The 141322-nt window shown below is 45.0% G+C and overlaps 8 protein-coding genes across 13 annotated transcripts in view; 6 read left to right on the top strand and 2 right to left on the bottom strand.

The window, feature by feature from the left end:
* Window positions 1-14553: 14553 nt before the first annotated feature.
* On the bottom strand, window positions 14554-18732 carry asb6 (ankyrin repeat and SOCS box containing 6). 4 transcript variants are annotated; one of them, XM_018758307.1, is made up of 7 exons: window positions 18681-18732; window positions 17888-18007; window positions 17282-17451; window positions 17087-17193; window positions 16883-16991; window positions 16654-16740; window positions 14554-15740 (listed from the first exon to the last, which is right to left on the bottom strand). In XM_018758307.1, the coding sequence occupies exons 2-7, from the start codon at window positions 17992-17994 to the stop codon at window positions 15001-15003; spliced, it is 1320 nt and encodes a 439-aa protein (XP_018613823.1). In that variant the 5' UTR covers window positions 17995-18007; window positions 18681-18732; the 3' UTR covers window positions 14554-15000. The 4 variants fall into 4 exon arrangements, with proteins under 4 accessions (XP_018613823.1, XP_018613825.1, XP_018613827.1 ...); XM_018758309.1 differs by having other exon boundaries at window positions 17888-18012; window positions 18681-18699; XM_018758311.2 differs by lacking the exon at window positions 18681-18732 and adding an exon at window positions 18525-18668.
* A 2113-nt stretch (window positions 18733-20845) lies between these two features.
* On the top strand, window positions 20846-37555 carry fkbp15b (FKBP prolyl isomerase family member 15b). The gene is made up of 29 exons (XM_029259669.1): window positions 20846-21099; window positions 24699-24805; window positions 24966-25044; window positions 25214-25283; window positions 25708-25782; window positions 25864-25962; window positions 26050-26199; window positions 26443-26511; window positions 26630-26773; window positions 26919-27061; window positions 27222-27270; window positions 27663-27782; window positions 28207-28297; window positions 28475-28587; window positions 29187-29265; window positions 29369-29478; window positions 29863-29961; window positions 30089-30183; window positions 30339-30441; window positions 31928-32099; window positions 32212-32348; window positions 32443-32598; window positions 32868-33020; window positions 33712-33804; window positions 34819-34929; window positions 35366-35473; window positions 35753-36276; window positions 36448-36553; window positions 36743-37555. Exons 1-29 carry the CDS (start codon window positions 21050-21052, stop codon window positions 36818-36820), a joined length of 3483 nt encoding a protein of 1160 aa, XP_029115502.1. The 5' UTR covers window positions 20846-21049; the 3' UTR covers window positions 36821-37555.
* A 799-nt stretch (window positions 37556-38354) lies between these two features.
* On the top strand, window positions 38355-41933 carry LOC108937988 (60S ribosomal protein L12-like). 2 transcript variants are annotated; one of them, XM_018758253.1, is made up of 7 exons: window positions 38355-38468; window positions 40490-40563; window positions 40751-40849; window positions 41041-41122; window positions 41404-41490; window positions 41665-41777; window positions 41898-41918. In XM_018758253.1, exons 1-7 carry the CDS (start codon window positions 38432-38434, stop codon window positions 41901-41903), a joined length of 498 nt encoding a protein of 165 aa, XP_018613769.1. In that variant the 5' UTR covers window positions 38355-38431; the 3' UTR covers window positions 41904-41918. The 2 variants fall into 2 exon arrangements, with proteins under 2 accessions (XP_018613769.1, XP_018613768.1); XM_018758252.2 differs by having other exon boundaries at window positions 41665-41933.
* A 2473-nt stretch (window positions 41934-44406) lies between these two features.
* LOC108938059 (uncharacterized) lies at window positions 44407-49881 on the top strand. The gene is made up of 8 exons (XM_018758337.2): window positions 44407-44504; window positions 44800-44964; window positions 45107-45239; window positions 45472-45556; window positions 45803-45909; window positions 46516-46591; window positions 46707-47027; window positions 49069-49881. The coding sequence occupies exons 2-8, from the start codon at window positions 44808-44810 to the stop codon at window positions 49312-49314; spliced, it is 1125 nt and encodes a 374-aa protein (XP_018613853.2). The 5' UTR covers window positions 44407-44504; window positions 44800-44807; the 3' UTR covers window positions 49315-49881.
* Window positions 49882-62735: 12854 nt separating this feature from the next.
* Window positions 62736-68050, top strand: ccn1l2 (cellular communication network factor 1, like 2). Its single transcript, XM_029259328.1, has 5 exons — window positions 62736-63082; window positions 64800-65013; window positions 65286-65615; window positions 65965-66167; window positions 66631-68050. The coding sequence occupies exons 1-5, from the start codon at window positions 63008-63010 to the stop codon at window positions 66931-66933; spliced, it is 1125 nt and encodes a 374-aa protein (XP_029115161.1). The 5' UTR covers window positions 62736-63007; the 3' UTR covers window positions 66934-68050.
* A 10757-nt stretch (window positions 68051-78807) lies between these two features.
* LOC108938142 (LIM domain transcription factor LMO4.1-like) lies at window positions 78808-89979 on the top strand. 2 transcript variants are annotated; one of them, XM_018758499.2, is made up of 5 exons: window positions 78808-79249; window positions 85679-85900; window positions 88643-88739; window positions 89191-89349; window positions 89785-89979. In XM_018758499.2, exons 2-5 carry the CDS (start codon window positions 85686-85688, stop codon window positions 89791-89793), a joined length of 480 nt encoding a protein of 159 aa, XP_018614015.1. In that variant the 5' UTR covers window positions 78808-79249; window positions 85679-85685; the 3' UTR covers window positions 89794-89979. The 2 variants fall into 2 exon arrangements, with proteins under 2 accessions (XP_018614015.1, XP_018614016.1); XM_018758500.2 differs by lacking the exon at window positions 78808-79249 and adding an exon at window positions 79266-79462.
* Window positions 89980-136014: 46035 nt separating this feature from the next.
* bcl2l16 (BCL2 like 16) lies at window positions 136015-138365 on the top strand. The gene is made up of 3 exons (XM_018758414.2): window positions 136015-136104; window positions 136706-137303; window positions 137963-138365. Exons 2-3 carry the CDS (start codon window positions 136824-136826, stop codon window positions 138092-138094), a joined length of 612 nt encoding a protein of 203 aa, XP_018613930.1. The 5' UTR covers window positions 136015-136104; window positions 136706-136823; the 3' UTR covers window positions 138095-138365.
* Window positions 138366-138970: 605 nt separating this feature from the next.
* tubb2b (tubulin, beta 2b) overlaps window positions 138971-141322 on the bottom strand; it is a 2809-nt gene continuing 457 nt past the window's right edge. The window contains exons 2-4 of the mRNA XM_018758413.2: window positions 140674-140782; window positions 140475-140585; window positions 138971-140154 (exon numbers count right to left, since the gene is read on the bottom strand). Of these exons, the coding sequence (XP_018613929.2) occupies window positions 139094-140154; window positions 140475-140585; window positions 140674-140782 (1281 nt within the window). The 3' untranslated portion in view covers window positions 138971-139093. The remainder of the gene's footprint in view (window positions 140155-140474; window positions 140586-140673; window positions 140783-141322) is intronic.

The following is a 141322-nucleotide window of genomic DNA, read 5'->3' on the forward strand; positions in this document are numbered from 1 at the left end:
CCACTAGTTCTGTCAGTTTTAGCCAAAGAATCTTGCAGCCTTTTTGAAAGATTCTAGAAGGCACCGGAACATTCTAGAAAGTACCACAACATTCTAGAAAGCATCAGATCCTAAATGGTACTGGAATATTCTGTGCTTGAAAGGGGTGTGGTGGTGCAGTGGTGCAGTGGGTTGGACCAGGTCCTGCTCTCCGTTGGGTCTGGGGTTCAAGCCCTGCTTGGGATGCCTTGTGACGGACTGGTGTCCTGTCCTGGGTGTGTTCCCTCCCCCTCCAGTCCTGCGCCCTGAGTTGCCAGGTTATGCTGTGGCTCCCTGCGACCCCGTATGGGACAAGCAGTTCAGCCAATGTATATTTTCCGTGCTTGGAACCCGGTGCCAAAATTTGATAATTTCAAGAATGTGGAATATTTCTCTAAAAACTGACACATAGTGAGGGGGTGCGGGGGTGCGGGGGCGCAGTGGGTTGGACCGGGTCCTGTTCTCCGGTGGGTCTGGGGTTCGAATCCCGGTTGGGGTGCCTTGTGACGGACTAGCGTCCTGCCCTGGATGTGTCCCCTCCCCCTCCAGCCTCAGTTGCCGGGTTAGGCTCCGGCTCCCTGCGACCCTGTATGGGACAAGCAGCTCAGAAAATGTGTGTGCGTGTGTGTGTGTGAGACACATAGTGCAAACTAATGCCAAAAGGATGTTTAATCTAACAAAACTGAATGGAAAACGCAAAAAAAATCAACAATAAAATTTCTGTTGCATTGCTATTTATTTCTTCTTTCCACAGTAACTTACAGTGTATGGATTGTACACTAAGATACAATGATTAACTCATTATGCAGTGGGGTAGTTTTTACTGCACTGATTCAAGGTGAGTATCTTCATCAAGGAAATGCTTTTAACCACGACGCCACCTGCTGCCCCGGATGGGTGGGCTGGAATGAAAATGCGAGAACGAGAAGGTGAGCATTGAACGGCGTAGTATTGTGGGATGGAGACGGTGAACCTAGAGAAAAGGGGGCAGCTGTGAGAAGGAAGGGAAGCAAAAGTGCGGAAGAACAGGACAGGGGGCAGGAGGAGAACGAGAGCAGGATTCAGCAGACGAGAGCCTGGCAGTCCCAGAGCTGGGGGGAGGGGGGAGATCAATAACTCATTTCAGCCGCGAGCCTCAGCCGGACTGTTTTCCAATAAGTGCTGGACATTACAACTTAGCTTCAGTGGCTCTCGTGCCGCCTGCAATCCCTCCCCCCTCCACCCCTCCTGCTTAACTATCCCTCTCTCGTTCTTTCGCTCCCTTTCACAATCTGGATAACCAGCGGCTTGGTCGATAAATGCACAGACAACGGGTCCAAAATGATCTAGACCCTTTCATCCCTGCTCTATCCCTACAAGCCAGGAGGAGAGGCACCTCCGTGTTAAAATGTGTCAAACCTGGAGTCGGATTAAAAATGAGTTTTTTTCTCCTCTAAGGCTTGTTTGTTTTGTCTTTATTTCTGTGCAGCGCCTGGATTTGCAGCTGCGATTGAAAGCACTTCCCTCCAGAATCGCTGTCCTCGTTCAGCTCAGATCAATCTCAGCCCACTGTCTTGAAAGGTGAACAGCACCACATTGGACGCAGATCGACAAAGTGATGAGAAGGGGGTCTCTGGGCTTTCAGATCGGCACCGCTCAAGATTATACAGCTCCCATAACCACCCTACAAGCGGATAAGTGTACAAGCAGATGAAAAAAACACAGGCACAGTGTGTGCACCCGGAACATGAAAAAGAACATATTCATATGAATGAGTAATTTACTGTAATTAGATGAAAAATAAAATGTTTGCATGTTTGATTTCCTCTAGTTTAGCAAGAAAGAAAATGAAAATGATGACTGAAAAGGTGTTTACAGCTCAGCCGACAGCGCTTTGTACTGGCAACCGGGCCTCCTGCCGCACTGACGCTCTCTGGCCAGCAGGTGGCACTGCTGTGCGGAAGTTTCCCCGCAGGGCTGAAGGGATTCTGGCCAGACTCAGGAGGCGCTGCCAGTACCTCCAGGCTGTCTGGCTGTCTGGAAACAACCAGGCACTGCTGGCATTTCATACGTTTAACTGAGCAAATTGCTCTATGAAAGGCTGGAAATGCAGGTGGTGTAATTCAATTAAAATGGGCCGCCGCTGTCTGTGATCCAGGACACATAGAGAGGACGTGCGGCTCTGCCATGCAGACAGAGTACAGTGACTGATGTTTAAATGCATGACAAGATGAAAAACATTTAAGAATAGTTGTAAATACCTTTAAACAGCACTCATATCATTCAGTTCCTTCACGGTTCTTTCACAGGGCCAGCAGGTGGTGCGCTGGTTAGAGTTGCTGCCTTGCTATTCAAGGACCCGACTTTAAATCCCTGCTACTGCTGTAGTACCCTGGATCAAGTACGTACCTTGAATTGGTACGGTAAAAATTACCCTGCCGAATAAACTGGTCATTGTAAGTAGATAAACGAAGGTGATAGATAATAATAATAATAATCATCATCTATTCTTTTAATGGTCCTTCCATGTCGACCCTTATGTTTGCCGGGTTTGTGTTGCACTCCCACTTTAGATCTGCGGCACTCTCCTTCCACTGTGCCAGAGGAGTTTGCCTTACTGAAATATTCATGGCAAGCGGCCCCATGCATTTTTAAAGCACACGCCAATGGCTGGGGGTCCCAGGGCCCCCGCTCTGCACAGCGGTGTCATCTGCTGCAGCCCCTCGATGTCCCCCAGCAGGACACCCCCCTCCACATCCAAGGAGAAGCACAGAATGGTTCCTCTCTCAATTTCACACAACGCTGCCCCCTCCTTACTTGTGTCACACTTCCCTTTAGCTCCCCCATGAACTGAACCACGAAGCAGAAAGACTTGGACTTCAGTTCTGAACTGAGAGCCACGGAACAGTAGGTGGTGTAGTGGTTAGAGCCATCGTCTTGCAATTAAAGGACCTGGGATTAAATCCCTGCTCCTGCTATAGTACTCTGGATTAAGGCACTTGCCCTGAATTGATTTAGTAAAAATTAAGCAGGTGTATATAGAAATAAATTACAGTAAGTAGCCTAAGTTTGGCAGAAAGGATCCACTAAATGAATAAATAATAACACATTAATGCAGCAACCATCAGACAAGACTGAAGGCAGGGAATTTATTTTTCATGTTTATTTATTTGTTTAAAGGACCAGGGGCAATGTGAAGGTGCAGCAATGAAGAACCTAGACTTATAGGTTGTTGGTTCAGATCCAACGCTGCTCACTACTGTTGCGAACATTGAAAAAACCTTTTAACAAAAAAGCTGTTTAACAAACACTATATGACGACGAAGGAATGTAAAGAACACGAATACAGACACAAATTCACTCGCATTGAAAAAGATATCAGTTAATCAGCCAGATCAAAGTCGTTGCTGACCGCAACCATTCTACGGACCGGGTACGAAGACATCATTGTCCACTGTCAATACTGGATGTTTATTGGAAAAGTAAATTATTTTCCTTAGGGACAGCAATGGAGTGCAGATGTTACGATTTCAGTTTATGGTATGTTTACGATCATATGAGCATGCGGAGCTGGTCCCAGGGCATGCGAGCGAAAACTTGCTGAATGTCCTAGTTTCAGAGCAAGATCTTTTCAGGAGCATCGCAGCCACATGCTACATGTCTGGAATGCTGAAGTAGCCTGGAGCGCCCAAAGGAACCACTGTGAACATGTGAGCAACACACAAAACCCACACAGACTGAGCTGGGGTTGGATTCCCTCGTTGAAGACGTAACACCGCACTTCGCTGTTGTTCACATTTATAAAACATAAACCCAGTGCTGTCCATTCCGACACCAATAGCTGTCCTAAATCATGCCATATCACACACACTCACACACACACACACAGAGACAAGTGAACATGTGGGCATCTGAATACAACACTCAGAGGAGACAGACCCCCCCCCCGCACATATACACACCATCCCCAGGCTAGCTTTACTCTAGGATGGCACCCAGATTGAGGGCCACTTGGTGTATGGGGCGGGGGGGCAGTCTGTGACAGAGGAGGAGGGGCTGGGTTTCCTCATCGGAGACCCCTGCTGGGGATGACTGGGAGCAGGTGGCATAATGGTTAAGACCATCACCTCACAATCGAAAGTCAGGGTTCAGACCAGTGCTCCCACCGTCGCACCCTTGATCAAGGCACCTACCCTGAGGTGATACAGTAAGAATGGGCTGCTTTATAAATGAGTAAATAATTAGAAATTCAATATTCCCTTAATTCAGAGATCTTCCTGAGGGGAGGGGGCGTCTGCAACTGTGGAACATCCGTTAAATCTAAATGCCCATAAAACAGCATGTATAAAGTATATTAAATTTATTCATTTAGCTGATGTTTTTCTCTAAATCGACTTGCAATTTTAAGTTACCTACAATTATTTACCCATTTATACAGCTGGGGAATTTTACTGGAGCAATTTAAGGTAAACACCAAGTAACCACTCAGGGGTATTATCGTTAGGATTTGAACCTCCAACCTTTGGGCCCAAAGACAGCAGCTGTAACTACCACACTAACAGTTGCATAATAATAATAATAATAATAATAATAATAATAATAATACTACTACTACTACTACTACTACTACTACTACTACTACTACTACTACTACTACTACTACTACTACCAGGGAAGTGCTGACATATGCCCCGCAGAATTTTGTCCGTTAATTCCAAAAATCTATTAAAACAGCGTCCGTTTCTTTGAGGATTTGCTGTATTTTAATACAGAAACCTGACCCTGAACGATGCCTTGGAGAAAAGCACCAGCTAGATGAATACATGTCGATGCAGTTTGATACGAAGGGCTGCGACACGTGACTCCATACGCAGAGTCACGGTGGCATGGGTTCTCTCCCCAAATGCATGCGTTCTACACTCTCTCTCCTGCTGCTCTTTCGCTCTCCCCTTCCCTCAGCCCCGCTGTCTCCCATGTTGCTGGGGTTTCATCAGCGGCCCCTCGCCGAGGAGATCTGGGCAGACAGCAGAGGGGAGGCGTGTCTGACCTAGAAAAGAGGAGCCTGGAACTTGAGAGTTGGGGAGGCGCTTGGGTCACGGCCTGTAGCGGCGTCGCCCGGCTGGGGTTGGGGGCTGTTGTGTAACGCGTCGCCCTATTTAGCCCCTGCTCCCGCCTGCCTTTCTGGACCCGATGATAAAAAAAAACAATGGGGTTCCGGCCGTGACGCTCTCTCATGCACGTGTCATGTAATGGACCGGGTGAAAACTGGAACGGCTGCTTTTTCGGGGGAGCCAACCGCTCTCCCACTGGAAGAAGGAAGGTCTTGCCACCCTATTTGTTTATGTGGATGATGGGCAGCTGCTGCATCATGGGATTAGTCACCCATTGGATGAGGTCACAGCTTTGGATGTCCCCCCCCCCTTGCTCCAGCTTGGCCCCAGCCAACTACGTTTGCTGGGTCGCCTGGCCATCTGCCTGCTCCGTATGACCCCCACTTCCCCCGCGCACACAGCCAGGGAGCTGCATTTGCTATCGGCTCAATTCTGTTTATTTTCCAAATCCGCCATCACATTCTGATGATGTCACGCCACTGTGGTAAAACTCACCTGTCCAGGGCGTTACACAGGCCGGCTTGCTTACCTGATGACAGCAGGGCGGGGTCTCCCTGGTGGAGTTACTGTAGTACTGAAACATCATATGCGTGAAGGCTTTAGCTAAAATGGGTGTGAAAAGCATGGGGTGATACCTTGATTTTCCTGCAGTCCATTTATTCATTTATTTATTTATTTTTTTAACACCTTCCTCCAAAGCAACAATGACTTTATCCATTCATACAGCTGGATAACCTTATCAACTCGGTGCCAAGGGTACTACAGGAGTGGGATTCAAACCTGGTTTTCTCCATTGCTAGGTAGCACCTCAAACACTGTGCCCCCTGCTGGTCCTGGTCACTGTACAAATTGTTGCTCCTGCCATGAAGACTCAGCCTCCTTGTGAAGAAGCTGAGTGTACAATATGTGTTCAATACCTCGCCAGGAAAAATCGCATCTCTAATAATCAAACTCAACCAAGCATCGGCAAAATATTAAAGCAAAATGGAAAATGTGACATTAATGTGTGCAAAGGCAGATTTTTGCTTTTGGTTATTGTTCTGTTTCCTTTCTGCTTCTGTACACAGCTGAGAACATGATTCATCTCAGCTCAACTAATGATGATGATAATCCTGTAATATCTGGGTAGTTAATGCTTGTAATTATAATTAATGTGATTAGCAATGTATGATTGTCAGTAGGTGCCAAATGTGGATATTATAACAACATTATAGTGAGTTATTATAACAACGTTACTGTACAAACAGCTACATCTCTGAGGAAACAGCGTTGCCATGTGCTGTATGGCTGTCGCACAACAAGCTCAGTGTTATATAAGGTACGGCCTGCCAAAGGGTGTGCATCCGGACTTGGCACCTCCTGTGTGTACTGGTTTGGGTTCCAGCCAACCACACATTTAACACATAATTAATAAGGACTGAACAGAGTTGCCAATGGAATTATGACTATCGGATGATATATCAGCACTTTACATACTTGTCGGTGATGTCTTCCTACCGCTAACCGCTGAAATATGACATTTATGTTTTAGTAGTATATGTAAAAGAACAGTTCAAGCCATAGTATAGTTAATTACTTGCACACACACGCACATTTTCAGAACCGCTTGCATATTTGAATTATTATTAAAGCTGAAAGCTTTTTCAAATGATTGGCCGGAAAACATATTACATACAATATGTGTTAATTACATGTCATGTTTCAGCTACGTACAACAAGTTGTGATTGGAGCTATAGAAAAATAAATGCCATCAGACTGCAGTGAGTACAAAAATTAAAAGTTAAAAAAAAATCCTATAAACCAGATTTCTTACGGCGATGTTTTGCAGGACTTGTTAAGAGACTAGATGACAATTTTCTAATTGCTGACCCTATAAATAATAAGTACCAGTTTGGAACCAAATCCAAAGAGGGTCTCGTTAACCATCAGTGGATCCCACTTTGGCTGAAGGAAGCTCCCATTGTTGTGTATTGATCAACATCGCTGACTTTGTTTTCTGCAGAAAAAAATTCTCCGTCATCTCCAATCTGACAACAATAATTCAGCAAATGGTGTGACAGTCTTTTTATGAAGCAGCTAGGGAAATGCAACTGACTTTTTTACCAAGTGGCATAAATACTGTAACCAATTTCAGTGAACAAATCAGGGAACAGAAAAATGCAACAAAGAAAATGAAATATAAATCTAGCAGTAAATATAAAATTGATCTCTCACTCCATACATAACTGCAGTAGATTAAACCCTGACCTGGGGTGAACTTTACATGCAAATATAATATAAATTATTATTATTATTATTATTATCTGTGAGTTCTTTCAAAATTTTCTCCCATTACAATGATTTACTCATTAAGACAAACCTGGATCCTTCCAGACTGCCCATTTGCAGTCTTCTCCAAGTGTTCCTCTCAATACGGCCAAAAAAAAAGACTACTGTAAAAGAAGTTTTATTATTCTCGCTTGATGTTAGCATTTATATCATCAGGGAATATGTTGCCGTTTACGTGAGTGGATAGACTATGTGCGAGGTTTCATTTTTTAAAAATCTGCTAATTTCTTCTCTATGCTTTTTTTTTTTTACTGTGGTTTTGGTTGTGTGACTTTTACAGCACAACACTGCCACCTTGTGGTGAGTTTCCAAAGTGGCGTTTTTCCACCTAAATTGCCCTCTTCCTTCCTCAGTAGCACTGAATTCAAGAAATCCTTGTTTATGTTCTTGGTTCTCGCAGCATCAGTTCAAGGGTTAACGCATCTGGAAAAACTGGAAAATAAATCATCTCTTCATTCATATTCGCACAGCTGAATTCATCCATAAGTCTTGGTGAAAGTGGCATCTTGGGTAAAGAGGAGGACCTGCAGTGCAGCCTGGAGATGATGCACACTTTCAAATGTTCATGTACACTACTGTCGCCATTGATGTAGGCATGTAGACATTTCACAGAGAATTTAAGCAACATAAAAGTATGAAAAACAAACTCAGCAAATGCAGGGACAGTCTGGAATATTTATACTGTGTATAAAGATATATTTCGGCTTCTCTCTGTAAGCTTTCAAATCCACACTGAAAAGTGACTCAGAGAAAATAGTATTGGTTCAGTAACTTCTAATGCACATCATGAATTTAATTATATGTTGTTGTATTCGATTAGTTATGATGCATCAGAAGGGGTTTTCATGTTTGTGCTGCATCACATCTGGTGTTTTTACCAACCAATTTCAGCAATTGCTTTTCCCAGAGACATTGGGCGCAAGGCTGAAGGGGTGGGGGGTACACCCCAGACAGAATTCCAGTCCATTGTAGGGCCACGACTAGGTACCCAAACACAGCCGGCAAAGGTACTGGAGCAATCGCAAGGCAAGCACCTTGCTCAAGGGCACGACAGCCGGAGGCAGGGATTGAACCAGCAACCCTTAGAATCAAGGGCAGTGGCTGCAACCAGGACTCCACCAGCCACCCTTCTGGTGCTTTTACTGGAATTTAATAGAGAAGCAAAAGAAAGAAAATTGAATTCCACTTTTTTACACCCGAGTTCTGAATCTTTTTAATAGCTTTAAAGGTGTAAAGTCACACACGCACAGGTTGAAGCCACTTGTCCTGAGCGGGGTCACGGCAAGCCGTAGCCTAACCCAGCAACACAGGGCCTCAGGCTGGAGGGGGAGGGGACACACCCAGGATGGGATGCCAGTCCATCACAAGGCACCCCAAGCAGGACTTGAACCCCAGACCCCCCAGAGAGCAGGACCTGGCCAAACCCCTTGCACCACCACACCCCCAGGTGTAAAGTCCCAAAGTGTAATTTGAGTTTTGTTATTTTAAGGGGTTCTGGTTTTTAACACCTTCTATATTTTTGTGGAGGCTGTACCATAGACCGGAATGTTGAAGTCTGTTGACTGACGAAAAGAGAAGGAAATGATTTTCTAGTCTCTTTCACGTGTTAAAGTACCATTTACTGCTTTAATGTGAGCCTGCTTATTATTTATAATGATCTGTAAAGCTGGATATTGTTTTACGGTATTTTGGTGATTTAATGAAGAGAAGTTTAACAGAGAACAAAAATGTGAACATTTCATGAATGCAGTGGGTCAAAGGAGAGCTTTCCAGCGAATGTGTTCTACATCACTGCACACGCATGCACCATTTACACGCGTGTGCTGCGCATTGCGTCCTGCTGCAGCGTTCGGAGTAAACGGCTCGGACAGCTCCAGTGCATTTAACGTATCTTGAAAAACCCGTCTCATTTACAGTGGTTAAATTTCACTGGTTGCCTTATCGCTCTTCACACACACACACACACACACACACACACACACACACACACACACACACAGAGTCACATGTGATGTGAGCATGCCCGAACACACACAAACACGCAAATCTCTCCGCGTCTTATGGTTTGGGGTAAAGGAAAGCACCGCCACGCTGGTAATCTGCAAAGCCTTGCATAAACCGCACGGCTCCTCTTCCAAGCTGTTGCAATGCGGTATAACATATTAGGCCTGGGAATGCATGCTATTGTGACCGGAATATTAATACTCTCCTAACATTTTACTACGGAGCATGAATTTTGAAGCGCAAATGTGCTTATCTTAAACTTCTACAACAATTTTATTGCGGAAAATATTTTCTAGCTTTTTTGAAAGCGTTTGCATTCCATTAATGGGCAGCAGGTGGAGCAGTGATTAGAGCAAAGGGCGTCATAAGCGGAAAGTCACAACACCATCACAGTTAATGATTTGTGCATAAATTAAACTAACCATAATATCTTCAGTACATTTACATTTACATTTATTCATTTAGTAGACGCTTTTCTCCAAAGCGACGTACATCTCAGGGAAAATTCAATTTGTGCATTACTTTAGGAGAAAGAGAGACGTAGTTGCAGACATGCGATTCTTAAGTAAACCTAGCTTATTTCAGTAAATATCTCAGTTTAAATGTCTACAACTGTGGCTTTTTTTTAAAATAGGATGCACATAGCATTTAAAAAATAACAACTTATCCATCCATCCGTTATTAATAAGCACTTGTCAAGTGCAGGGTTGTGGCAGTCCAGAGCCTATCCTGGAAATGCAGGGTGTAAGCAGGATGCAGCCTGGAGGGCGCACACACACACACACACACACACACACTCATTCAGTTATATATACACTCATTAAGGGGAATTTAGAGTCACCATTTCACCTGCAACATACCTGTTTTGAGAAATGTACATTCATGTTAGTAGAGGTGTGGCACAATTCATTGGGTTGGTTTGTTCAGAAATAAGCAACAGGCTGGGCAACCTCTGTAAAGGGTGTTTCCCAGTCCTGATTTGTGGCTACTTTATAAGCCACTAGCTTTTATGTGACTCCAGCGAATCATAATTTAGCACCAAAGGAAGGGCGCTACATGGGAAGAAGGGAAGGCGCATTAAATAGCGACTCCCTTTGGGTTGGATGGTGCAACGTGATTCGATGTGAAATCGCTGCTCGATGCACTTAGCCATGGAAAAGAGGCAGGCAGGGGGCAAAAAAGAAAAATCATATATGCAAATATTAATCAGTGTGTTCATTTTCCTGTAAGGCCTATAATTTAAAGCACCTTTTTCATAGATTTATTGATTGTACAGTAGATAAAAAGGTCGATTGCGACAGCAGAATGAAGATCTGATGTGGTTGCTGACAACATTTAATTTACATATACAGCTGGCTGCTTTACTGTACCGTAAATATTTTTTTCTTGGGTACAACAGAAGGAGCAGGGACTGGGGCACAAACCAAGAAACCTTGCGGTTGCAAGGCCATGACGTTGAGTGTTATGCTGCACGTTATCTTGTGCCATGTTAATATCTGCTATATTTTCCATGCTGACATAACACACACACACACACACACACACACACACACACACACACACACACACACACACACAGCCTGAACCGCTTTCCCATACGGGGTCGCGGGCAGCCGGAGCCTAACCTGGCAACACAGGGCGAAGGGCTCTTATGTTGCCAGGTTCTAAATATAGCAGTGGATGGACCTGCAGTGACATGGAACCAAGTAGCTTAGTGGGTACAGCTGGTGCTTTTGGATCCAAAAGTTGTAAGTCTGAGTTCCACGTCTTGCTGCTGCTGCCCATGGGGAAGGTACTTAGCCTCCAGCACATTTATCATTTTTATTTCTATTCTTTTATTTAGTCATTCACTTTCATTGCAAGTTTTGTTTAGAGATATTTGAATATATATAATGGGGGCACGGTGGTGCAGTGGGTTGGACCGGGTCCTGCTCTCCGGTGGGTCTGGGGTTCAAGTCCCACTTGGGGTGCCTTGCGACGGACTGGCGTCCCGTCCTGGGTGTGTCCCCTCCCCCTCCGGCCTTACGCCCTGTGTTGCCGGGTTAGGCTCCGGTTCCCCGCGACCCCGTATGGGACAAGTGGTTCTGAAAGTGTGTGTGTGTATTTATTTATTTATATTTATTTATTTATTCTTCTGTTGAGGGGCACGGTGGCGCAGTGGGTTGGACCGCAGTCCTGCTCTCCGGTGGGTCTGGGGTTCAAGTCCCGCTTGGGGTGCCTTGCGACGGACTGGCGTCCCGTCCTGGGTGTGTCCCCTCCCCCTCCGGCCTTACGCCCTGTGTTGCCGGGTTAGGCTCCGGTTCCCCGCGACCCCGTATGGGACAAGTGGTTCTGAAAGTGTGTGTGTGTATTTATTTATTTATATTTATTTATTTATTCTTCTGTTGAGGGGCGCGGTGGCGCAGTGGGTTGGACCGCAGTCCTGCTCTCCGGTGGGTCTGGGGTTCAAGTCCCGCTTGGGGTGCCTTGCGACGGACTGGCGTCCCGTCCTGGGTGTGTCCCCTCCCTCTCTCCAGCCTTACGCCCTGTGTTGCCGGGTAGGCTCCGGTTCCCCGTGACCCCGTATGGGACAAGCGGTTCTGAAAATGTGTGTGTGTGTGTGTGTGTATTCTTCTGTTGTATAATCTGCGAATACAATTGGTATATATACTGGGTTTTAACGTAACTTATGGCATACTCTTAATACTGCATTTTGTGGAGCTGCACTAAAGATTTTCACTCTTCTCTACATGTTATGTTGACGATGATGTGACAATAAAGCTTGATTGGATTGGATTGGATTGTGCACGCTTGTTTTGACATGTCTCGTAATCTCTACCATTTGGTGTTTTCCACTTGCTTTTGGCCCAAGTGCTGTACCACTGGGTGCCACGGTGTCATTACTGCTCAAAATTTCCGAACTTTAAATGTCATAGTTTACGTAATACAGTTACACTCTAATGAAGGCATTCCTCCGAAATGTAATAAAAATTTAAAAGTAAAAATTTAACTGCAACTGAGCACATAAAAGACAGTGCCAAAATATGTAGAGGATAGTTTGTGTTCACACTTCATTTTTTCCTAAAGAATTATATTTTGGCATCTGTGTCCAACGACTAACTAGGCCCATGACAAGTATTTCTGCATTTTTTTATTGTATAAAAAAAAATTTATATTTCCTTCCACTAAATTCCATCCAGAGCAGAATTGTGTTCTGCTCCATTTCATATGCAAATTGACAGGGTCTCTTTGCATCCTCAGCACGTGACTGGTACAGTGGTTCAGAGTCATAATGTAAAAATGAAATACAGCCTGATTAGGAGCTCTGGTCATACCACGGTATCGCTTGTTTGCACTTGTGTTCTGAACACCTGTCTGCCTGCTGGTGCGTGTCTGAACATCGCTGTTCCGCTGATCTTTTTGCTCTTCTCTACTGTCATTATTAATGCAGCACAAACATGAAACCGGAAATGTTTGTAAAATATAAAATATTGTAGTCCAGATACGCTGACAACAGAATGCAAACGTACTGCATAAAACATAGTTAAAAACTTTTCACACTGATCCCCCACAGAACTGGATACTGCATAATGAAAAATTCAATACAATGTATGAAAAAAGTAGTTTGGTTCACATAACGGGATTTTTTCCCATTTCATGGGCCATTTTGTTCACCATAGTCGTGAAAAGAAGACACAAAAATGCAGTCCTCACAGTGTGACAAGCAACCACTGCATACAATGCAACCTGCCCTTTAAGCGGCTAATAGACAATAAAAATGGTCACAAACGTGATGAAACATTCTGGTATGATTTTCTTTCTTGTATAATCTTTATATTATACAGAGTAATATTGTTACTCTAAAACGTGTGTGTGTGTGTGTGTGTGTGAGAGAGTGTTTTAGAGTTTTTAGGTGCAGCTTTGTAATTTTGAACACATATTTCCTGCAATAAAGCCAATTTGACACATAAGAGTGATTTACAGAATGAATGAGGTCCTGTGCGAAGATTCATAGAAATCAGGGTTCAATGTAAAACAGATGCAATACATAAAAGGTATGAGCAGCTCTATTACCTATTTAAACTATTAATTTTATCCCACATTAAGAAAACATATTGAAGATGAATCCATGATAAATACTGGATTCACAGCACTTAAAAAAAGGTTAACTATGAAATAACATGCTGTAATTACAGATAATGGAAAAATTAAAACATGTAATGACTGCTAAAAAACAAATATAAATATAACTATCTTGGTGTGATACTGGTCTATGTATAGAGATGGCAGAGGCAAAAAAAAAAACTGCAAATAGTGGCATAGCAGGTACAACCTTTTGGAAGTACCCTTGATCAAGGTACTTACCCTGAAATGATACAGTGCAAACTAAGTAAGTGGTTTTGGGTGATATGACATTTTATGCTGCTTTGGAAAGTGTTTGATTAAAAAGAAAATACATTTTGTAATATTTATGAACTACAAAGAACATTTAGCCAAGAAATACAAGTGCTACAGTTTGTTCTGTATTTTAAGGAGCAAAAATAAGAATTAATATTATTCAATATTCATTGTGCATGTAAATTACATTGAAAAGAAAATGTTAAATTAATAATGTTCTTACTTCTCCATTTCTAGACCTATAATAGGATAATGAAACATTAATTCTAACAAATTCAAACTTTCAAACCAAAACCACTGAAATTTATCAGGCATCAAACTTCTCAACTTAAATCACCGGTCTGGACACTGGGTATTAAAACTTGCTTACTGCAGTTGAAGTGTTTACATGTTTACTCAAATGTGTGTCTTTTGACTTTGACCCTTTGTGCTGGTATGAGATCTTTCATGTGAACATCCTCAACTTCAAAGGAAAAGTTTCCCATCCATCCTTAACATCTGGGTCATAAACCTGTGTGAGTAAACCTAGGCAACTCCTGTATGGGACAGAATTGGAATATTATGCTTTCAAATCCTACATTTCTCCAGTAAAACTCACACAGGTGTAAAAATGGGTAAATAACTAGATTAAGCTTAAAGTTGTAATTTGCTTTTAGAAAAAAAAAAAAAAGCATCAGCTAGATGAAGAAATGGCTCACTTCCTGCTCAAATTGGTTAACTGAACGAACCAGTTTGCAACGCGTGGACTCGCACCTTTGGAACATTTTGTGGAAAGAAAAAAGTAACCTAAGTTGATAGAGTTTTATTGACATGGTGAACACACACTCTGATCCTTCACAAGTGCAACGGTTCACCTTGATCACAAGCACATCAGTGACGCGCACAGTTCATCTCCATTTTCCCGACAGCAGAAATCAAGTCCCTGACACTCGCTCACTTTCACACTGATCAACATCACTGCCAGAGAGGAGTGTCCGTGAACGGCAACCTTAGTTGGCACAGTCCAAACAAAAGAGTCTCTGTAATAAGTGGCAGCTCGAAGGCCTCCATGGTTACAAGTTAAAGTTTGCTGCCCCACCCACAGAGATCATCATTGTGGCTTTCGAAACCTCGGAGGCACAAGGTGCTGCAAATGCTTATCCAGCGACGCCCCCTGTGGTCAGTCCTAAGGAGAAGGGTTGATCAGCGCAGGGTGCGGTGTGGCTTGAAGCAGTCCGGCCCCAGCTTGGGCAAAGGCTTGGGGGCAGGCAGCAGATACTCCTTCAGACTGTCCGGCAGGGGCAGCGCCTTCACCTTACTCTCCAGGTTCCATGGCTGCAGGTGGTGCCGGATGACGGCCCGGCACATACAGCGCAGAGGAGGGGGGCCCATATCCTGGCCCCGGGACAGGCCATGCAGGTCCAGCAACCCCTGAAACCGGGAGTCCTGTTCCACGAGGGGCATGTCTACCGCCTGGGGCAGGGGCAAGTGAGGCGAGGAGACCAGCGCCAGGTCAAGGAGAAGTTCCGCCTTAGTCAGGAGATCAGCTGCCAGCACTGGGTCTGAGCTGGCCCAGAGGGTGGAGCCCAGCCTGTCAAAAATTAAGCGGTGGCCCATCCAGCACCGAGCGCCATGGCGGGAGCAGCGGAAGAGGGCACCGCTCTGCAGCAGCAGTACAGCCAGAGGAAAGAGCAGGTCAAAATACTCCAGGCAGGTCTGCATAAGGGAAGCCTCCCCCGCCTCCTCGTCGTCCTCGGAGTCTCCAAAGGCAAGGCAGCAACTGGGATCGGCGCCGTGAGCCAGCAGCAGCCGTGTCACACCCAGGCAGAAGCGTCCAATCTCAGAGGCGTCCTCCTGAGTGCCCTCGAGTGCCTCCTTCACCAGGAAGACGAGAGTAGACACAGGTGTCTCACCTTCCTGTGTGGCCGCCCGCACGTCAGCACCTTTAGGAGGGCAGGAAGGAGAACACAGGAGAGATCTTTTCATTTTTTCCTAAATATTCATTAATTTAACTACAGAACAGAACCAGGTTACAACAGACAGAACTGGTTAATCAATAAAATACATACAGACACAGATCAATACAAGGCAAGGGCAGAAGGTTACAGTTTTTAATCGGGGTGGACATGTTGCAGTATGTAAGAAGTTATACAGGTAAACAATTCTAAAATTAATAATTATGAAGAATAAAACTTTGTAGAAGTTACACATCTGAGTCAAACAGATATTTGTGGATTGGAACATGTGGTACAGACCACAGCAATGAAGTACATTTTCACAACTAATGTTTAATCAACCTACAATTCATAACTTTGTCAAAAACTGAATTTGGGTGATGTTTCAAGGTAAATATAGAAGGTTGAAAATCTATATTTTTGCAGAACATTTTAAATAATCAAATGAGCATTGTCCCAGTGAGCCTATAACCTATCATATTCAAGAAAAAAGATGCATCAAAGTACCAACAGCCACTAGAAATATGGTATTAATAATAATAATAATAATAATAATAATATTATTATTATTATTATTCATACATACAAATCTTACTTTTTTCCATTATTTTAAGACACTTCCCTCCAATGTGACTTGATGTTGCAAATAGATCAGTGTACAAAACTATTTACCCATTTATACAGCAGGGTACTTTTTACAGTATCATTTCAGGGAAAATAGCCTGTTCAAACATTCCACAGCAGGAGGGGGATTCAAACCCTGGTCCTCTGATTGGAAACCAATGGCACTAACCACAACTCCACCCGCTGGATGGGGAACAAGCGCTTAACGCAACAAAAAGCTGTGAAAAGTGCTCAGGGCTCCTCCAATCACTAGGAGGCCGGTCTGAATCTCACGTACCTTTCTCAAGTAGCAGTCGGATGTTGTCGGTGTTGCGGACTGTGAGCCCATCACTGCTTGCCAAAGCATGGAGCAGAGCAGTTTTCCCTGCCAAAGACAATCAAAGCGAGAGACAAGAAATGATTCATGAGGATTTAACAATGACATCAGAATGTGGTATATTGTAAATGTCTTAAGAGCCATTCGAAGATGCATCACTTAGATCCAACAGGAGTGACTGTCACAGTACCATTCTTGTCTCGAGCATTGACATCGGCACCCAGGTCGAGCAGCACGCGGAGGCAGGGAAGTCGTTCGGACTCCTCGCCAGCCAGGTCCAGGGGGCTGCTCTCATGGATCTGCTCAAAGGGACAACACATTAGGAAGGGCGTGGAAGTCCATCAAGGTCAGGTACCCCGTTAGGGTGAGGTCCATCTTCACCTGCAGGACTCACCCGGTCTCTTTTATTGATGTCAGCCCCGTAGCGCACCAGCGCCTGCACCATTCGGGGCTGGTTCCTGAGTACGGCAATGTGTAGGGGGTTGTAGTAGGACACAGGATCTGGAGAGGCCAATGCACAGACGCAGGTGAAAAACAGCAACAAGAGGACCCAGGATGGATCCAAATGGAGTCCAACTGCTTCACTCACCCTCAAAGTTCAGATCAGCCCCATAGCGCAGGAGAACTTCAGCGGCAGGTACCAGGCCGCGCTCAGCGACTTTGAACAGGGAGTAGCTGACACCTTCCTCAAACATGGGTGACCGGGACTCCTTCTCTAGCAGTTCCACAAGGAGGTCCATATTCCCCGCACCGCTGCTCCTGTCACAGTCAATGGAGAATCACGTGGATCAGAGAGCTACCGTATACAAATGGATACTGCAGTTCCTTTAACTGCAAGCGCAGCAGTGGTGCCACAGTGTGCAATGCTGGTGCCTCAAAGATCCTGGGCTCCAGGTTTTAACCTAGCTTACCCTGCGTGGCATTTACAAGATCTCACAATTGCGCGAGTTTCCTTCCGGTGCTCTGGTTTCCTCCCCCAATTCAAAAACACATGTTTCAGGTGAGCAAGTGACTCCAAATTCCCCTTACTGTGCAAGTGGGTGCCATTGTCCAGTGATAAACTGGTGTCCCATCCAGTGCTCCCTGCCTCACACCTTATGCTGCCAGGACAGGCTCTGGATCACCGCAACCCCACACTGGACAAGCAATTACTGACAATGGATGGATTTTCACCGGGATCTGCTAGATGACTGACCTCTCCCGAGGACTCGCACCTTCCTCAAGCCCCAGCGCACACAGCACCGAGTCCACCAGGGGCTGGTACTCATAGACAATCCTCCGGAAACCATGTAGAAAAGGCATGTTCTCAGATCACCTGCACTTGGACACACAGACAGGCCAATGGTAAAAATCACAGCTTTTCTGATCAACACAAACACGCAGCAACATGGGCATCGATCGCTGGAAATAACTTGACACAAACGTGACCTGCATGTCAACCAGTTAGTTAAATGCCAGAGAATAATGGACATGTGAGGACTGATCTGACGGTGTGGTCAGAGTTCATATGATCTTCACCAGATGCAATCAAATCAAAAAACCTACAGGGATCAGTTGAGTTACCAGCGTCTACTGAGTTCGTATGACTCGTTGACTGTTGACCACAACGCAATTTACAGTGTACAAACACCGAGGATTAAAAGCTAGTGTAACACACTTGGGTTACAGTCACACTGAGTGTGACATTCAGAAAATATAAGCCATGTTAACACTTCGTGCCACGTAAGTTTTAACTGAGGATACGATAACTATTAATTTAATTAAGTTATTACACACGTCGTCGTCAAGAGAGCTGCCAGACGTCGAACAACCGATTCTGTCGCTCATATTACCTGCCGGTCTCCTCCTGCGCAACCGAACTTTTTACTAGGTTCTGAAGTATTTCAGTGTAGAATCCCTTGCCTGAAACACTCCACCGCTGCGTAACATTACTAGAACCGGGCTCGAAGAAATACACACAAGGCGACTTCAAACGCACTCCGACTCACCTTCTTGAACCGAACCGGAAGCACAGAGGTACGAGAGGAAGGAGCGCTGAAGGAGGAATTCAAAGGAGCGAACCGCCAACGGACGTCATGACGTCATGACGCAGGTCAGCGCGCGTTTCAAAATAAACGTCTCGGAGAACACAGACTGTGCTCTCCCTTCACAGAACGCAACACTCAAGACAGAGAGAGACTGTCAAAATGCGTTGTGTCATATATTTACATTTATTCATTTAGCAGACGAGTTTTGTCCAAAGCGATGTACATCTCAGCAAAAGTACAATTTTATGCATGATTATATAAGGGAGGCATAGCTGCAGATAAGTCAAGCAACTAGTTTGTTCCCCAGCACTTGCTGCATCGAGGTTCATCGTTCAAGTAGGGTGCATAAGACACAGGATAGACAAATCCCGATACCCCCCAACCAATTGTTTTTTTTTTTTTTTTAAAATGTATTTTAACCTGTAGCTGTTTTTAATTTAACGGTGTATGAACGCACTGCCGTTTTCAACGCACTGCTATAGTGCTTAGAACTGTCGCGTTTGGATCCAAACTGGTTGTTGGTCAGATTGAGGTGGCTGCGCCACTGTGCCGACCCATCTACAATTTAAGCGGTTTCAGCAAATATGTGTGTGATAACACCGTGTAGATATAGTAAATGTACAGAGGGCAGTTCTGTCCCTGTATTTCTTTATCTGACATCTAGTGACTCACACAGTGGTGTTTGCCTACTGAGATATTACACTGATTTACCCCTTTACAGCAGGTTAATCTCCTGCATCAGTTGTAGTAAAATGCAATATATCATTCATTAGTTTTTGAGCGAAATTTGACTTATGAACTTAAACCTACGTTGATTTTTAGATATTTTTTATATTTTGATCGGAAGTCTATTATGTTTCACGCCGGTCAAGCTCTTAAGTTTATCATGTATAATTTAACAAGCCCATTTTGTAAAATTCGCATCTACTCCGTTTATTACGGTAATATTGTGGCGCCCAGCGCCATGGCTTTCCATAAGGCGAGCAAGGACGCAGAGGCAGCGTTTATATGGAACGTTTTATTAGAACACCGGTACCAGGGAATGCTCTCGGTCCGAGGACCCCGTTTCCTTCAGGACCTACGCCTCAAGGCAGCCTCCTTAGCCTGGTTAGCGAACTAGGCTCTTTTTCTCTTTCTCCTACTGGCAGCATCACCCCCTTATGTTTCCGGTACGTCACCAAAAGCTAACCAATTACAATAAACACATTTCCCGCTCAAACACAGTAACGCGAGTCGTGGCAATATTATCCAAACCGTTACTTATTTGTTTACGTTTGTTAGGCACAATACGGTAACTCCAAGTTTTGAACACAAATCGAAGTTCGACTTCCGATCGTGCGATTAATAGGCCGAAAGCAGCAATTCAGGTGAAATACGATCAGCAGTTTTTTCCCCACACAAAAAACAACAAACTAAGATATGTTCAAAACATTGTCAGGGGTGCGTGTTACAGAGTACACACATTTCATAAAAGAAAGTAGACAGTGAGTCCGCATCACCGAACTCTTGATTCATTTCACTTTGTACTAACTAAGTTTCCAATAAATGAATAGTAAATTGAATCCTAAGCAAAGAAAATGTACCTCGACAACTTAGTTATGGATAATTTCATTTCTTAAATTGGATGAATAATTCAAACACAGAGCAAGAACAGTAGGGGCTGGTAGGGGTAGCGTAGTGATTGGAGCCTGGAGGTTCGAGTCCCACCTCCAGCTGCAGAGTACCCGTGATGTACTTTCCTTAACAGTTACAGTAAAATTACGCAGCTGTATGAAATTACTAAATAACTGTACGTATCTTAAAGTTGCTTTTTTATTGAACAAATCACACACATGTAAGTTCCTGAGAAAAGGCGTAATAAATCTGACACAGAACCAAACTGAAAAGCGGAGATATGAAAAAATCAATAAATATAAAACAATCCAGAAGTCTGTATACTGCATAAACTGTTACAGAAATTACAATAATTTACTCTCAACACAGTGGATAAGTGCCACATATTCACTTGTACCGGGTAGCTAACTGGCTCACACTTTGCGGCTCCGAGTGTACAGTATTCGGATGTCGCAAGGACTTCACACTTTACGGCTCTCGAAGCTGGATTTTGACCGATTTTACGACAACAGGTGACGGATCAGCTGATTCCTCCCAGAAACAGGAAGGAAAATGGGATTTTTATGACTTGTGACCGTTTCGCTAAACTTTTGTTTCTTTGACCGTTTTGTGGAGGGCTCTTACGTGAAGCTGAGGTAGACCCGAAATAAGTGTATAAATTTGTGAAGAAACACCCCCACCTTGTTTTCTGGAGGTGCAGCAGCACGGATCGGGAGATGTTTGCGGCGGACGATGAAGATGGAGATTTTCTTTCACCCACAGGAGGGTAAATGAAGTAGAACGAATAAAATCCGCAATAGCCAGTGTGTGACGAGTATAAACTACAGTATGATATCTGGGTCCTCCTGAGGGATACGGGTAGTCTAGAAATTCAATTGTGCCGTGTGCCCCCCCCCCCCGGTCTTGATTTTGTGCTGCTGAGCCTGAGGGAGTTTATTTCTTTTAAGATAACGCGGTGTGGCTAAAAATTAAAATTTAATCGCGTTTAATGCTTCTCTTGTTTTGCTTTTTGGGAGCACTCACTGTGACAGTTTACTTGTTGTGCACCTGCTCTGCTCTCAGAGACTGCTGTGGCTGTCTGTGTGTGTGTAGGTGACATTTTTGTTCATTTCGAACACACACCTCATATTATATATTATTGTAGTGGTAGAGCACTAAAAGAGCATAGGGATGCAGTCATGTTTGACATGGTATTTTAAATTTTACCGCATTTGTGATTGAAGGAAAGCCATAAACTAGTTTTCTCAGAGGGCAATTTTTCCGTTGGGGGCGGAGTCTTCCCATCCGGGGCGGGGTCTTCTCCTGTAGTGGGCGGAGTTTTCTCTGCCAGGCAGGGTCTCTAACATACATAGTGTTATGATTTGGTTGATTTAATCTGGACACATTTAGCCCTGTTTTACCTGGGCTTATACCTGCCTATAATGGAAACACATTACACTTTAATTGTATTATTTTCATGTATGCTTCTTTTGATTAATTTGGGTGCAGTTAAAATATTATTGCATGTAATGCAATATTTCTAAAGTTAACCCTCCCACATCCCAGCTTTGGTTTTTTGCAGGTTGGCAACAATTAAATGGGAATGTTTGAGAGCTCTGCAGCCTTGTGCCGCAAATCGCGTAGCGCTGCAGATGAAAATTTTACGCAGATTTCCACCTCGCGGGGGGCTGAGCTTCTAACCCTCGCAGTGTGGGAGAGTCAACTATTATTTTCATGTATGCTTCTTACTTTTGATTCATTTAGGTGCAATTAAAATATTATTGCATGTGTTGCAATATTTCAGAAGTATATTAATGATAAAGTGTATTTTCCAATATTAATAGTATGCTGTAGCCTAGGGGGAGGGTGAAACTGATAGGCAGGGTTTATATACTAATACTATACTACATTAAAAAATATAGTGCACTATAAATATTTAAAAGTTGGTTCAGTAAGGGTATCCACTCCAGCGGTGTAAATAACTTAGTTGCCGTGGAAGAAAGTGCAGCTAAATGAGTAAATGTACTGTAAAAGGGTTATTTGAATTGGTTTAGAGAAAGGATTGTAAAGTCTGTGCATAATGTGGACTTTTGCACTTGCAGGGGGGGAGATACCATGATCACTTCACTGGCTTTTGTGGATGTTTCATCATCCCCCAAAATCAATATGCATCTCAGCATATTGTGGTTGTTGAGATTAGTTTGTTAGACTGCTTTAGGTTTTTTATTTGGCTGGAAAACTGTAAATGCCCGTTAAACCTAAATGAATAGTAAGGTTAGCAAAGTCCAGTGTGTTGCAAAATACAAGTTTTCTCTCCAAGTCATATTATGACTGTAGGACACCAAGGTTATCACTTTCTGAATGCACTCATAGTTATTAACCATATAATGTGCAAAAATCATTTTTATGAATTTTCCAAGTGGCATTTTTATGTACCTCTGTGGCTTTGATTTGTCTCCAAATTGTGTGCCACTGCTAGATGAAGAAATGCACATAACAGGTTGTTGAAACATGTGAAAAAAGTTACAAGGATTTGGCATTTTTGCATTAAGCTCATGAAGTTTCATATTATTTGGACTTGTAATTGGTACCTGTAAAAAAAAAAAAAAAAAACTACTAATTGTTTAACTCTTTTCACTCTCCTTGAAACATCTTCTGCTCCATTTATTCAGTCATGAGTCTCATAATGCTTCCTTCACTTATTTTTGAAATGGCTGATGTAGCAGTATGGAATTATATACATTGACAAAGCCTAACAGTTTTGTCCAAGTAAGTGAACATATATTCTCACATGCCTCCTATTTAACCTGCTTGATTATTTGCACTTTCAGAGACTCCCATATTGAGTTACCCACTTACTCCTTCCTCTGCTGTCCGATTCCCTGGTGGTGGTGGACTGATGTGTTTCATAAAGGAATAAGGCAAACCACAGAGTTCTCTGTGAGAAATGGAAGAGGAGGGAGAGTCCAGGGGGTGGGTCCTCACTGTTAATTCCACTCACATGCTTGTAGTTCAGGGAGCGGGCTTGGGGCCACCTCTGCTGCTCACTTTCAGCCCGCGAGGATGTGTACGTGCAACGCAGATGACCCGTTCCCATGTATGCCCTCCACCGCACCCCAGCTTTGCATCTTTCTTTCCGTGCTAAATCTATCGTTGAAGTGTGACTTGGTCACTGAGCTCCAGAAGGAGAAGTAGGGGGAGCAGGGGCCAAAAAACAGGAAGATTTTTCCAGTGGAACCCAGGCATCTGACGTGGAATCAGAGACCTCTGCCACTCCTTTCCTTCCTTTTTATACCATCTCTCCAGAGAAGTGTTTTGGGGCATGTTCTACCAGGGCCATGATGTCTGCAGTGTGGGACAATGACTACCTGTGGAGGGAGATCCAAGGGTCAGTATTTCGTTTGTGCTCTGAGTGTGGAGAGGTCAGCATCTTCCAGCTGCCCAAGAGGTTGCTTGAGGCTTGATTGTGGTGGTGTTCACCTACCTGTTCGTAGTACAGGTAGATTGAGGTATTCATGGCATTGGTAGGTGAGGAGGTTGTTGAGTAGTGGAATTTGTGCTTAACGGGGTTTCTTGGATTCTACCGAAGAATACAGAACTGGCATCTTCAGGTTTTGTGATTCTGCAAAAAAAATAGGTTTCTTTTTTGGATGGGAAACTAGCCTGTTGTCTGCACTCTGCGCATTATTTTTAGAGCAATATTTGCAGTATTTTGTGTTTCTGAAGGTTTTTAGCAAAGGTAATGTGTTGTTGGTTTGGATGTCTAAGCTGGGGGCTGATGTCACAGTAATAATAGAACTATGACTTTTGTGTTCTTCAAAGTGTTGTAAATACAATTTGTTTATAATCACACTAGAACAGTTTTTGCAGTTAGTCACTAAAATGTTGATCAGATTCATAATTCAGTGTCACATAAACAGGCAGTTCTCTTAGTTTATTGCATTATGTTTTGATAAGTAACAAATATAGCAGCGATCAATAAAGATTCTAATTTTTATTTTTAATATTTGACAAACCATGCTTTTCCATATTTCTTTATTTTTAATGCTATTTTTTAAATATTTTTGCTTGCTTGGATGGCCTTATTCAGCAGTGTTATTAATAATAGAATGCAATGCTATATTAACTGAACCTTAAATTGCTAACAAGGAATGGTTCCAACCACTTTGCTCAGCAGTGCAACAAGAGCCCTGTTTTGTTTATTTGGACACAGGTCCAAACTCCTCAGTATTATGCTGCCCTTTTAGCCTCAACTCTTTTTTTTTTTTTTTTTTGCAGTTTTTTTCTGTGTTACTCGGCCTGGATTTCCTGCGTGCAGATCTGTGTCAAATGCTATTTCATTAGTCAAGATACTTACATAAAGGACTCACATGTTTGCTGTTGCAGGGCAAAACTTGCCTCTCTCTTCGGGCTGGACCAAGCTGCGAGTCAGGGGAACGAGTCCTTCCAGTACACAGCCCCGAAGCAGCCCAAGAAGGCCACTGCCAGCACGGGTAAGTGTGGGCAAAACCTGTCAGAAGATGGGGGTAGGAAGTGTAATGTGTAACAAATTTCTCTCCCACACACACACACACACACGAAAGTGGGTGAAGAATGATGCGCATGAAAATGTAATCCTGTTTCAGTAAATTCAGCCTCCGTTTCCTTTTGAAGGCCCACCAGGCCAAAAACCAGCCCCTCCCCCGGGAGCGCCTGCCGTCCTCTTGGCCACGGCTGTCCACGCATTCCAGTAGTGAGTTTTTTAAAAAAAAAAACGCAGGCTTTACAGAGCAGCCATCAGCTTCAAACTTGTGATGCCCCCAGGGGTTTTCATGAGAATTTGCAGGGCGTAAACATTCACAGTGAAGTGCTCATTGATGCTGAACAAAGCAGCGTCTGACTATTTTTCTCTGTCCCCTCAGTGTGAATGGACAGTACATGAAACAGGGGAAGCTGGGAGTGGCGGTGCTGGGGAACCACACAAGTAGAGAGGTGAGAGAGTGAGTCTCTGGAGACGTTTTTATGAGGATGCTCACATGGCATAATTCACACTGCATTCTTACTGTGGTCTTTTCTATAGTCTTACTATAACGCTTTCATCCTATGGTTTTAGTTTCACACTGATGTATTTCATAGTATCTATATGTTTTGTTATTAGTGGTCAGAAGTGATGGATAATGTAGCATGTGTGATAGCTGGTAGCACAAGGTCACAGGTTCGAATCTCGCCTCTGGCTGTAGTACTCTTGAGCAAGGTACTTATTCTAAATTGCTCCAGTAGGGGGAAAAAAAAATGTCCAGCTGTACAAATGGGTAAATAATTGTAGGTATCTTAACATTGTAAGTTGCTTTTTTGAGAAAAACATCAGGTAAATGAATAAAAGGATGTTCACACATTTACATTCTGGTTATTGCAGTACAAGATTCTGCTGTATGTGAGCCAACAGAAGCAAGTCACCAGCGCAAGGATCCACCCAGGGTTTGTCTTCACGGTAAATTGATGGAAGACAAATGAATCGAGGTGGGGGGCTGTTCACTTCCAAAGCTCTGAAAGCACTGTCCCTGTCCCACAGGTGCAGCCCAGTAACTACGGCACGTTTTACGATGACCAACGCCAGAACTGGTCTCTGATGTTTGAGTCGGAGAAAGCAGCCATGGATTTCTGCAAGCAGGTTGGCTGGAAAGGGGCAAGATTCTGAAGGGCAGCTGTTTCATGGGTTGTATGTGAAGATTTTATTATATTGTCATGTCCACCACAGGTGTGCTTGGCTAAGGCGAACAGCGTCCTCTCCCTGGATGCAGTGCTGGTGCAGGACCTGGTTCTCGGTGAAGGGCAGAGTGTGGAGAATGGAGACTCCCTGGAAGTTGCATACACAGGATGGCTGCTGCAGAACCATGCCATCGGGCAGGTAGTGTATTAAAAAAAAGTCCCAAAGCTCACTCACAGTATTTCCTTTATGAAATATCACCAGGCTTTGGCCTTCTTGTGTCAGGGCTTGTTTACCATCATTGCGCTAAATGAAAGTCATGCACTCTGAGATAATGGTTTCACTGGCAGATGCCCCAAAATGAAGCAGCTTTGGAAGTGATCTTACACACACACACACACACACACACACACACACACACACATTCTCTCTCTCTCTTCTTAGATGTTCGACTCAAACCTCAATAAAGAAAAGCTACTGCGACTCAAGCTGGGGGCCGGAAAGGTAATCAAGGTGAGTTTGCTTCCCCCATCTCCCCCCGGAAGATGGTGATTTTTGGGTTTTAAAAATTCTGTCCTTTGTTATCTTTGCCACCTGCACACTCCCCTTCTATTATCTGTGTGTTCTGAAGGGCTGGGAGGAAGGCATGTTGGGAATGAGGAAAGGAGGGCGCCGCTTCTTGATAGTGCCCCCCAGTCTGGGATACGGCTCACAGGGCTTTGCAAACCGCGTTCCCGCTGACAGCACGCTCATCTTTGAGACAGAAATACGAAGGGTGAGGAGACGGGGAACCTCTTGGATGTTTTTGGAGTCTACCTTATAATTCTCAAGTCCTTTTTCTCATGTTTTTACATAATGAGACACCGTAAATCAGAAATACATCATGGCAGTGTTAACCCCCCCCCCCCTTTCTTGCTCAGGTGAAGTTTGCCAAGGACAACATATCGGACCGGATCAGCGCTGGTTCTCGGGACTCCGCTGCTTCATCACCAGCACCCAGTTTAGAAAACATGGGTCCAGACTCACTTGCTCTACCTCCTACCACTGTGCCCCCAAAGCAAGGGTACGAGCTCTGTTTGGCATCAGAGTGGATACCTCACATCCCTAAGGGGTTGCAGTGTAGTGTTCCTTACCCAGCTCTATCGCTTGTTTCTCACTCTCTGCTTACCTCATTGTCTGTTTTCTGTGTAATGCATTCTTAATTTTTATTTTTTGTTATGCAGAGATCTGCCACTCCGTGCAAAGTCAAATTCCCTGGGTGAGCAGTTGGCGGTGAGTTTTTAATTTTATTTCATCAAAACCACTTTCTCTACTTTCACTGAGTTCTGTCCACAGGTGTTCCTGCCATTATTATTTCTTCTGACCCTGTTCTCCATAGTGACTTGCAATGTGAAATTTATATGCTAAGCATCTTTACAGTGAAGTACACATTCAAACTGCAGTGTAAGTTTTATTGTATCATTTCAGGCTAAGTATCTTACTCAAAGGAGGGAGATTCAAACCTGGGGGCTTCTGTTTGCTAAGAGATTGATCGAACTACTACTCCATCTGCTGCCGTACGGAATATTTTTGCAAAGCATAGTAAGATGCTGCGAGCTAATGGCCTGGTTTTTTCATTTTTTTTTTTTCCCCCTGTTACCACCCTGCCCCTACTGCACTTGCAGAACCCTGACGCCACCAAAGCCAAACTGATCTCGCGCATGGCCAAGATGGGCCAGCCCATGTTGCCCTTCCTCACAGGGGCTGTCTCCTCCCAGCCAGACTCCAGTGACTCCGAGATGGAGGTGAGATTGAGGCTCCTGGTCTGCTGCGTCATCTCAGAACTAGCTGCCTCCATTTTAAGACTTGCAAATAAAAATATGATTATAAATTTTGTACCAATTCTGCAATTTTTAAAACTTTAAACTGATGTGCAGCCATGAGGCAAACATCACATCGTGAATGCAAATTATATCTTGCACAGAAAAAGTTTTCAGATTTAAGAGTGGGGAAAATATTTTGTTTGCATGTGATCCCATCTGGAGTCTCCTGTAGTACTCTGTTATGGGGTGTGTGTGTGTGTGTGTGTGTGTGTGTGTGTGTGTGTGTGTGTGTGTGTGTGTGTGTGTGTGTGTGTGTGTGTGTGTGTGTGTGTGTGTGGTGCTTTGTTGCAGCTGGTTTTAATGACTTTCGTTCATGTGACATCCTTTTCACTCATCTCCTTCTTAGGACCCCAGTGTGTCCAGAATTAGAGAGCGTCCTCCTGCACCCTCTCCCCAGCCTGTACAGATTACAGCTGCACCCCCAACCACAGCCCAAGGTCAGTTCCCAGTTAGTCCCTCAGAATAATAGTGACATTTTTGTGTTTTTTAGTATGTTTTTTATCACAGTAAATGAACTGTAGAGTCGACATTAAAAAGAATTCCATTTCTAGTGCCTAAAATTCACTGGGAATCAAGGTTCTATTTGTTCATCCTCTCTGCTCTGTCCTCTTAAGTGCCCACCCACCCTGTTTCTGGAGTGCATGCCTCTTCTGCAGCTCTGCTTCCTATGCACATGGCTACAAGCAACCCTCCACCAGTCTTACCAAGCTCTGTCCATGCCTTCCAGGTGAGTGTCAGGGATTTACACCAGTTAGAGCAGTGGAAAATCCTTGTGGAAAACGAGTATATGTAACAGTTTTGCTGTCTCACAATTTTGGCTGGTACAAATGTTTTCACTAATTCCATCAAAGTCCCTTAAGTTCAGTACTTTTCTCAACATTTGAAAAGAATTTTTAGACTTAATACAGGATAGTACAAAAGAAGAAAATAACCTGTGGTACTTCTCTGATTCTTCAACCAGCATAATGTTTGGACTCAGGTATGTTGAACTCAGATGCAGGTTTTGTTTGTAAGAAAGCAGGACTATAAGGTGCACTGTAACAGAATCCTGGCCAAAGACAGAACAAATCCAAACCAGCAGCAGAGACTTAACATGCAACTGTGGTCTCTGGTCGCTGTCATTCTCGCTCATCACCACCAGTTAGATAGCATCTTCTCACTCTACGGCTTTAAATGGGAAGTTGGGAGTTAAAGCAACTAGATGCACATGTTGGTGTTTCCCCTTATCTGTACATGGTACAACATGGTGAAAGCCAGTCTAGTCTTGACATGTAAAAGATTTTGCTTTGGAGAACTTTAGCCTATCACTCTTTTGTTTTTCCGCAGCCCTACAACCAGTCAGTACGCAGTTCCCAGTTACAACCTGTGGGTCAGATGTACCCCACACAGACAGTGTCATACCAAGGTAGGACTTGGCTAAAAAAGGCAATGGAAATCATGGGAAAATGCATGTCTTATAGGATGTACCTGAATCCTCATCCTGAAAAATATTTCTTAATCTTCTGCAGCACCGAGCGATGTCACATCCTTCTTGATGACAGAGGCCCGTCAGCACAACACTGAAATCAGACTGGCAGTTGGGAAAGTCGCTGATAAAATTGACCAACTGGCTGCAAAGGTCAGCTTTTAGGACAGGGGTGGGCAGTCATGGGCTGTGGGGACTGCACAATGTGCAGGTTTTCACTGTCTTGTAAATTTAATTTGTAATTAAATTTATACTTTGTATAGAATGTATTCAGACTTTAGCTGAGAAGAAATTTTAATTAAAATGTTAATTGAAATGAGGGCTAGTTTTTCCCAAGGTGAGCAATATTTAAAACACAGCTGATATTTTCTGTTTAGTTCTGCTCTAGGATGTGAAACAAACCTGCAGATCCTGTGACTGTCATACACCACAGTTTCCCACTCCTGTTTTAGGAAGCCCTGCTTTGTTTTTCCTCTTTTTAGCGGACTTTTTGTACATCTGCTTGCGTTTTATTCTATTGTTTTTGTTTTGTAAAAGGTGGATGACCTTCAGAAGCAAGGAGGCATTACTGCAGGTTTATCCAATGTCTCCATGGAAACAGCCATGATTATGCACAACATACAGAGGATCATCCAGGTGAACGTCCACATTATACCCTGTGTTGTCTTGCAGCCTTTTACGCGGACGCAGAATGATGTGTTTTGTTTACACCTGTTCATCTTAGGTCTCTTCACTCATTCACTTTCTGCTCTCTCTGAGACAGGAAAATGGGAGTCTTAAGAAGGAAGTGTTTGAAAAGAGCTCCAAGATCGAGGAACAGAACCGAAAGATTGGGGAGCTCATCAACCAGAACCAAAGGTGAGAATCCCCCACCTGTATGATCTGGCATAGTGTCTCTGAAGAGCATTTCTCTACATGGTTCCATCCAACTGCTGGGCCCAAATGGGGGCTCAGAAACTGAGGGTGGAAGCAGGTTTAAGCCCATCTACATGTCTCTCTCCCATTTGTGTCAGGTACATGGAGCAGAGCAATCTGCTGATGGAGCAGAGGAACGACTCTATGAAGTCGACCAGCGAGCAAAACCAGGCCCGTGTGCTGCAGGCAGAGCGTGACAAGGTGGGATGCTGCACACAAACACAAATTACATTCCACTTAGTTTACAAGTTTTAATTATTTTTTTAATAATATGATCAGAATAAATTATGCAGCAGTGTGTGGATAAATGTGCTATTGGCCGCAAGTAAAAATGGTAACCATGACTTAGTTAATTTTGTCATTATTTACTTTTTTGGTGTTGTACTAGCATTTTAAATGGCAGTCATTCCTTTGAATTACCAGAAAATTGGCATGTGAAACAGATGCTGAACTTACAGTATAGTTAAGACTTGAATAACGAGGAGGAGGATGACCAGCTGCCACCCACAGCTTGATTTGAACCATGTGATTTATTCAGTCAGTAGCTAAATCACAGTAAATGAGTTCAGCGGCACAGGAATCCAGAATTCAGGCCCGGGACGGCTAAATGTTTAATTATATAATCTTTGGGTACTGCATGCTTACTGGAGTGTAAAGGTAAATGTCTAAACCATATACCACTTTTCAGTGGATATGAAATGGGCCATTAGTTTAGTTCTTCCTGGCTGGGCTTTACACCCTCCAGCTTCCACTTTCGCTTCTTGAGAAACAGCTTCTGTGTAGTCGGTACAAGCTGCACAATGGTGTCTCATCCACACAGCCGTGCCACTGTTTGCAGGACCCAGTAGTGTACTCACATGTACATTAGTTATTTATTCAAGTAGCCAATGCTTTTCTCCAATTTTTAGCCACTTATACAGCAGGGTAATTTTTGTACTAATTCAGGGTAAGTACCTTGATCAAGGATATTACAGCAGACCAGGGATTTGAACTCACTTCCTTTGCAAGGAGATGGCTGTAAGTACTACACCACCTGCTATAAATATGAAAGTCAATAAAGTTAAAACACTCCAAATAATCAATTCACATCTTAAAAACACTGAACAGCCAACAGAGGCTTTGATATGAACTTAAATGTGCTCAAATTTTATACACCTAAGAGAACTGAAAACACACATAGTGATACACTCATGCTATAAATATATGGGTATGCTTCAGCTTTTGCATGTTCTGGACTCGTATGTCCTCCTTGAATTCATGTCATAATTTCTCAGTTTACCCTTTGTTCTTCCTGGCGGTTTACACTCTTTATGGTGAGAGGGCCTCTGTTAGTGACTGCTTTCTCTTCCCAGCATGCACTGCCACAGGATCTTGGGTGGGATCAGGTGAGGCTCCTCTGTGCCTTCCCTTTCTGTCCAGTGTCACTTCTGCTTTGTTTCACTAATTCCTCTTTTTAATCCATCATCATCCACGCTGGGTTTTCTTTTTTTTTTTTTTTTTTTTCTCCCCCTTCCCCACAGGACCATGCTGTTTTTTCCTTCATGCAGCATTCTTGTCCCATCACCACTGGTCTGCCATCGTTCCACACTGCTGCTTCTCATGCCTCTTGCCTTTAGGTAGCAATCTGCTCCAGGTTACATCCCTAAGGTGTCACCTTCACCCCTTGCCTCCATGTCCCTCTCTCCAGGTGCGTCTGACAGAGGAGCTTGCATCATCCACAGCCCGCATATCCCAGCTCCAGCTGGAGGCTACATCACACCAGCAGAGGGCCTCGGAGCTGCAGGCCAAGCTCAGCGCCGCCCAGCAGGAGAGTGAGAAGCACAGCGCCCAGCTTGCAGAGCTACAGAGTCAAGTGGAGGGTATGAGATGTTCCCCTCTCCCTTTGTGAGAAACACACCACTGTCCTGCTGCACGCAGTTGTATGTGTGAGATGGCACACCATCAGGACAGTAACTGCAACTCTGTGCACAGAACTGAAGCAGCAGGAGGAGCGAGTACAAGCGCAGTGCCGCACAGAGAAGCAGAAGCGCCGAGAGATAGAGCTGAAGCTCAGCAGCGCTGAGGAGGAGCTGCAGGACGTGAAGGCGGAGAAGGAGAGTCTGGAGCGTGTGAGTATTAGCCGTGCTCTCGCCGCCCTCCAACCATGTCGAGAATCGTGACGCACGTCCCCTGACGCCTGCTCCGTTCACGTGGCTTCTTCAGACATTGACGGACAGGAAGCGCAAATGGCAGGCGGAGAGAAAACGATGTGATGAGGAGCTGGAGGAAGTACGACGGAGCAGCCAGCAGGAGATGGAGAACCTGAAGGTTCAGCTGAGAAGAGCGAGAACCAGCACTGATCAGGCAGCTGCAGAGCAGGTGGGTGGCGGAGGGCCATAGCTTCCTGCAGAAACGCTGTCACAGGTGACACAGATGTGTCTCTGCTTGTTTGTTACACATTTTTACCATACGTTCTTTAATGAAGCCACTCCATGGTCCCAGTATGCATCAGAGCACCATGCTAAATTTATCATGCTAAATTTGATCTGTATTATCCCAGTAATCATTGTAATGGTTGTGTGTATGTCTTTTGTGTTTCTGTTCCCATGTGTCTCAACATCGGACCATGTCCGTCTGCATCTGTGCAGCTGGCCCAGCTGCAGTCTGAGCTGCAGGCCGAGTGGCAGGGGAAGCTGGAGCAGGCAGTGGCGTCCGTCAAGGAGCAGCATGAGCGGCAGCAGACAGAGATGGCTGAGCAGAGAGAGACACTGGAGCAAAAAGTGGCGCAGCTGCAGGACAAGGTGGGCCATGCATCTCCCCCCCCACCTTAAATTATCTAAAATAACTTTTTTGCTGTTATGCTTTAATATAAATAGGTTTGATTTGTCTTGTATTTGAGACTTTTTCTGACAACTAGATCACGGAGGCACAGCAGGTAGCGCTGGGGCCTCACAGCCCCTGCCTGAGTGTTTGGGTATGTGTGTTTGAACCCAGTTCAGTCTCTGTTGAGTTTGCATGTTCTCTCCATGTTTGTGTGGGTTTCCTCCTACGGTCCAAAGATGTTTCATGTGGGTTGGTGACTCTAAATTTCCTACAGTGTGTGACTGTAAGTGAATGAGTATGTGTAATAGGCCTATGATGGGCTGACATTATGTATAATAATCCTGCTTCACACACCTTCAGTCTCCAGGATAGGCTCCAGACCACTGCAACCCTGCACTGGTGAAGTGATTATGGATGGATGGATGGATGGATGGATTTCGCGTTACGATTTAAATTTGTCATTTCTATGCCAGACCAAAGAGTGTAACTAACCTTAAGTTCTGGTCATAAGCAGATTCATGTGATTGCTCTGTAAATGATGAGGTGTGCAGGAACACGGTGTGAGTCTTGCAGCTTTCTGAAGAGTGTACACTGCAGTGTGTATTAGTAACGTGTACAATTCATTGTGTGCGATGCAGAACATAAGACCCGTATTTCTTGCTCTCTCAGTACTCCACGCTCAAGCAGTCCCGGGACTTGGAAGAACAACAGCTCCTCCGGCAGCAGGAAGAGGGGGAGGAACTCCAGGCACTCAGAGGAAAGGTACACGCTGCAGTTCAGCTTTTAAAAACGCTTTCTGCCGTACATGTATCACGTGATGGACTTAATTCCATGAAATCACCCCATTATGCAAATTACCATTGTGAGGGGGTCAGCTTACCCTTAATTGTTGTGGAGAACAAAATAATTTGCTTCCATGCAAAAATATGATTTGTAACATCTTACATTTTTCCAGTACCTTTTGCATTTTCAGTTTTCATAATTTGGCCTGTAGATATTTATGAGATAAAGAAGTAGAGTTCATGATCATTGCTAGGTAGTAAACAAATGAGTGATGCTGATCGTCTTCAGTTGATCGTGAGATTAAGGCTTTATTTCCACCAGACAGTCATTATTTTCAGAGTAATACAGGTTAGTATGCTAGATTTAGCCAGATGCACGCCACACATTGTCTGAAACCGCTTGTCCCGTACGGGGTGGCGGGGAGCCGGAGCCTAACCCGGCAACACAGGGCATAAGACTAGAGAAGGAGGGGACACACCCGGGATGGGACGCCAGTCCATCTCACGGCACTTCAAGCGGGACTCGAACCCCAGACGCACAGGAGAGCAGGACCCGGTCAAACCCGCTGCGCCGCCGAGCAATAAAAACCTTTTGTGTTTGATACACCACTTTTCTATTTTTGTCCTAGAACGTCTGGCTCAAGTGCGGATTTTGGTGTGTAGAGTAAAATGCCTGTTGTGAGTGTAAAATGAGCAGGTAACAGAGGCACAATGCCATTATTCATAAAAAAAAAAAAAAAAAAAACTGGTTGTACTGGGGGGAAAAAAAATTAAATACTTTCATACTGTTGTGACACTTTTTCTTTGTACTGGAACCCATTATTTAAGATGGGTTCCAGCATACAGTGAGCATGAGTGTACAGTACTTTCCTCTAGAGTACATCAGGAACCCAGCAGTTCCTTAAGCAAGCAGATCTGCTGCTTTGGTGTTTGATTGGCAAGAGGGAAGTGGGCTCTATTCCTCATTCTGCTTCCCTCTGCCCTCCGTCCCCAGTACTCAGCACTGCAGGAGAGGGCGGAGGCCACGAGGCGGCGACTCGAGGCTCGAGTGGCGGACGTGGAGAGAAGGTTGGCGGAGCAGGACCAGGTGGACACTGCAGGGGAGGTATGGGGAGGAAGTGATCTGTGAGGACCTGCTTTGAAATGCAGCCCCTGTTCTTCTGGGATTCTTGCCACTCTTCTGCAGACATGGCTTCTTTGTCCTACATCACCTTGTGCCTTTATCCTTAGTTATGCAACACTAGTCCAAAGTTTGAGTACACTTGCTGGAAACCCCCCCCCATTACACAAAGATTGTATACCTAACCCTTACAGGTAATCATAAAACACCTGGTTTTCAGCAGGTGTCCTCTTTTTTTTAACTGGTAATGCACTTCATACAAAAAGATAGACTTGTGAAAAATGACAGGATAACGAACAGTAGACCTGTTTTACTCAAAGATGCAGCTACAGACAGGCAATCCCCCTTTTTTTTTTACCCTGACGTGTTCTATTCCGTTGGCACTAATGCATGTCGATTCCCTCTGGTTCTCGACACACAGGTTAAGCGTGTGATGAACGGTGTTTTTCACTCCCTGCGGGGGGAGTTCGACTTGCATGAAACTTATACAGGCAGCGCCGTGTTGGAGATCATCGTCAGCACCATAAAGGTACAAAGACATAACACATCAACATTACATACCACCTCAGTCTGTGGGATCAGACACACGAAGCAAAGCTTAGACAGGCATATTGATATTGGATAAGCATCTTCATTCTTTTTTTTTTTTTTTTTTTTTCTTTTTTAATAAATAAAAATAAAAAAAAAAGAACATTTTGGTCCTGTCAAGAATAAGTTCTTGATTGTGGGAGCATTAGTGTGTATAATGTTCACATACTATTCACACACTTCATATATTCTGCTGTGGTCCATTCTTTGTCCTGTGTAGAACGTCACCCTGCAGCTGCTGACTCAGAAGGAGAGGCTACCATCACAGAAGAGTGAGAATGATGCAGAGGAGGAGAAGGAGGAAGTAGAGGAGGTGGGATCAAGGGAGGAGTTGACTCAGCAGGAAATGAGGCAGAATGGGAAGAGAGAGGAGGAAAAGGAGGAGAGTGTGCAGGTAATCAACAATCTCCAGGATCATCCGGAAAAGCGAGAAGCTGAGCAGGAGGTGCTGACGGGGGAGGTGGAGGAGCTGGCAGCGGAGGAGGAACCTGAGAAAGAGGCGGGGCAGCAAGCGCAAGCCGCAGATACGGCGCCCTCACAGGCTCTCGGGGAGAACCACGTCAAGCATGTGGAAGGCCTGACATCTGAGCTGGGACCGGAAGGAGAGGCACAGGGTGGGCTTTCGGAGCCAGGCCTGCGTGACGTGGGACCTGTCGGAGAGCCGATCATAACAGAACCGACCCGACTCGGCCCTCCCACCCGGCCCCCACCCCCACCCAACCCCATGCAGGCAAGCACTGCCAGGTGAGCCTCGTACTCCAGCCCCTAACCACCCCCCGGGAGAGCACATCGGTTTTTATTGTGCACGTTACTGGTCTTCCTAGGTCCTGTCACTAATCTCGTCCCATCACCATGTTCACCCCCCCACCCCACCTCTGTGTTTTTGGCCCCCTTCCCATTGTTCTATTCTCTCAGTTTGACTGAGGGAGTAGAGGAGGAAAATGGAGCAACGCCATTTTTCCCTAGTGCAGCCCCAAGCAAGCCCCCCCAAACGACCAGTGAGGAGGAGGAGGATGAGCTGGTGAGGAAGGATCTGTAGAGCTGCACTCAAGCTCTCAGATTTGAGGCGCAACTCCCCCCCTTTAGTCCGTGTATTTGTCGCACAAGTCCAAGTGTTTCCACCACACAGCGCCCCCCCCCCCCCACTTCTGCTTCGGTTTCATATCATTGATTGATTTGATTGGTTTTTCACTTTTTTCCCTGTTAACAGAGCCTGAAGGGCCGTCCGCCTCCTGCTCCCCTGTTTGGCGACGATGACGATGATGATGACCTCGACTGGCTCGGTTGATAGGGCAGGCCAGGGGCAGGGGAATGGAGTGAGGTTGTATACAAGTGTTTGTGTGTTTTGTACATGTTTCACAAGATCCAGACCATCTGTCCAGGTCTACATGATCCTTCGAGTCCTGTGAAGAGGAGAGCTGGAGCAGCATAATGCTGCTTGAATTTCGAATCTCCCCTCCACATGCTGGAGCAGTCAGCGTCCCTCGGGAGACTCGGACTCAACGCTTTTATCGTGAAGAGCGTAGTAAGGGCCACTCGACGAGCGCTTTCCTCACGGAACCCTGACAGGGACAGGCAAAAAGCTCAATAGCCATGCATCCATTTCCCTTGGCCTGATTGAGGTCTTGTGGAAGGACTTTGCAACGAAGAGAGTGCTGCTTCTTGGAAAAACACCTTTTAGCGAAGAAACAGAAATGGGGGGGGAAAAAATGCATCTTCAAAACCCCCTCTGTCTCAAGTAAATCTGGGTAAACCTATCTGTGTAGCTCACGGTTATCAACGGTTGATCAATTGACTGCAATTTAAATGAGGATTCCATCTCAAAACCAATGTGAGAACCAGGAATTTTTTTTTTTTTTTTTTTTATTTAAATTTTGTATGTTGGGGGGGGGGGGGGGGGTTAAAACTGAGAGACCATAGTCCTGTGTTTGACCCGTTGATAAATGCTGTTTCACTTCTTCCAGAAACGCCTTCTTTTCTCCTAGATGAACAGCAGTGTTATTCCTAATTAATAAAACAGCTCTTTCACCACTTTGCACGGTGTTGCCATTTATTGCTCAGGGTTCCACTGCCTTCGCAGTGTTGCTGAGTTGAAGTAACCAGCTGCCTGGTCACAGAGCAAAACCTGAAGCTAAATGGTGGTAAACTGAAGGTTCAGGAAGAAAAATGGTCATGTCACATATAAACAGGTACATAAAAGTATCACATTAAGTTTTTCATCAAAAAAATATTCAAGTAGAATTAGTTGAACAAAAATAAGTATTTTGGATTGCATTTTAAGACAAATATGGTAGTTTTCTAAGTCATGGAATTGTAGAAATATTTAGTATGATTTGAAGTCCAAATGCTAAATGATTGATGGATGCCACTGGTATTAACAGGGTCATGGTTTATTACACTGCATTCTGCCTTTTTGTGGGGTGGGGGTGGATAATGCCTATTCCTGCCTCTGGAGTACTTTTTTCTGTAGTCAACAGATGTTTGTGAATTGGGGTTCTTCAGGGGTCTGTTCTTGGACCCATGTGTCTTCAGCTCTGATCAAGCAGGATCACTTATGACTCTTTATACTTTGTTTTCCTGTTTTGTCTTGTCTTTTTATGGATTACGGTGGGAAATGGAGTGAATAATGTTAGTGTTCGTAGGGCTCAGTGGAGAGGCTGTGTGCTTCTGGCTCCGCATTGGTTCCTCCAGTGTGTTTCAGCCGTTTATTTTACTCAACCTGCCAGACAAACAGCTTATCCCCTATTCTCGCCTTACAGCGAGCCTTATAAATAATAATAAAAAAAAAAGCCCCGCTGGTGCCCGCAAGAGCCCCTCCTTTCGGACTCAGACTCGGACCTGGAGCCGGGCACGCGCGCGGAACCGCTGCAGGACGCGAGGGCAAAATCGCGCGCACATCATGCCGCCCAAGTTCGACCCTACCGAGATCAAAATCGGTACGTGGCTGTACCGCGTTTACCGCGTTTCTACCCCGTTATTCTTAGCGGTGTCACTCAGGTTATTTATATTTCACATTTAGCTCGCGATCCGTAACGGCGTCACGCGTCACCGAACTTTTCTTTACATGATGTCGCACATTTTTATTATTTTGTGTATTATTTCACCACAAAGGATCTCTTTCGTAACACTTGAGTTAATGTTGCGCTTTTAAAATGTTTTAATTTGTTGCCTTGTACGGATGCGAAGTTATTACATGTTGTTACAATATTGTCGAATATTACATTTTATGGTCCTTTTAAATTTAGGTATTGATGGGCACAGTGATTAATAACCCCTCAATATTGGTCAATAAACATTATAAATAGGGTATAGTTACCGAATCTGTGCAGCGAATATTAAACGACGCCACTTGTTTTTTTTTTATTTTATTTTTATTTATATGATTCCAGGTGCTAATCATGTCCGCCAACACCCCCCCCCCCCACAACCCTGTTACTAAATTTAACAGACATTCACCTCCAGACCGCCTTTGCTTAATCACTTGATCCGTTTAGAAATGCTCAGACCTGCTGAAGGTTATACACCGTTTTATTTTCCCCTTCTGATGAGCATAAACACACACACACAAATAACACACTAGGGCTGCAGATCAACTGACCTTGTTTTGAAATGATGGAAGGAAATACCCAGAAAAAAATTAAAGCCATAAATCTATCTCACAAGTGCAGAGAGTCCAGATAAATTAGCTCTACTGAGAGCATCCATGTACAGTGAGCGAGGGGACATAACTGTGACTCCGAGTGCCATAACAACCACTTAGAAATGTTCTGCTGCTTCCTGAGGTCCTGAACCACCTGTCTTTAGTACAGCTTTGGACTTGGTAAGATTTACAGGTACAGGCATCTCATGCTCATTCACTTACCCTAACTGATTTACCGTGGCTTGCAAAAGTATTCAGACCCTTGATAGAATCACATATTTTACTCGAAAATGATGCTTTAATATTTCTTTCCATGTGGTATTTTAATTCAAATAGTACTACTCACTTATTTTAAGCTGACATCTTTTGTATCACAAAATCTTAAAGGACTGAAATGTGCCGTTTGCATTAATATTCAAATGCTGTCATTGTGGCAAACCTTAAGTTAGATGCACAGAATTTTCTTAACAAGGCAAGAAAGTACTTCCCTGAAATGCTCCACCAGAAATTGCCCAGCTGTATATATGGGTAAATCATAGTAAGTTTCTCAACATCATAAAACTGCTTTGGAGGAATGTGTCACCTAAAGGCTGAATAGTAGTAGCAGTAGTATCGATAATCATAATAATAGTAATAATAATTTTGATTGAGTTTCAGTTGTGATGTCTCAGACTGGCAATGGTTGTGACTGCCTGATATTAGTGAGTTATGATATTATTTTCCCTTGTTGCTTGATGCTCTGCATAAGTTTCTGTACATAAGTGAATAAATGTTTTTTTCTGTAATTTTCTTAAATTTTCCCATGAGTTTTTAAATTATTTTAGGTTTTTTACCCATCTGTTTACTCACTTCTCTGAACAGATAACCAGGAATGAGGGCTGTGATGCGAAAAAGCACACACGTGAGATTTGCGTCATACTTTCGTGATTGACCTATCTTTCGAGTTTGTCAGGATCGCACGATGAAATAAAATGACCGTATGACAGGTTTAAATAACAAATGTTAATAATTTCCTGAAGTTGTTAGCTTGTTGTAAGAAGAAAAGCATATATTATCACAAGCTGTAGTAACTGGTTTTCATCAGTAAACCGCATTATGTGAGAGATGGGTGTACTGTGTTTAAATAGCACATGTACAACATACGCAGTACTGTTTTTAAATAGCACCATTATATTTTGTTGTTACTAAATGAATACTGCAACACATTTAAGTAAATGCTTATTTGAAATTTAGGAGGCTATTGAGGCTTCTGCACCCGTTCTATAACTGACTGAACAAATACCATAATGAAGTGCTGCTTTTCCCCCTCTTGTGCAGTGTACCTGAGGTGCACAGGAGGAGAAGTTGGTGCTACCTCTGCCCTGGCTCCCAAAATTGGACCACTGGGTTTGGTGAACAGTCTTTTGCTTCTTGCAAACTCCACTTAACCATTTTTTCCTCCATTCATTAGTATACATTATGTTTTACCACATTTATTACACTCAGACATGCCGCTTTTGTGTTGAAAGGCCGTAAACACTTGATTGGTAGATTTTTTTTGTCATTAGTGAGAGCTCTCTCGCCACTCTACAATTTCAGTCTCCCAAAAAAGTGGGCGATGACATTGCCAAGGCAACCGGAGAATGGAAGGGTCTGAGGATCACCGTCAAGCTGACCATCCAGAACAGACAAGCAGAGGTAGGTCCTCCAGCTTTTCCTCCGCTGCTGTCATTGTGGGTCTCAGAAACTCCGTTCCCGTTGTCATCCATAGGTGGTGCTGTTTCGCTCCTTGTCACTGCACATGTAAGAGTCGCAGTTCCCACCGTTGCCTGACGATGGTGCTATTTGACCACACGCAATCCTCACCTGTTCTTGCTCCGTCCTTCTAGATTGAGGTGGTCCCGTCAGCTTCTGCGCTTATTATCAGGGCCTTGAAGGAGCCCCCTCGTGACAGGAAGAAGGTCAAAAACAGTGAGTCTGCATCTGACACTGCTGGATCTTTCAGAAAAATAACAAAATTTTATTTCTTTAAGGCTATAATTTTTTAAAAAATATGCGTATCCTTTAGTGCCCATTTGTATGAGTAAATTTCATGTCTTGGAAGCAGGAATTACTCAGTTGTATGAAGCCACATAAATCTGGGCAAATTCTGTAGATTTCTAGCATTATCTTCATTAATTTACATAGAAAGTGTACCTTGAATTCCCCAATCCATCTTCATTACTATCACAGTCATTATTTGTCTATCCCAGTCAAACACACTGGCAGTGTGCCCTTTGAAGAGATCATCAACATCGCTCGGACAATGCGACACCGCTCTCTTGCCAAAGAACTTTCTGGTAAGATCTGATAACTGAACCTTTTAATGACTGATTGTGCTGAACACCCCTTTGAAATAGCATGTTAATGCCAGTATGCCCAGGAGCATAAGTATAAATGCTGTTAACTCACCTGTGGAAAGAAAGGTGATAGTCTTGAAAGCTAAGCTGAAATGTTGTTTCTTTGCCCCACAGGAACCATCAAGGAGATCCTTGGTACTGCTCAGTCTGTGGGCTGTATGATCGATGGCCGTCCTCCACATGATGTCATTGACGACATCAACAGTGGCAAAGTGGAGTGTCCTTCAGTAAGTGATTGTGATAACACCCCCTTACTTTGTAAAGTGTAACCTGCTCTTGGTCATCTTAAAATTTGTCCTGAAATGTGCATCTAAAATTAATTCTGTGATCCTTATTTTTCTTTTCAGGAGTAAGACAAAAGATGAAAAATAAAGTTCTTAAATGAAAACTGAAAAATAAAGTTCTTAAAAGCTACAGCTTTTCTCTCATGGACCAGTTTTTATATATTGTTAGGTTTCTGAAATATAACAAGAAGTTTGTTTGAGCAAAGCAAAACATCCCTTCCTGCAGCCTGAAAAGATGTAAGTTGCAGAGTACTTAAGGCCTTGAATGTGTAACTTGAAGGTTATAGCAAAATCCGTAGGCTTCTGCAGCTGATGTCAACTGACTTGGGGTTTTGTCCACATGACGCGGTTTAATCCAGAAGAACAAAACCTCAAGTCAGTTGAAGGTTATAGGTTCGAGTCTTGAAAGAGTGCCCTGCAGCACTCAGACTGAACTGACTGCTGCTTTCTTCTACCTCTGGCCTCTTGGTGGTTCGACCCCTGCTTTCTTCTACCTCTGGCCTCTTGGTGGTTCAACCCAGAAGGGTCCAAAATTAATAACACAAAGGTTCTCAGATCTGGCTCCACAGTGGTGGAATGAGGTCCCCCTGTGCCTCAGAGCTGCTGAATCCTTCTCAGCATTCAAGAAGCATATTTTTGAGCCTCACTTCTTTCCTGTCTACTCCATAGACTTGTACTCCCTTGTCTGCTGAAAATGTCAACCATTTACATTTATCTTACGTTTACATTTACACACACACACACACATTTACAGAACCGCTTGTCCCTTACGGGGTCACGGGGAACCGGAGCCTACCCGGCAACACAGGGCGTAAGGCCAGAGGGGGAAGGGGACACACCCAGGACGGGACGCCAGTCCGCCGCAAGGCACCCCAAGCGGGACTTGAACCCCAGACCCACCGAAGAGCAGGACTGCGGTCCAACCCACTGCGCCACCGCACCCCCGTTTACATTTATTTAATTAATTTAATTTACCAATTCTAAATGCAACTTTTTTTGTAAGGTATGCTGGTTAAATAGTGGTATTAGATGTAATTTACTGTACTTTGTGAACCTGTGTCTGCATCCATATCACTCTCTGTTTTCATAAAATAAACTTTTCTCTTGAGTCGCACATCTCTGTAGAAAAGAATCTGCTAAATGAATAAATGTTAATTTAAATGTAACTGGTCTACAAAAATCTCCAGTACATGTATATGTGTAAATTAGAATTTTTTGAATACAAGTACCTGCTGACCATCTAATTAATGTAACCTTTGCACAGATGATGTGCGTGTAGTACGTTTATAGCAACCAAAATTAAATTGAAACACTGATATGAGTTTGGAAAAGTTTTCTAAAGAAGATCGTGAAAAATCAAATAGCTTGAGAATCAATTATTAATCAGCACAACTGTTGACATCAGTGTTCATGTGTAACCAGGCCAAAGAAAATCATGTTGAAACACAATACATTTTCAATGGCTCCAGAGTAAAATAGTGCACAGGTTTTTATAAAGAAGGAATTTGACATGCTGAATTAAATCTGTTTAGCCTCAGAACCAGGATGGGTTGACCCCGAATTATTCCCCTTCAAAAACCATCTGCTGTGGATGGAGGAAATACTGAGACCAAATATCTTAAAGTTAAGGTTAGGTTTATACCTCATTGATGCAAAGATGCCCTCTCACGGCTGGTATTGTTTGACATATGCTGCCATATTCACAGTTCGCAAGCGCATCTCTGCTGGGTGAAAAAAGAATGAGCAAGATCCTGAGAGAAACTTGATGGGGTCAAATAATCAAAGTATATTATAATCTCATCTCCTATTCACCATATCTTGTTTCCCTCCATTATAATAAAGACCAGTATGTAAAAAGTGGGTAAAGAGTTCCTCGGTTTAGTAACTACTGAACCGTGACTAAAATGTTAATTTGCCTTTCCACAGTGCCATCAAGTATATAAATAACTGTTTTAAATTATAAATAGACACTCTAAGCTACGGTTCATTATGTCAATAAGGAAAAACGGTGTGATCCGTGACCCGCTGTGGTCCAGCAAGGTGAGTCATGATACTCAACAGTTGTGGCAGCATGATACTGACAGCACATGACATGACGCTGAGGCAGGAACTGCAGTGATGTCTGCAGTTTTCTTAGTCAGGTATACTAGTGTACTGTATGTACTCTGGTAAATTTACATCACTCCCACCTCCCACTTCAGACCTTCCTTTTTTCTTTTCTCAAATCACACTCATTCTAACATTCCTTTCAGCAAGCAAGGGCACTGCCATATAATTCATTTGCTTCGCTGACATTTCCGCAAAGCGAATAAAAATGATCTGCACATGTCTAGACGTGAACGATGCTTACTGTATCGATTCACGGTAAGTACCTTGATCAAGGCTCCTGCAGGTGGAGGTGCGATTCTAAGGTGTTATCCACCTTCAAGGTGAGCGCTCTAACCACAACGCCACCTGCCGGCCCGACTTTTTTAAGTTTCACACGCAGCTCTAAAACCGCGCAGTATAAATAAACGAGCCCGGGCGCGAATTCGTGCTCTCATACCGTGCGCGTCCTCATGCTGCGCGCGCCCTCGCCAAAGCGTTCGGTTGCCAGGATACCAACAAAGTTATCGGAGATGGTAGTTGTCCAGCAGCTGACTTCGGCGGCCTGCTAACGTTTCCAATGAGGTAACTTTCCTTTTCACACCAACCTTGAAAGCAAAAGGCTATTCATCATTTTTTTTGTTTTTTTTTTTAGTTTTCATTTTTATTCACTACATTTTATTCTACTTCTTGCGGTAACTGTATCATGCGACTTTACTGCGGTGGGAAAGACCGCGCAGTAAATTTCTAGGTGTAAAAAAAGTTCAAGCCGTGCGCTCGTACCTTCACATCATCATGTCATGACATGTGATGTGTGCTCATATTTATGTTCATATTTACATTCGATTCGTAGATACTGAACGAACCGTTTTCTTTTAAGAGTTCGGGATGGGCTGCCGCGCCCTCGAGCTCGTCGACGAGCCGCACTGCCTCCAGGTCGCGTGCCCGCATCCCTGTTGCTGGGAGACGGAGCGGCGCGTCGTCAGCGGCACCCAGCGCTACGTCAAGGCCGGAGCGCGCGCCGGGCCCGGAGAGCGATCGCGAGGTTCGCCTTCCTTCTCCGTGTCCCGCCTGCACCTTTTACACTCATTTCGTCTAACCCCACCCCCCGACCCTCGCTGCTGCTGTCTTATGATGATGATGATGATGATGATAATAATAATAATAATATCTCACATGATGTCCAGAGGAGCGTCCCACCCTCAGCGTTGTAAATGCCTGCGAGTGGGTGGAACCCAGGCACCCCCCCAGGAGCGGCGTGCTGCGTAAGGGTGCGCTGAGAGGACACAGCCTCCCGGACACCCCCGCACAGGGCCCCAGGTGGGTGTCCCAGCAGGACGGTGGCGTCCCAGCGGACCATCTGCGCTTGACGAAAGTTTTGGTCGCGCTGAAATTTCCATAAATGCCCTGACCGTCAAAGCTGCGACGTTGGGGGATCCGAATCGCCCGTGTGTGTCGACTGCTGCAGACTGTTGTGTGCGTGAGGTGCTGCGTTCTGACTGGACCCAAGGTGACGCTGTTGATGGTCTCGCGGTCTCTGTGCTTCCCGCAGTGCGGCTGCCGCCGGGTCCCCAAAAATAACCTCCGGCCCTCAGAGTGCTGTGGCTGTGGACAAGAAGGATTGCAAGGCTGCAAAGGTGGTTTTCTCATACACACCCTCGAGCGCGCACACACCGGTACACACACCCATGCAAAAGCAGCAATTCCCGGCTCTGTGACTGACTCCTCTTGGGTCGCGGGTCATGACCCTGAGTTTCCCTCCAAACCTCCTCGTACTTCTACGAGCTGCAAAAAAAGAAAAAAAAGAAAAGGCCCCGAAAGCTGTATTTCGGAGTGTGAGATGATTGCTTGTGCGCCAGCGAAAGTGTGTCTCGTTCCTGCAGCTCAGCCAGGCCCAGATCGGCCCCCTCCATAGCCGCCGCGAACCCAGCTCTGTGATGATGTGGGTACCCAACCCCCAGTACAGCCCGCACCCTTCCCCCCAACACAGGTACCAGAGCACCTGTCCTCCTCCACAGCACATCCTCTCATCATTTCAATCATGCGTTCAAACATTAATTCAAAATACAGTTGCAGCACCAATATAGAGAGCGTGGAATTTACATCGTGGGAACATAGTAGACATTTTTTTACAATAGATACTAAACAGCAGGTGGCGCTGTGGCTGGAGCAGCCGCGTTACACCCAAAGGACCCAGGCTTAAATCCCACCTCCTGCTGTAGTACCTGTGACCAAGGGACTTAACCCTGAATTCATACTCACCTGTGCAAAACAGTAAATAACTGTCAGTAAATCAATACCGTAAGTAATTTTGGAGAAAAGCATCCGCTAAATTAATCAATAAATAAACTAGCGAATAAATAAATCAACTAAAACTGCAGGCCTTGAACCGTGTACCAAGATGGATGGGTGACAGGTGAACCATGCTAGTAAAACGTGGTATTATTGTTATTGTTAATATGCATGTGTCCAGCTGTTTGCATTACGCAGTAAATAATTTTTGCGTTTCACAGCTCCTGATCCGAGCGTGAAAATCACAAACGGCTGAGCTCTTGTGGGCGATTTATTCATTTCAATATTGTAATTTGTATTGTAGGCCAAAGACGCCTCACGTAGCTATTGCACAGCTCTCCTACAGCTTGCTCCCCCAGTTGACTGTGACCCCTGGAATGGTGAGAGATACCAGCTGCAGAAATATCCACATAATGGACATTTATGATATGAATACATTATATATCGATATAAATATGAATAAGGGCATCTCCGTGAACTAATGATTTTTGGCAGGACAAGAAGAAGTCGAAAGCTGGGAGGCAGAAGGTGCGATTCCAGCTGCACAGCTCGCCAGACGCGTCCTTCCGTGGTTCTGGGGGTGCCGCGTTGGACGGAGCTGGCGTGAACGGGCTAGCCAAGGACTCCGCCTCACCCGGAGAGGTAGGGGGCGCTAGCAAGCCGGTCTGGGAGAACCAGCAGACGGCGGCAACGGCAAAAGCCCGACGCGAGTTCGTGGAGAACAAGACCGCCGTCTTCCACAGCGTGAGGGACTGGAGGCTGAGAGCGTCCCCCCCCCAACACGCCTCAGCACCCCAGAACAAACCAGGCAGCAAGGTACGAAGGCCACGCCCCTCACCTTCAGCACTGTGTTACCCATTTATTCTTTTTCTCCATCATGTGGTTTCTTTCATCTGATCACCATGAAGCTTCGCGACACCTCCGAATTCGGCATCTGAGCAGTTCCACTGAATGTACGTGTGTGTGATCAGATCTGGGCTTAGGAAATGAATGGGTGAATGGGTGAGACTATAATAAAGAGCAAAGATACCAACCCCCCCCCCTCCACACACACACACACACACACACACACACAAAAGTTGAATCATCTCCAGTAAATGAGGTCTTTAGACGCCAAATTTCAAAAATACGCACAGAATGTGTTGCAATGACTAGGAATGAAGTTAAGGTGATCATCGCATAACATAATGTAACAACAATTTTATTATGTAATTTTTTTTGCATTTTCCATACAGTTTTATTAGATTAGTCATACTTTTGGCATTAGTTTGTATTACAGTATATGTCAGTTTTTGAAAAATGTTCCCCATTCTTGAAATTTAGCAAATTTTGGCAAATTTTCTCACTGAATTCCAAGCACGGAATATTCCAGTGCCTTTTAGGATCTGATGCTTTCTAGAACGTTCTGGTGCCTTCTAGAATCTTCCGATGGCTGTAAAGTACCAAACTAAAACCGGCTCTTTGGAAGAATTTTTTGTAATCAGTAAACTAATAATAATCAATGCAAAAAAAAGACATAACTAAGAACTTTGAAAACATTTTTTGCATTGTGTAATTTATGAAAAATTACAATTCGCCACCCCATTTGGGACAGGAACACCGACAGCAGAAAGCTGTGGATGATGTCATGAAGTCTTGTGGCCATCACATGAAAGAAACCACATAGATGAGGGATAAAAGTTGTAAATGGCTCAGATCATGGGATGGAATCACAGCCTCCCGGTTATAACATATCAGCAGTTTGAGGGGTTTCTCTGCAGTGGGACCTGCAGGGCCGGAACCTCATTTCCCACAGTGCTTTGCTGCAGCGGACTCCACACGACAATGAGGCCTTCGTGTCCGGCGTTCCTCGCTCCCCGCGAGCGCTTTGTGAACGAAATCGGCCCGTTAGTGGCTCGTTGTCGCCGGGGCTCAGCCGTGGTGGGAAAGGGCCTCCGGTTCGCGGGAGCGTTAACGTGATGGAGTCTCCGATAAGGCGCTGCTGAGTCAAACCGCCCACCAACTTAACAGCTCGGTGTTTATTTTCTCATCGGCGAGACATCGCGTCCGTTGTCACGCACCCCGTGGAGGGGCCGTGCCGGAGCTGCGCAGGAATGCGCTCGGCCGAGCGAGGATTTCCTACGCGGTTCTGTGTACATAAATGAATCGAAAAACTGTAAACAGACAAAAGTCGATTTCCGTGAGCTGCGCCTTCTATAAACAAGAGCCCTCTCTCCCTCTTAATGGCCTTTTAATGAGGGAATGTGAAAAAAAATCGCAGTTCATTCCTTCAGGAAACTGTCTGCGAGTCCGAGCCAAACGTCCGTCTGGACCAGAGTACCTTTTTCCATTGCAGCATTTATGAGTTTTATTTGTTAATGTCATTTCCAAAGCAGTTTACCCAGCAGGGCCATTTTCATGGAAACCAGCCAGGTTAAGCACTTTGACCAAGGGTCCCGCAGGAATTCGCACCCATGTGCTTCGATTGTAAGCCAATGCCTTGAATCTCTGTGCCACCTGCTGCTTTTATGCTCTGAGCCCTAATTTTTAATAAGATGGACAGTTTGCAGTTCTACGTAAATTTGTATTTATTAATCTATCTGACATTTTAACACTTTTCTCCAAAGCAACCGAAAATTATTCGCCCATTTATGGGACAGCTGGGTAATTTTACTGGGCAAGTACCTTGCTCACGGGTACTGCACCTGGAGGTGGGATTCGAACCTGCAGCTTCTGGCTCAAAACACTGACGAGCTAGTAATCGGCTAGTGTGAGAAATGGCGAATCTGAACCCTTCCTCACCTTGTCTCTGCTCTAGCGCCCCCAAGAGGAGGTGCAGAGCATCTCACAGGTGTTTGTCTTGTGTCTGGTGTCTCAGAAGCCCAGGGGCAGCGCTGACCGGCAGAGCAACCCCTGGAACAGGTACAACGCCTCTGGCGGACACCCCAGGGAGAGACCCGCTGTCCCGGCGAGGGTAGCGTTGGGCAACGGGACCCCGAAGGCCTCACAGGGGCCCTCCGGCGAGAGGCGCGAACACCCCCCAGGCCACTCCCCCCAGCGGTCAATCGCGGCTCGGGCTGAAGCGGTGACATCGCGCCCCAACGCCGCTTTCGGCCTTTCGTGAGAAAGCCGACGCGCTCGTTTCCGGGCAGCGCGACGACGGCGGCCTCTTAGTGGCGACGCTTAATTACGAGTGCTGTTTGGTGCCAAGAACAATGCAGAGGATCGGTGCGAAATGTGGCTTCTGCAGCTCGGGCGTCGACTCCGGTCCAAAGCGCCCAGGGATAATTTCACGTGTTTACATTGCCTTTGATGTGCGTATTTCATGGAGTGCGCAGATTTTCGCCGAGATTATTTTCTTCATTTTTCCATGCTCGTAATTTCAGGGTGTGCGTCAGTATAGAGCTCCTTTTTCCTGTTTCTGACTTTGCCAGTATATTGTACAGATCCAAATGCACAGTATTTTTTTAAAAACCAAAGTACATTTTCAGAGCTTTTTCATTTTTTTTAACCAACCAATACAGACCGTTCTATTAAGGTAAACATGTCCATTTATTTTATTCTTTGAAACCAAAAGGCACAATATTAAAGCTCACAAAGGAAGCCAGCTGATACTGCACAGAGTTGTGTTGTGACATTTATTCATTTAGCAGATGCTTTGTTTAAGTGACTTTCAGTATCAAGCTACTTACAATTACTTAATAATTTATATAGCTGGGTAATTTTACTCAAGCAATTTAGGATAACTGCCTTGCTTAAGGGAACTGCAGCTGGGATTCAAACCTGCAGCATTTGAATCCAAAGGCAATAGCTCTTACCACTACACTACTAACTGTCCCCATTGTCTTATACCAGAGGAGCTCTGAGAATAAGTGACACATGCATTACATATTTATACATAAATTAATATATATATATAAATCAGTATTTTACATTGCAGGCGTCAGTGATGTTATTGCTGTATGATATAAGGAAAAGAATGCTTTGTGAAACTGGGTTGTGACAACATTCAGAAAAAAAGAATTTGTAAGTTAAAACGAATGCATTATAGAACAAAAAGTTGTATTAATATTTGCGTGTTGGAATTAAAATTAAAACTGTAGTTGGGCTCAGTTTTTATTACTTCTGGTCCGGAGTCTGTACTATTGTGCACAAGTTATTTGTGTGTGTGTGTGTGTGTGTGTGTGTGTGTGTGTGTGAGGGCAGCAGTTTGAAGGACCCCCAGGTGTTGCGTTCGCCCCCAGGGGACCAGTCGTTTTGCTCCCCTGAGCTGAAGGCCCTGAAAAGACTGTAGAAAACCTTTCAAGGGCCCTGCGCTATGGAATGTAAACCATCCATTCCCTCATCCGTCTGTTATGTCTAGTGTCACGGGTTGCCGTTTGTTTCCTGTTTACTGAGACACATTGCGCTGATGTTTTTAATCATTTCCAGACATTATTAAATCTGACCGCTATGTTCTTTCTTATGGTCCTGTTTGCATTGTCCCCAACCACCCATTACCGCATACGCAGAATCCCGAAGCAGCGCTAATGGTTGGCTTGTCCACATATAGCAACGCTGCCAGCAAGACAGGCCCCATGTCCAAATGTCCACGTGTCACCTGAACAATAGAGAGAACACTGTAGACAATGGTGCCTGGCCTTCTTCCGACTCCTTCCCTGTCTCACTCACCCCATTTATACAACTGGGTAATTTTTTTGCTGGAGTAATTTGGGGTAAGTACCTTGCTCAAGGCTATTACAACTGGGATTCCAGCTTGCGACCTTTGCATCCCAAGGTAGCAGCTTTAACCAGCTGCCCCTCATGCATCTCTCCCTCACTTGTGACACTGCTTGCCAGCATTCATTGAGTGTAATAGAGAACTCTGACTTTAAAAAAATATAATGACCTCTTTATCTGAAGTTTAAATTACATTAAGAAATTAATACTTTACATTTATTTGATACTTTTCTCTAAAGCAAAGGAGAATTATTTATCCCTATATACAGGTGGGTGGTTATTGATGCTTAAGGGTGCTACAGTCAGGGGGAGACTTGAACCTTTGAGCTTTAGGTCCAAAGGTAACAGCTATAACCCCTATGCGCCCAGCTGTCTTATTAGCTAGTCAGTTAAATGAACGCACATTTATACTAAATTTTTTTTTAGCTTTCTAAAGGAACAGTGTAAGTCATTATTACTGTCACTCATTTATTCATTTTGTGTCATGCAGTTCTCATTGAGGGCAGCAGGTGGCAGAATTGAGGCACAAGTTCTATTGGTAGAAAGATAAAGCAACTGGCATTTCACTGATGCAGCTATGAAGAGTTAAAAAATAAATTATAGTAATGATTCATAATGTAATTTTTTTCATCTGCGCAATTCATATTTGCTTTGTGATGAAAGGCCCAAATGCTTGCTGAAATTCTGAATCATAGTTTGACGCAAGATGTGGGGCCTGTACAATATAAAAGAGCTACTTTCTAAACCTGTATGCGTATTTGAAAGAGAAAGAAAGCAGCGAAAAATGAAAGACGGCAGCTTCCAATTACGTTTATTTATTTTAGTTGCTTAACACATGATTTCATCTGAAGAAACTTAGGTAATGAAGTTTACTGCTTAGCACGGAGTATTTTTACTGCGATGATTCAGCTTCAGTTTTGTTGTTCTGTGGGTGGAACACCAGAGCCCCTCCTAGGATTTGAACCAGCAACCTTTGATTGTAAGGTTGTTAACCACAACTGCCTTGCTGGATAAATCAAAAGAGCAAAGGCTGAAAAAATATAACGTATGGTGCTGTCTGCCTTCGGACCCTCGATACAAGCCCTGTGTCCCGCAGTCGTGTGTCACTTGGCCAAGGTGACGGGACTTGAAACGTTGACTGTGTCACTTCCTTAGCAACAGTCACAGCGACGGTGATCATGGCTTCTAAACAAACAGGCCTCATGAATTATGACTCTGTTCGGTGATGAAGCCAAGTATGTGCTGTTTCACTTTATCCATGACACTGAGAGCTGGTTATGTCAGTTTTTCTCTGGGCCATACACCCTGTGAGAGAGAAAAAAAAGAAGGACTGCACTCTAGGGTCAAACAGTGAAATGAATTTTGCTTTAAAAAATTCTGTAATTATTTTAAATTATTACTAATAATTCAAATTATTTTGAAAATTACAGAATTTTTATTTATTGCTTCCCTCTGTAAATATGTGGATGAATGAAGTGCTCAAATTTCTCCCACTTGAAAAATTTATATTTGATTTGCATGACAGTTTGAATGCATTCTGGATTATCTAGACCATCTTCTAGAAGTTATTAGGAAGTGTTGCATGGTCATACCTCGATAAATTGTAACCTTTTGACCCAGAGCCACCACTGTATGTATGTGGACATATATGCAATTTTGGTGCACTGTCTCTACCTGTATGCTGTTGTGACCCTGTGCTCTTTATAAAACCCAAAAACACTAAATAAAATAGAATAATATAAAAAAAAAAGAGTTAATAATCCTTGCTTAGAGTTTCAGTTCACTAACCCTGCAAGTTACCTTGGACAAAGACATCAGCTCAAGAGACCAAAATAATAATAGTATTAACGATACTTGAACCCAGTAATTCTGAAAATTACTGTAGTTTCCAAATTTGCTAATGCTGTAAAAGTAACATTTGTAAAATCTGTTTCTTGACTGACTGAGTGATCAAATAAATTAATAGCTGGACCTGCACTACATGTCCGATAATGAAGATAACATTAAAATGTCGATTAAATAAGCTAATTTTTCCATCAGCAGTTCATCATGACCCTCAAGTGTTAAATTAGTAACATGTTAAATGGGAGGCAAAGGGCTTGGGAAATAGGGAGCTGGAGTCACTGTGACATTGCTGTTTATGTGGTTTTCTTAATAGACCAGTCAGATTAAACAAACAGAAGCTGTGGAGAAAGAACAGTAAAAGTGGTCAATTGCTGTGTGCTCTACATGTTGGACCCAGGACTGAGTCCTTGCTGTGGTAAAAAAGGCAAAGGAAAACAAACTGGCCTGTGTTCTTCTCGGTGAGATGGCGGGGTCACCTCGACACCTCCATGAGCGGGCAAAAAAGGGGCAAAAACAAGAAAAAATTAAATATGCGTGACAGCTAGATAAATTAGTGTAATAATTTTTTCCATGTGCTATGCTTATCTATGTATTTCCTCTTTGAATGTCAGTCCCATAGGCAGCTATTTGAGGCATGTAAACCAGCAACACTCTCTTCTCTTAATGTAATGCATAAATTGTACTTGTGCTGAGATGTACGTCGCTTTGGAGAAAAGCGTCTGCTTAATGAATAAATGTAAATGTAAACATGATGGCATCAGACAAACGAGCAGTGATTTGATAATTCTGCATCTATATCTAAAGCTCTTCATCTGTTGTTGCGGGGTCCTGGATCAGGGTGAGCTTTGGAAGGGAAGTAGAGGCTGCGAGGAAGACAAGATCAAGCTCAAGTGGGGTACCCTACAAGGTTTATAAGCTCTGTCCAAAGCTGTAGCACAGACTCTGCAGGATCCAGAAGGTGATCTGGAGAAGGGCCACAGTTTCACGGCTCTGGAGGCATGGAGAAAGGATATGGATCCCTACTGTATTTTTCGCTTATCCAACATCTTTATCAATTTTATTGGAGAAATTTAAGTTAAGTACCTTTCTCAAGCTTATAACAACTTCCCAAAAGCAGCGGTCCACTTTCGGGACACATATCTGTGTATTGAAGCACTAAGCTTCTTGCAGTCCTGCTCAAGAGTATATTCTAGAAAAAGGGAGAGGCGATCCTGACTGGGTTTAACCTGGCCTTTTTTCCCAGCCATCATCGCTGCTGTTACAGCCTCTCAAACCGCAGGCCGGAGCAGCGGGCCAGTACAAATGAATTCTGTAGCCTCCCTCGCGCTGTTTTTTCCCCTTTTCGGCTGCTGCTCCTGCTGCAATAACATCTCGAGAAGATGAAGGAACCCCTCCCCCCTCATTAGCACGGTATGTGTGTCGTTTTTGAACCGAGCAGAGAGCGGCGAAACAAATCCCGCAGCTAGCAAGCCTTCAGCTAATCGTCGCGCTCTGCCTCTTGATTAACGGCGACGAAAGATCGATCGACGCTGCCGAAATGACTAGCAGGAGGGAAACAAAGCACGTTTGTGAGCTGCCTGTTGATTTGACGGCTTCAAACGGTCCCCGTGCCTGCCTATCAAACGAGAACAGAAGAAGCCTCCAAAAGGCTAACTGCACACCCGATTTCTGCATCCTGGGCAACGTGTGTTCCGTAATGCCGATTCCCGGTACGGAGAAGCTGCAAGGAGGCGGCCACGTTGGCTCGTGGTGGCATCCTTGGTTCTTTCATAACTACGTGGCGGGATCAAATGGTGGTGGTACGCTAGGCCAAGTGGGGACATCCCGCCTTCTCCCCGTCCTTGTGACAGCTGGTGCAGAAGAGCTCTCCCACGACCCCCTACTTCCTATGCCTGTGGAGGTTTCCTTCCCCTCCACCAGATGCACCCAGAGAAGTCAACTCCCTCTGGCGATGGCAGGGATCCTCCCAGTCCGGCTGACTGCCAACAGCGAAAACCTGCGCTGCTTTTAGACGTTGCTCTGACGGTCATCCCCCTACCCCGGGTGTCACCAGGTGTGTGAGATTAGGTGGCAAGACATTAAAAGCCTGATGCGGGTGTTGTTACTGCCCCTGATTTGCCCCCTCACTGTTTTGGCCCTGTTCTGCCTGACACGAGGCCCGAGTCCAAGCGAGCGGCGTTGGAAACACGAAGCTCTGTTTTCACCTCCCGCTTGCCTACGGCTTAAATTGAGAAAGTTACCCAGCTACCCAAGCCATTGATAGCATGTGGCCCTCAGGAACCGCAGTGACATTTTTGATGTGTATTCTTAGCAGTAGCAACGAATCGCAGGCGTCTCTCTGCGGGGGTCCGTGTGTTTTGTTTGCTCGGGATTTTGCCTAAAAGTCCGGCACCTTCCACTCGTCCTGCCAGGATCTACCAGCAGGCCTGGGCTGTGACAAGCACCCAAAATAGCGGTGGAGTCTACTTAAGGACAATGTTCATGCCGACAGGCTCATATTCAGACCAGGCAACCCAAAGTGCTTTTTATGATGTTTGTTTGTGCCCCTCCCCCGCCACCGGGGGCAGCCCTGGAAGGTTCTGTTTACGGACCTCTTAGATAACTTTCTCCACTCGGGATCACAGGCAGGTTCTGTGAAGGCGCGCCGGCTCAGCCCCACTCCCCGTCACCCCCACCTCTCAGCTTCTCCACCAACAAGACAACTCTGTGTCAGGTATGAGCCCCCCTCCCAGCCTCAACACTTCACCCATTTTTTTTACCGTTTTCCTTTTTTTATTTGTTCGTTGCTGTGGACTCAAAGCGTCACACTTGGAGGAAGAAACCACCTCAGATAAACTATTGAAAATGCACTCTGGGAATCATGGGAAAAACAGGTTACCCCGGTCAATCATCCACTTGTGTGGTTTTTTTTTTTTTAAATTTTTTTTCCAGTGACAGTGTACCTTTTGATGGCCGGAGCCACGCGGCTTGTGTGCATCTGAAGAGAGTAATGGCTCTTAAGGGGAGGGAAGAGAGCGAGGCGGCACCACTTTCCGTGTCCATGGTGACCCAGGACATGTTCCCCACACAAGCACAGCCAGCGAATCGCCCCACGGTTGACGGGTGGGATCCCCAAAGGGGGATTCTCTTCCTTATGTGTAATTCTTGTTTATGGAATTTAATATCGGGTGCCCCGACGCGTTGAAATTGGGTTAGGAGACATTGGGGCGAAGTGGTGTGAGTTACACGCTGACAGGCGGGCCATGGTGTCATGCCCATAGGATTGGAGCACACATGCCTCCCCAGGAGATCTAATATGGAGGCTGCACCCCCATGAACACCTGGTCACGCCAGCCGCACAATAAGCAATTTATTGCCGCAGAGAATCTGGGGCCCAACAGAGACGTGGGGGCGTCTCTGGCTGCTTTCATCGCCCTTCTTTGGAAGGATGAAGGAATTCATGGGCCACGGCATCCCTCCGCTTTCCCAGTTCTGGCACCAGGTAGGTAAATGGACCCATTGTGCTGGGCCACAGGCACGCTCACACCTGGATTAGTGCGGCCCTGGCGTGGAGGGGGCTCCTGGAGGTGGGGTGCAGAAAAAATGTGCAGATGAACCACCCTGAAGTTCATGTGCCATGAGCACAGCCCGTGTGCCCTATTACATCATCCTGGGCGTCAGATCGTGGCGTACGAGTGTTACTGTATATCGCTACTGGAACAAATAATGGGGAAACTGGAAAAAACTGAATCCTCCTGGACCCATCTCCTTCCTACTTTGGGTTTCAGCCTTTTCTTCAAGTTCTCAGGGGTTCCTAACCCTGATCATGAGTCCATCTGCAGTTAAACGTTTGAAAACTGCAGTAGCGCGTAGCAAAACACTTTCATGCAGAGGGTACCACAGTAAGGCAATACAGAAAGCTATAGGTTAAGGGTAAAGGCTTTTAATCTGGACGTTGCTCATTACATAAAGTCCCAGGAGGGACCCTGCTGTTGTACCTTTTAGCAAGTGCTTCAATTCATTACTGCAATGACATTTGCAGCAGTGTAAATGGTTAAAATTTTTAAGTTATGCGGTGATAAAACCAACACAATAATAATAATAATAATAATAATAATAATAATAAAAATAATATTGTTGTCTGTATTAGGTATCATAGTGGTTAAAGCTACTGCCTTTGGATCCAAAGGTGGCAGGTTCCGTCTCCAGCTGTTATACCCTTGAGCAAGGTACTTACCCTAAATTGCTGTGAAGTTATCCAGCTGTGTAAATGGATAAATGCTTGTAATAATTATAACCTTAGCCCTGTACTTTGGTTGCGAGAAAAGCCAGAGCTAAATGAATAAATTTGTACTTAAGAAGCTCTCAGTCTTTATTTTCCCAAAACTTCTGCTTTTTTATTTCAGCCTTTTTACAGTTTTTACAAGGCTATGTCATCAGGGAGTGGAATAGAGGAATCCTGTCATCTAAGTCTCAGAAGAAACAGAGCCATCTATCAGAAATTTAAATTGTACAGTCATCCATTTGAGAATTTAAAAAAAAAAAACAGCTGCAGAGCTTGTGAACAAAAATCATTTAGCAGAGACACACTAAAAAAGATTTTACTTTAAACATTTTACAGTATGCCCACATATATAACATGTATTTTTTTAAATGAGTAAGTATAAGGTAACTTGGGTGATAATTTCTGGTCAATGTTACATTTTTATGTGTCAATATATCATTCCTGACTTATGATTTATTATGGATGAAAGATGTGACTGGGAAACACAATCTGTAGAATGGATGTCAAGTATTTCTTAAACAACTTTACTGAGATGCGACATTGCTATCATACTGGGTAGAAGGGCTGTGTGTATCCTTCGCCCAGGTTATGGGGTATTTTACACCAGCAAGTGATGTACTAGTTAGGAAAATGCTCCTCCAAGTGCCAGCAGTGCTCGCCTTTGAGAAAAGTTACGGAGGTTTGATGAACACCCCCTGTCGCCGCCACTATGGAGCTGTATCATGGGGAAAAGTGGATTATATAACAACTAAGATGAGATGGTTTATAGAATAATAATAATTAAATTTAATTCAAATTTTTTATGAAGTGCTCTGCTCAACAGAGCAATGCAGTTTGCTGTACAATTAAGGTGGTGAAAAAAAACCCAAGACAAAGATAATGGTTTGCAAACAGTATGTAACTGACCCAAATGGCAGCTGAGGAGAGGAAAACAAAAAGCTCCCAACCCAAAAGCAGGGATTGGAATAAACCTCTGGGGGTTAAAGAACCAGTGGTCCAAGTACCTCACCTGGGCAGCAAAATGATGTGAGATCCTGTTTTGCATGATGAAAATACAGTTTTATTTGTCTTCCATAGGTATTAGTGAGCAGGGAGAAGGTAGGAGCTGCTCATTTTAATTTGCCCATAAACCAACAAATAAATTCAATGCGCGGATTTTCCCCCACGGTGCCATTTCTCAGGTGGAAGTCCAGGCTTGTGTTGGAGGAACAGCGACGGCAAGAGCGATACATCCGGGAACGTCTTCGGGACACTGCCATGAGGAATGCGGCCGAGCCCCTTGACCCCCCCCCAGCCAAGGGTCTCGTGTCACAGAGTGGGTGAAAGTGCGGCAGGAAGACACAGCTGACTAAGCAAAGGAATGCACACGCGTGTCTGTGTGTATTTGCGTGCGTGAGGAAAGGTAAAAGGCGGCCTCTGAATCAGGAAAACGGAAACTTTTAAGAGCCGCCTCTTCATAAAGCACGTCATCCCGTCGCTTCGGAGAAAGCCCTCAGTGGAAGATCCTGTGGAAACTGAGGTGTGTGAACTTTGCGGTGTCATCGAGTTGCTCTACGAAGGCGCACGGACGTGCACGCACACACCTCACGCACACATGCGTGCCCACACTCGTTTGTGTGTTCTCCTGATTGGACGCAGAAGGAGAAAAACACCCCACGCCGCTGATTTCCCAGGACTTCCTGTTTGCTCGCACCACGATGAGGTTCGCCTCTACCTGGCATTTCTTGAGTGCTGACGCAGGTCACCTGGAAAGAAGGAGCAATGGCCAGCCCTGGGTGACACATGATGCCCCCGTCAGTGTTGTCATGACAACGCAGCAGTGTACACAACCAAACTGAAGACATTTGTTCCTTCTCCACCGGTCTCTCAGCAGGTAATAGAGCAGCAAAGGGTTGTTACTTCTGACAGATGGTTGCTGGTTCAAATCCCAGTATTGTTTAAGGTACTAGACTTGTGAACAAAGTATTTAACTTGAAAATATCAGGTGGTATATACCCCTGGTGGCAGCAGTTTTTGTTGTATCTACACCCAGTGCACCCGCTGTAATTAATTCAACTGAGGTTGTGAACCCCGGCAAGTAATGAGACAGTATTGTGTGTGTTTGGAAGAACAAGAACAATGAAGACCCCCCACCATCAAACAGATCAATTACATTAAGCAGATGCTTTCCTGCTAAGTGGCCTGCAGTATTAATCTAATTACACTGATTTGTCCAATTAACGGGGGTAGGATAGGGTAAATGAGTCACAGTCCTCACTTGTGTGGTTTTCACGGTAAAGGAGGGTATGGCTGTGGTTTATCATTGCCTTCTTCTGTGCACGTCTCTGTATCACGAGAGAAAACCCATACAAACATGGGGCAGACATACAAACTCCACAAAAACTAGGCGGGATTCAAACTTGCACCCTTACATTCAGTTCACAAGCTACGAGGAATCAGTGTTACCCGCTGCACCATTGTGCAACCCATTTATACAGTTGGGGGATTTTTACTGCATTTTTTATAGTATGCACTGTCAACGGTACCGCACCAAGGGGTGGGATGTGAATCTGGATCCTTCAGGTTTGCAGGCAGCAGCTCCAGCCACTGGATGATAATAATAATAATAATAATAATAATAATAATAATAATAAAAAGAAGAAGAAAGGAACTATCTAAAATCTGTAATTACTGGCATCCAATACAGGTTATACCCTGTCATACACCATATGCTTCCGTGACAGACTAGGGACCACCATGACCCTGCGCTGGATCTTCATGGATGGTTGTCTGGATGGGTTAGGGTTAGGGTCAGTAACTGTTCAGTAACTGATCAGTAACTGTTCGACACACAGCCGCAACGTGCCTGCTTTTCTCGTGACCCTCTACCGAATATCGCGACCCAGGGTTCAGCACGGTACATTCTACACAGAAAGGCCTCTCTCACCTGCGTTCGGCCTGTCAGCCACTGCAATATGGCGACCTGGAGAGAGCAGGTCATTCCTAACGCTGTACCCTGTAAGGCCCGGCATTACTGCCCCCCCCCCCCCCCCCCCCCATCCCAGGTGTTTCATAAGAGCTGGCACACCTGTGGGGTCTGGCGAACCTCCGGCCAAGTGGAGCGCTACCGAACGACCCCCCCACCGCCCCCCAACTGTGGCATTGGAAATGTTTATCTGGCTCCCTAACAATGGCTGGCATCCGGCCGGGGGTACAGCCTTCCAAAAAGGCCACCCCCTCTGTCAGAGTGCCGGGTGACAGGCCCAGTACACACATCCTGGCTTTGTGGAGCAGGAATCCCAGGAATCTTGACTGTTACCCCCCCAAATCTACCCTCCAACCCCACCGTTTGACTCTGTGCACCAATAAGCACGGTCTCCTTTACCCAGCTTCCCTGAACCAACGTGTTTCCCAGGTGCTGAATGTTATTGAGCGTGTGTGTGGCAACACAGTGCATGCTGCTCTCCCCCCCCCGGCATCTGCCAACCCCGCCACTCGCTGGCTCTCATACCGCTGTTCCATCTCCTTTTCCACGAAAGGCTTTAAAAAAAAAACATTTTTGACACATTGGCTTCCTATTTTTCCCCGGCCACAATCAAAGGGAATTGAGGAAGTGTTTGCGCAGCTCTGCTCAAAGGGGGCAACTTCTGCAGTCTGCTGGGGGGCAGCAGCTGCTGCGCCAACTGAAGGAACCGAATTTCAAGTGGCCGGTTCAAATCCCCAGTCTTCCAGCAGTACCCGAGGTCGTCACCCTGCTGCGTCAACCAGAAAACACAGTAAAAATTACCCTGATGCATAAATGGCTCAAAAATGAGAAGTGTACCTTTTAGTAAAGGGTCCAATAAATAATGGTTAATAATAACTTTAAAATACATAATGTAAAATCACAACCCATTACAGTAAGTATCCATATCTGTGAGGCCTTATTCAGAGAGATAATAACCTTATGTGTTCTAATTTATTTATTTAGTTGTCCCTTTTCTCCATAGCAGCTTACAATGCTTGGTTTGGACACCAAGCTGCTTACAGTGATTTATCCATTTACACAACTGAGTAATTTTTACTCTACCAGTCCTGGGTAAGTACTTTGATCTAGGATACTGCGGCAGTTTCAAACCCAGGTGCTTCGATCGCTTTAACTACTACGCCACCTTCTGCCAGCAGATGGTAGGACGCTCTAAGAAGCTTTATCGGTTTGTGTTTTGAACCAGTACCCGAGACTGAGATGCCACACATGAAGGCATTGCAAAGGCCTCTAAATAAACGCCTTGATGCACACGGCGCTGGATCCATGCAATCTGTCTGTGGCCACTGCGAGCAAAACACGTTTGTCAGTGGTCACCCTCTGCAGCGGTCCCGTCCAAAAAGTGCGAAATTATGCTTCCTCTGTTTTAGAACAGGGAAAGCCAACGCTTAATGCGGAGGACTTCCTGCCCAGAAACAAAAACACGTTTTTATGTTCTCGCAGGAGGACAATGCCAGCATTTTTTTCCTCTTCCTACGAAAACAAGCAGGTTTGTAAGAGGGAAACCTGCGTTTCCTGGAATGTCACGTGTATCAGGAAAGAGTCTGAAGGGACGTCGGTGGGCAGCAGGAGCTGACCCGACCAGAAGTCGGTCTTAAGGGGTGGGGGACTTTGTTTGGAGGGATTCTCCATCCTTTACATCATGGCTTCCCCTCTTGGACTGAAAGCACAAACACTTTGCGACTATGCAAAGATGGGATTCCCTCCCTCCCTCCCTCCCATTTTTTTTTTTAAATTCCAGTTTCTGAGCCACCTTGCTTTTCCGTTCCCATGACGAAATCTTTAAGGGCGTCTGACTGCACTAAAACGCATTCCGCTCCCCTCCAGACAGACCGTTTAGATTCAATGTCATCCAGCAGGAATAACGCAGCCATTTGTATCATTTTTACTTTTTTAAATTCCTTCAGCTGATGCTTTTTCCCAAGTCGCCTTACATCGATTCACGCATTTCAGCAGCAGGGAACATTTTTACTGTCAATTTAGGCTAAGTACCTTGATCAAGGGTACCACAGCAGGAGATGAGATTTAAACTTGGCATCTTCAAGGGCAAGGGGGCAACTCTAACCTCTGTGCCACCTGCTGCCCCAGTACTGTAAGCACACTGGGGGCAGCGTGGGATATAGTGGCTACAGTAACTGGAAGGTCTTGCATTTGAGTCCCCATTTCTGCTGTATATTGATCAAGGTATTTTCCCTGAACTGGTACGGTGAAAATTACTCTGCTGTATAAAGTCATACCGAATTGCAAGTAGCTCAGCGTTCAAATCTCACACTGTAAGTGACCTTGTAGAAAACACAAATAAACACGAAAGTCACATTTGTTTCGTCCTTAATCAAAAGTTGTGTGATCATACGGTGCCGTAAAAATCTATGACTTCTTAACCTTTCTTGATATTGACCTTTATTTGAATTATTATTAAAGTGTTCATTTTAATGGCACCCGTCCCCCGAAACCTCCAGCAGACTTGACTGTGACTTTGTTTGTACCTTTGCAGCCGAATCATTTCCAAATAAAATCTTGCTCTGTGTGTTGACAGCAGTCTGACCACAGTTTGCCTCCCGCTAATGCCCTCCAACACTTTACGCTGCTCCACCCCTCCCTCGGCCTCCGCTCCCTCCCCTGTACAGGGGGAGGGGTGGGATGCGGTGGGGGGGGAAGGTATCGGCCGGCCCCTATAAGTGTCCACGCCGCATAGGTGGGGTTCCTCAATGAAGCAGAGGACGACGGGGCTCTCGACTGGTGTGCACCTCTCAGCGCGCGCACACTCACACATGCTCATGCAGACGCGCTAAGCACGGGCAGACAGACACATCCGCAGACCCCTCTCCTCTCCGGATCTCCGTGACACTGATCCCGGTTGAGCCAGATTCCATCTCCACGTCTGGCTGAGAGCTGCTGAGCAACGACCCTCTCCCTGAGGATCTTCAGCCTTGCTGCTATATTTCACACTTTCGTGAGTGCCTTGGACTCCGGTCCTGCGCAGAGATGCTTCCCCTGGAGGGTATCCGGCAATACGGTCTTCTGTTCCTGGTTCTGCTTGTATACGTCACGGCATCCCAGGTGAGTTTTGGAATCTGTGCCTGCGACCTGCACCTGTGTACCTGTGTGCTGCATACTGTGCCAGAGAAGCTCTTTCAATGCATGAAAGTTCCATTTGGATTTAAAAGCGCCCCTCTTTGCACAATGGGTGCTTAACTTCACTTTTACCTACTGCTCCTTCTGATCATCTGGAACCACATGCCTTCTTACTTTTTGGCTCAGCACCTGTAGCATATGTTGACCTTCCTGCAACAGTAGTTTGGTATGAAGATGGGATAAAAACAGGCAGGTTTTCGTTAATATCCACATCAATCTTCCTTGAATAAACAAGACATTTTTGACTGGATAAAAAAAAAATCTTTTAGGTAAGATGGTGATATAAACCTGACCCCAAAGAGTGTTTGGGTCTTCAGTGTTTTTTCTTGTACACTTCTGCCATCAATCTGTAAATGTTGCATAAATTTTAACCCATAAATTTCCTTTATTTATTGGTAAAAAGAATAGTATGAGTCCACTTGGACTTTGTTCGCCTTTGACATTTGGGTGCCACATTTGATTGGGAAATAAGGTGCCAGGTCTTCCCAGCTCTTCTGCAGCAGTTTCCAGAAATGTAGGAGATTTGTGTGCTGCTTTGCTTTCATTCCTCTGTCCAGTTTGTCCCGTGCAGGTATTCTTCAGGTTGCTCGGGCGGATTTACACTTTGCACTGCTTCTGTATATAAATTTCCTTTTGCAAAGGGGGTTCGAGTTGGATTCTCACCAGTGTTTCATTGTTCTGTAGTTTTCATCTAGGTTTCCACAATCAAACGTGTGACATTTGGCATAAATTTGCAATTGCTTGTTGATAAGGTGCACGTACCATCCGTCCTGCTATAGAATAAGTGAAAATGTGCACCAAAGTGAGAGTTTCTATAGTCCAGCTTTAATTCAATGCTGGGCTTTAAGATTTTGTGAGTGTATGCACATTGGTGTCTCTGTGTTTGACCAGAGCCATGTGACACCGAAAGGAAAAAGTTCAAATCTGCCACTGTTGTAGTAACAGCGCAGTAACAGCCCACGAGTGCGTGGAAACAACCTCAGTTACCAAAGCAGTTCTCGTGCTTATTGACGAAATGTGCTGAGGGTAACCAGATCCCAAGGAGGGGTTATTTTATTTACATTATTTTTGGACAGCACAAGCTGGGCTCCTGATGTGGAAGTCTTTGCACGTTAACGGAGAGGAGCTAAAATCAACAGCGGAGGCATGAATTCCATCACGACATTAGACTGTGATCCAGCGGGTAGTGCTCGTGCCTGCGATCGACCGTAGCTGCACGACCAGCACTCCCCGGAGGGAAGCCTGTTCACGTCTCACGCCCTCGTCAGCCAGAACAATGGCTTGTTTTCTGAACAGGAGGAAGTGTTTGTTCTGGGGTGGCCGTCCATTTCTGCTCATTGTTACTGGACGGTACACCTGAACAGGGACGGACTGTTACCCCATTCTCACATCCATGCACTAGGTGGTTCCAGCTGCTCTAAAACGTTGAACTTTGACTTTCGGGAGCTGAGCGCCGCCCACCCAGCTTTCCTCATTCCTGTTTCGTGTAGATGTCATTTTTGCCCCAAGTGTGCGCTCAGTGGGTCTTGATGCTGTGAATAAAAATGGACTTTGATTGGCAAGTTCAAACGAACCCTTCGCTCCTTAGCTTGGAGACCCGCATGCTGAGCCATTGTCTTACTCATACTGTTTCTCTTTCCAGACGGATGCCAAATGCCCTGAGCAGTGCTCCTGCCCCGCCTCACCGCCCGTGTGCCCCCCAGGAGTCAGCTGGGCCACAGACGCCTGCGGCTGCTGCAGGGTTTGCGCCCGGCAGTTCAATGAAGATTGCAGCCCCAACCAGCCCTGCGACCACATCAAGGGCCTGCAGTGCCAAATGGGGGCTGGGGGGGACCCAGAGCGAGGCCTGTGCCGAGGTGAGGGAGTGAGGGGTTTGTGAGGGCTTGGCAGGATGTGAGATTAGAATGAGATAAATGGGACAGACAAGACCTAACACATCCATCCATCCATCCATCCATCCATCCATCGTCAATAAACTCTTGTTCAGTACAGGCATGTAGTGATCCAGAGTGTATCCTGGAAGCATAGGGTGTTAGGCAGGGTACAAACTGGACAGGACAGCAGTCCAGGACAGAGGCCTCACACATGCTGGTTACTAACATCGCTGCACCTGTCTTTGTCTCCGCAGCTGAGGCACAGGGCCGTCCCTGTGAGTTTGACGGACGCCTCTACCAGCACGGAGAGGACTTCCAGCCCAGCTGCCAGCACCGATGCAGCTGCATGGATGGCGTCATTGGCTGCATGCCTCTGTGCCCCCACCAGATTCCGCTGCCCGACTGGCACTGCGCCAGCCCGCGCCTCACACGCCCGCTGGGCCGCTGCTGTGAGGAGTGGGTGTGCGACGACAGCAACCGCATCGAAGAAGAGGCCGAGGCCCCTCCGCCCCACCCCAATGCCATCAGCAAGGAGCTGCCGCTGCCCGGACTCAGCCTTGCCGGCTCAGGGGCCACATTCCAAGGTCAGCGCCTCGCTCCCAGGACAGCTGCATTTTAATCCATCTGCTCACACAGGCTTGCTGCCAACAAACTCCTAAAATTAATGACTCTTCCACCAACAGGAGATCTGCATATTCAAAACGGTGTGGCTCAAAATCAGCAATGATCTTAAATAATTTGTTATTGCTATGCTACTTACATTTACACAGCCGGGCAATTTTTACTGCATTCATTTAGGGTAAGTGCTACAGCTGGAGCCAAGATTTGAACCCTTGGACCTTTAATTGCAGGGCAATGGCTCTAACTAACTAATGTTCGCTGTTGTGTCAGCGATCCTCTCCGTTCCTGATAGCCGTTCGCTTCCTCCCGCAGAGTGGACATCCCAGCTCGAATCCCAGATCTCGCTTCCTTCGGCATGTTTCCCGCAGACCACCGATTGGTCGGAATGCTCCGCCACATGTGGGATGGGCGTGTCCGGCCGTGTGACCAACAGCAACGCAGAGTGCCGACTTGTGCGAGAGAGTCGACTGTGCCAAGTGCGGCCGTGTGACCAGATAGAGGCCCTAGGGCTCAAGGTTAGACCTTAACACACACGCACACATTTATTTCTTTCATGTCTGTGAATATAACTGGTATCACTGGTCTTGATCGTCTGGAAATCAGTTCAGCAGCTTGTAACCTGGTAGGGACAGTTGGGGACAGCTCCTTCCTTAGCGGTTAACGCTCCTGCTGGTCAGCCAGAGAGTTACAGGTTCAAGTCCTGCTTCTAGGGTAAATAGTTGTATGTGACTTTGAAGATCAGTGTCCGGTGGAAGTTCTTTAGCTTTCGTTTTAAAAAATGATGGAGGTTAAGTTTTTTTATTGAGGAATTTTAGTTTTTGCAAGGATTTTGAAACCCATTCTTTGGATTTCACCTTTTGCTTAGAATTCCAGTTTCTTTACCTAAAAATGAGACGCACACTGTAAGACTGAGACCGCCCACAGCGGGGAAACACGGCTCTCTGAGCATTGGTGTTCCATCTGTTTGTCCTCGTCCAGAAAGGTAAGAAGTGTCAGCGCACAATCCGGCCGAAGGAACCGCTCCGGATCACGTTCGCTGGCTGCTCCACGGCGCGGCTCTACCGGCCTCGTTCCTGCGGCTCCTGCTCGGACGGCCGCTGCTGCACGCCTTCGCTGACCCGCACGGCGCGGCTGCGCTTCCTGTGCCCCGATGGCGAGAGCTTCACGCGCCGCTTCATGTGGATCCTCCGGTGCCGCTGCCGCCCCGGCTGCCGGGCCGAACGCCGGCCCTCGGGGCCCTCTGTCAACCTCCACAATGACATCCACACGTTCGCCAACTGAAACCAGTTGGAGCCCACACCCACCCGTGCGTACCCTGCTCTACCGTGACCGGAGGCTGCCTTTTGCCTGAGATGGAGCTTGAATTGTGGAGGATGGTGTCACACGGCTCCATCCCGCAACAATAAACCATCACGGTGCCGTTCAGGGCTCTGCCTGTCTGTCGAACCCTCGGTCAATTAGGACACAGATCCTGCTGGGGCGTTTTCTTGCACTTTTATAGTTTTCATATAATTTTCTCATATGATCCCTGAAGCATGCTGGTTGGTCATGCAGATGTTCTCCCCCGTGCTGAGAAACCCAAGAAACCCATGAGGCCGGTCCCCCCCGAGGACACATCTTGAGGTCGAGATGTAACGTTCCTGGAAGAAACAGAATCCGTCACCAAGCAATCAAACGGACATTAGTTTAAGACCCCAGACTGAGGAAACACACCCTTCTCGGTGAAACCAAACTTTTTCCCGCATGCTCGTTTTCTAGCATTCTCTTTATTTATTCTTGTATGGTAGACGAGAAGAAACGCGGTAAAAATTCCACCCGAGCACGGTGAAAGGCGGCATTCGTGTTACTTGTGTATCTTCTTGTCGAAGACCCTCCCGTCATAAGCGATGGGCAACAAACAAATGTGTGTGTAGCTCAACCACAGGAGTTCTCACACCCAACTGAATGCTGTTTGGGTTCACATTTGGATGCAATATTAATATCTTTTTAATATTAATATTAATGTCTCTTTCTGTCAGTTCAGATGTAAATAGTGGGATATCTGCATATATTTTATGTGTAACCAGCTGATATGTTCAGTAGTGGAAACTTGATGAACAAACAATTATGGGATGCTTTGTCCATATGTTTATGCCATTGTTAAGGTGTGTGTGTGTGTGTGTGTGTGTGTGTGTGTGTGTGTGTGTGTGTGTGTGTGTAGTGAGTGCAGCGTTTGTACAGACTCCATTCTCGGTGGAGCGACACTTCTGGAGTTCACCTCATTTTTCGAGGTGTTTTACAACGTCTGAGAGAGGTTTTTTTGTACCGATATGAAGATTTTGATTTGTATATTTAAGACTGCTATTTTGTTTAATATATTTCCTCAATGTCTTTTATCGTTGCCAAGTCTCCTTTCAAAGAGAAAACATATAAACATACATCTCTGTGTGCAGCCTCATTCATTGCTGTGTTTTTTTGTTTTTTTATTTTTTATTTTTTATATTGGCGCAGAATGAAATCACTGCTGGGCTAAATCACTGGATGGTCTACAGTGAACTGGAAAGTGGCTCTACATAATTGTGCTTTCATGATTTACACCTTTCGCACAGCAGGTGGCGCTGTGGTTATTGAAAGGCATCAGCTTTCAATGGGAAATACAGTATTTGTCTTTAAATCCCTTTACAGCTGTATTTAGTGATCAAGGTATTCACCTTGAATTGATACAGTAAAAATCACCCAACTGTATATTCACTCACTGATGTTCACTAACTACCGGACCTAGTCAGAGTCCCAGTGGTCCGGAACCTATCCCAAAATCACTGAGTGCTAGACTAAGAGGGGTACACCCTGGACGGGATACCAGTCCATGGCAGCCTAATTGTATATTATTAATTTAAATGATTAAATTATTATCAGTTTTTTTTTTTTACTAAATTATTCTAATTACCTTAATAATACAAAACTCAGACTACAAGTTGGTTTGTGAGAAAGTGTCTATGTAATTATAATCACACAAAATGTAAGCATATTTCACGCAATATTTGCAGAATCGTAGTCTGGATACTAGTATACATTGGTAAGTCAAAAATCATCTGCAAACTTTTTAAAACTCTTTGAAAAATATGTTGTGGACTCTTTTTCACCATGTTTCACCGGACTCTCACATACCCATCGATTTTGTTGAACGTCATGGAATAAGTTTTTAACTCAGGATGGAATGGGATTGAGTGACAAACATAAAGCATAAATACACATGCAAGTGATTAAAGTGTCTCAGATATGGAATTACTACATGAGGAAATTGCTAGAAAGGTTCCTCCTGGTTATTGTACTGAACACCACCGGGGTTCTTGGGTCCTTTTTATTTTAATGCTACAAACTTCTGGAATCCTAGCACCAGACTCATCCCATCCTGCTTTAGTTCAGTAGGGAACTGTAATGGTTAGAGCTGCTGCCTTTGGACCCAAAGGTCATAGGTTTGAATCCCCCCTGCAGCTGTATTACCTTTAAATGAGGTACTTATCCAAAATTGCTCCAGTAAAACTACCCAGCTGTATAAATGGGTCAGTAATTATCAGTAGCTTGACATTGTAATTTTCTTTGGAGAAAAACATGAGTTGAATGAATAAATGTAAAGTAATTCCCACCTCCCGCTGTGGTTCCTTTGATCAAAGTATTTACTGTGAACTGATGCAGGAAAAATTACTCAGATGTATAAATGGGTAAGTAGCATAAGACTGTAAGTCACTTTGCAGAAAAGTATGAGTTATATGAATAAATAATAATAGCTCTGTTGAGGTCCAGCCTGTGGCCTGAGGGACCCCAGTGAGACCCTCACCCTGCCCCCCCCCCCCCTTTACAGTTCATGTTCCTAGAGTCTTGCAAACACAGCCCAATTTTTCGGGGCAAACATCGCAGACGCCTCCCAAATTCCATACGACAAACTCCCCCCGACCGCCGGCATCGCCCTGCACTCCCCCCACTGCTACCCACCCAGAAGGCTGAGAAAACACTGACCTCTATTCTGCACAAGCAATGAGCTCTTGTGAGCAGCCTTTTCACTGGGGGTCAGTGGGGGTGTCAGTGATTGCTTCGCTTCGAAATTTAAAGAATAATATTTAAAATTGCTTTTTGGGTCTAATCCTAAAATCCCATTTCTGGATCTGATCCCAGATCGATGCTAGAACGAATTAATAGAACACAGCTGTGTTCCCCCCTCTGTGACTAAATGAGAATTGAAAAAATTGTGTATTAATATTATTTTTCTACCTACTTCTTCATCATGCGCTGCACAGGTAGTCTAGTGGTAAAAAGTACAGCCTATCACCTTAAATTCGAACCCTTACCCCTGCAGAGTTAGCCCTTTGCAAGGAACTTAACCCTGAACTGATACGATAAAAATGACTCACCTATATAAATGTACAAACCACAGTAAGTAATTTATTGTACAAACTTCATACTGTAAACTGCTTTGGAAAAAAAGTCAAATTAATAAATAAGTCTAATAAATCTGTAATAGTGGTGGAATATGTCTTTATATTAGTTGGTTTTAATGATTTTATTGCTTTATTCTTGAATTTATCAGTGGCATGACAGTTTTTAGGATTTATTTATTGAATAAAGATTTTAATTGTCGGAAATGATGAATGGAGAAATTTTTACCTGTCGAGTCGCACAGTGTGTGGAACCAGACGCCTTTGGTGGGCTGGTAATCCATTCTGATCCATTAGAAGAAAAAGAAAAAAATTGTTATGGAACATAAAGAACATTTCAGCCATCAAGTAGCATGACTGTTACAACTTGTTTGAGGTTAAAAAAAAAAGATAATGATAATGATAAGAATATTAAAACAATTTCACACTCTCTGTGCATAAACTAAAACGATGATATTATGTATCATAATTTAGTATAAATTAAGGTAGTGTTTCTTGACCCTGATTCTGACAGGCTGGTGTAAATGGAGGTTCTTTGGGCCTCTTCACTAGTTTATAAACCAGGTTTATATTTGTGAAAAAAGTTTGATCAGGCAAATAATTACCATGGTGTATAAATGGGTAAATAATAGTAGGTAGCTTAACGGTGTAAGGTAAATGTGAGCACCGTACAGTGCAAGTCTCATTGCTTTTGAACAATGCCCGTTTTGTTTAGTTTGACTCGGACAATCGGGCACTTGCAGCCCTGGTCGTGAACGGTCTACATTCCCACAATGGTTCGGTCAACAGCGGTCCTCCGTTGCTATGCACATCGCTGCTCTGAGCTGCTGCGGGAAATTGTAGCCTCAGTCTTCAGGACGCAGGGCTTCGGCCGTCGCCGTGGAGACCAGTTTGCCATCTGCCGCGGTCGTCCGTCGCAGCTGCTCCTGTGTGAGGTGTATTTGCCCCGAGTTTACCGTGTTTCCCCAAAGAGTGGGCCTTTGCCATGCCAGGGTGATTTATGGGGTGTACCTGGGAGATGGATGCTCTTCTCAGGGTCATTGTGCATTTGGGACGGTATCCCAGGAACCCGACTCAGAAATGACCTCGAGTGTCTGACGCAGCCGTGGAAAATGTTCAGGAGCTTGGCTGTCACCAATATACGTGGTAAGAGACATAGTATTACCCTGTTATCATTGCTCCACCAGTCAGATAGGCCACGTCTGCTACATGTCGTTTTGCTCATTCAGTCACCTCTACTACTCAAAATCATAAACATTTTCATGGTTCAAGATCTTACAGTCCAAAACGTACATCAGACAGATGACACAGAGTAAAACCAACTGTAAGAAATCAGCCGCCCCATTTCTGGAGGAAGGCCAATGAACACACAGCACAAATTTTATAAAGGTACCTCACTGTGCAGGTTTTACTGTATGTCATTTGTTCAACGTGTCAAAGCATGTCCCGTGTGTCTCCCCTTGTGTTTCCACTGACTTCCTGTAGTTACCATATCAAGCTCAATGCTGGTTATGGCCTACAACAGCGTCAAAAGATCTGCTCCCCGATACCTGCAGGACCTGATCACTCCCTAAACTTCAGCAAGAGCACTAAGCTCCTCCACCTTGGTCCACTTGGTGGTCAAAATCCATTGGTTCTCAGTTTTTGTGGAATGAATTTCCTCTGTCTTTCAGAGCTGCTGAATCCCTCCCAGGATTCATGCTTTCAAAAGCAATATCATTCAGAGCCACTTCTCTCCTGATCTCCTGACAGCTACATGAATGAGTCCAACACCATTTGCTATGATTATCTATGTATTTCATATCTGAATGTCACTTCTGTAGGCAGCCACTTGAGGGATGCGAACTAGCAATATGGTGGTATCTAACAAACGGAATGTGCCTCAATAATCAAGTGACTGTGTCTAATATTCTTTTAATGTGGATTGTGCATCTTCTAAATGAATAAATGCAAATTTGAATGTAACTATACATGAGCTCCAGGGCCCTCAACCTCTAGAACAGGTCAGCTGTCCCTCAAAAGGCCAACAGCCGCTCAGCGGAGGGGGGCAGGAAACTGAGTTCCGAATAGGAAAACACAAAGGTTTTGTTATGGCGTCACTGTCCGTGCACAGAAGTGTCTGCTGGCCTGGAAAGCCAGACAGGAAGGGCCAGGTGCAGCGAAGGTCCTTCCTCGCAAAAAGCTGTGACTTTCACCATCCACATGACAGAGGAACAGGAAGTGTGTTGGAAACCAGTGGGGATCTGGAGCACCAGAGGTGGGCTTGGCAAGAAAAAAACACACATGCCCAGATGTTACATTTTATCAGAGCAAAAACAGTAGAATAAAATTTGTATCATTTTGACTTTTGATTTCTTCTAGGAGTTCAATGAAATGCCACACATGGGGCAAAAATCAGAGCCCATTCAAGATCTAATTAGTACATATTTACACAACTGCTGTGTGTTGTGCACCTTAGTTGATGGTTTCTTTGCAGGGAGCCTCATCTATGAGATTCAACTGTCACATTAACACACTGTTTGCTAGTTAAAGCCTCAAGGTAGCTCTCTGTCACACGGTCACAGCAGCACCAAAAACTCCCCTCCTTTGTCGCCTCCTCCTGGACACATTTATAATAGCATTATTGAAATTTAATTTCATATATCTGGGTGAACGTTCAAGTCTATACTGAAAAGGCCTGTAGGAGGTCATTCTTTTCATCACTTTACAGTTCTTTGTTTTTTGGCAAAATACTGCTAATAAGCTTCAAATATTATAATTTGGTATAAAACAGTGTTTCATGTATTGCAGAGCAGGCAGCGCAACGCTTGAAGTCATTGCCTTCGAGCCCAAAGGCTCCAGAAATGAATCCCATCTTCTGCTGTAGTAACACTGGGCAAGGTACTTACCATGAATTCACACACACAAAAAAAAAAAAAATCATCCAGGTGTAAATAGCTTTTGTAGAAATACGCTGGCTAAATGAATACATTTATATTAAAATTTATTTTCCAAAGTACAGTATAAACAGTTCCTTAGCTTATTTTATTATCACTCACAATAACAGCAGATTGTAGCAATAACCATTGTCCATGTCTCCTTTCCTTAGTTAAATAGAATTTCACACCCCGGGCATCCATCCAATTTAGCACTGAAGTTCCATTTTAATTTTAAATCATTTTTCCTTCAAATCATCCTTAAATGCTATTATTTTAAATATTTTACCTTTCCCAAGTGTGATCCTTTTATTCTTCACTTAAATATTGATTGTTTCAAGATCCTATTAAAGGTGAAAAGGGTTTGGCATAATTCACCTTTTTTCAGCTTTTATGTCAACAAAATTTGAATGTTCAGTGGGTGTCTACACTTTTGATACCTACTGCATGTAGTAGTTGAACATTATTGTATAAACTGGAATAATTATTCATTCCTTTACATTAAATTCACTCAACTGGGAAACCTGCGTTTACAGGTTTATAGCAACATAAAGAGTTCAGAAGCTGGGCAATAACTATGTAAAACCATGGTAAGTAAAACCACAATGTGTGCACATCCCTTCATTGCTCAGTTAGAGCGTCACGGAGCCATTGTGTTGAACGACCCCCTACCCCATTCTTTACTCGGGTATGTGGCGGTGCAGCAGGATGGGAAAGAGGGAACTACATCGGCCCCTCCTGTTATTAAATTTACGTTGTGAATTCTCAAAGATAAAAAAAAAAATTCTTTTTCTTTATTTAATCAATTTTTCTTTGCATTTTATTCATCCTTTTATTTTCTTAAATTTCTGCCTAGAGGAGTGACATTCAAATATCAAATACATAGATAATGATGGCAAATGGTGTTGGACTCACGTATGTAGCTGTCAGGAGATCAGGAGAGAAGTGGCTCTAAATGAGATAGCTTTTGAAAGCATGAACGCTGGGAGGGATTCAGCAGCCCTGAGGGATAGAGGAAATTCATTCCACCAAAACTGAGAAGCAATGTATTTTGACCACCAAGTGGCCCAAGGTGGAGGAGCTCAGTGCCCTTGTTAGGGTTTAGGGAGTGATCAGGTCCTGTATTTTTGCTCCCACAATAAGTGGAGGTGTTTGTGTTATGCAGCTCTCACTGCTTGATGCTTAGCGGTAAGCCTGATTTGGAGTTACAAACAAATTGAGTCACAAACAGAAATCCGGTCTCAGTTGTGTCGGAAAGCTGAGGACCCAGTGCACTTCCCGTCACCTGTTGAGGACAATGAGGACGCAGCATCATAGCACAAGAACCCCCTGCCCCCACCCCAACGTGGGTCCCTGTTTGGTCCTCCAAGGACATCCCAGAGCTGATTGCCTTATCAAGTGCCTCCTCTTCCTCCTCATTGACTTTATCTCTGATTTTCACACCCTCCCGCCATTGTGTCCCTCTCCCTCCCCAAGCACTCTTCCTCTTTGTCTCGGGCAGGGATATCGCTTTCACTGAACAATTGACGGTTGGGGTGGGGGGCCAGGATGAAAGGCCGGTGGTCAGCGAGAGCGTTGACCAGCGGGACACACAGGGACCCGCACACACACTCTCTCCCCTCGCTCGTCCACAGGCCGCAGCAGAGGGACAAGGGCTGTTTGAAGCTTTTGTATGGAGAGGATTTTAGTTAAATCACACACACCCTCCGCCTCCCACTAAACCAACTTTATTGTTATTGTAGAGAAAGCAGTTCGGGGGGTCACTGACCATACGATGCCCCCAGTTTCACAACTGGTGTCACTTCAGTCAGTGGAGGAAGTTGCATATGAATGAAGCCCCACGGCACTTTCCTCAGATGAAGTGTGTGTTCATCACACAGTGAAGGTAATGAGAGGAGGGACACAAGAGCGTGTGTGTACGTGTTCAGCAGCTGAACAGTGGTACTTTGAAGTATTGCAAACCATTCCAGAAAGCTGCTTCACTGCCCTTTATGGGACCGTAGTTTCAACAGGCTTTTATTATTATTATTATTATTATTATTGTTGTTCATTTGACAGACGTTTCAGCTAAGGTGACTTATAAGGTTTTTATTTATGACAAAGTAAAATAAAATTGAGAAGCTAACAGAACTGTCCATCCATAGTGAAAGATGGGAGCAACCCAACATCTCGGACCCAGCAATGTGGTCCCAGCATCCAGCATCGTGGATCTCTCCCACTCGGCCTTCTCCATCTCTCTTCCACCAAAAGTCGATGAAGTGCGTGTCGTTGGCACCTCAGGGGATCGTGGCGCTCTCCGCTGACCTCCTGACCTTGGGGAAGCCCCCTGTATCACAACACTTCATTCAGGGCCCTTCATCCTCAGCGGGAGGCCATACACATTTATCTTTCTGAAGAGGCAATAATTCCTTCAAATCCCGGGGTAAACAGTAGCACAGCAGCACCGATAGCTCACTGGGTCCGCCCCTCGGCACACTCTCTGTGTGGCCCGGGTCCATCCTTTGAGCAAACAGGTCGGGTCGGACAGCGGGGGAAAGATGTGCGCGTATGCGGAAAGGGGGTGAGTTCTGAAGCAGGATTAAGTGTTTCAAACTGATGGTGTCTGAAAGCCCCCCAGAGAGGACAATAAAAAAATATTAGCAACAGTTCTCAAAGGAGTTATACACAGATAATCAGGAGGCACACAATAATAACGTTATATCTATCTACCATTGTTTGCTTGCACTTGCTTCACATATTGCTCTAGTTCATCCATTACATAGTTTCAGAAAAACCTCAACATGAACTAAATAAAGTCATCAAGGATTCCAAAATATGTAGTAAATGATATACTAGTACTTCAGGTAAATCCCCAGGTTATGATCTATGAATCAGTCAAGATGTCATCATAATGTGACACTTAAGCCATCTGTCCACAACGTCTGGAATATTTAACTTCTTCCTTTAATGGTACTGGATAGCAAACATTATTATAATTATTATTATTTAGTAGTAAGGGGGTGCGGTGGCGCAGTGGGTTGGACCGCAGTCCTGCTCTCCGGTGGGTCTGGGGTTCAAGTCCCGCTTGGGGTGCCTTGCGGCGGACTGGCGTCCCGTCCTGGGTGTGTCCCCTCCCCCTCCGGCCTTACGCCCTGTGTTACCGGGTAGGCTCCGGTTCCCCGTGACCCCGTAAGGGACAAGCGGTTCTGAAAATGTGTGTGTGTGTGTGTATTTAGTAGTAGTATTAGTAGTACTAGTAGTACAGCAGTAGTATGAGGAGGCAGGGGATTGAATTGCTGCCATTGGACAAACAGGTTCAAATCCCCCCCCTCTAGATTTAGTGTCCTTGAGCAAGGTACTTACATTAAATTGCTCCCCTAAAATTACCCAGCTGTATTAATAGGTAAGTAGTTGTAAGTTGGAGAAAAGTGTCATGTAAATGCAGTAGAACTTTTTTTGGGCTCGTCCTTCTTTCTCCAGAAGGTGGCGCCAGAAGACATAAATTAGATCACAATTCAATTGTCCAAAAATTATTTCTTTCTGTGTCCAGCTGCAGGTATTGGTAAAAAAAAAAAAAAAAAAAAAAATGTTCCTCCCTGTGAGTTTCTGACCTGCAGTATATCAAAGTAAATAATTTTATAAACAATTGGGCTACATGTCGCTAATATAGGTTCATTCTATTAACTTGGGGAATTGCAGTGAGTGTAGACTAAATACAATATAAACGCAATACGATGCAAACAATCCCTGGTGACTAATCTCAAATTGTTATTTTTAACATAACTCACAGCTGGAGAAGTTGAGCAGCTGTATTTTTTTTTTTTGTCTCCGTGGGATGAAGAAATATAACCACCTTCCTTCGGACTTGTGTTGTCAGGGTTATTATGATGATGATCTTAAGTGGGAACTAATTGACAGTTGTGAGGCCTGTAAATTATACAAATGAGATACACATGTGCGTGAGGGTGGTGGGGGAGCACAATGGCTGCTGCCACTCAGCGCCCGGCTTGGCTCATGTGGGCCTCAAAGGGTCTCCAAACGCTTCCTTTGTGCCCCTTTGTCCCCACTGTTGTCTCAAGTTTTTTTATTATGTAAAAAGCAATTCTGCTCCTCTGAATGGAGTTTCCTGGTCCTGCGGCTCCGCCACCCAAACCATCCCTTGCATCTGGGGCCAGGGGCCTGAGCGTTTACATATTTATTACCCTTTAAAGGGTACTGGCGTGTCAACACGTCCGTACAGAACCGCCCATCCCTGCAAAGATCCATTTACAACCTGAATGGGGCAACCCATCAGGACAGGATATATTGTGTTAATTAATGTGCACTCATAGATCATGTTGGGACACTGAAAAGGTTCGAGACAGCAGTTTAATTTGTCTCGTGATAGTCTTTTTCACCCAGATTAATTTCACTGCCTTCGCTTCCCACTGGAGGAATGGGTATCGGAGGGCAGGTACTCGGCCAAAGAAAACACACAAGTCCTTAGTAAGTGATTTAGAGCTCTTGCATGTCTGATGATATACAAACAAAAGACATTTTCTTGCAGGTTTCTGAATACAGAATGTGCATTGGAGGACAGGAACCTGCTGTAGCCCAAGACAAATGCAATAAATGCAAGACTAATGAAACCAATAAATCTTAAAAACAGACAGGACCAACCAATTATGTCCAATATGTACACCTAATTAGCCACGCATGGCCTATAGGTACATCCAATTATATGCAAAGCCCTTAGTCCATGAAAAACGTCCCCGAGAAAGTTATTCATCGCATCTAATGTACTGTAGGCCCAAGGCTGTTTGTACATTTTTCTCTCTTTTGGTCTGAAAAAGATTGTAAAATAGGTCTAATGTTGGCTGGATAAGCCCGGATAATGAAAAGAAAGCAGAAGAGTGCATCATTTAAAAAGTCATTCAAGCATACCCACATTTTCCTGCAGAAAAAAAAAGGAGCAATAAAAAAAAAAAAGTTTAAAACTCCCCTTAACACTCCAGCAAAACAGCTCCTGAATTGTAGTATATTGGACAATTACAGAACAAAAATTGGAGCTGCATGGATTTTTTCCAGTGCCATTTCAGTCACAACCACATAATAGAGGTAAAAACATTGTGAAAGGAAAATCTCAATAGAAGGAAAAAGACACACCAGTCAATCACATGCTGATAGTCTTAATTAAGACTAAGTATTTCACTAACAATTCAGCACAAGGACTGTTAGAGAAAGACACTGTGTAGAATTAACAAATACAGACCAGGATGTAGTCATAGGGTGGGTAGTGGATAGCAGCGCTGCATTCTAACCTCACACACACAGATCTTGTAAATTCAAATCCCACTTCTGCTATAATAGCCTTAGTCACTTACCCTGCTAAGTAAAGAGGTAAAGATCTTAAGGTTGAAAGTCACCTTTGGTAAGAAGGCAGATTAATAGTCCTTTTAAATACAAACAACTTTTTATAATTATACCCTAGTTTGGTTTTGCAAATTTTCTTTTTAGCACTGGTTTTATGTAAAATATTTCACACTTATTTGTAGAACTGAGCAATGATGAAAGTATGGAGCTCTGGAAGGTGACCCTCAGACTGACCCTTTCTCCAGGGCCCATTAATGAGGGGCAAGAGTGAGCCGTACGTCCTCAAACAGGCATCAATCACTGTCAGATGCCACGCCCCGCTTGACGTCACGCCACAGGAGTCTTTAAAGATCTCCGATATCCAACAGCACCCCCTGGACAGATGCTACGCCCCTTAAGTTGACGTCGCGTAGGAGCCTTTAAAAGATCCGGAATCATAGAACGCCACGCCCATTATCGTGACATCACGCAGAAACCTTTAAAAGCTCCGGTCTTTAACGGCTCTTACAGACGATGGGCACCGCTGCTGATTAGAGTGGAAGGGAAAGATGAAACGGGGAATAACGCCAGCTTAATTTGCACTCCTCCTCAGTATTCATAGACAGTTATACTGGTGTACTAGTATAATTTATAAACACCAGTACCGAACGTTAATGCATGTTTTAATTCAGTTTAGGTGAAAGAGGGTAGCTCGTCGGCTAGTTCACTCTTTGAAGTTCGGCACAGTTCGTCGAGGTTCTTTTGAGGCTCGGGAAACGGTGCGCAGAAAAGTCGTTAAAAGTCAGAGTTGTACCGCGCTCAGAGTTGACCACATAACGAATTAACAGGTCACTTCCCTCAAGCACACGGCGAAAGTGAACGCCGGCCGCTTCGGGGGATTTTTGTGGCCGTCAGAAGTGCTCGGTGACAGAAGTTTGGGACGTGCGAGCGCCGGCCGAGGTGAGTCACTGAGTGTTGTTCGCTCAAGGGCGCGCGCGGGCGTCTCTCCCTTGGCTTTCCCGCCGTCGCGGCGCTTCCTGAACTTGGTTAATCTCGGCTAACATTTCACACTTAACTTCTAATATTTAATTAGCTTTAGTTGAACGTTTTAATGACGATGTGTGACAGCGGAGGTGGTTGCGGTGGTCCGAGCTCCGGCACTCCATGACTGAGGTATATCCCGCCGTCGCGCCGCCCCCACCGACTCACTCTCGTCTCGCCCGAGCGGTAGCGGAGTTGGACCCCGGGCGGCAGTGATCGTGAGCGGCTCACCGCTAAGCTAACGAAGCGCCGCTGCGCCTGCTGCGGTCTCGGTGCGGTACAGTGAGTGAAACGGCTGAGTTCCAGATCGAGTTTGCACGCAGTTTACGCCGTTTCGTTCTGGAACCATAGTCACAACAGCGCCGCGCTGGGTTGTGAGCTTCGCGCAGGCCTTCGAAAGGTGTTTTTAAACTGGAATACAAGTTACTTTTTAAACAAACATACCAGCAGGTAGCGGAGGGCTTAGTCGCATTGCACTCATTCAAACTGGTCGTAGGATCGGATGACAAGTTCCTACCGTAGCGCATATACTGTACATACCTTGCTCCAATAAAAATATCTCGCTGTTTAAATGAGTGAATTATTGTATATTAGTGCAGGAAATTAATAATCAACTAAATCGTGATGTAACTGCATAATAATGCAAACAGGGTGAAATCTGAATGGGTTACTTTCCATATCTTTAATAAACTGTGGTATTGTTGTAAAATTTACTGTAATGTCCATATGATTAATACTGAACAACTTTGGATGTGAAACTGATTTTGTAACACTTGATTTCATATATTTTCAGATATAAGGACTTGGTCCTATGTTACTGTCAGAAATGTTAAAATTAACATTAAAAACCTAAGTTGTCAGTACATTTAACTGCCATTGTTGGATTTACATGAGTCTTACAACTGTAATTCAGTGTAAGGACCTAGTTAAATACTACAACAATGGTGGGATTCAGACAAAAATCTGAAAGATGTTGCTCTGAATCAAGTTAATGCCTCAAACCACTCTGCCACCCGCTGTCCTAAGTTATTGCTTTTAATCACTGAGAACAACGTTTAGTCTACAATCTTTGTTAGATTTGCTTCACGTTTGGTCCTGATCACTGTTTCATACCTTCAGACTTTGCCTAAAGTTTTAAAAGTACTACATTTACAGAGTATAGTGCTAATGTTTAACCAGCCTTTGTAGTGCTTTAAAGAATGTAAAGCTCATAACCATTGTGCACTAATCCATTTAACAAGGACACCTTTCCCACTGCTTGTTGAATGGGAGCTGGTAAGATACTTTTGAAAGTTTGATTTGAACTCCAGGGCTCTCACTGAAATACTTTGAGATCTGAAAGTGGGTTGGTTTTTTTTAAACGATGGATTACTTTCCACTTGAGATGGGAGCTCACACTTTCAGACACTTGATATAATTAGAATTTTCCAATAAAGCAGCCTGACAAACTTCTGTAGTTCCTGTAAGCTGTCAAATACAATATTACATTTATTCATTTAGTTGACTTTTCTCCAACATGACTTGCATTAATCTGTTTACAAGTATTTACTCACTTATGCAGCTGGGTCATTCTTACAGGTGCAATTTTGGGTCAGTACCTTGCTCAAGGGTGTCGGAGGTGATTCAAACCTGTGACCTTTGGGTCCAAAGACAGCATCTCTACCATCTGTCCCTATGATTATTATGAGGTAGTTTGTAACACCATGTTGAACTCCCTACTGTTCACCTGTCAGCTTGGAACATATCTTTGGACTAAGGGAAGAAACCAGAGCACCGGGAAAAAAAAAACTCACTAGGACATGCGGGGGGGGGGGGTGCATGCGCATGTAAACTCCCCACAGGCTCAGCCAGGTTCAAATCAGTGACCGAATGCACAGCTCAGAAGCTATGAGGCAGCAGCATTACCCACTGTAAACCGCCTGAACACACACACCCCCACACACAGAAACCACTTATCCTGAGCGGGGTCATGGCAAGCCAGGTCCTAACCTGGGAACACAGGGTGTATGTAAGGCTGGAGGGGGAGGGGATGTCGGTCCATTACAAGGTACCCCGAGTGGGACTCGAACCCCAGACCCATCAGAAAGCAGGACCTGGCCAAGCCCGCTCCGCCTCCGTGCCCCCTCACTCAGTGTCCTGAAAAGAAATCTGGAAATTATGAAAATAAAATTCTCAAAGCTTGAATACATACAAAATACTTTTGCCACCATTTTATCAGTTTGGCTGGTGTTTTTTTTCTATTTCAGTTGGCAGATTAAGTTTCAAAACCCTTTTATGATTACTCTAAGGGACTTGTCTGCTCTGAATGTTTACACACACATTCCAGAACAACCACTGGAAACTGCATCGTTTTGGTATCGTACCCCTGCAGCATGTGGGTTCCGATTGGTTGATCGACAGCAAAACTTGCTCTCCCTTGTGGTATTAAGAGGTACAAATTTACATGGGTGGAAATTCTTTTCCTTCAGGTCATAAGGTCTGTGTGCATAGATCAAAACTTCTCAAATGTTTTGAGATTTTGATTGGCTTTCCAATAGTCTTGTGTACTGCTTTATGGTGAGTAGCTGTGGTGAGTTCTTATTTAAACACCGATACAAATTCAGCTCCTCTGACTGGGTTCCCAAGCCATACTTAAGTGGTGTTTGTTTGAAGAAGTTAGTTTCGTTTCAGTTTCAATAGATGTTTGTCATTTGACCACTACCACTTACAGATGTTGCTAGGCTAATGCAGCTTGTTTATTGTACACTTTCGGGTTTTGTTTTGGATGGCTGTCACGTTATGCTTTGTTGAAGACAAATGGCTCAAATCTTTTTCTTCCCCTCCAAACTCTGCTGTCAAGATGGCCAGGGGTGCTAATACAGTAATGTTTTGAGCAACTTGTAGCTCACTGTCATCACTTGAATGAATGTCCCATATGTGTCAGCAAATTGCCCAATGTGCCAGTACACTGGGTAGACAAACTTATTCCTGCATCCTTGTCCTCAACATTGGACAAGCAGTTGATAGTCCACCCTGGCTTGGATACCCTTCAAGCCATCTTATTCAAAGATAGAATTTTTACCCCTCATGTTAATTTTGGCATTTCTTGGTACCTTGGACTTGATTTGCAATGTCAAGTATTTTGCTGTCTTGCCCAGGTACTGTGAGGTACCAGCTCTGAGGGTTGTGACAAACACCAGGTTTGTCTACTGTAGATGGAGGGTAATGTGCTGTTACTCAGATGTTTTGTTTGCTTGCAGCTACACCAGTACTTTCCTGAAGGTGTGTAGACAGCAGGGTTTGAAGCAGCTCTGGAGCAATGTGTTTCCCTTCCTCCAAATGGTATGCTCCACAAAGTATGTAGCTTTTGCAAAGTTTAAAAATGGGTGAAGTGTATTGTGTTGTGAAGACTGTAGGGACTGAGTCCAGTGAGTCTCGGACTGTACACTGGTAGTTTCCAGCTTGCGACCACCCTGTAATGGTGTGTAGCCTATAACTTGACAGTTCTCTCAAAATTGACTTATGTCAGTTCTTCCCCCCCCCCCACTAAGCTAGATCTAGTGATTTACACTTCTGTACAACTCAGTGTTCACAGTATCAGTTCAGGGTAAGTTCCTTTATCTTTGCTTCTGCTGCAGAAGCAGGGATTTTAACTGCTCTGGCCACTTCGTTGTCTGTTGCAAAGTGATTAAAAACCTGATCATACATCTGTGCTTTTCACTTTGCCCATCTGACCGATATCATGAGAACAGGTGCAGCCAACAGTTTCTGTCCCCTGCCAGGTCCACACTGATTATTTGAGATGTTCTGCTCTCTTCAAACACCCCATACAGATTGCTCCTCTGGCGTTCCTGTTTTAGCCTGCACTGCTCCCATTTCAGACAGGGCTGGCTTCACACCCTGTCCAACACAGGGCAGTTTCTGCAGCTGCCGTTTGCGCGTCTGTTACACACTTGTCAGATATTAACTGTAACCTCCTTGGTTGCTAAGATCTCCGTGTGTGTGTGTACTAAGACAGCCTTAGGTACGAATGGCTTGTAGTGGTTTTTAGAAAGGATGAGGGTGTACAATTAAAAATGTATGCTCCCATACAGTGTGTGTATTCTGTATAACAGGCTGCTTCTATCAGATGTTTTTGGACAGAGGCACACATGGAGTCTTAGACTTAAGCAGTTATCAGTGATGTAAATTGGTATATTTTGTCTAATCTATTTAAATTTGTTACCCTAGAAAAAATTTACACTAATAGTTACAAGTAGATTCTCTTGCATCAAACATTTTAGTAGTGCTATGCAGCACCTTTAATGGGAAAGTGTCTGCGTGCTTCACGGAGTGAAAGTCATAGGTAATGACCTTGTGAATTTTATGTCAAATATCCGTGGACCAAATTGTCTACGTAACACTGCGGAAGCTCGAAAAGGCAATGGAAACTGCTCTACAGGCGGAGAGATGCATTGAAAAGATATGTGGAAAAGATAAGTTTGGATCATATTCCTCATCTTTTGGTCCAGAAGAAATGTTGATTGTACTCTCTTATGCTGGGATTTTGTGTAACAGTATGATTCTGTGGTACGTATGCCTGTTATGTGACAGATGGGTATGTATGAACTGTAGACTGAAGGATTAGGTGTCCTCTGAGGGCTGCTTTTCATACTGCAGTACTTCTAAGGTAACTGACCTTGGCTGTTGGTGGCCACTCTGTCTTTGCAAGTTACCACATTACCCAAGCTGCAGAGATGCTTCATAGTGTTGGTGGTATCAACTTCTGTGCACCAAAAAGAAATGAGTCTCTCAACACTTGGATGTTTTTACCTATACCTACATTCTGGTGTTGTATTTAAGGGTGTTTATGTAAATGTTTGTTTGTGCTTTGGATTCCAGGCAAGGTAATGCTGTGTGTGAGAGAAAAGGAAAACTTATACCAATCAGAGCAGCTGAGCTCCTGTTCCATCCAGTAATTGCATTTTCAGGTCATTAATCCAATAAAACTTGTCCATGCAGGCTTATTTCTACTTCGTAACATCAAATTAACCTGGTCCAGGTTGAGAGGAGGTAAATAAGTAGTTAAAAATGTAAAGAAGCCATTCTCTTTTCGCTCTAGCGAAACCCAATATCTCGGCCTCAGTGTTTCTTCCTCATTCTTCAAAGCCATGTGACTCCTACAGCATGACTGGAGCCTGTCGAAGGAGGAGTGGTGACCAGGAGGGTCACATGGTCTCTGCCTCATTCTTTCTGACTGCAATTATTTGCACTATTTCCTACCTTCTCCCTTCCCTCCTGTAAGTCCATGTGTCAAGGTAATGCATTTGACTGATTTCACTGTGGTAATTAACAACTCAAGGTGTCTGGTTTCAAACTGGAGACGGGGCTTAACAGTGAGGCAGGAGGGCCAGTGATCTCACAGGGCCTGTAAATTAGCTGCTTCCGAAGGTTGTGTGTTTCAGGAGTTCAATCCTTGCTCGCTGGTGGCTCTGAGACGCATGAACTTGGAGACTTGTCATTAACCTAGGCGTGGGAAGGCACTCCGCCAGCTCTGGGTCTGGGTGAGAAGGCTGAAACGGTTCCCTGAAAGTGCTCCCTCTCCCTTTTGTAGAGTCAGAGTTTAGAATCTTCCTGCTCTGGTATAAACCCTGGTGACTCATGTGAACCACCTTAATAGTAACCTTTGACCTGTCTATCAGTTTTCTGGTGTGTCTAGAATGGCCTACAGAGCAAATGATTCAACATCCAATGTGTCAGCTTGGTTTCCTCTCTAGGGCAAATTTGGTTCAGTATGTTTATTGCTTGGGTTTCTTGCTTTGAACTTGAATTCCTTATGCTTTAATAAAATAGTAAGTAGAAATTACTCTGATTCCAATTTGTGTACCCTCAAGTTCTGAAGTTGGAGCTTGTGGGGGTCCATTTTTCCAGAGTGGTGCATTTGATGTGCAAAGTTCAAAATGGCAGTGATGTGTCAAAAGGAACCATAAAAGTTGTGCTTCAGCACAGTCTTATTTGGAGGTCGTCATGAATTTCTTTCCATTCTTATTCTAATGGATAAGATCCTTTTATGCTTTGAATAATGTAGACAAGTGTAACTGTTCAGTTCCTGTGTTCTGCTTTGGAACTGAATTCCATGCTTTGTTTCTATGCTGGGGTGTTTGTTCATGAACAGTGGAATGATTGGGTGATGCTGTGGACCAGGGAGAATGGTGCTGAACTTGGACGAGTCCCCAGTGAGGCTGTGTGCTGTGCAGCACTATGGACCCAGTGAGAGAACTGGGTTCTTAGCCACAGCCTGTTCTATTCCACCTGGCTTTTGGGTCCTTCCAGTAGTCATGTATGTGTGTTGGTCAAAGTGACAGCTCTGCTTGTGTGGTATCCCTTCAGGTCAGCCATGGTGAACAACCAGGCGACGGGCAGCGGAGCAGCCCCCCGGGCGTGTGCGGGCTGCGGGGGCCGCATTGCAGACCGCTTCCTGCTCTTCTCCATGGAGCGCTACTGGCACACGCGATGCCTCAAGTGTTCCTGCTGCCAGGCCCAGCTAGGTGACATTGGCACCACCTGCTTCAGTAAGGGTGGCATGATCCTGTGTCGGAACGACTACATCAGGTGAGTTGGATTTTTTTAAAGTGTAACTAATCATTGAGAACAGCTTCACTGAACCTCGAGTCCCTTGTTTCATTTGACTGGAAGCTTATTTTTTTGTAGGTGAGTATGTCATGAATTGACACTGAATTGTAACCTGTCAGTTGAACTCCATGAATTGGACCTTCTTTGTACTTGAATTGTCTAATCTTGTGTTTACTGCTTAGTGTCAAACACATGAGAAAATTACATTGTCTAATTGCTGTTTAAATGTTGCCTTAGAGGTAACAAGGTTATTGCACCTCCCCCTTATCAGTGTAATGTGATCTTGTTAGTTATTCTTGTAGTCTTTGTTTGTGGGGGGAATGCTTTGTTTCTGTATAACTGCCCCAAAATGTCCTTTTGCAAATCAAATGGCTTAATGCTTGCTGTGGCCCATTTTTCTTTGGTTACCTGCTGCTGTTTTAATTCATTGTTAAACTTAGACAGATGCATCAGTTTGGAAATGAATGAGCAGAACACAAACTCTGAACAACTCTAGGCATTAGCTAATCTTTTTTTTTGCAAGTTTTCTATGCTGTATTTCATAGGTGTAGCAGGTAAAAGCAGTTAGGACCACCCTGAAATTGAAGGGGGTGTGCTTCCTGCTGCTGCAGTACACTTGAACAAAATTAGTAAGTTAAGCATTGTAAGTTACTTTGGAGAAAAGCATTGAATAAATGAGGCAAACCCAACTCAAAGCCTTTGTGCGTTGACTTGCTTTCCACCAAGCTTGTTTTGACCTACAACGCAGCAGGACTCCTTGCTGTCACTCCACATGGTTATGATTACTTGTGCAAACCTGCTTCAATTACACAAGAACATTCTAAAGCTGTCATTAGTTGTAATGAATGTGTTCCTTTTTTCCTGTATGACCCAGCAGTGTTAAAGTGGCTGAGTAGTTCATACCTCTCCAAGCCAGGAGATTATGTAAGTGTGCAGCTTGTGGGTGCTCAAAAAGTCAGAGAGGTAATGAAGCGCCATACTCTGAAAGGAACCACTGTCCTTATAAAATTATTGCAGTCTTAAAAGTTGTGGGTTTGCATGTAACATGGAGCTTCTACCACATCTCTGGAACAGAATGTCAGAGTAATGGTAATCTATCTTTTACTTGGAATTGTGCCCTAGGAGGGAAACGCCTATTATCCTATTTTCCCACATTTATGTGTGTGAGAGAGAACTGAGGCTTAAATAGGGCTGTTTGGCCTTAAATGCTGTGGATGTCACCATGTTGCTATTGACTTTCACTTTTGAAAAGTAAAATTTGTACCTTAGCTTGGATCCTTTGTGGGTTTGTGTGTATAGGGCTAAAACTGATTGTACATAGTTCAGTGTGTAGGTGTGTTTTTTGAGGAGTTTGAAGGTGATGTTTGTGGCGCTTCAGGCTAGACATCCAGCATCTGTCTCTGGGACTGCCATACAGACTGGTATTTTGGCTTTGCCAGGGCACTGGGGCCTCCATGTTCCTCTCTGCTCTCCAGAACAAACAGCTGCATGGAGCAGAGCAGAGATGTGGGGCTCAGTGGGCACTGGTCACTGGAAAAACATGTGCTAGATCCTGGTGTGGTCCAAGGCAGGCAAAATAGATGAATTTTTTTTTAATGCTTCAGACTTCTATTTATTCAGTTAGCTGACATTTTACTCCAGTAGTGACTTATTTGCCCATTTATACATCTGGGTAACTTTAATGTATCAAGGTAAGTACCTTCATCAAGGGTTCTATAGTAGGAGTGGGATTAATCCTGGTTTTTTGAGTGGAAGGTAGCGAACCACTATGCCACCAGCTTAACTATTATTGTATTGAAGTGGGAGCAATATTTCTTAATTTTAGGGTGGGGAACCACTTGGGTTCGTGCAATCTGCCATTTGGTCCCTATGGATTCTAGTAGTTTTTTTTTTTTAAAAAAAAAGCTGATTTGGAATTATAACTGTTTATAGATATGAAGATAATGGATCAGACAGCTGAACTCTGATTGGAAATGTCATGGGGCATCCCTCCTAACATCTGTATTTTTAAACATTGAGCTTAAGCCCCAGGAAAAGGACAGTCTTTACCACACTTCCCTCGGTATCTCGTATATGTAAATGGCAGAGTATTAAATATGTATAATACAGTTAATCAAAAGGGCATAGCTTCACTGCCAAATTGCCCACCATGGAGGCTGGAGTCCGATAAAAGGACAAACATTAATTAGGGGGAACAGAGTTTCTCTCTGGCGTCTCTTATTGAATTACTGTTTGAATTAAGATCAAAAATTCATTACTGTGTGCAGAGCTGGGACCAGTGAGGAGGGAGGTGTCGGTAGTGTGGTTCATGTTGGTTCCACATTTGAGCAACTGAGTGGAGGATGTTAAGCAGATTTCATGTTAACACATCCCTGGAGGTGTTCAACCAAACCAGAGGAACAGCTTGTCAACCCCATTTTTACCATTGTCATTAAACCAAAACTATACTAATGTTCTATATAAACTTTAAGTTCTGGTCTGTGGTGCTAGTCCTGAAGCTTTTTTGGCATGGTGCTTTATGAAGGACTCTTAGAATCTTTAATACCCTTATAGTATAGGCTTTTTTTTTAAAAACCTGGGTGGGATAATGAACATAAGCTTGGTATCACACTAGCAGCTTCTCACCCAGGACTCACACCTTCTGTCTGGTTCATGAGCCTGTGTCACCTGGAACTTGACTGTCAAGGGTAGATGATCAGGGGTGTATTGTGTTCTCTGCAGGCTGTTTGGACACACAGGGGCCTGCAGTGCTTGCGGTCAGTCCATCCCTGCTAGCGAGATGGTGATGCGGGCACAAGGCAACGTGTACCACCTCAAGGTGAGCCTCCACCCCCTCCATAGGTGTCCACCTGCAGGGAAATGTTTTCTGTTCCAGAGGCAGTTGAATTAATTCTTGACCTCTCCATATTGGCACATTCCTAGAGCATGGAAATTATTGTGGAATGTGTAATTGTAGATGTTTGCTCACATGTATCTACAGTTGCTGATTAAAAATGCAGTTGGGACTAGATGTTTAACTCATTGTAAATCCTCATTTAAAATTACTGTGTGTTTAAAAACACTTATTTGGTGCCAATTGCAGACAGATTCATCCTGTAAACATATAGCATCACGTTTTTGATGATCAACAGCACTCTGGAATACCAGCGATAAGCTGTAAAGACTGAGTTGAATGTCCAAACCATCAACATGCAGAAGAAATGATTCTGCAAGTGTTTGTAGTCTCTCAGCCCTGTGGTCCTCACTGCTCTTCCCCTTCTCTATCCCAGTGTTTCACATGTGCCACCTGTAGAAACAGACTGGTGCCAGGCGATCGCTTCCACTATGTCAATGGCACCATCTTCTGTGAGCATGACCGCCCCGGAGGTGCACTCATGAGTGGACACCTGCCCCCCCTGCAGGGCAACACAGTGCTGCCTGACCAGAAGGTTAGGAACAGCTTCACTTATGAGCCCACATTGTTCCCCAGCAGCATCCTGCCATTCTCATCATCCAGTTGCTTAGGAAAGGCCCTAACAACAAAAAATTCCAATCTAGAAAAACTAGAGCTGGATTTTCTGAAGCAATTGAGTTATCAAGGGTAAAATAGAAGTGTCTCTACTAGGTTCTTCCAGTTGCATTTAAGAAAAAATGTCTTCTAGAACATACTACATGCCTGTATAGTTGAACTTGCTTTACTGAGGTGATTCTGCATTAACTTGAATTTAAACAATCTCCTCTGGGGACTAAAACTGGTCATGTACTAGACAATTTTATTCATTTTCCTAGAGGAACTGCATCAGCTGGGTATTTTGTCCTGTCATCAAACTGCAGCAGTCTGACATGGGCCTCTGACCTCCCTCCCTTGCTTCTCTCGTGCTCAGGTGTGCTGAGAAGGCTGGATCCAGCAGCTGCAGCGTGCCTTCAACCCTTCTGCCAAAACACTGTCCCCCTTCTATGGACCCAGTTTCTGCTCCTGATGTCACTGTTGTATGTCCTCCTTTGCAGAACAGAACTGTTTCAAAGTCCTGAATTAAATTAAATGTACACACATGTATGTATTGGAATTAAACAACCTGCAGACCCATGGTTGTGTTGGCTGTCCTGGAGGGCCAGTGAATGATGGTGTTGAATGTCCTCCGAGGCAGCATATGTCCCTGGACCCAGCAGTAACACAACAGGCCTCAGATCATATATATAAGCCCCTCTACACTCTGACTCCAGAACCCACTGTCTAGGAATGACTGCCGAAATGGCAAGAGCACGCTTCACACAGCAACCATCTTTAAGAGGCTTGGACGAGGCCAGATGTGGAATCTGGGGGGGAAAAAAAAAAATCTTTTGTAGTTTGAGCTTTTGCTTTGAGCACATGTAAAAACACCTGGCTAATTGTAGTCAGTTCTGCTGTAATGCATGCTTTATATTTCAGAACAAGGTGAGAAAAGCATTTTACGTAAGATACTTCTGTGTGCATTTTGGAAATAATGCAACCCTATTATGAAAATTGTCAACACATTTTTAGCTTTGTGTTTAGTAGTTAAATGTTTGACCAAAGTAAGCAAGCACTGGTTATCAGAGGGCTTAGTTTGTGAAAGAAATACAAAAAAAGCAATACAAAAGCTGTTGGGTGTGCTGTGTTTTTATAGGCAATTACTGTAATGTGCTGTGTATCAAATCCTTCCCCCATTTTATTCTATTTCATAGTATGAAAGTCACATTACAGCAGAGCTGACTAATAGTAGGAATGATGCGCAGCAGTTACTGTAAGCTACTGTTATACTAAAAGTAGCAAAGGGGGAAGGGTAGTACGCTAAGCCACAGACACCCATGTTGCCAGTTTCTGACCAGTTACAAATTTCACTCAGGCTTAGTCTGTGGTGTGGTTACGTAGCTGGCGATGGGCAAGATGCACACTGAATGAACCTGCTGTGTAGAGTGCATGCTTTACCCCTTCTAGTTTGTGGCATTGGTAAACTTCACATTGAAGTGTGTTCCAGGTTTTGAGCGCAGTTGGGGCTGTGGATGGTGGAGCGGCTTCGAACTTATTCGTGCCGGCTGAGACATAAACAAGCTTTTCCTCTGCAGCTCATACCTTCAGCTTTTCACATTTTGTCATTGACTTTGACTCCGTAAATGACAAACACACACTTATCTGGGTGGAGGGAACATGGGGTTTAAGTTGGTGGGTGACCGCTGGTTCTGGAGAGTAGGTGGGGTTGTTAGATTCTCAGCTGCTTCTGGGGGGAAATGGGGGGCTGTAAATATTTTTTAATGGTATTGTGTGTTCTATTGTAGAATTATATTGCCTCAGTTTAGCATCCGGTTTTCCAGTGGATGTCTATTTAAGATGCTGTAAAACAACTTAATGAAAGTTACTTATTAAATGATAACTAAATCCATGCAACTGTGCGTGTCCTTGGGTATATTAAATGCCACCATTGTCTGACTGGAGGGGGTATTTGAAACATGGCCCTTCAGTGAGAGAAATCGAGCCTTTTTTTTTTTTTTTATGTTGCCGGTCACACTTGTGAGCACAGCAAACATGGCTGATTACCCACAGGAATGGAATTAAAAGGCTTGCGCTCTGACCATTACAGAAGCAATTAAATGTGAGCACTGTATCTCTCCTGACTTTGCACATGGGAGGCTGAACTTTGCTCCAATAGTGTGCTTGAATTTAATGATACATAATCAGTAAGCCTGGCTAATTAAAAAGGAGTGGCAACCTTCAGTTTGGTGTTTAAAAAAGTCTGATAAATTCATTGTTTACCAGTGCTTAAAAATTGCGACCCTGCCTGTTAAACTCTGTGGCAATAGAATTTCTTTCCACCTGTTCATATGCTGGGGGTGCGGTGGTGCAGTGGGTTGGACCACAGGTGTGTCCCCTCCCCCTCCGGCCTTACGCCCTGTGTTACCGGGTTGGCTCCGTGACCCTGTATGGGACAAGCGGTTCTGAAAATGTGTGTGTGTGTTCATATGCTGTGATTTTGCTCTTGATTGGAATTTCACATCTTCGATATTAAAAATTGTCTACATTTGGCATAAGTCTTGAGTCCATCATGGATGCTGAGAACCTTGGCTTGAAGTTGGGCAAAGGTTGCCTATCTTGTAGATGATTTTTTTTTTTTTTTTTTTCTCCTCTGCTTTCAGAACAGCTTCAGTCCTTCTCGGAATGTTGTCATATAAGTCCTCAACTGTACGAACTCGAATACTGCACCATGCTTAAAGAAGAAAACCCTCCAGTTCTCTGAGGGATGAAGGTGGAAATCTGCTTCACATACTGCATTCCAGAACTTACATGAAAGTTCAATGTTTCATGGGAGAGGCTGTTCAAGGCATTTGATTTCATCTTGGTATTCATGAAACCACTTCTGAATTTAACAGTGTTCATAGGTGGATCATCCTGAAATATGGGAACTTCATGAGGGAACAATGTTTGCCCCACAGGGTGCACTTGGTCTTCTAACATGGCCTCATGTTTCTTGGCCGTTACACAACCATGCTGAGCAATTATCAGACCTCATGACGCCCACGAGATGGCTGCCCATACCATTACAGATCCCCTGCCATGTTTAACAGATGGCAAACATTGTGGACTAAAGGCATCCTTTGGCTTTCTGTAAGCATAAACTTGGCTGGATGAAGGAACAAGGGTGAAACATGACTCAGACTCATTACTTTTTTTCATTGCTCATGGGTCCAGGTTTTGTGCTCTTTATACAGAGTTCTCTTTTTTGGTGCCCTTGGATAAAAGTCTGTAAATGGCAGCCCTACCATAAATTCCAGCTTTGTTAAGCTCACACCCTACAGTTTCTGTTGAGACTGTGTCACTGAGGTGCGGATTCAAGACTGGTAATTTTTGAGGCTGTACTTTTGTTGCATTTAGCAACTACCCTGTCAAGTGTCCATCTATCGCTATGGATGAGCTTCAACTTGCAACCAATGTGTTCAGCTGCTTTGCTATAGAGCAGCATTCTATCCTAGGTCTTCCCTGCCTCACATCCTATACTTCTCGGAGAGATTCCAGACTCCCATGACCCTGCCCCAGACAACTAGTTATTGATGGATGATCACTGATGTTACTATAAAACCCAGCATGACATCTTTCAAAGAAACACTGAAGGGTAAAACTGTTCTGCTTTGCTCAGGAGGTTCTCCCCATCTTCACTAAGATTATGAAGGGTGTTGAGTGAAGAGGTAGTTCACAGTTCTGCTATAACAGAAGCAGATTTCCAACCAAAGTGAAATAACCTTGCTCTAACCAATTCCGATTTTAATTATGTCCACATCCTAAAAGTTTCACAGAATGCTTTTTGATGACTAAGAATTTGAATTGCTGTCCTTGGAGACCCAAGTAGGTGTTGACTTTGAATCCCCGTGTCTTTGATTATGAGCTCAGCATCCAATACCCTTAAATCCCAGCATCTTAATCACCAGGGCCACACAAAGGGATCTCCCTTAATCTTTTCGGCATGTAAAGGAGATTTGTGGAGGCAACGGAGCCATCAGTACCACACCTTGACCTGCACTGACAGGGTAAGACCCGCGCCTTGTTTTAGATGCTGATACGGCATCAATTATTTATTCCACGTCTGACAGAGCTGCATCAGGCAAATTCATTAACGTATGCAAATGGGCATAATTGCAATTATCTCCATATCTTGATAAGGAAATAAAAAGCTCTGCACAATCTGAATCCCACAGCACATCGAGTTACACTTTGCATTCAAACCAATCAAGTCTCATCTGCATATTGCTAATTAGCTGAACTTATTCAGGTTCCAATTAGCAGGTCTCATAAATAGATTCACAGCTACAAAGCTTTCTTCTTCCCCAAAAGTTTGCAGGTATATAGATTTGTATGACAGGAGCTGCATACCAAAGTGTTTATATTCACTAATTAATCAAATTAACACATGCAAATATGTGTAATTGCATCGAGCTTCTTCACCTCCTGCTATGTAAAGGCAGTCGGGGGGGGGGGGGAAATTCAGCCTGAGAATGTTTTTTTAATCCCCCACCATGAATCTTGTCAGGACTGAAGTTATCCATTGACTGTAGGATGCTCGGTCCTCAGAGGGCGGATGGACGGCGGGCCATGGGAGAACGCACAGATTAATTTCACCCAACTTCTCATGCAAATGCTGCTCTAAAAGAAGGAGTCTCCTCTGTCTTCACTCTGGTGCTAGTCAAGAGTGGGCATGATCGGTTTCAACCCCACGACACCAAAGATGCTGACCTGTACACAAAACCAGGCCCAAGTTCCTTAAGTGCCTTCCAGTGTACATTGACTTGGTGACCCCTTATCTCAAGTCCCTCCAGAATGTTCTGTCCTCCTCTTGTGTCCTGAATGTTGAAAGGGCTGTGTCCAATCTCATTGTGGTTGAGTCCATCCATTTGCTTGCAGCTCATTCTCCTCTTGCACCTCCAACTTTTCCAAGCCTCCCTGTCTTTCTAAGAGGATCCGATCTTCCCAACACGCATCCAAAGTAGGACAACTTCAATTCTCCACATCTGTCTTTCAGAAATCCTTAAAACTCTTGCTCCTTGACTTTGGGATTGGAACACTACCTCACCCCCCCGCCTTCGCAAGCCACTGTCGAGCAACACGACCCCCGCCAACCCCCCGGTCTATTCCGAAACAGGTCTTTTCAGCTGCCAGCTCCTTAATTATACAGCTGCTCTGCTCCTCTGATGATTAAAGGCTGAGTTGTGCCAAGACGGAACAGCGGGGTTCGATGGCGGGGCCTGGCCAAAGCTCAGGTGCTACTAATGGGGGGGGGGTGAGTAGGTACAGGCTTCGACCCTCGATACGACATGCAACTCCATCTCCGGACCGCACCGCAGACGCGAAAGTTAACCTCGTCTGCAGGATCCCGTTCGAAAGGAGACAAAATAATTGAGGGGGCTTAAAATAAACATCAAAGTTACCGTTTTTTCCCGTAGATTAGTCAGCTGTTGCTAACGCACGTCAACTGTTTTTCTTGGAGGGGTTGGGGGGGGGGCCGAGCAGAACCTTTATTAAAGCAGTGTTTTACGAGCACTGGCACTACATCAGTGCGCTCGGCCGCTTTCTACTCCAACCTCGGGCTCCTAATAGCAGTTGGAGTTAAAGGTCAGTAACGCAACTCGGTCGGACGCGGTTTCACGTTTTCTGGCAATTGATGAGTTACGGCACATGGCAAGTTGGTGCACGGCTTTTTACTGCAATCTGTTTTGGTAAATAACCGCACAGGGAAGCAGAGGTACCCGGCTGATGAGCTTCGCGGCTTCGTTCAAAGCCAACGGTTGTTAGGAGAACTCGAGTTCAAAGTGCGACGAGTACAGCGGTGGGGCCTTTAAACTGCGCGCGGATATGAATTCATAGCCGAACAAAAATGTCGCGTTCACAGAAAGGAGAAGGTGCAAACTTGCAAACTTAAAGAGTGGTACAGGAAGGGAAGGAGAGAGAAAAGTTCCCCACCCAATCAGAACGCTTTGAATAATTAAACTGATCGGCTTAATTAGCTCAATTAAGTTAATTTGACCAAGGAACATGGCCATATGGTGAGAGGAAACAAAAGAGGGGGGAACTAATTAAAAGTAAAATAATGAGGATTTTAATTAACTCGTTCCCCAGACGTCAGCAAGCAGGGATCTGGAGTCTGGTACCATAATTAAAGTGCTGTAACGCTGGCAACATTTCTTTTAATTTTTTTTTTCTTTTTCTTTTTTTTTTTTTTACAGCAAGGGCTCCATCCATCTAATTAAATCTGTAAATAAATTAGCAACATCGAGGGTTCCTGCTTGACTTAACACCTCGTGTGCTCCACCTCCTACCTACACCTACACGCTTGCCGGCCGCTGAAGCGCACAGACACACATGCACGCGCGCACACGCATGCATGCTCTCATGCATAATGATGTTCATCTCAAACCTGGAGCACTTCGACGCCAATGTGGGGCGGCCGCCCGGCTGTTCTGGACTCCTCCCTCAAATGGATTTAGGAGTGCAAGACACAGAAACACTAGAGGTGTGTGTGTGTGTGTGTGTGTGTGTGTGTGTGTGTGTGTGTGTGTGTGTGTGTGTGTGTGTGTGTGTGTGTGTGTGTGTGTGTGTGTGTAAAAGAGAGCGCCAGCAGGGGTGGTTCTCCCATCGTGCTCACACTTTCCTCAAAGTGACTTATGTTGTGAGGTTTGTACACCAAGCTGCTTACAGTGATTTCTCCCATTTATACAGCAGGATCATTTTTACGGCATCGGATCACGGTAAGTACCTTGATTAAAGGTACTGCAGCAGATGCGTGGATTCAAAGCCCCGTCCTTTAATTGGAATGCATTGGCTCTAACCACTACGCCACCTGCCGCCCCTGTATTCATGGCTTTGTATTCCTCCCCATCCTGCCTAAGTTGAGGTCCACTGCACCCCCACCCCCAGTCATGAGCAGAGCCCTTCACAGGAAGCTCGTTTTTTTTTATTAAAGTACACGTTCAAATAAAACAAACAGACGTGTCACGTGGTTCCTGAACACATTGCACTGCAGCCAGTTTGGGCTGAAGCTGCTAAGTCCCCTTTTTTGCGTGCATGTGGTTTGGCAGGGGTGGAAGGCTTGGGGGGGGGCATCATCTAACACAGTACTATTTACATCCCCCTCCCCACATACTCTCTGAGCTTCTGTCAACACATCACACTGTTCAGTCAGTTACTCTGGCAAGTGGGACTGTAATTACCATGGTAGCTGGAATGCCATTGCACTTTCTTTATCCGTTATTGTCATTTTTACTATGGCTGTGTTGTTATATTTTTAATAACAGTTTAAAAAGAAAAAAAAAAAAAAAGGACAGCACAGCAGGTAGTACAGGTGCCTCAGAGCTCTTGGGCTGTGGGTGTGAGTCCAGTTCGGTCTGTGTGGAGATTGCATGATCTTTCCAAGTTTTTATGGGTTTCCTCTGGGTGCTCTGGTTTCTTCACACAATAGAAAGATGTGTATTTGAGGTGACTGGTGACTACAACTATCTTATTTTGTGTGTAAGGGAATGCCCATTTGTGATTTCCCTGCAGTGGACTGGAATCCCATCCAAGGTATACCCTGCCTCATGCCCTGGGATTCCAGGATAGACCCCAGACCACCACAACCCTGCACTGGTGATGAATAAAGGAATGAATGAATAGAAATTTTTGCTTAGGTTAAAGTTTTACAATTTTATCCTTTAATACAGTTGGGAATTTTGACTGAATCAATTCAGGGTAAGTGCCTTGCTCAAGGGTATGACAGCATATCCCCTTCGGGGACTCAAACCAGTCACCGTGTCCTTAACCAGCACCTCTTGTAATACGCTTCTTGCTGTGACCCACTTTTTTCCAAGCAGTTGGTGGAAATTGAAGGACAATAATATGCATAACCATCCAGAACAAGCAGAGTGGACAGGGTCATGTTCCACCTCGGGCTGGGGGGGTCAGTTCCAGTGCTGACACAGAGGTTTCCTTGTCGGTCGCGGTTGCGATCGCAGCCTCCAGGGATGCGTACAGCACATGATCCTCGCCTGCTTAACTGTGCAGGTTACTCATCAATTATGTTGGGTCGAACACACAGCTGCAGCCCCACACGTTAAAGACTGCAGAACTGATGAAGCCCAGTCAGCCGGCGGGGAGGACGAGGCACTTGAAGTATCAATGGAAGGAAAACAGAATAACACCAAACTCTGGAAAGGTTGAAATATGCTTCTCATAAGTCCATCCATCCATTATCAATAATCGCTTGGCCAGTGCAGAGAGATGGTGTGGTCCAGAATCTATCCTGGAAGCACAAGGCGGGGGGGAGCACACAGCCTGAATAGGACGCCAGTCCTTCGGAGTACAATCACACACACAGAGTCGCCAGCCAATCTCAATCACACATCTTTGGACTGTGGGAGGAAACCAGAGCACCTGGCGGAAAGTCCCACAAGCACAGGAAGAACATGCAAACATTTCCTAATTTATCGGATGCTTTTCTCCAAAAGAAACTTGCAGTGTTAAGCTACTTATAATTATTTACCCATTTATACAGCTGGGTAATTTTACTGCAGCAATTTAGTGTAAGTACCTTGCTCAAAGGTATTACAGCAGCAGGTGAGATTCAAACCAACAACATTTAGATTGACAGGCGGCAGTCCTGACCGCTAAGCTATCAGCTGCCCCATTTATCACAAACCCTGCACCGACTGAGCCCGATTCAAACCCACAGCTGGGGAGCTGCGAGGCGCCAGTGCTACCCGCTGCACCCCATACTTTCATTTTCTTTCAATGAAACCGATTTTTGGCAGCTGAAAGCAACCTGTTAAGCTCATGAGGTATAAGTTATAAGCCCAGCGATGGCCAGGTGACACTCACATGGAGCAAGGCGTGTGCTGTGCGTGAGCAGAGCGTGTGTGAGCGCAGGCTGAGGCTGCTCACACTGACCTCGAGAGCTAATGAAAGCTGATTAGGGTGTTAATGAGCCACCGGACTGATCAAAGGCCATAGCGGATGATCTGGACGTCTGTTTACTCGAGTCACTGACCCTAATTGGGAGTGGATCAGGGGGGCCAGGGGGGAGGACAGCTGTTGTTCCAGGACAGCGCACCCTGTGGGTCTGGCCGCGTCGCACCAGGAGGTGTTTATCACCACATCCAAGTGACCCCCCAAACATCACCTGGGGATGTGCCCTTGGTCATGGGCACAGCCCACTGGATGTACAGCAGACCTCTTCTGAACGACTTCCATATTTATTTTTATTCATCTCACATTTTCAATGCTTTGCTACTTACGCTGATTTACCCCTGTGTACGGCAGGGTGAGGTTACTATATCAGTTCAGGGAAGTACCTTGATCAAGAGTACAACAGCAGGCAGTGGGATTTGAATCTGGCTCCTCTGAGGTGGCAGTTTTAACTAATATGCCACCTGCTGCCCACAAAATCGACCGCAGGCGTTAAAGTAAGTGACCAAAGAATAAGAGAGAGGAAGTCAGAGCTGCAGGAGACCTGCTTTAGTACTGAGACACTTGGCCAGATAAGACTCTGACAGCAGTGCTCTTCACACAGCACTTCCAGTGACACTGCAGCGCCCCCCGCAGGGCAGCCAGGAAAGGGTTCTACTTCTGCTAAAAGACTTGAGCCCAGAATCAGTGCACATGGGTTCAACATTCACACCCACATTTCCACATGGGAAAAGCAGCACACCACCCCCCAGGAACTAAATGGTCTTTATAAACTACACATTAAAAATTGTTTTTCATTTATTTATTTATTTTTATTTTCATCACTGAAGGTGGTCCATAATAATCCCCAGCAAGCCACAGTTTTAATAATCTTAGCAGAGATTGAAATGTACCTTATTTACTGATTGAAAAACTGTTTAAGGTAAAAACAAAAAAGAAAAAGTGATTTTTTTTTTTTTTACAAGATTTTCCTTAGTGCAGGAAAGTAAACTGTTTTGCATAAAAAGTATCACTTTTTAACAAAAATAAATCAGAAATATACAGAAATTCATATAAAGACAGTACATGCAAAAATGACCAATTCCATCCATTTCAGATGGTGAGATTTTAGTTTGTGTTAAACATTAGCTGCTTAATTAAAGTCATCTTCCACATTACAGAAATGCTTTTCCAGTGTCAAAAGAAAAAACTGATTTAAAAGAAGATTTCTGGAAGTTATCCCAGGAAAAGACACATCTAGGAGCATAAACCATAAGTACACAGTGTAATCGAACTGAAATTATACACATGTGTATGGAAGTGCTGCAGACCACCTGACAGCAAAAATGTGTGTTCGTGAGTGAATGCCTCCCTTTTGGGTGTGGATCTTTCCTTGGTAAACACAGTGATGAATCCTAAAATTACATTTACATGTTTTTTTTTTTACTGTGTGGTAAAACTGCTCCACCACTGTAGTACTTTACTGTGTGAAAACCCCCTTCGTGAAGTGGCTAAATTAGGGTTTGCCATGAAGCCTGTAATCCACCCCCCACCCCCGGAGTACAGCCAGTGGGGGGGGGGGGGCTGCTCTACCCTGTGGCACTTCCTGTCTTTCAGAAACTTGTTGTTTTAGCTTATTTATGGGTGGCATACTGGTCACCTTTCACCTGATGGACCCAGGTTCAGATCCCACCTCCAGCTGTTGTACCCTTGACCAAGGTACTTACCCTGAATTGATAAAGTAAAAATCACCCAGTTGTACAAATGTGTAAATCAGGGTAAGATGCTGTAGAGAACAGTGTGAGACAATGGTAAATGTAATGTAAATCCCCTCACTGCTTTGACAGATGGGCACACAAGCCTAACATCTGGAGGATCAACTTTTCCCAGATTTTTAGGGTCATTTTCAACAAGCGGACTCACACTTTTGACCGGGACAGTATATGAACTCGTCCCATAATGCGCGCAAACATTAACCACCAACATCTGCGCCCTTACTTCCGCACGATACGATTCGAAACCGAAGCTCTGAGACAAGCTGATCCTGCAGGCAAAGACCCGGCAGGTCACTGAGTTAATAACTTATTTTTAGTTGTTTAGCAACCAGCTTCATCCAAACAACTTGCATAGTTGATCATTTATCCATGGAAACAGCTGGATATTGTTAATGATGCAATTTGGCAAATGCACATTTCTAAATAGTGCAACAGCAGGGTTTCCTACTGGTTCTTTCACCAGCAGTCGTCTGGACAAATTCTTAACCTCTCTGCTATAAAAGCGTTATAACATCTTAAAATGAAAGGATTAGAATGGTTTTTTTTTTTTTTTTTTTTACTTAAGAGTTTTTTTCCAGAAATTGTAAGTTTCATCCTGTTTGATCTGGAAGTAACATAGAACCATAGGCATTACAAAGGAGGGCGACATGTGCCCCCCAGTATAACTCCACTGGTTATACACTATATACTGTACATATTCCTTAGTATTAAGCAGTATAACTGCACTGAGTACTGATGATGTTGTTTTGTCGCCAGTACCTGAGAAGTTGTTAAATTCCTTGGAAAAACCTAATACTTTTTTATTAGGGAACAAGCTCACATTTATTTTGGCTCTGTATGGGTGGTTGAGGTCAGAGGTCGCTGCTTTATTAACAAGGTTTCCTTTGGAAGGTCCTGGAACCAGCAGAGAAACAGAAAGGTATAAAGTGTGGAGTTTGACTTGGCAAAGTACCTGGTTCAGAAAGGTGTAAAGTCACATGACTGAGTGGTTAAAGTACCACATTCAAAAAGGTGTAAACTGTGAAGTTTGACATGGTAAAATACCTCAATCAGAAAGGTGTAAAGCCTAGTGTTAGAAAATACTTCCATCCAAAAGGTAAAGTATGTGGTTTTACCTGGTAAAGAGCCTATTTCACACACACACATATTGACTGTAACCATTTGTCCCATGCGGGGTCGTGGCAAACCAGAGCCTAACCTGGCAACACAGGGTGCAAGGCTGGAGAGGGAGGAGACACACCCTGGACGGGACACCAGTCCATCACAAGGCACCCCAAGCAGGACTCAAACCCCAGACCCACCAGAGAGCAGGCACAGGCCAAACCCGCTGAGCCACTGCACCCCCCGAGCCTAGTTCAGAAAGGTGTAAATCATGGAGTCTAGCATAGTAAGATACTGTGGCAAGTATGAACCTGCCAACGTCCCTACTTCCTGCCTGGCCTCACAGCCGCACCTGGTGTGAGATCATTAAGAGGGAACAAGCCCTAGGTGAGGTCAATTCGGCAGATGAAGATTTTAAAAGACAGACCGGAGAGTAAAGTTTCTTCTTTTTTTTTTTTTTTAAATTTCTGAATTGCTTGCCGGGTTTGGCTGGGTCCCACTGTGTGGAGGGTCTGGGGTTCGAGTCCTGCTTGGGGTGCCTTGCGATGGACTGGTGTCCCATCCTGGGCGTGTCCTCCTCTCCAGCCTTGCGCCCTGTGTTGCCGGGCTAGGCTCCGGTTCGCCGCAATCCTGCTCGGAACAAACGGTTCGGACAGCATGTGTGTGAACTGCCCGCATTTTTCTGGGAAGAAGAAATGAAGCAGCAGAAATTCACCCACCCACCCGACATATCCCTGCAAGTCACAAATACCTGTATGTGAAGTATGGAGTTTGACTTGCTGAAAGACCTCCTTCAGAAAGGTGTAAGAAGGTATTTTAAATTGGCTGAATTTCCCTTTCAGAAAGGTGTAAAATGTGGGGTTTGGATTGGTAATTAACCTCTTGTGAAGTGGTGTAAGTTTGACAGCGACAGCACGGCTCCACTTTAAGCAGAACATCGGTCCTGTGCGGCGGTCATCAGGAGTGACCAGCGAGGACTCCACCCTGTTTTCCAACAGTAACCCTGCTCCTAACTCCTCCGGCCTCTGTCCCATGGGCTGCTGGGAAACACGTGCCTTCATTTGCACTCCTTAATTAGGAACAGATGCAATTCGCAGCTCCAGGCACCCAACACGCAGCCCAGGCCGCCACAGACGTTCCGCCTTCTCCTCATCTCGGAGTCGCACCCTCTCCTCGCGTTCGATTCTCCCCCTCACTCGCGTTCACGTTCGACGCGTTCAGACCGACACGTTTCCGGTGTGTGTGAACGAACGACGGATCTCTCTCCCTTCCCTTGACCCTCCCGCCCTCGAGTTCAACCACCTGAGCTCCTCTCGCTCAGTCCAGCAAACGGCACCCAGCTGGCTAACACGCTGCCGCGAAGTGCTATTAATACACTGCTTAAAGTGTCCCTTTTCCAGCTTTACGCTCGCAACAACGTGCAATTTTGCTCGTTTATATGGAATTGCCTCTTTTTAAATGATTTTCATCTAACAAAGTCCTTTTTTAGTTTAGCTTGCTAAAGCTAGTGCTAGCAGCTAGCATGACATTAAATTCGCTATGCGGATACCCATCTTGTTTGTTCGTTCACAAAAAAATATGCATTGCTACATTTCCGCTGTGTTAAAACACATTAAGCTAAAAAAATCAGATGACTGTTGTCATCAGCTGCCTTTTTAGCAGTATTGAAAGTTAAAACTTCTCTAAAATCTTTTATCCAGAACAATTTTACCATCAAAATAGTATAATATTCTTATCTCTCCCCTCTACTGGGGGAACTCCCTGATTTAAATTCTCATTTTTGAAATGAATCGGGTTCATGATTGTATTAAAATGAGAGTAAGAAAGAAGTCTTGCTTGCCATACTCCCTGCTGTCCTGTGAGCAGTTGTATGAAGTTAGGATTTGGACATATTGTGTTTTCATGGCTGCTGTGTTTGTGCTTCAATGAGATGCACACTTTGCAGTGTGCTGCCCTTCAGTGACATCCACTTTATTTTCTCTCAAATCCACTGTAACAGGCACAATTTAATAAAATGCAGTCTTTCTGTCCCTATAATTAGTAAAACACAACCAGTGTAAAATGTGACGGTTATCTTTCACAGGGCAGGTGGACATGAACCTCCGAGGGTTTGCTGGAGCCTATCCATCGATTAATAAACAAATAAACGGTGCTTTCTGTAGGATTCTACGTTGGCATGGAAACGGGTGTTTTGCGCATTCTCTCTCAGAGCAGTGCTGGCTTGAAATGGATCCATTTAGCAATCTAGTGTCTGTGTTCCTGTTGATTTCGCTCCACGGGGACCGAGCCCCCCATCGAGTGAAAGACAGATTGACGGGCACATGCACAATAGGGTGGATGCTGCTGTAGCGGCGATGTTGTTCTTGACACACCTTTTTGGTGCTGCTTTGTTTGGCATCTTGGAGTGTACAGCGTGTCGGTTCACAAATCAGAGGGCGCGTTTCCTTTTCTTGAGTCAATTTGTCACTTTTTTCATGTATGCAGTTGGGTAAACATCTTATTTAAGAACACGGCTGCAGTTGCCCTGATGGGATTTGAACCCAGGGCCGTATCATGTGTTCTGTTCCTTAACCGCAAGCCTATCCGCAGCTTACGTTGAGCTAAAGACATGGCTATGAAATATAATTATCTAACCAAAGTTAATTGTGTTGCTCTGTGATCATTATTAAAGTTACACGATGGTTCCATAATTGTAAAAATAATTTATCTGAGTGTTTTTTGCTTTCGCTGTGTAGTTAATATAACAAGTGCTAATGAGGATGTGTTTATGCAACGTACTGCACATTAACTGGGTATCTAGGTCATTTTCACATGTTATTTTCCCTCCGATTTCCTGTGTACAATCAAAATTTGTGCATAATCACAAACCCAGCAGGAGATGCATTACATTTAACAAGTTAGCATAATGTATAATATGTCTCCTATAATAAATTAGTATTTATTATCATGTATAATAAATTGGTGCAACTGGTGCAGCAGTACAGAGTCATCAGACTGCTGATTTAGACACCGTTCTGGTTATTAAAAGAGTAATAAAACTGTTTTCAGAAAAAAAAAGCTAATAGGTCACAGGTGGTTAGTCTGTAGTGTAAATACCCATAATTCAGTGCTTCGGTCCAGTCGCATGAAACAAGACCTGTTTCCTCCTTGCTTAGCATGGCTGCTGTCAGATACGTGTCCACATGTATACCTCCTCAGTGCTGAAGTTTTGAGACTGAAACTGTCGGCTCAAATCCTCGTTGCTATGACGAGGACCGCGGTTAAGCGTATGACGCTATACAGATGCAGTTGATTTTCTCAACTAGAGATGCAGCAGCTAGGTGGACAGATGCTGGCTGTGAGGGTGGCGGCGGAGGGGGTGCTCATGCGGGCTGCCACAGGCATTCCTATGGGAATATGGAGGAAATTCCTGGCATTTTCAGTGCAAGAAATCTCAACAAAAGCAAACTGTAATGCCTTCATCAGGATTTGTGCTGGATTGACGCCGTAAGTAATCTCCTGGGATCCGAAGACCCTTTCTACTCGGAGACCATCATCGCGTGTCAGGAAGACAGCCTCGACTCCACTTCAAGCCCAGCGAATTTAGGCTAATGTGAAACACAGCCACGCACAAGTACTTCCTTCTGACCAGCAGGCACATAATCCGGCGTCTTCCTAGTTGATTTCCATGTGCGCTTTGCGTTTTCGGAGTTGGGCACTTCAAATGCCAATCTGGTGGTACTTTTGCCTAATAGCCACCTACCTGATGCCCAAACAGACCACGTTGCATGCTACTCTTTATAACGTGATCTGAACGCTGCCCTCCAACAGCCACATATTTGACCAGTTGGTCAAAAAAGGCGCTGTGTTCCCAGCGTGGGGTTTTTTTTGTCTAATTTTAGGTCTGCGCTCTGCTTGGGCCGCAGCCTGTGCCCATGTGCCAGTAAACCCCACCCGACACCCCACATCCCAGAACCCCTGGAGAAAGGAGCCAGGCCAGACACAATATCACTAATTGCCCATTAAAGTTAACACACAACGCCCCAGCCAAATGCTCTAATTAGATTCCTAAAATAAGAACCTTTATAAGGGACGTGGGCAGCTGGACATGCTGGTAGTGCTGGGAAACAGCTGTAGTTAACCCTGAACTAGTTTCCATCGACTAGTCTCCCAACGGTGGTTTTTATCCTCCAAGACAAGCTTCTCTTGGTTTCACAACAGGGCCTTCCAGAAAGTTCTTTGGCCTTTTGCTTCCCCTCCTTAATGAACATGGAGTTCGGAAGCTGCCAAATGTGTGGAATGCTGGTGAGAACACTCAGCGTAGCGGAGGAAAGGGGTGTGTTCTTTGTCGGATGTTGCTGCTGAACCCTTGTGCAAGATGTTCTACAAATCAAAATCTGCAAAAGGAAGCTCTGGATTTGGGAAGACGGGCACAGGTCATATTTCAATAGATGCTCTCTTCTGGCGGAGTTAAGAATTCCCCGGGAGAATTATAAAAACAAGGCATGTTGAGCGTATGCACCCAGAAACCACCTCCAAGCGCAGCATCGTGTGCTGTAAAAGTTAAAACAAGTCAAAAAATATGTTAATGGGATGCAATCACGGAGGGTTTCTTTGCCATCTGAGAGCTGTTAAATGAGAACTGGTGATATGGATCGAACCCACAGCTGAAGAGGGAAATGTCAGCGCGTGTGGTCTGGCATTTGGGGCAAGATATCATTTCGTCGTGGGTCCAAAGGTGTGGCACCAAGATCGTTTTGCCCAAATTCAGTTCCAGCGACAGGCATGCAGCCCAGGGCCCTTTAACATCACAGTCCAACGGCAGCACAGTCTGCTGACGGAGATTGTGGGGGGTTAGGGTGAGAGGCCACAGGAGGCAAGGCCATCCTCCCAAGGGCAGGGCACAATGGCGGCGGTACCGCGCTCCATACCACGATAAGAACAGCCAGCGTACCCTCCTGGGCGGTGCCGCCCAAATCTGGAAATGCCAAGGTTGAGTTTGGTGCAGAACTTCCCCAGCTGTCACGTACTGAACTTCCCCCCACTGCCTGAACTTTGGGGCACCTCTTTCCGTTATCAGCTCCTACACACCTGCACATCCAGACAAGGCAGGGGGTGCCGTGTAGGTTGTGAAAGCGCAGCGTGCCTGAGTTTCTCAGTTTCTCTGAGGAAGGTGGGGAAAGGGGGTGTAGTTCCCGCTTGTGGGATCGGGACCACACTTCAAGTAAAACATTGCATTAAATTTAATGACCTTTTTTTCCAAAGCGCACCACGCTTTTTCCTACCTTATTTCATCCAGCAGGATATTTTTACCCAAGCAACTCAGGTTAAATCTGACATCCATGGGTTCGACCACTAAGTCTTAGCTCTTAACTACTTGTCCGAGTGCCGTTTCTTAGACAAAGGCCTGACTATAGAACTCATGATGTAGATGCTCAGCAGTTGGTCTGATCACTGCTTAACAACTCTCCTTGAACTTCCTTCTGTTTGTCTCCCCAATCTGTTTCTGTGGTTCGTTTGTGGTTTAGGTTTTTTTTGCTGACAAGGCCACTGTTGAACTGAACTTTCTAAAAGTAGCAGCGCAGAGAGGCAGGAGAGATAAGAGGGACACTGTGTAACGGTCACTCCTGTCACTGTCTTTGTCTGGCATGAGTGTATTTCATTTCTTAGGGTCTGGGGTACCATCGTAGCCTCGAAAATCCTCAGAGACTCATCTGGGTGCACTTTTTAAAGTGACCAGTCTCGGTGACTGTGGTGCGAGGGACTGTGTGTTTACACCCTGCCTTTGAGTTGCGGTTGTGTAGAATCTGAGAATAGACATTTAAGGGTGGAGCTTGTGTCTTTCTTCTCGTGACGGATGATGGTGTGAGTTTGGTTTCGCAATTGGAGGCCTTTCAGAACCTCCATGATGGCTCAACACAAACTGCCAAATTGATAGCTTTGCCCATTGACAATGCACTGACATTTTGCAATCGTTGATTCGGAGAACACAGAATTAGCATTAAGTATTTGGCAACGCCAAGACAAGGTGTAACTGACATTTTCAGCTAAAGCAGGTGCAGAGTTATGGCCTTGTCTGAAGATCATTGACTTCTCAGGTCTTGAGAAGTAAACAATGTGTATGAAAGTACGAAACCCAACGGCCAAAACAGACAAAAATGTTGAAAGGGAGAGAACGTTTGTCCAATCTGATGGGTGTTTGGCAGCCTAGCTGATAACAGACACCCTGTATTTGCATCATCTTTCTTCTCACACGTGTGTCTTCATATTAACATCTTGCAGGACACCATGTCTTCAACATTACAGTTGAAGGAAACCTACAAAAAGCCCAGGTTATGAGCCTTTGACGGGGTAAAAAAGAAGGAATAATCCTGCAAATTAAATAGCATGAATTCAGTAGAACTTCTCTGGTCAAGTAGTGACTGTTGTAGTTAACTGCGGAATGGAGGTAAACATTTGGCCAGGAAAGTAAGAACACAGGAGAAAGTTAAGGATGCCCAGCTTGTAAACTTCTACCCAAAGTACAATGCACTAATATCAAATTACACTCATCAGGCAGGGATCTTCTCACTCTGCTCATCCTCTCAAGTCTCAGTCTTCCCTCCATCTTCAGACCAGCAGCACTAATCGTTTACCTGATGACTAGCAGCCACTCTTCACTGTTCTAGAAAGTGACACATGGTGGGCAGTAAAGACTTGTCAAGCAGGGCAATGACATGGTTCCTCCTCGCACCAGCTCACATTGTGCTGATGAATGTATTTGCCAATTTCTCGCCATGCCACCACCAGTAAGAGCAGATCCCTCTCGCAGCCTTACTGACATTCCTTTGGAGGCGATATCCATCTTCAGGAAATGGTTCACAGCTTCAGAGCCCCGTGGACCCAGAGGGGGATTCAGGAGGATGAGGAGATTAAATCATTGCACGGAAGGGCCTTTGAACGTGGAGACATCGAGCTGGGAGATCAGTCCGTTTCCTGTACAGCGGCTTGAATGACCTGAGAGACAGGCTGTGACTGGTTCCAAATGCATATCCCGCAAAGCATAGCAATATTGCACGTTGAACAGTATGGCTATGGTTCACTAGTTAATGTTCCCATGTTGATCTTTTTTCATTTTTTTTTTATTTTGGTTTGCTAATATCCATACGCATGGCATTCATGTTGCTGGTGCAGAAGATCTGAACAAAATCTCGGATTACTGAGGAGGTGGTCTCGTAGCCACACAAATAGGAACGTGCGTAAACCTCCACGGAGTACGAGACTGCAGCCCTGTTCCAGCACACGCGCGCAGCGCCAGTGTGTTTGTGTATGTGTGAGTTTGCGTGTGTGTCCAGGAGAGCGCGTGTGCATCTGTGTCTGCAAGCGTGTGCTACTGCAGAACTGATAAGCTGCATGGAGCCAGACTGCAGACGCTGAACTGCAGATCACTGTGCTGATATTGGGAGAGGGAGCTGGTCACGTGGACAATCTCACACACGGATATACACACACACACACACACACAAATTCACATGTACCGCTGTTATTTCCTTTGTTACGTTTTGTGTCGTCCTGCTTGCAAAAGTGTTAATAGAAAATACCTGCTCAAACAAGCGCGCACCTTCAGGCCTTTGCGAGCAGCCAGTATCAGATCACCATTTAGACCCTTTTCCTCTCGTCCTCTTTCAATGGAACCATCAGAACCGTCAAACTCTTCCTGGCTAGGTCTGGTCCTCCATGCAGTACAGTTCTTTAAAATATGAAAATTGAAATTTCCCTTGTGCAAACACCAATCAGAGCTATATCAATGCTTTTCATTCACGACATAAACAGCCCATCAGACAGAGATAAGGGCGAAACGCTGGACACGGCTTAACTAAACAGCCTTTCATAGCAGCAGAAAGAAATCAGGTCAGCTCATCTTGGTTTGTTTCACTGAGCTACAAAGAGCATTAAAACCGGCTTTGTGTACGTGGTAATATCGTAGCTTACCAACATCGCATCAGCCAAAGAGATAGCCTAGCATAATTGGTAACTTTTTGTTATTACAATATATGCAGAGTTAGCAAATTTTTACTAGGCCACAGAATTAGTTGCAAATTTGGGAAACGTTTTGGAGTAGTAATCAGCTGTCTAATCTTAACTATGTTTCACTGGCTTAAGGCCTATCTAGTTATATATTTAAATTGGCAACATAAGTTAGCATGATGAACAGGAATGTGGTGAGATAGAAAATTGTTTCTGAGGAAATATTTCCACAAATGTCGATCCAATTAAATGTACTTAGCAAAATGTTTCTTCGCTGACGGAATTAGCTTGGACCAGAACAGAGGGCAAAGAGCAAATGGGTGTCACCGTCCACAGAATGTGTCATAAGTGCCAAGACAGCAAGACGGTTTTAGTGAGGACAAATTAGTCATGCTACGTTAGGGAAGATAAATCAGTGATGTGAGCTTAGCAAGACCATGTCAGTTAAACTTGTTTAGCAAGGACAAATTGGTGAGGCTAGCTTAGCGAGGGCATGTCAGCGAAGCTAGCTTACTTAAACTGTGTCTGTAAAGTTAGCTTGATATGGACAGGACAGTCAAGCTAGCTTAGCAAAGCCAAACCAGTGAGGCTAGCTTAGCAAGGCCATATCAGTGAAGGTAGTTTACTGAGACCATGCCTGTGAAACTAACACGGAAAGGTAAGTCAGGCTAGTTCACTGAGGCCATGTCAGTCAGGGAAGTCATATCAAAGACCATTTGTGGGTCAGATTAGTGAGGACACATCAGTGATGATGGACTAGCAAGGGCACTTTGTCCATATTAGCACAGTAGGACTGCACAGACTAGCATAGCATAGCACAAATACATTTGTTTGGTTGACACGTGTTAGCAAGGCTTCAGGGACTTGACAGGCCTTTCTGTGTTTATGACACTCACACCATGACGCCTATTTGCCATTTCCCATAGTCTGAGCTTCCTCATTAATCTATTCCAAGGAATTTGGGGGAGATTCAAGCATCTCAGCTGAGAAGCCTTGTCTCTGATGCAGCATGGACCTGCAAACGGTTCATACACTCCAGGTTGTGGAAAAGTTCAGGAGCTCTGGGTGAAAATTCTAGTGCCTGATCACAAAGATGAGTGCAACAAAACTTTTGCCTAACTCTAAGTGTCTTTGTGTGGGCGGAAGGCCTTTGCTGTTATACAGTTGAGTAGGTACAACAACAATAATAATAATAATCATAATAATAATAATAATAATAATAATGATATCTGCACCAGCCCTTTTCCCCTTCTGTCTTCTGTTTTTCTAACTTTGAGATAGAGCCATCTGTGGTGCTCTCCAGAGAGGGTAAGCTCACTATTACCCCCCACACACCCCCCAGCACTTCCATTTTCTGCTCTCGTTGTAACGAGAAAATTGGTCCGCCTTTCCGCTCTAGTTGGGATTGGTGGCGCTGATTAGCATAGCAGTGACAATTAGAGGCAGTTTGACTGAGAAGCCCTGAAATTAAACTGAGCCATCATTATCGGCTGATGTGCTGGGGATTCGCCACTGTGCTGAGTGCAACCCCCCACCCCCACCACCCTTAAAAAAATCTTCACTTCAATTAGCAACTTACACAAAGGTGCGGCAGTCCCATTATGGCGCCACTTCTCCTGTTAAAGAGATACCAGCGCAGGCAAAGTGACACTACACCCCCACTGATCTCACACATGACTCATTAAAAATATTAACCATTTAAATTTGCAAGATAATGTGCCACAAGTGACCATCCCCTTCATAGCCTTTCATAACTCCATGATGATGTGTGCCCCATTTTCCTAAGATATCAGTTTCCTAAGGAGGATGTGGACATTTATTATTATTTTTATTTATTTATTTATTTATTTATTTATTTTTTAACCTGCAGTGGACTGGTGCCCCAACCAGGGTGTACCCCCCACAGTCTTGCTAACAGTGATTGTGGGACAGGCCATTATTAAATACTTAGCCAGTGCTTTTATCCAAAGTGTCTTATTATTTTATCTGGTTCTCTACAGCTAGATCGTTGCTTTGGAGAAAAGCATCTGCTAAATGAATAAATGTATATGAAATGTAAATGTAGACATTTCCGGAAGTAACTGAGGGTATGTCCTTTGGTTGAAGGTATTACAGAAGAACCAATCCACAAACTCAAGCAACGTTCAGGTTAACGGCTGTGTAATTAGTCACTAGGTTCCACACTGTCCTTTTAGGCCCAAGACTTGTTACCAAATGTCTGCATGATTACACCTCAGGATGGCACTAAACTTCAATAAGTACTGAACCATACACAAGTGTTAAAAAAAAAAAATCAGCAAGCTGTGAGCGCATAACTGTGCTTTGGAGAAACAAATCCCCCGAAGAGGCGAGCCGCAGACGAACACGGTGTCCGAACGAATGTGCGCGTCGTTCTGATCGCCGCGCCGCCGCTCCGCAGTCCCGCTTTACGAGCAGATGGGCACCGAGCGAGCGGCCTCGTCTAAGTGTTTGTAGACGCGGAACTACCAGAGGGGCTGCAGCCGTAGGAACAGATGGGAGCGTGCGTACGCTTCCCACAAAGGAGTGCTCTCATGCGTCTTTCTCGACGCCAGGCGGCGGCGAACTAACGAGAAACGAACGCATGGGGGTAACGCTTCTTGTGAAGGACAGCACGAAAGACCTCGGTAGGACACGCATGAGCCACCAATGTGCATGCAAATGCCTACAAAGGCTTGATGTGTTTTTCATTACTTATTAACCTCTCATGAAGCTGGACCTCAGTGAGATTGGTATTTTTGATAAACAGACCAGTTATTATATACAACGAATGGATTCTCAGCTGGTTCGTACGTCCATCGCTACTGCTGTTAGTGCAAATACCAATGGGATCGCATTCAGTTTTTTATAATTGCCACAGCATTGCACTCTGCATGTGCTATGTTACGTCATGTTTATCCATCTTGAATATTCCAGCTATTAAAAGAGTATTAGCATGAATTAGCATGCATGTTAATGCACTCTTTGTGGTTCAGCTCTGTCAGTGCTGCTCATGCACTGAAGGCCGAGGAGGCCATATAAACCCAGAGTGGAGATCAGGGGCATATGCTAGACCCAAACTTCTCCTGTGCAGGTCTTTCAGGGATTACGACCGACCTTCTCTGCTCCTCTCCAAAAGCATGTCAGAGAGCAGGGCAATCTGTTCACCGGCAAAAAAAATCGACAGGCTCTGAGGGCATAGCTGTACTTTTGAGAAACAAATCCCCGATTGGTTCTTTGACACCCACTCTGCTGTATTGAGCACTTGTGTTTGGCCTTTTGACTCCAACGAAGAATGAAACGTCGAGATGAGCACTGATCCAATGCCACCCCTTTGAGTTCCACTCCTGTATGTACGACATGAAACTATAGCAGAAGGTCAACTCCAGCTTACCACACCCGAAGGCATCGTTTCGCGAAGAATGCCTGCTTCTGCCAGGGTTCAAATGTGGGGTTACCATAGCAACATCTGGCAAGAGAATGACAAGGCTTCCTTGAATGTCTAAACCTGAGCTCCACAGCATGATCTGGAAGTTGTCACGTAACGAGTGAATATTATGGAACCTCAGTGTATCCAGCTCCTGTACTGAGGATTACATTACATTTATTCACTTAGCCGATACTTTTCTCCAAAGAAACTTACTGCGTTAAGCTACTTACAATGGCTTACCCATTTGTACAGCTGTGTAATTTTTACTGGAGCGATTCATGATGAGTACCTTGCTGAAGGGCACTACAGCAATAGGTGAGATCTAACCCTACAACCTTCAGAGCCAAAGGCAGCTGATCTAACAACTATGCTGCCTACCTTCCCTCAGCAACACAAGTGGCCCAGTGCAGGAACTTGGACCCTGGCACCCCAGTACATAATGTGTTCCACTGAGAAAAAGCACCACGGTTCCCTTCAAGAACCCTGGCAACTGCCAGCAGGGCCCATAATTCCTCTTGAGTATTTAATGCTTTATCTCCAGCCTGCAGCTGAATCCAGCCAAGTAAACACAAACAGGGCCACAGAATATTCCATAAATGTTTTGGAAACACTACTTTGCGAGGACTGTGGGGATCATCTGGGGTTATTTGGGTGTGTGTGACTCGGGGGGTTACATAGCAGCCCACAGAAACTGCAACGCCTAAGCAAAACCCAGACACTGAACCCCCGTCAACCTCGGCCATGTCTATCTCGTGTAGGGCTGCGGCGCCGTTCCGCAGTATGAGAGAAGGATTGTGGGTGGGGAGTTTTGGCGAGTGGGGGAGGTGCGGGGAGGGCTGGGTTGTTTTTGAACTAGGTGAAGTGGACCATCACAGAAGGAGTCAGACAAAGGCTGCCTGAGTGATGGAGAGGCCGATTAGAGGTGGGCAGGAAGAAGGGAGGGGATCCCCGCCACACAGGAATACTCAATTGGAAAACAAGGAGGCTGTCTGGCAATACCGCCCCCTACTGGCATGGGTCTGCTGGTGTGAAGTCAATAGGAAAACTGCAGAACATAAAGAACGTATGTTGGCAATAACTATGATAAATGAGCACTTTGCATTTTTATGGCATAAGCCAAAAATGTGCATGTGTACGCAATGTTTGTGTAGTTGAAATACACACACACACACACACACACACACACACACACACACACACACACACACACTGACTGAAGCTGCTTGTCTGAGCGGGGTTGCAGCGAACCAGAGCCTAACCCCGCAACACAGGGCGCAAGACTGGAGGGGGAGGGAAAAAACCCCGGATGGGATGCCAGGCCGTCACAAGGCACCCCATGCAGGAGTCAAACCTCAGACCTGCCAGACAGTGGGACCCCGGCCATGCCTGCTGGGTCACTGTGCCCTTCTGTATGAGAGTTTTATCGGATATAAAATTGCAATTGAAACTCTACTGCAATTTAGTGTAACTAAATTAAATTAAACTGAACTGTGTATATGTAGGGGGGGTGTGGTGGCGCAGCAGGTTTGCCCGGGTCTTACTCTCCGGTGGGTCTGGGGTTCAAGTCCCGCTTGGGGTGCCTTGGAACAGACTGGCATCCTCTTCTGGGTGTGTCCCCTCCCCCTCCAGCCTTGCGCCCTGTGCTGTCGGGTTAGGCTCGGGCTCACAGCGACCCTGCTTTCGACGAGCGGTTTCAGACAGTGTGTATGTATATATATTTAAAAAGCTGGAGGTGTCAGTGGAGTGTTTAACGGGAAAGGGAGACGGTGACGCGCAGGCCTCCCTGAGCATGCCGTCCTGGTTCCCTAAATCTCGCTGCGTCTGTGTGGTCCATCACTGCCATGGCGCTCGCTTTGCAGATAATCCCCAAATTTCCTGTAACATTCCATCCCTGTGCCCCCCTCCGTACCCCTTCCTCCGCCCGGGTCACATCTGTCCAAATGCGCTACTCCTCTCCCGCCCCCACTCCCCGATCTCGCCAAGCTGAGCCGCTTCAATGAAAAGAAAAAACAACTGTAAAAAACCTTCCTCGAGGGACGTCCTGAATTAATATCCCACAGGGCTTGTCATACATGTTCTCAGCTCTTTATCGTTTCCTCTGCGCTCAACAGCACAGGGCTACGGCAGAGAGGAGACGCTCACATGGGCCCAGTGTGTCCCTCGCTTTCTCCCTGTCACTCTACATGTCGCTTCCTTTATATAGTTCTAACCTGTCTTTCTCACCGCTCGGCACTGTTGCTGTCAACCTCTCCGAGTCTCTCCGTTCTTGTCGATCTCTCCCTATGCTTCGCTCCCTGTCGCTGTCTCCTTGTCCTTCTGTCCTAGTCAATCTCTCTTTGTAATTCTAACTCTGTCGATCTCTTCATAACCTTTTCTCCCTGTTGATCTCGCCACGTCCTTCTGTTCCCGTCACACTTTCCATGTCATTCCACCCCAGTTGCTCTCTCCATGTCCTTCTGTCCCTGTCGATCTCTCCATGTCATTCTGTCCCTGCCACACTTTACATGTCCTTCTGTCCCTGTTGCTCTCTCCATGTCCTTCTGTCCCTTTCGATCTTCCCATGTCATTCCGCCCCTGTTGATCTCTTCGCGTCATTCTGACTTTGTCGTTCTTTCCATGTCCTTATGTCCCTGTCTGTCTCTACATGTTAGTTTTGTGCTGTCTTTTTCTCTTAGTTGTCATCTCTCCTTTTGTTCTCTGCCAGACTGACTGGTCATTGTGAGTTGACCAACATGTTTCGGTGTGGCCACTGCGGCTTGTTACTGATGACCTGAAGCATTTTAAAAGATTTCTCTCACTTCTCTATGCAAAAGTGGCCCCAGTTCTTAATTACTGTTACTGCCAGTGCATCTCCAGCCCTGTTCCCATTTCCGCAAACCTCTGACGGTCATGTGCAGACCCATGTTTAAACACAAGAAGCCCGCCAGCCTCATGCATATATACTTTTAAAAATTCTTGTGCTATACTTTGTTATACATGGTGAAAATTACAGTATTTTAGATCTCCTAGTCTTTGTTTTTGTCCCCAAAAGAAGAGTGATCAAACCCATTCTAGTTCACCCTTCTCCATAGATCTTCCTGGGCAGCATCCGGGGATAATCCCAGCTGTGACTCAATGTGACCCAGCAGGATGGATGGAGGAGAGAGGAAATACACACACACACACCTGACACAGCTGCGGACTCGATGACCTGGACCTTAGTGATACCCCAGCTGCGCTGAGGGGCAGCCATGTGGCACCTGAGAGGCTGGAGGTATGTGTACCTAGGGTGGGTGCTGAAGGTCACTGGGGCTGGTTCATGGAGTGCAACAGCAGAGTGGCGCTCAAAGCAACAATTATTATTAAAATATATTTAATATATATGAGTGTGTGAGAGAGTGTGCATATGTAATAAATGCATCTGGTCCTCCACTTTAACCTCTTTTTAATTTGCCAGTTGCCCCCAGTGGGGCTGTTATCAGGTCTCCATCTGGGTGATGGCGTGCTCCAGGTGGGTGGGGGTTGGGAGGGGCTGCTGGGAGGTTTTAATAAAAGGTTTAATTGTGTAGGTGAGGCTCCACTTACAGCGCCGCAGCTAATTGGCTGTAAATGAGTCCATCTGGTTTAATTTGGAGCTCGCCGCGGCAGCGGGGAAAAACAGCTCGCCTTAACCGCTTCCCTGCCACGTCCCCAGCCACGTCGCGGGGTCTCCTGGCCCTGCACACAGGGACAGCAGCAGTCTCACAGGGCTCCTGCTCTACACGGTCTTTGGGCACATTAAGCACGCCATGAGCAAACACAGCCCCTGTCCCTCGGCCCCTTCCGGAGGGGTTTAACCATGTGTACACGGGAGGGGGGGGGTTGAGGCCAGCACATAATATAGTGGTTTACGATGGTATTCTGAGTGCAGTGAGACACACTGGAGTGTGATAGGACAGTATGGGGTTGGATCCCTCTTGTTTTTTAGATCTTTCCCATGGAGGACAGATAATACTGATTTATTTGGCCGATATATTGAACTGGGGGGTGCGGTGGCGCAGTGGGTTGGATCGGGTCCTGCTCTCTCGTGGGTCTGGGGTTCGAGTCCCGCTTGGGGTGCCTTGTGACGGACTGGCAACCCGCCCTGGGTGTGTCCCCTCCCCCTCCAGCCTTATGCCCTGAGTTGCTGGGTTAGGCTCCGGTTCCCTGCGACCCTGTATGAGACAAGCGGTTCAGAAAGTGTGTGTGTGTTGAACCAAAACATCTTTATATTTATAGTGGGTCACTCATTTATACAGCAGGGTAGTCATACTGGAGCAATAATAGGTATGTCCCTTGATCAAGGTATGACTGTACAAGTTGGGTATTGAACTTAGGTTTTCAAAGGGTGGGGCAGCAGTGCTACCCACTGCACTACCTTCTGCAGGGTTCTCTGTGACCTAGAACATGGAGAACAAGAGGATGATACGGTATAGCTGGGGGAAAGCATGAGAAAAAGAATGAGCTCATGTATGATGACCTGTGGTGTCCAACGCTGGTGTCACAACTCCAAAAATTGTTCTGTTTTCTTACCTGGCCAGAGCTCCTTATCAATCAACCTGGAGGTTTTGGTTAAGGGACCTAGACCTCTGCTACCACATTGACAGTGGAAACAGTGTACTCTGCATACTCCAGCAGAGTGCTCTGGAGGTGGACTGATGGCTGAAAGCTCTGACTGCTCCACTGAAGAACATCTGCTAGTGGATCCACATGGTCATATCCCCTGCTGTAAACACCACGGTAAAATAGGGCAGTTGGCATCCCTTACAATACACAAACTCTGAAATGCCTCAACTGTGTGATTTCAGGGCCTGAGCGGTTGCAGATGATGGAGGACCACAATGTAGAAACACAACGAAATACACTGTTTGGACCCAGAGGGAGGGGTTAGGGTGCGGTGACCTTGAGAACGAGAGCAAACACAGCCATCCTGTGGAAGTGCGAGCGCTCAGCTGGCCACGGCCTGGAGGAGGTAGGTCAGCCTGCGCGACCGGTGGCTGGTGACCGTCGCCTTTCCTGTTTTTTCCCCTTCCTCTGCAACACAAAGAGCGGGCAGAGAATGGTCATCTTATCTGTGTGGAGCAACAGCCGTTTCCTCCCAGTCGTGTCCGCACTGGGGAGTCGCAGACCGTTACAAGAACATACACGCTATCACACAACCTCACAAAGCTAACCTCCCTCCTCCACATTACACACACTACCTGGCCCCTTGTATGAGAGGCAGAAATGTCCTAAAACCACAGGCACCCTAATGGAAGACAGAGGAAACCTGGTAGGGGGCTTCAGGAGATATGTAGAGAAGTGCACTCCTCGTCTTGCTGTCTGTTGACACACTGCATTCCACATGTCCATCGCATGACCGTAAGCCACATCCAGTCTGCTTACCTCCAACCAACCTTAGCTGTTTATCAGAGATGGGGCACAGCACCAACATAAACGCACGGCAGAAATGAGGGAAGGGACGAGAGATAGAGCAATGAGAAATAAGGAAACGGGAGCAAAAGGGCCGGCAAGAGAGTGAGCGAGAGGAGGCGGAATAGCAGAGGAAAAAGCTTTTTCGAAAATGGTAATTAATGCGGTAATTAATGTGTAGCTGGCTCCCACTCCAGATCAGGCACTCGGCTCATCTCCCTGCCACACAATTCAATTTGTACTTCATTTGCGGAGAGCAGGAAGCGGCCGCTATCAGATGGCCTGAGTCGCCGGCTCCCGGAGCGCGTGTGTGGGCTTCGTGGAGCGTGGGCTAATTGAGGAGAAGCACTTATTATATAAACCAGGCCTGCCACTCGTACTGGAGCTTAAATGCTGTGGAGAGCGCTGAAGTCGAGGGTCAGGAATCCCGTGGGACACGGTGTCCGTGTGCGTATGCATGTGTGTTTACATTTCAGCCACTCCGGCTACGTGTGTGACTCTGTATGAGAGGGTCTGGTAAGTGAATAAAATGTAAATGTAATGTGCCGGCGATTTTCGGTAGCGTGCTGGACCCCAAATCAGGAGATATTCTAACCTCAACCTCCCAGGCAAAGCTCATGGACAACGACTAGGTACGGATGATTGCAAAGCGATACGGAGGGCAGAGACTATTTAGTTACACTATAGAGCCAAGGAAGACTACGACTCGTCTTGACTATAGAACCATAGATGAGCGTGACTCACTGATTTTATAGAACCAAAAACTAAAAATATGACTCGTCTTGACTACGGAACCAAAGACAACTTTAAATGCTTGATCTCACCATGAGACCAAGAATAGCCGACTTTGTTACTTGATTACAGAACCAGAGAAAACTGACTTGTTGTTTCGGCTACAGGAGCAGGAATGGCTGTCCTGGTCGCTTGACAATAGAACCAACGTCAACTATAGCTCAATGAGGTGATTATATGATCAAGGATGGTTCTTGACTGTACAACTACAAACAGCTGTAACTGATTGGTTTGTCAGTAGATCAAATCATATCTGACTCCGTAGAACCAAAGACAACTATGACTTGTTGGTTTGACTGCACAGTAGAAGACAACTATGACTGATTGGGATGGTCCTGACTGTTACTTGACTGAAGAACTGAGAAAAGCTGTGATTCATTATCTCGACTGAAGAACCAGGACCAGCTATGACTCTGCTGCTTTGGCGGAGTGTAAGGGACATGAAGAATTGCTCCTGGCTTGGTGACAACACTACCAACCACAAAACAACATGACGGCAAACCCTGCCCTCTGAGCATTCTGCTTAATTGTTTCTTTCCACCAAAGCCTCATGTCCCTCCAGGGAGTCATTGCATCATGGGCATTAATTTATTTCGATAGTGATTGTGAGGATGTGACAGTACTTGCTAGTAGGATGGTACACGTTCACCTATCAAGGTATCAAGCTGTTTTCCGGAACCGGTGAACTTGAACGGAGATTTAAAGCACATTACTGTCACAACATCAAAATAAAGACGTCTGAGCATGGCGACGAGCAGCCAGAGGTTGTCGATATACACTTAACTTGTTTTCTACAGCGGTACATGTTGCAAAGTGGCTTCAACATGAAAAATGTTGCACGTCCCATCTCGGGCCACATCTGCCATGCGGCACAACGAGAACATAAAACTACAGATGCTTCTGTAAATTCTGCCAAAACCTTGAAAGGAAAGAAAGACAGAAAGAAAAGGAGACAGCGGGAGGAAATCGATAAAGGCGATCTACGCCTTGGGGGTCCCCTTATTTCTTACAAATTACGCAAACCACCACCGCAACCCCTGCCTGCCTACACTGCAACCCGTTCTTGTCAGACGGAGAGGGAAACAATAGCCGGGCATCAATACCTGCAATTGGGCGCCGGCAGGAAGGGAACGGCAGCGGACACATCGCACAAGTGGGTCACTTCTCCGACAGGCCTTAAGTGGGGCACCGTCGCTCGCTTCCATTCAATTCAGCAGAACGCTGGGGACGGGAGTAGGAGGGGAGGGGGACCATCGTTAAAAATCCTATAGGACAAAAAGAGGATTGTGTGTGGCTTTTGGGGTGGGGCCTGGGTGTGCGGGTGTTTAGAACAGGGGGTGGTATAGGTATTTTCAATTACCAGCACGCTTTTGCGCAATTTCAGCCTTGATCTGGCCTGGCACCACGCTGGGATCGTAATGGAGGCCCAGACGGAGCCAGCCCACCTGCACCACTCGGGCAATCTTTTGAGCAGGACTGGGCAGGGAGGGGGCTGTTTCCAATATCTCCTTTCTTCAGCTGCCCCTCACTTGAACCAACCTCCAGTAAACACCAATAAAGGGTCTTTTAGGAAAACAATTCAAAATAATTTATGAAATATAAGGAGTTTTTGTTCTTGAGTGTAACCCTACTTGAAAGTTCTGCCTTAATATAAGGCCTAACAGAAGCATTTTGGCTCTGGCTAACTGGACCCAAGCTGTATGTAGTATTTGCATGTGGACGTTCACTCATTTGTATGCTCCTCACACCCATTTTTCACTCATTTGCATGTTCCTGGCCACCCCCTGGCCTCTCCTGTGCCAGACCAGTTTAGAACCCCTGACTACAGTAATTTAACCGTTATTATAATCCCCGATTAAGACGTCAGGTTTATTGTCTGAGCTCCGCCAGTTCTGGAGGTATGGAACCTGTTTTGAATATGAAGGGAACCACAGCTCCCACGAAATCTGCAACTAATCGCAACCGTCATTTGGTGGTCGTGACCCCTGAGTTTGTGGTGCTGGGAGCTTTGTGAACTCCGGCGAATCACCATTTGCTCCCGGCGGTGTCTGCGGTCACTTCCCAGCTTCGGGGAGCAGGCCGCGCTCGTCACGGCCTGTTGGCAAGAACCTCTAATGGTACCATTAGGGGAGCAACATGCGGTCGGCCTGCTAAATTACAGTCCGACAACTCACTTCCGTGGGCCCCCGTAGAGTAAAACTACCCCCCGCCTAAAAATATGACCCTCCTTAACAAGCCCATATCCTGCCCTCCGGCCGATTCGGATGGCAATCGCATGCTCGCAATTTTCACAGCTTCGTGCCCCGCTCCACAGTTCACGAGAGGGGGCGCCTGGAAGGGCCAGCGTATGGACCAGGGTGTTGATGCAGGTCGGGCGGGTCGAGGCCGGGTGGTTGTGTGAGTGCTGCTGGCTGAACATTGGTCTCCCTGGAAATCGTAGGTATTCGGCACCCACTCCAAAAAATACAATAAAATCAAACCTGCAATTTCCACTAACTTGCCTCCTGGCCTCATCAAATTGTACCAATCTCAGGCTGCACGGTTTACACGCAGCCATTTCCTTATTCAGACACAAATAACTGTCATCTACCACCGGGTTATGCGTTACACCGAGCAAAATGCCACACACATACACACTCAAGGAAAAAAGGAAAAAAGGAAAAAAGCCAGCTTGTGATTCCTTATGGTCACAAGGTAACAAATACACAACCCACGAGAGTTTCAGATCAGCACTGGAAATATGTGATTTATATGCACTGCGCTAAGCTGCTTCCCAGACTAAACATCATTGTGTTGTGTCCCCTGGATGGCTGTGAGTTGTGTAACAGCGGTTAGTGATAAAATCTAACTGAAACCAATATTCGGAGTCACTAAAAATTCCCTTTACAAAAAAGAACCATCAACATTTTACAAAAGCGGAAGCCACAGGTGAAACCTACGTAACATGAATTAAGTTGAGGAGGGACAGTAATAATTAACAATAATAAGCATCAATCCGCTTGTTTTTAAATTGCATTTAACTCCTGAATGTGATATACAGTGCTGCTTGAAAGTTTGTGAAGCCCTTGTGTCCCTTACTTTTACCACAAAACGGTTATTTAATGAGAATCAGTGTTTCTCGTCTGACATAATAGGTGCGTAACGACCAACTCCATATGTTGCTTTAGAGGAAATCATGTGTGTAGTAGAAACACACAAGTAGTGCAGGTGTAAAAATAAGTGAAGCCCAAGCGTCACTGGTTAAACCAAGTAGGTGAGTAGAATCAGGTGTGTGAATCATAATCATTAATTCACTTTATAGTTTAAGATTTAAGGTTTACATCCTATACTTTTATTCTGAGATTTTATACAAGGATAATGACCGCCTCTATAGGGTTCACACAGTTTTGAGCAGCGCTGTATATGACTGATCGCTCGGCCTTTTCTCTGGGAATGAAAAGAAAAAATATCAACAGAAGAGCAGCGCCTCAGTGTACATGAACAGACGGGTGGGATGTTGCGCTTCCACGGTGAATGCCGCGCATCACATATTTGGGTACCGCGATAGCGGGCACTTATCGGCGATGTCACTTCCTGTTGCTCCTGACCTCTTGATGGGGAAGGGTTTTATGATCTCACGCGATGTTCGAGGCCGACAGGAGGACCTCACCCTGGGGAGAGCCATGTGCTGGAGGGAGATACGAGCTGAAAAGCCTCTTGTTTCTGCTTTTTCCTCTTATCTAACGGCACACGTTCGCTCGCCTCACGCCATTTGGCAACAGGTCTGCGGGGAGAGTAATTTTAATTCTCTTTAATGCAACCCATTGTGATAACGGCCCGAACGTGCCTGACAGAAAGTGGAACGCGGAAACTGGAAGATGACCACGAAATAAGGAACTTGATCTGAAGTTTTAGGGATGATATCAGGTCCCCTGTCAGGCCACATCTGCAGCTGGACGGAGGGGCGAGCGGTGGAGGGTCACACAACCATGACAAACGTCTTCGATTCCTATCTCCGCTGCGGTCAGGAACGAGCGGCGCAGTACGATCCGGCGCGACGCGTGAACCTGCGCCGTTGGCTCGCTCGCTCGCTCCAAATCCGCGAAAACAGCAAGGACTCGCTGCTCTTTCTCACACGGAGCCTTTTTCTGGCATCATACCACAGGAAATTAAAACCATTTTAAAAATTATTTATAAACCACTCGGGCTTCGAAATGAGAAAATAATCAGCACATTAGAGGGTGACGTTATGTTGGAGGCTGTGATGCTGGCTTTTTGCCTCTTGTTGATGTCCTCTGTTTATTTACTTATTTAATTTACTGCAGAAAGCGACGCATGGAGCATATTATATTACACTTTCCCACCCATGTGTACAGCTGAAGTTCTACTGAACCAGTCTGAACTGGGAAACCGTGACCATTTTATAACGATAACTGGGACCTGCAAACCAGATGCATCTCTCTCGCTCGTCTTACAAACGTACTCAACTTACAATCTCGTTCCTGCTACGATCACGCCTGCCTTGCAGCGTCACTCATCTCTCGCCTCAGTCACGTCGCGGTCTCACCTGCCTTACAACCTCAGTTGTCTTACAGTTTCGCTGTTTTTACTCTTACGTTCACCTGACAGCGTCAGTCGTCTCGCAGTTTCACTCACCCCACAATCTCATTCTAACATCTTGTTATGTTTGCCTCACAGTCACTCATCTTACTTTCTCGCACGTCTCACAGTCTCGTGTGTCTTACGGCCAGGTTCATCTTATAACGTCGCTCATCTTACAGTTCGCTCACCTTACAATTTAACTTTTACGATCTCACTCGTCTTACGCTTATCTTCATCTTACAATGTCACTTGTATGATTTCACTCATCTTACAATTTCATTCTTCCCAAGACCTCGTCTCTCTTGCAAAGCTATCCATCTTATGGCATCAGTTGTCATATAATCACGTTCTTTTTACTGCGTCACTCGTGTTACAATCTCACTCATTTTCCAATTTTCACTCATCTCATGGTCTCGTTCCTCTTACGAAGACGCTCGTCTTACGATCTCACTCGTCGCACGATCTCGGCCATGTTAAGATGAATAAATGAATAAACGTAAATGTAAGATCACGTTGATCCTACAGTGTCAGTCATGATCTCACTTCTCTAACAACTCACTTGTCTCAAGCTCGCTCGCCCTAACATCGTGTTCACCTTTCAGTCTCACTGGTCTCACGGTCTCTCTCGTCTTATGACCTACACAGTTGGGGCCGCCGCACTCATCACATCCCTATCGCTTCAACGGTGTCAACGACTAGTCGTGAAATTGAGGAAAGTTAAATAAAACCCCTCAGAAGACGTCTCCATGATGGATGGAACACTATGGGACAGGGTTCGCTGCCTGGACCCACCACAGCAGAGCTGCACGTTCCACCTCCCAGGGCAGTTCTCTGGAACCTTCCCCTAAAGCTCAGTTCCTCTAGGGCCAACTCAATGACATCAAAGACGTTTGGGTTGATGTTAGTGGAATTGCAGTTTATATGAACTTGATGAGTTATGACGTGTTAAATAAACAGCGTTTAGAGGTGTTTGCCGGATACTTCGTGTCGGGCAGAGCCGTGCACAACTGTTGCCCACCTGCGCGGAAGAACGGTGGAAACTGCAGCTCGCGCACAACTTTAAAGTTACAAAGAACCAGCAATGGGGCCCCCAAAAGCGATGTCCCCGGTGGATGTGGTTAAGACTGTGATCTATGATGTATGGCTACGACTATGATCCATCTATAGGCTCCATTATGTCTTTCAGGGTCTTTTCTTCAAAACCGTCCTCCGCTTCAGTCTTGAGAGGGAACGGAAATTGCATCCTGGTCTTGGGACAACCTCAGCCGTCCATGGCCCTGGTGGGCAAATCTTCATAGGTGGTCCGAGCCGAAGCGCTCGCATCTTCAAATCTCTCCTGCAGCAATCCTCAGACAGCGAAACGTAAAATAACACATTCAAACTCTCCAAGTTCCAAACTCTCGAAATCCCGAGATTTTCCTCTTCCTGTGTTGCGCACCAGTGCCCCCTACTGGAAAAAAAACATGCCTAAATCAAAAGTGACAAAGTCCTTGAGAACTTACTGGAACTCTCTCTTATCATCGTCTCGCCATCTGTCCACAGAGTTCTGGCTTTACCCAAGAAACCTCAAATAAAAAGTGACTCCGCGTGTTTCCTTTCGCATTATCTGCCTGTAGGACGCGGGACCCGACTCTATTATTTATTTCTTTCTTCATTTGCGGTAGGTGGAATTGCACATGAATTGTTTTGCAGGGTTCACTTGCGCGGGCGAATGAATTAATTCCACCTGTCCTCGGATGCAGCGCTCCAGAGCACTCCAAACATCTTAATATGGAAACACTGACATGGATATGAGCCCTGGCGTGTCAATGCAAATTAGCCTTTATGAAAACACAATCGATCACTTCTCTCCCTGTGCACACCCCCGCCCCCCCCAGCCCCTCTCCCCATCTTCCCCTCCTGGCTCTGGCAACGGGGGGCCGCGATGCTCCTCTCTGGGGACAGATGGTGTGTTCCACAAGAGCACCCCCTCACTGCAGGGGGCAGAACTGCACGGGGCTGAATGACAGCTAGCCTCGCAGGAGAGGACAGCAACACCACAGCCCCCCCCTCCTCCCCGTGCGCCGACTCAGCCGCACGACTCTTCTTCGGCGACGGCGGCGTGGCCCTTTTACTTTTTTCGGCCTTTCACTTCGGCCTATCACTTCTTCAGCTGAAACCGATTTCCCGCAGCGAGGTGTTCAAATACTGGAGCAAAGAAAGAAAAAAACATCCAGACGCAGATCTGGATGTTCACGGAGCATTTTTTCTCATAATGAATAACATCTTTTTGGTCCTTCACAATTTTCAAACATCTCACAGAGGACTGAGTAATTGAAAATGTTTTGCATATTATTATTAAGATTAAACTTTTACTTATCACTGAGACAAGTGGTTGTTGATGGATGGATGGATGGATGGATGTGTGACCCATTCATACAGCTGAGTATTTTTTCTGTAGTAATTAGAGTACTTTGACCATGGGTACGATAGTAGTAGCTGAACGTGGGGATGGACTTTACAACTTTCAGCTCATGAGCTCACTTCTTCACCACTAAACAACCTTTTTGTGTGTCTTTCTAACCCAGCGTCTGAATCCCTTATTTAACATGTGCATTTTTAAGTAAAAAGCACAGCTTAAACAAAACCGTGATGAGATTGTCAGTTAACATTGGATGAATGAGTTAAAATTTTTTTTATTTACATTTATTTATCTGGCACTTTTCTCCAAAGTGACTTACAATGTTAGATTTGTACAATAAGCTCCTTACACTGATTCTCCCATTTGTCCAGCTGGGTCATGTTTACTGTATCAATTCAAGGTAAGTACCTTGCTCGAGGGTAGTACAACAGGAGGAAGGATTTAAACCCAAGTCCCTCAAATGCAGCTCTAACCGCTACGCCACCTGCTGCCCCATTTAGGTAACATCATTGTCCTCCGGGTGTCTTGCTGCCCTCTGAACTGCTCATGATCCGTGCTGTAGCTCTCAACACCCCTCTCTCCGCTGCCGAACTGTCTACCCAGCGGTCTCCAGAATCAAATCCTGAGCAGGTGCCCCCCTGGGGAGTCCTAACTGGTCTTCCTAGGTCTTCAGATGAACAAAACCTCTCAAACAGACATTAGACTGTGCTCCCAAGCCAGTCGCAACTCCACCAACTCCTACCTCTAACTGGTGACAGGTGATGAACCCCATCCAACCACTTCCACCCCACTCCCAGGGCTGCCTCACCGCGGTAAGAACACTGTGGCACTCGGAAACATCTCTTATAGCAGCGCATACACTTATTCGATGCAAAAGTAAGTCTCAGTGTCACACCATTTATACAGCAGGGTCAAGTCAGGGTAAGCACCTTGATCAAGGGTGCTACAAGCAGAGGTGGGATCCAAACCAAGGGTTCATGAGTCCAAAGGGAGCAGCTCTAACCATTACACCACCTGCTACCCTAATGAGGAAGACAGTGCAGGAATGGGAGGCCACCAGGAGGTGAGAGTTCGAGAGGAAATCTCATTCTGGTACCACATGTTGTCCAGAGGACCGTGGGAAATGGGTGGCGAGCACAATCCCTGGCACACAGGTGTCACGGTTAGCACTCCCAGCACCCAAGACCGGCTGGTGCAGGGCTCGCACCCCAACTCAACATTTCTGAGGACAGCCTATGAGCTGCTGGCAGCCTGGTGCCACATTCCCATGGGGCGGCAGTGGAGGAGCTCGCCAGCGTGGGGTCCTGCCAGTCAGGTGGGTGCACAGACCCCCAGAGCTCCTCAGCCCAACACAGGAAGGGCCTCCAGCACTGAGCTCCACTGTGGTAATTACCCCAGCAACCCCAGACCCCCAGGGGGCGCTGTCTGACAGCTCATGATTGACTCCATCCAACATTCACCTCGGGATATATGGCTTCCTTGAGGAATTTCCGATTCGACCCCACGGCCCTGAGCACAGCTTCCAAAATTAAATTTGTTCCGTTTAACTCGCAGAGCTGTCGCCTTCCAATCAAAAGTTTGAATCCCACCCTTGATCAAGGTTCTTACTCTGAAGCGGTAGAGTAAAAATTACCCTGCAGTATAAATGGGTAAATCACAATATGTAGCTTAAGAGTGCAGGAACAGGGTAGGTGGTAGAGTAGCAGTTTGAGCCACTGCCTTTAGCTGCAAAGGTTGTAGGTTTGAATCCCACCTCTAACAACAAGACAGTTTCCCTAAAAATTGCTCTTGTGAAATTTCAAAGCTGTATAAGTGGGGAAATAACTGAAGGTACATTGCTTTTAAAAAAGCATGAATAATGACAGTAATTTTACCACATTTACGACGCTGGACCGCGGTCAATGAGAACAGCCCGCCACACATAGCCAACTGGGCGCGAGCGCGTCTCCGCGTAAACTGCGCGCGCCAAGAGAAGTTTCGCTCAACCTCCCCCCCCCCTTCCCGCCCAGTTTGGCGTTAGACAGCTCCAGCGCCATGAGCCGTGATTGATGAGCCCATTCCATATGTTTTTATTGAAATCAGTGGGAGTTTAGTTGCCTCGCGCATTTTAATACCAAACAAAACATTAGTGTCAGAGTCCTAGGGCTACGTGGCTTCTCGCGGATTTCATTAGCGAGGCCACCGCGGCGCGGCGACGTGGCGGGAGGCCCCGGGACACGGCTGAGGACGGCCGCGGACGGCCGGACCGGCGAGCGCCTCGGGGGCGGACGCATTAAATAGATATTTGTGAGCTGACCAGCTCCACTGGCACTTGCACTCCGTTCGTCTCACTTTAGCTAGTTTTGCCTCAAAGTGCAGTTGAATTGGTTGAGTTTCGCTTCCGCTCGTGTTTTTACTTAATGCGGCGGTCCGTTGGAATTCGGAAACTAACTTGTCTAAGGGCTTCCCCCCCCTACCCTGCGGTATTGCACATCGCTACTCGGCGTGTGTCCTCCGTTTGCCGGCGGACCCCCTTCGCCTTCGCACGCGCATTTCCACACGACTCCTCTTCTCCAGAACTTTCTGTGTCGCGCTCCATTTGTCGCGGTGCGGCTCCTCGCGCCCCCGTCCCTGATGGCTCATCGCGTCCCCGCGGTGCTCATCCGCCGCTCATCCCCGCGCCCCCGAGCCGTAATGCAGTAATACCCCCGGCCAGCAGGGGGCTCCGTCCTGCCCAGATCGCGGCCCGCGCCGCCACCAGCCAGCCAGCCCCCCCCTCCCGTAGCGAAGCTGGGGAGATTCCCGCTCACTGATTCACGGTTAATCAATCATCGCGGCGCCTTAATGACGCCCTGCTGCTACCCTAATATCTTCTGGCGCGAGTCGCCGCCGCCGGCTCGGGGATCACGCCGGCAAACATATGGCCGCGCGGAGTGAGTGACAGGCCCCCGTTCGCGCGAGCGGCACCCCGCGCTACGGAGCCCATCAGCCGCGTGCCTCGTCGCCGCCGGCAAGGAGACAGACAGAGCAGAGCAGGAGGGGAAGCGCTTTGGAGGGGCGGAATAGCAGAGACGCTGCGGTTACCGCACTGAGCAGTAGTGCAGCGCGCGAGCCCGCGCCGCACGCGCACATTTATATTCAGTAACTGGGGGCAGCAGGTGGCGTAGTTGTTAGAAGCATCACCTTGCACTTGAAGGACCTCCTGCTATAGTACCCTTGATCAAGATTCTTACTCAGCACTTAGTAAAAATTACCCTGCTCTTTAAATGGGTAAATCAGTGTAAGTAGTTTAACAGGGTGGAAAAGCACCATTATAATACATATATATATATATATATATATATACACATATTTAATAACTGGTGCTTTTCTTCCTACTAACTGAATATCACTGCTGTTGCCTTGCTGTAAACTTCTCCCAGTTTTACTTTCCAAACTATATGATGGGATTGGATTAGATGATCCGATGGACTCCTAGGATCTGAAAGGTTATGAAAAGACAGTAAAAATTTTTTTTTTTTTAATTATGCGGTTTCTCTGGGTGGAGAAAGCTGGAGACAAACAACACACTGTTTGCCTGCATGGACTCCTCGTTGTTTGCACCTTGTTCTCACCTTTATGCCACACCCCTTTCATGCTCCGCCCTCTGCATTATACCCCACCCCTTTTACCCCACACTCACACACACACGCATTTTCTGAACCGCTTGTCCCATACGGGGTCGCGGGGAGCTGGAGCCTACCCGGCAACACAGGGCGTAAGGCCGGAGGGGGAGGGGACACACCCAGGACGGGACGCCAGTCCGTTGCAAGGCACCCCAAGCGGGACTCGAACCCCAGACCCACCAGCTACCCCACACTCATTCTAGCTAAGTAATTCCTATTCTGGCTACACCCCTCAAAGCCACACCCACTTTTTCATGACTGACCAATTTAACTGGTTTACTGAATACATTTATAAGTTAGCTTTCAAATGGGACTTGGGCAGTCTTTCTTCAGTAGTACTGTAAATAAATTCACATTGACTTATTACTGCATTATTGTGAAGGTGACAGTGATACAGTAGCTGGAACATTAGCAACAGCGTAGAGAAGCACCTCTCAGAACTGGCCCACTCTACCAAGGCACTTTCATTGGGTAGCTATGGAATACAGCTGTTGGTTATTAGTAAAGGTTATCTTAATTAATCAAGATTCAGATTTTATGGAAAATAAAGGACATTTGGTGCTATAAAGGACAGGTGCTATAGCTATGTTTGTGAAAATAACCCACCTCATGTTTAATTTTTGTGCCTCAAATAATCCTAACTTGTTTCACACCAAAATTGTATTTCTTACTGTTTCATTGTTTTAGGAATCAAAATGAAAGTAATAATATTTCTTTTCATTTTCTTTTCTGTACAAGTCTTAATTAAAAATATCTATCCATTGTCAGTAACCACTTGTGCAGTGCAGGGTTGTGGTGGTCTGGAGCTTATCCCAGAAGCATCGGGCATGAAGCAGGATACACCCTGGACAGGGCACCAGTCCATCACAGGGCAACACACACACACACACACACACACACACACACACACACACACACACACACAAGGGATAATTCAGAGTCACCAGTTCATCTGAACCACACGTCTTTGGACTGAACCAGAGCACCTGGCTGAAACCCATACGAACATGGGGAGAACATGCAAACCCCGCAGTTCAAAGGCACCAGCTCTACCTGCTGTGTGACCGATCATTAGAAGTATAGTACAGAAGAAATAGAACAGATGAATTTTATCAAAACTCTCCGTGATCACTTACAGCTTCACTTGTTTATATAGCCGGGCACTCAGTGAAACAATTCAACTTAATGCTGGGCTTGCTGGTACCGCGGCAGAGATTTGACCCCACGATCCCATGGTGACAAGTCCAGCTGAGTAACTCATAGCCACTTTGGGTAGTAATGGGGTGCTGAGCGTGGTTTTGTGGGAGCGTCGGCGGAACATCTGCACCGCGCTGCATTTAAACACGAGGATTAGCACCCCATACTGCCTCACTTCCCTCAAATGCACCGTAAGGTTGGGGGCAGGGTACATGGAGGCTGGCGGTGATCCCAGACCCCTCTTACCCTCCCTGCCTCCATCAGCCGGGAGTGGGGGCGATGCTGCCAAAATGGACCACAAAAATAACACTGCTGCTCTAATATTTGAGAAAAGAAGGATTTGAGGGCTTTGCTCTCCACTAAAACCATCCTTTTGTTTCACTTCTCATCCCAAACAAGCTTATTTATGATGATAACACTTTTTTTTTTATTACCATTTTGGTTGTTGTGATTCTATCGTGTGAAAATCACTTCTCAGTTAATTCACCCACTCACGTCAGTCCGGACTGTTTACAGATGCTTGATCCAGATGTTTATACATTTTTTTAATTGTTTAAGCAATTTTTAACTGTGAGTTTATAATTCACCTTATATTATTCACATTCACCCATGTATACCAGTAAGCAATAGATACCGTACTGTCATATGTCACTTTGATACATTTGTCCTGTGGAGTTTTGAATTATGAATTTATGAATTTTGTATTTTTTGCAGAAAATGTCCTTTTACATAATACTTTTAAGTAGCATTAGACCATAAAAATGGGACAGAAAAGATAGAAAGAAAAAAAATTCTGTGTGTCACATTTATTTTAAAAAGCTGTGGCTTTCACTTTTTCCTGCCAGTAATTTAGCCGGGGGGACCTGGAAGAGCCCTAGACTAGGGGTTCAAACCTACAACCTTTTGAGCAAAGACAGCTGCTGTTTCCACTATGCTCACTAGCTCATTCGGTTTGGTTTATGCTCATCTTTTCCTTTTACTTCTAACTTGAAAAGATCCAACATCCTGGTAAAAACCCAGTTTTATTTTGTTAAGTCGTAATTATTCACTTCTTAACAAGAAGATTTTTTTTTTTTTCATTTTTGAGAAGGGTGCTAGAGGTGAGCATCAAATCTTCAACCTTGACAGCTGCTTTTATCACTACACTACCAGCTCAATCCTCCAGAGTGGGGGTCAACTTTTTCTTCTGCTTCTAACTTGAAAAGCTCATGTGTTCAAGGTGAAAACCAAGTACTGCTTTAATTTACACTTTTAATCAAGTTGCAGTTACTTCTGTTTAACAGCTGAACAACATTTGCTTTTTTGGAGCAGTTTTTGGAGCTTTTTTTTTTTTTTTTTTTTTTTGCAGGGTGATGCAGCTGGGATTCAAATATTTTCAAATTTTTCAATTCAATTTAATTTTATAAGGTGCTCTTCTCACACTGACGCAGAGCGCTGAACAAAGGAGCAGGAAACATAGCAGATATTAAAGGGCATGCACACTTGTGTAACCAAGACCCCGATTTAAAAAATATATATATATTTTCAGTTATTTTTCCTTGCAATGCCATTTATTTTGCACTTAAATATTGTTTGATGCAAAATGATATAAAAGATAATAAAAGTATTGACATCATTCCAGCCTTTAAATTGACAAAAAAAAGAAAACAATGTTTTCAGTCAGGGTGTGAAGACTTTTGATATTTGCTGCATATGCCGTGAAAAAAAGTGATAGCTAAGGCATTCGGCTCCGACTCGGCGAGATCAATCAACAGCTTCAACAAATTTTAGCAGTTTGCTTTGCGAGGATCAACAAATGAAATGGTGTAAAAATATGGAAACGTGATGAATACAAAAAGGTATTAATAAACGTCAAGGATATTACCAAGAAGATTAGTAGCTAATTTTGCAGAACGGAGAAGAGGAGGAGAATTTCTTCGTGGCACAGATTGTTTACAGGCCGGCTGAACGCTGAAGCACAAAACACTACGATGCGTTCACACATAATTATAATAGCTATATTATTCCAGTTAAGTGGACAGAAAAATAATTTCTTTTTCAAAGTAAATGTCCTTGTCGAAATAAAATGATTGGGCACCATATCTGCACTACAAATACAAGCTTCATTATAAGCAACCAGTGGGCTGTACAGTCTTTTTTACACCAAATACCCAAATAAACTTGAAGCACAGGGGATGATGCAGGGTATTTTATTTATTAAGTGAAATTAAAAAAACTGCCTTAATTAAATCATAAAATAATACTTATTACTGTTATTATATTTATCTACAGCTATTTTTATTTAGTCTCTCTGCTACTTCTACTATGTTCATAGTACTTAGGCATACACACAAAGATTCTTGTTAATAATTGTTCCATTTCTATAGTATTTATTTTATTTAAATGTTTCACTTTAAACCCTTTTACTTTAACATTGCTCTGACATCTTCAGGTTTATGGGGAAGGAAATATATGAAATTAAATCTGTGAATCACTGCAATATTGTGAAACGTGGCGCAACACAATTTGTGGCGCTGGCGCTGTTTTGTGTGTTGTTCTTTTCTCAATATTTCATCGTCGTGTGATTAATCATAGCGTTCGGTTGTTTGTCAGGTACCCCGCAGTCATCCGTTGTCACGCTGCGCTGCCTGAGATGGTGACTGACTGTGACATTGTTAATGCGGGAGTGCTGAACCGCTGTGAACGCAGCCTCAGTGTTGGAGTGTGTGACCTCTACGCTCGTTCACTTCACAACAACTTGTAGCTTCGCTGAACTGTCGTCCACGTGATTTGCAGATCGCAGACCTTCACCCTGGAGGTCACCGAGTTGCAGTTCCAGGCCGAACTCTGCTGTAGGACCCCCGAGTATTTTATGTACTTCTCCTGAAATGCTGGAGGAATATATTCCGTCAGACAAAATTATTCACTATGCAAAAACATAATCAGCCTAGTTACTCTGATGCAGCTTCTACTTCAACGTGCAAAGCTATTTATAATTATTTACCAATTTATACAGAAGAGAAGTTTTTACAGTATCAAAGTTGGGTAAGAAGCTGGATCAAGGGCACAACAGCAGGAGGTGGGATTCAAACCCAGGACCTTGAGAGGGCAAGGCAAAAGATCTGATCAGGACACAGCTTGCTGCTTATATCTGGGAAAATTCTAGATCAGGTCTCAAATGTTAGCGTGAGATTATTGAAATTATGCTGAGGAATCTTCAGATTTCTCTGTTATTTCTGTATTCAAAAGGAAAGAGTGAAAGACTTGGTGGAAAAAAGATGCTCAACTATGTCCCGCTGAGCTGAGTGATGACAGTTAGATGGTAATGATAATGAAGCACAGCAAAACTTGTTATATGCAACTGAAACTTAAAACTGCAGTTCAAGGCAGAATAACAACAGAAAGAATTATTTGAAAATGACAGTGTGAATGGAAACAATAAACAGTAGTTTAACAGTTCAGCAAACTGCACAAAGCTCCCAAACAATACAAATTATCAAAAAGTACAGTTTATAGGGCAGAAGTTAAAAAATATGTAGTATGCACAATGATTCATAGATACAATACATGACCTGGGCTGCAGTTAAAGGGTTGTATCTCAAGACCAGTATAGCAAAGACTGTCGAAATGAAAGATATTTAACTAGAAACTGCCTCTGAAAGTGATGCTTGTCTGGGGAAAGAGGAGAAGTTTTCCCCTTCAAGAGCTGATTATGGTTCTCATGGTACTCCAGAACAGCCTGGCTTTAGAGAACACCATTTACTGTTACATTTACATGTATTTATTAATCTGGCACTTTTCTCCAAAGTGATATACAAATGAGAGTAAAGAAAAGGACATAAACAAATGAAGACCTGTAGATGCAGACTGAAGTAGCACTGAAGAAGTGACATTCAGACAGCAAGTATACAGAGTAGGTGGGGCTGGACTCGTCTATGTAGCTGTCAGGAGGTCAGGAGAGAAATGACTCTGAGAGATTTGTGTTTGAAAGCCTTGACTGAGTGGAGGGATTCAGTAGCTCTGAGGGTAAGAGGATGTTCAGTGCACTACACCAAGGCCAAAACTGAGAACCAATGATCTTTTGATTTTGGACCCTGTTAGTCCCAGCATTGAAATTAATAAAAGGTTGTAAATCAACTAGAAGAAATGCATGACCCAAATGTACAAAATAGGAAAAAACAGGAAATCTAGTGATTAACCATATGGATTTGAAACAAGAATACTCATCTCAAATTATTTTAAATTAATTATATGGTCATGGAAAAAGAGTTCGCATGTGGACTATGTCAGCCTACTAACTTCAGCATATAGGAATATGGATATGAGAGTGAGAAGGAGAGCACAGCTGGTTAAGATCATCTGCTCAGGAATCATTTTCACACTCATATTTACAACAAAAAGCAGGAAAGCAATGATGTTCCTGTAACCCACAGGGACAGATAATAATGGGATTACTTCACTGGTACAATATAACGGATTACTGAAATAATAATTAAAGTATTACAGCTATGGATAATATAAGACAGATAAAAGATGTTACTTTATTAATCCCTGCTGGGAAAGTCATGTGTAACGGCTCAACAAGACATAGCAACAGACGTGACACATAACAAATATTGTTCAATTCATCCAATAGTTTTATATGAATAAACAGAAGGTATCAGAATGATTGGTCATTAACACTGCATGTACTGTACTAGTGTTTAGGTCGCCAGGCCAGGAGGAGACTGTTCTCAAGGCCTCCACCAAAAGGAGTTTGGGAACCACTGCAGTTTAGGGACTTCATACCACTTTCCTTGGAGACGCCTGACATCTAGCGGCCATAGTAGGAAATTGCACCAATTCACAATTGCTAATTTCATAACAGTGATTAAACAAATGCAACTGAACTAAATACCGAGAATTGAGCACCCAATATATCAAATAAAACAGTAATTCAGTTGTACAGAAGATGGCGTAAGTAAGTTGAACGAAGGTGTTACCATGGTAAATAATATCCTGTTTCAGTGCAGAATAGGTCAAGCCTGGATTAATTTATTGTTGCAGGAGAGCTCATCACTCATACAATTATATATTTTTTTATTAAATTTGAGTTTCAGCACTTTGTTTTTCAACAGGAATAGTCCTATTACAACGAGAATAACCTGAACCATTTTTGCACAGGGTTATAGGTCTGATATTTAAAATGTAACAGTATTGCATTGCGCTGAAAGCTTGTGGGGCTGGATGTGTTTGTGACAGCTTTCACTGGGTGGACGTTCAGGGTCATGAAACTTTGTCATCTCTCTCTCTGATTATATATAGCTCCTCTTGTGTTATTTCTCCATGGGGGGAGGGGTGCGCATGATTAAGAAATCCGGGGTTGGGTTCCAACATGGGCACTATTATTAGCAGCGGGCAAAGCGGGTGAGCGGCTGTTTGTGTGACACACGGAGGAAAGCGGCCTTTCCTGCTCCTTTCAAAACCGCCCCGGGACATCGACCTGCAGACACAGGTGAGTGGTGTGACCTGGCCTGGCAGCAAGTGTTTCTGGAGCAGGGTAGGGCCTCGTGGTGCTGGGGTGCGGACGTAACGACACGAGCAGGGTCAAGTGCCACTGATACAAACAGCAGCAATCAACCGGCTGTACCTTAGTCACTCAGGCACAGCAGGTTGTGGGTTCAGAGTTGAGTTCGAATCCGGCTCAGCCTGTTTGGAGTTTGCACGTTCTCCCTGTGTTCGTGTGGATTACTCGAGAGATGAACATCGGTGCATCAAGTGGAAAGAAACAAACTAGGTTTCTTTAAGAATCACACATCTGCAGCCATGTCTCTTTCTCCTAATGTAATGCACAGATTGTATTTTCGCTGAGATGTACGTCGCTTTGGAGAAAAGCGTCCGCTAAATGAATAAATGTAAATGTAAATTTCCTCCCGCGGTCCAAAGATGTGTGTTTCCAGGGAATTGGAGACTCTAAATAACACATAGTGTGTGTGTATGTGTGTGTGAGCAAATGAGTATACGATTATCTTGCAGTGGATTGGCATCCCATCCAGGGAGTACCATGACTCATGCTTTCTTGCCTTGATCTGAATGTAATTTGTTTGCTTTCACAGGTTGCTGAGCTGTGGAGGCTACACTTCCAGGAAGAACATCTGATGACTACGGTTCAGTCATGATTCTCTGAGCGAGAAATCAAGTGTGTTCAGAAACACACCCAGCTTCCAGGAGCCAATGGGACACTCTGGAGAGTCTGGCAGGGGTCAGGGCCTTCATAACCCCGACCCTGTGGTCCGTGAGGCCTTCATCATGTCCTATGACTACATCAACTATGTGACGGCTGCGCCGGGCAAGCCTGTTCCCGCTGCACCCACTGCAGCCTCTGCAGCCTTACGCCACGCCGGCGATGAGCTGCTCCTCAAGTTCCCCATCTTTTTCCGCCGGTGGCCGCGCATCTTCCAGGATGTGACGGAGAGCTCTGCCTGCCCCATGCTCCTTGCCATCCTGGACGAACACTTTTCTCCCACAGCCCCTGGGGGGCGCCGGAGAGAGCTGGCCTGGAGCGCTATCCTGTCTGTGTATGTGCTGGCTGGGCAGATGGCAGTGCATTGCCAGGAGAAGGGCATGATGGGAGCTTTACCCCAGCTGCAGGAGTGTGTGGGGGAGTATGTGGAGAGGCTGATCTGCCCAGAGATCCGTGACAAGGGCGGATGGGTAAGTCAACTCCTTCCCGCTTTGACTCATTTACATTACTTTTATTTATTTATCAGATATTTTGGACAAAAGTGCATGAGCAATAAATGAAGATTTTTAGATCTAGAACATGATTTCTGAAGGGCCCTTACTGGAACACATTACACAAGCAGCTGGCTATAGAATTGAGTGTGCTACGAAATACAGAGGCCATCATCACAGATGGTGCTATGCAAATTTATGGAGGGAAATGTGCCAGAGATGTTGGAAGGGATTCAGCAGCTCTGAGGGATGGAGGGAGTCTGTGCCACCACTATGGTCAACACTGATAACTGTTGGGCTTTCAGTTTTGAACCTGTTGTAAGAGGCACCAACAAGCAGGCAGGAGTTGAGGAGCACAACACTCTTCCTGGGGTGTACTATAAGTATAGGGGTCTAGATCCTTTGATTGTCATGTTCGCCGTAACCAGAGCTATAAACTTGATAAGAGTAGTGACAAGAAGCTAGTGGAGTGAGATGAGGCACATGGGAATACCATCTTGATTCCACAACTACTGGAAGAGCTACCCTCAGAAGCTCATGTCTCTCTTTTCTAGAAAACTTGTCATTATGTGGCAATATATTGTTGTGCTTCTTCATTAACTACATGAAAGTTTTCTTTTTGTCTCTCATTCTGTCAGGATGGCTTTGTGTCTCGCTTTGGTAAGAAACAGAACCTCGAGACACAAGTAAAGCGAGTTTGCTGCTATGCTCTGCTGCTGTTGGCTACAGGAATCTTTTTCCATCTGCTGTGGAAAAGAAGACATCTATGACATCACAGCACACCTTGATGGAAGGGGTAACTCACACCCAGAAAGTGTGCTCACTCCTGAGCTTCCTGATCTAGAGCAAAAATGTCTTAAACTATTAAAGGCTGTGCATGTTCTCAGAACACTAAAAACTAACAATATATTTGACAGTGTTTGCCAGATTTAAAAGAGCCCTTTGGGAGCTGTGCTGTGGTATATGTGGTGTAGTTACTCTAAAGAGCCAGAAGAGGTCACTAATGTACATGTCACACAGTTTACACCAAATAAATTCTGAATCATTCCACTTGATTCTACTTGTCAGTTTTGCTCATCATATAAATGTCCTCAAGAAGCAGTTTCAGAGGATTAAACTATATGGCAATATGTGTAATGGTTAACTGGATGTGAATATTTACCACTAAGTATTTTGCACTTCCCCCATTTTATAGGTTGAAAAAAAATTGAATCTAAAAACCCTTTATAAACATGTCAATGATGTTTAGAAACTGAAGTTTGCAGCTAAATAATCAAATGTAGCTCACACAAACTCAGTATTTTGTCAGTTTTCCTAAATCTGTATGTAGACAGTCATTATGCTTGAGAAATAAGATGAATTTATTGGTCATTTGAAGCAATACATACAAAACTTGTTTTCCTACTAATTTATCAGCAGGTGAAGCATTATCTGGGCATGTCTGATCAGAACTAGCTCTCAATCTGAACTTTACCCTCTTGTGCAAGGAAAGTGATGGCATATTGACTAACTATGTATAAGGAGCCCAACCTTCCCCACCAACTTAAACTAAAGGCAAAATGTGGCAGCAGTTCAAATGTGATATACTGAAGAGTAATTTCCAGACAGGAAAATACTTCAATTCACTGAACAAGGTCATAATCACATAAGCTTATGAAAAAGGTGTTTTATTTGTACAGAAAGAACACAAGTGACAAACAAAATAGTGATATAGAATCTGAACACAATGACACATCAGAAATTATACAGCTTGGAATAATTTACATGCCTCAGGCCCCCTCCTCCTCCACTTCCTCCTCAAATTCGCCCTCCTCCTCGGCCGTGGCATCCTGGTACTGCTGGTACTCGGACACCAGGTCGTTCATGTTGCTCTCAGCCTCAGTGAACTCCATCTCATCCATGCCCTCGCCTGTGTACCAGTGCAAGAAGGCCTTGCGACGGAACATGGCAGTGAACTGCTCCGAGATGCGCTTGAACAGCTCCTGGATGGCCGTGCTGTTGCCGATGAAGGTGGCGGCCATCTTGAGGCCACGCGGTGGGATGTCGCACACTGCCGTCTTCACATTGTTCGGGATCCACTCGACGAAGTAGCTGCTGTTCTTGTTCTGCACGTTCAGCATCTGCTCGTCCACCTCCTTCATCGACATGCGCCCACGGAAGATGGCAGCCACTGTGAGGTAGCGGCCGTGACGCGGGTCGCAGGCAGCCATCATGTTCTTGGCGTCGAACATCTGCTGGGTAAGCTCAGGCACAGTGAGGGAACGGTACTGCTGGCTTCCCCTGCTGGTGAGTGGGGCAAAGCCAGGCATGAAGAAGTGCAGGCGGGGGAAGGGCACCATGTTGACTGCCAGCTTACGCAGGTCAGCATTGAGCTGGCCAGGGAAGCGCAGGCAGGTGGTCACTCCGCTCATTGTAGCGGACACCAGGTGGTTTAGATCCCCGTAGGAGGGCGTGGTCAGCTTGAGGGTGCGGAAGCAGATGTCGTAGAGAGCCTCATTGTCAATGCAGTAGGTCTCATCTGTGTTCTCCACCAGCTGGTGGACAGAGAGAGTGGCATTGTAGGGCTCGACGACTGTGTCGGAGACCTTGGGCGAGGGCACCACGCTGAAGGTGTTCATGATGCGGTCAGGGTACTCTTCACGGATCTTGCTGATGAGCAGGGTGCCCATTCCGGAGCCTGTGCCCCCACCCAGGGAGTGGGTGAGCTGGAAGCCCTGCAGGCAGTCACAGCTCTCTGCCTCCTTCCTCACCACATCCAGGACTGAGTCCACCAGCTCAGCTCCCTCAGTGTAGTGGCCCTTGGCCCAGTTGTTCCCAGCACCACTCTGACCTAGAGACCAGAAGCAGAACAGGATCCACAGGTCAGCACTTTACAGTATTTCCATGGAGAAATGATATCAAATGTTTTGGACTACTAGAAACTCATGTAACGGTACCTCAGAACCAGTATTAACACTAGATATCTACCAGTTAGTCTTTTTAAAAAGACTTGCTATGAAGAAAAGCAAATTTAACACATCACTTTCCAAGGCAACTCTAGATATACACTTCTACTTATGATAAGTGATTAGTTATCAATTGTGCCAGACAATGCTGAGATTCCAAGTCTATTCAAAAATTGATCCGGTCCACTGGAAGAAAATCACTTACCAAAGACAAAGTTGTCCGGTCTGAAGACCTGCCCAAAGGGCCCAGACCTCACGGAGTCCATGGTACCTGGCTCAAGGTCCACCAGGACGGCACGGGGAACATATTTGCCACCTAAAAAAAAAGTGGTAATTCAGCACAACTAAAACAATCTACACAATGCATTTTAAACAATACCAGTTACAGTTAAACAGCAATTCACCTGAGGCTTCATTGTAATAGACGTTGATTCTCTCCAGCTGGAGGTCACTGTCACCATGATAAGTTCCAGTAGGGTCAATGCCATGCTCATCACTTATAACTTCCCAGAACTGAAAATGAAAAGTAGTAGTTACGACACACTGTAGTGGAAATTTAACAAGACCATGGACCATGACATGGCACTCCAGCTTCTACACTTTTCCATTTAAAATCCAATAAAATCGCTAAAAGGAAGCCATCGGCAAAGGAGGGGGGAGGAGTAGGAAAAGAAAGAAAGAAAAAGTCACGTACAACGTCCTCTCGCGCCAAACGCCAGTGAACGCGAGCGTGCGCGTCGCCGATTGGCTGGAGTCCACGCGCTACGATCTTTTGAAAATGTCAACGTCATCGGCCGCAATGCGCGCGCGCGATCACTTGATTACAGTGTCGTTTCTTTCGAGTCCTTCATTAGCCGCAGTAATACACATAAGAGAAACAAAATAACGCAGTTCATATATTCTTAAATATACTCGTATCATCACGTCGTGAGATTAATGAATTTATTCGACGTATCGTGAAAAAAAAAAAAAAAAAAAAAAAAAAAAAAGCATATGATATGGCCGCAATGCAGGAAATCCCCGGGCCGTAGCCTCCGCTCTGGCCAATCGAGC

Source organism: Scleropages formosus, chromosome 17, assembly GCF_900964775.1.
Source record: "Scleropages formosus chromosome 17, fSclFor1.1, whole genome shotgun sequence".
NCBI lineage: Eukaryota > Metazoa > Chordata > Actinopteri > Osteoglossiformes > Osteoglossidae > Scleropages > Scleropages formosus.

What these genes read in the sequence shown, in the direction of transcription:
- LOC108937988 (XM_018758252.2), top strand. Translation starts at nt 38,432, where the DNA reads ATGCCGCCCAAGTTCGACCCTACCGAGATCAAAATCG. An exon ending in AAATTGGACCACTGGGTTTG is followed by an intron (nt 40,564 to 40,750) that starts GTGAACAGTCTT and finishes CTACAATTTCAG; the next exon opens with TCTCCCAAAAAAGTGGGCGA. An exon ending in TCCAGAACAGACAAGCAGAG is followed by an intron (nt 40,850 to 41,040) that starts GTAGGTCCTCCA and finishes CCGTCCTTCTAG; the next exon opens with ATTGAGGTGGTCCCGTCAGC.
- LOC108938142 (XM_018758499.2), top strand. Translation starts at nt 85,686, where the DNA reads ATGGTGAACAACCAGGCGACGGGCAGCGGAGCAGCCCCCCGGGCGTGT. An exon ending in TGTCGGAACGACTACATCAG is followed by an intron (nt 85,901 to 88,642) that starts GTGAGTTGGATT and finishes TGTTCTCTGCAG; the next exon opens with GCTGTTTGGACACACAGGGG. An exon ending in GCAACGTGTACCACCTCAAG is followed by an intron (nt 88,740 to 89,190) that starts GTGAGCCTCCAC and finishes TCTCTATCCCAG; the next exon opens with TGTTTCACATGTGCCACCTG.
- bcl2l16 (XM_018758414.2), top strand. Translation starts at nt 136,824, where the DNA reads ATGGGACACTCTGGAGAGTCTGGCAGGGGTCAGGGCCTTCATAACCCC. An exon ending in TCCGTGACAAGGGCGGATGG is followed by an intron (nt 137,304 to 137,962) that starts GTAAGTCAACTC and finishes TCATTCTGTCAG; the next exon opens with GATGGCTTTGTGTCTCGCTT.
- fkbp15b (XM_029259669.1), top strand. Translation starts at nt 21,050, where the DNA reads ATGTTTGCGGCGGACGATGAAGATGGAGATTTTCTTTCACCCACAGGA. An exon ending in ACTGTGCCCCCAAAGCAAGG is followed by an intron (nt 27,062 to 27,221) that starts GTACGAGCTCTG and finishes TTTGTTATGCAG; the next exon opens with AGATCTGCCACTCCGTGCAA. An exon ending in TCATCGTCAGCACCATAAAG is followed by an intron (nt 35,474 to 35,752) that starts GTACAAAGACAT and finishes TGTCCTGTGTAG; the next exon opens with AACGTCACCCTGCAGCTGCT.
- ccn1l2 (XM_029259328.1), top strand. Translation starts at nt 63,008, where the DNA reads ATGCTTCCCCTGGAGGGTATCCGGCAATACGGTCTTCTGTTCCTGGTT. An exon ending in TATACGTCACGGCATCCCAG is followed by an intron (nt 63,083 to 64,799) that starts GTGAGTTTTGGA and finishes TTCTCTTTCCAG; the next exon opens with ACGGATGCCAAATGCCCTGA. An exon ending in TAGAGGCCCTAGGGCTCAAG is followed by an intron (nt 66,168 to 66,630) that starts GTTAGACCTTAA and finishes GTCCTCGTCCAG; the next exon opens with AAAGGTAAGAAGTGTCAGCG.
- asb6 (XM_018758307.1), bottom strand. Translation starts at nt 17,994, where the DNA reads ATGCCTTTTCTACATGGTTTCCGGAGGATTGTCTATGAGTACCAGCCC. An exon ending in GGCTGATCTGAACTTTGAGG is followed by an intron (nt 17,194 to 17,281) that starts GTGAGTGAAGCA and finishes TGGCCTCTCCAG; the next exon opens with ATCCTGTGTCCTACTACAAC. An exon ending in ACATCAATAAAAGAGACCGG is followed by an intron (nt 16,992 to 17,086) that starts GTGAGTCCTGCA and finishes CCCTTTGAGCAG; the next exon opens with ATCCATGAGAGCAGCCCCCT.
- LOC108938059 (XM_018758337.2), top strand. Translation starts at nt 44,808, where the DNA reads ATGGGCTGCCGCGCCCTCGAGCTCGTCGACGAGCCGCACTGCCTCCAG. An exon ending in ACCCCCGCACAGGGCCCCAG is followed by an intron (nt 45,240 to 45,471) that starts GTGGGTGTCCCA and finishes TGCTTCCCGCAG; the next exon opens with TGCGGCTGCCGCCGGGTCCC. An exon ending in CACCCTTCCCCCCAACACAG is followed by an intron (nt 45,910 to 46,515) that starts GTACCAGAGCAC and finishes TTTGTATTGTAG; the next exon opens with GCCAAAGACGCCTCACGTAG.